At 33.2% G+C, this 139,380-nt stretch overlaps 12 protein-coding genes, 1 non-coding gene and 1 pseudogene across 22 annotated transcripts; 7 read left to right on the top strand and 7 right to left on the bottom strand.

Annotated features, from left to right (window-relative positions):
- Positions 1 to 7,006: 7,006 nt before the first annotated feature.
- On the bottom strand, positions 7,007 to 10,122 carry LOC133287423 (putative clathrin assembly protein At2g25430). Of its 2 annotated transcripts, none has more exons than XM_061485036.1 (2): positions 9,899 to 10,122; positions 7,007 to 9,789 (listed from the first exon to the last, which is right to left on the bottom strand). In XM_061485036.1, the coding sequence occupies exon 2, from the start codon at positions 9,716 to 9,718 to the stop codon at positions 7,742 to 7,744; it is 1,977 nt and encodes a 658-aa protein (XP_061341020.1). In that variant the 5' UTR covers positions 9,719 to 9,789; positions 9,899 to 10,122; the 3' UTR covers positions 7,007 to 7,741. The 2 variants fall into 2 exon arrangements, with proteins under 2 accessions (XP_061341020.1, XP_061341021.1); XM_061485037.1 differs by having other exon boundaries at positions 7,007 to 9,773.
- Positions 10,123 to 12,497: 2,375 nt separating this feature from the next.
- Positions 12,498 to 13,686, bottom strand: LOC133287409 (3-ketoacyl-CoA synthase 10-like; annotated as a pseudogene).
- A 5,409-nt stretch (positions 13,687 to 19,095) lies between these two features.
- On the top strand, positions 19,096 to 19,168 carry TRNAR-CCG (transfer RNA arginine (anticodon CCG)). Its single transcript has one exon. It is a non-coding gene; the product is annotated as a tRNA-Arg (tRNA).
- A 4,788-nt stretch (positions 19,169 to 23,956) lies between these two features.
- Positions 23,957 to 25,061, bottom strand: LOC133287450 (auxin-responsive protein IAA29). The gene is made up of 5 exons (XM_061485071.1): positions 24,982 to 25,061; positions 24,781 to 24,948; positions 24,374 to 24,627; positions 24,182 to 24,272; positions 23,957 to 24,023 (listed from the first exon to the last, which is right to left on the bottom strand). The coding sequence occupies exons 1-5, from the start codon at positions 25,059 to 25,061 to the stop codon at positions 23,978 to 23,980; spliced, it is 639 nt and encodes a 212-aa protein (XP_061341055.1). The 3' UTR covers positions 23,957 to 23,977.
- A 3,802-nt stretch (positions 25,062 to 28,863) lies between these two features.
- On the top strand, positions 28,864 to 35,922 carry LOC133287416 (UDP-N-acetylglucosamine transporter UGNT1-like). Of its 3 annotated transcripts, XR_009748237.1 has the most exons (11): positions 28,864 to 29,131; positions 29,340 to 29,416; positions 30,967 to 31,128; positions 31,225 to 31,358; positions 32,831 to 32,961; positions 33,078 to 33,122; positions 33,244 to 33,341; positions 34,152 to 34,259; positions 34,580 to 34,667; positions 35,355 to 35,411; positions 35,492 to 35,570. XR_009748237.1 is itself a non-coding variant. In XM_061485020.1 (10 exons), the coding sequence occupies exons 1-10, from the start codon at positions 28,963 to 28,965 to the stop codon at positions 35,564 to 35,566; spliced, it is 1,056 nt and encodes a 351-aa protein (XP_061341004.1). In that variant the 5' UTR covers positions 28,864 to 28,962; the 3' UTR covers positions 35,567 to 35,922. The 3 variants fall into 3 exon arrangements, 2 of the variants coding, with proteins under 2 accessions (XP_061341004.1, XP_061341003.1); XM_061485020.1 differs by lacking the exon at positions 34,580 to 34,667 and having other exon boundaries at positions 35,492 to 35,922; XM_061485019.1 differs by lacking the exon at positions 34,580 to 34,667 and having other exon boundaries at positions 28,864 to 29,191; positions 35,492 to 35,922.
- Positions 35,923 to 36,775: 853 nt separating this feature from the next.
- Positions 36,776 to 39,397, top strand: LOC133287442 (uncharacterized). Of its 2 annotated transcripts, XM_061485060.1 has the most exons (5): positions 36,776 to 37,092; positions 37,181 to 37,280; positions 37,630 to 37,729; positions 38,050 to 38,138; positions 38,954 to 39,397. In XM_061485060.1, the coding sequence occupies exons 1-5, from the start codon at positions 36,909 to 36,911 to the stop codon at positions 39,279 to 39,281; spliced, it is 801 nt and encodes a 266-aa protein (XP_061341044.1). In that variant the 5' UTR covers positions 36,776 to 36,908; the 3' UTR covers positions 39,282 to 39,397. The 2 variants fall into 2 exon arrangements, with proteins under 2 accessions (XP_061341044.1, XP_061341045.1); XM_061485061.1 differs by lacking the exon at positions 37,181 to 37,280 and having other exon boundaries at positions 36,776 to 37,123.
- A 1,868-nt stretch (positions 39,398 to 41,265) lies between these two features.
- On the top strand, positions 41,266 to 57,771 carry LOC133287453 (adenine phosphoribosyltransferase 5-like). 4 transcript variants are annotated; one of them, XM_061485074.1, is made up of 12 exons: positions 41,266 to 41,353; positions 41,706 to 42,073; positions 42,171 to 42,262; positions 42,374 to 42,847; positions 43,844 to 44,688; positions 52,107 to 52,166; positions 52,393 to 52,503; positions 53,346 to 53,438; positions 54,662 to 54,811; positions 54,941 to 54,999; positions 57,002 to 57,076; positions 57,545 to 57,682. In XM_061485074.1, the coding sequence occupies exons 2-12, from the start codon at positions 41,714 to 41,716 to the stop codon at positions 57,548 to 57,550; spliced, it is 2,325 nt and encodes a 774-aa protein (XP_061341058.1). In that variant the 5' UTR covers positions 41,266 to 41,353; positions 41,706 to 41,713; the 3' UTR covers positions 57,551 to 57,682. The 4 variants fall into 4 exon arrangements, with proteins under 4 accessions (XP_061341058.1, XP_061341059.1, XP_061341062.1 ...); XM_061485075.1 differs by lacking the exons at positions 41,266 to 41,353; positions 41,706 to 42,073; positions 42,171 to 42,262; positions 42,374 to 42,847; positions 43,844 to 44,688 and having other exon boundaries at positions 51,936 to 52,166; positions 54,662 to 54,778; XM_061485078.1 differs by lacking the exons at positions 41,266 to 41,353; positions 41,706 to 42,073; positions 42,171 to 42,262; ... (1 more) ...; positions 43,844 to 44,688; positions 54,941 to 54,999 and having other exon boundaries at positions 51,936 to 52,166.
- Positions 57,772 to 61,649: 3,878 nt separating this feature from the next.
- LOC133287397 (PX domain-containing protein EREL1-like) lies at positions 61,650 to 69,766 on the bottom strand. 2 transcript variants are annotated; one of them, XM_061484999.1, is made up of 10 exons: positions 69,324 to 69,766; positions 68,057 to 68,167; positions 66,932 to 67,030; positions 65,898 to 65,984; positions 64,752 to 64,860; positions 63,817 to 64,625; positions 63,444 to 63,608; positions 63,109 to 63,351; positions 62,391 to 62,629; positions 61,650 to 62,231 (listed from the first exon to the last, which is right to left on the bottom strand). In XM_061484999.1, the coding sequence occupies exons 1-10, from the start codon at positions 69,411 to 69,413 to the stop codon at positions 62,030 to 62,032; spliced, it is 2,154 nt and encodes a 717-aa protein (XP_061340983.1). In that variant the 5' UTR covers positions 69,414 to 69,766; the 3' UTR covers positions 61,650 to 62,029. The 2 variants fall into 2 exon arrangements, with proteins under 2 accessions (XP_061340983.1, XP_061340982.1); XM_061484998.1 differs by having other exon boundaries at positions 61,657 to 62,260; positions 62,411 to 62,629; positions 69,324 to 69,763.
- Positions 69,767 to 74,613: 4,847 nt separating this feature from the next.
- On the bottom strand, positions 74,614 to 75,732 carry LOC133287408 (uncharacterized). The gene has a single exon (XM_061485009.1). It carries the CDS (start codon positions 75,730 to 75,732, stop codon positions 74,614 to 74,616), a length of 1,119 nt encoding a protein of 372 aa, XP_061340993.1.
- A 9,065-nt stretch (positions 75,733 to 84,797) lies between these two features.
- Positions 84,798 to 87,550, bottom strand: LOC133287407 (uncharacterized). The gene is made up of 11 exons (XM_061485008.1): positions 87,401 to 87,550; positions 87,241 to 87,305; positions 87,045 to 87,139; positions 86,852 to 86,948; positions 86,643 to 86,767; positions 86,454 to 86,538; positions 86,232 to 86,364; positions 85,934 to 86,051; positions 85,677 to 85,801; positions 85,368 to 85,576; positions 84,798 to 84,831 (listed from the first exon to the last, which is right to left on the bottom strand). Exons 1-11 carry the CDS (start codon positions 87,548 to 87,550, stop codon positions 84,798 to 84,800), a joined length of 1,236 nt encoding a protein of 411 aa, XP_061340992.1.
- Positions 87,551 to 89,544: 1,994 nt separating this feature from the next.
- Positions 89,545 to 90,247, bottom strand: LOC133287391 (14 kDa proline-rich protein DC2.15-like). The gene has a single exon (XM_061484988.1). It carries the CDS (start codon positions 90,178 to 90,180, stop codon positions 89,749 to 89,751), a length of 432 nt encoding a protein of 143 aa, XP_061340972.1. The 5' UTR covers positions 90,181 to 90,247; the 3' UTR covers positions 89,545 to 89,748.
- A 2,868-nt stretch (positions 90,248 to 93,115) lies between these two features.
- LOC133287406 (uncharacterized) lies at positions 93,116 to 96,333 on the top strand. The gene is made up of 5 exons (XM_061485006.1): positions 93,116 to 93,248; positions 93,347 to 93,531; positions 93,616 to 94,356; positions 94,556 to 94,799; positions 94,907 to 96,333. Exons 1-5 carry the CDS (start codon positions 93,116 to 93,118, stop codon positions 96,331 to 96,333), a joined length of 2,730 nt encoding a protein of 909 aa, XP_061340990.1.
- Positions 96,334 to 105,283: 8,950 nt separating this feature from the next.
- On the top strand, positions 105,284 to 115,907 carry LOC133287392 (uncharacterized). Its single transcript, XM_061484989.1, has 10 exons — positions 105,284 to 106,764; positions 107,187 to 107,660; positions 107,773 to 108,074; positions 108,900 to 109,622; positions 109,701 to 109,979; positions 110,164 to 110,325; positions 110,583 to 111,521; positions 111,613 to 111,828; positions 114,003 to 114,263; positions 115,174 to 115,907. Exons 1-10 carry the CDS (start codon positions 105,417 to 105,419, stop codon positions 115,516 to 115,518), a joined length of 5,049 nt encoding a protein of 1,682 aa, XP_061340973.1. The 5' UTR covers positions 105,284 to 105,416; the 3' UTR covers positions 115,519 to 115,907.
- Positions 115,908 to 119,569: 3,662 nt separating this feature from the next.
- Positions 119,570 to 128,811, top strand: LOC133287444 (synaptotagmin-4-like). Of its 2 annotated transcripts, none has more exons than XM_061485064.1 (13): positions 119,570 to 119,674; positions 119,803 to 119,905; positions 120,005 to 120,057; positions 120,156 to 120,276; positions 120,508 to 120,635; positions 123,202 to 123,303; positions 123,620 to 123,694; positions 124,234 to 124,313; positions 125,272 to 125,422; positions 125,521 to 125,751; positions 126,092 to 126,385; positions 126,660 to 126,773; positions 128,638 to 128,811. In XM_061485064.1, exons 1-13 carry the CDS (start codon positions 119,570 to 119,572, stop codon positions 128,782 to 128,784), a joined length of 1,704 nt encoding a protein of 567 aa, XP_061341048.1. In that variant the 3' UTR covers positions 128,785 to 128,811. The 2 variants fall into 2 exon arrangements, with proteins under 2 accessions (XP_061341048.1, XP_061341047.1); XM_061485063.1 differs by having other exon boundaries at positions 119,803 to 119,915; positions 120,006 to 120,057.
- Positions 128,812 to 139,380: the final 10,569 nt, after the last annotated feature.

The following is a 139,380-nucleotide window of genomic DNA, read 5'->3' as shown; positions in this document are numbered from 1 at the left end:
TCCACTTGTATCCAATGGCTCACTTTATTAAAAAATTAAAACCCTTAGATATAAATAGAATCAACAGACAAGATTATGAGTATAACTTACACTAGTGTAAAATGATTCTGACCCATATATATATATAGGGATAGGATCAACTTACATCGGTATAAAAATAATAAGTCTTACATTCAATCTTAACCGCTGATTTCCGTGCATTTAATAGTTGAGATTTATTAGGAATTAATAATTAATTAATGAGTGAGATCTAATAAATCTTAACCGTTAGATGTACGAAATTAACAGTTAATATCTTGTATGAGACTTATTATTCTTACATCAATATAAAATAATTCTATCCCATATATATGGGAAAAAATATTCTTACACCAATGTAAGAATAAAAAAGCTTATATCAAATTTTAATCATTAATTTACTTGTATCTAATGGCTCAAATGTCTAATTAATCAGAACCATTAAATATAAATGAGATCAATAATCAAGATTAAAAATATAACTACATTAATATAAAATAATCTATATATATGTGTGTGTGTGTGTGCAAGATATTCTTACACTGGTGTAAAGAGTTAGAAATCTTACACTTAAATTTATTATTTATTTAATTATTATTGGACTATTTATTTAAAAAAATTTATCATATTTTTTTTTTGATAACAAAAAATTTATCATATTATTACACCGGTCTTATAACATGTTAATTTAAATTTTAAAAGTGAAATAATAAAAATAATATAACATTAAAATATTAAAAGAAAGTAAAGAATGAAACGATAATTTGGGGCTATGCCTCGTCAATAGGGGTGTTGACGGGCCGAGCCGAGCCGAGCTTTGATCTTAAGAGGCTAAGCTTATGTTTAAATGTGTTAGCCTGACCAAGCTTGTTACCTGTTATGAATATAATTTCAGTCTGTGGTCTGTCTTATTTATAAAAAATAAAAGTCTGGTTTAGCTTGTTTAAAAAAAAAAATAAGATAACAAAAATTTATCCAAACAATATATACAATCACCACCACTAGTAATTCCATAAATATTCATAAATTTAATATATATCTAAACAGCATAATATAAAACAAAATCATTCAAAAAATATGTTTAATTAATAAAATGAGATGAAATGGATTGAGGAGAGAGAGGACTCTCACAAGTAGTATAAAAAATATAAAATTAAAATTAAAATATTAGACCAGCCTATAAGGCTTTAAGGCCGGACTTTTGAATTGGAGCCCGAGGCCTTTTTATTAAACGAGCTTTTATACAAGTCCAAGCCTGGTTTCAACAATCAATTTTAAACATGTAAGTTCAGGTCTTCACGAGCCGAACCAAAGGCTCCTGGCTCGTTTAGCACCCCTACCCATCAACTACAAAAAAAAAAAATGAAATGATAATTTAAATTTATACTTTTAAAAAATAAAAAATATTTAATGACTTATACTAAATGAAACTGATTACGACTAAAATTTTAATTAATTTTTTTTATTAAAAATTATTATTGATAATTATATTTAAATATAGTAGTTGATGAACTTATATTTATTTGAAAATAAGGAAAATAAATACATAATTAGTATCATTAAATTCTGAATTAGTTTATTAAATATTTAAATATAAAATATAAAAAAATATTAATAAAATAAAATAAAATTAATTATAATAAATTTGAATTAAATTTAAATATATTAAAAGGAGAAATAAAATAATTATATGAAGTAATAATAAAATTAAATTTTCTTACATATAACTAACATGTGACATCAATCTCACTTTCCTCACCCATGTAAATTCTTTTATTGTTTACATAGATACGTAGGTAATGACTACATAAATTAGTCTCCCAGGTGAAGAAAAATGATAAAAGAAAAATTATGCACACGAACGAAGTGACGAAGAAATAAAATAATTGAATTGAAAAAGTGAAGTCGTTTCATTTTGCTCATCAAAGTTGTCAAATCGTCGTTCAACTACTATTTTGATCGTATTCACGACTGGAGAGGTCGGTCTCATGTGAGTGGACAATAGAAAATTAATATCCTTCAAAAAAACTTGTTTTTCAATATAAAAGCTTTGCATAAATTTAATTGATTTGCAAATTGTAATTATTTCATCTTTTTTTCAAAAAAAACTAGTAATTATAATTGTTTAATAGATTACTTTCTTTTCATTTCCACAGCAAGAAAAAGAGTAATTTTTTAGAATTAAAAGAAAAATGATTTCTCTTTTCTCACACGGTAAAGTAATTCTTTTTCTTATTATAGATACGAGATGTGGTTTAGTTCCACCATCCATTAAAAATAAATAAAAAATAATGTGACGAGGGCAAGTGCCATCTCAACTGGTACCCCCATCCGTTGGACACGAGCTGCCAACCACCAAGCATTATGATCTATGCATTAAAAAGACGCTTCACTTACTATATATTAATTAATTTCAAATTCTTATAAAAGTACATGATGGGCCTATATTTATATTCTAGACATTTATTTACGTATATACTATTGTTCTAATTATTCCTCTATTAAACTCGTAAAGATAATTTAAGTACCAAACTTATATTAGACTTTATGGTTAAGTCTCAAAGGAAACATTTGGTTGAAGAAATTTTTTTATGAATAATAGGGAAATGTGATTACTAAGAAAATGGTTGGAATGTGAGTTTGATAGGAAAATGTAAAAAAAGTTGTTTGGTTGGATAAAATTTTGATGGAGAAATTAGGTAACTTTTATAAAGTCTATGTTTAGTATAGGTAAAATATAGATGGGAAAAAAGTTATTTTTACCAAAATAACCCCGTTTTATTTTTATTTTTATTTTTAATCTATGTGTTTTTTACATTTAAATCAACCCCATTGTTTTAAAGACTCGTGCCGTCGTTGACAGCCGTGTATGGCACATTCCTCCACTCACATAAACCACCATCCACAACCTCGCACACCACCCGCTCCTCCAGTTCCGACGTGTTATGCACGTAAACAAAATCCCCAACCCAAGTCATCTCAACCGAACCACCCTTTACCTTCTCCAACATCTCCTTCGGCATCTCACCAAGTTCATCCATTCCCGAACCCAATTCACCCTTCACCACCCACAACTTCACCCCTTTCATTTTCTCCGCGTCCCCCACCAGCCCCGCCACCACCAAACGCTTCCCCAGAGTTCCGGCAGCAGTAAAATAACTCCACTAATAACCACCACAAACCCACATCATCCTCCCTTCACCGATCCACCATGCAATGATGCTTTCTTCCGGTCGCCGTTTGTCACTTGTGCTCTTCAACCCACACAAGGAAGACAACATACTCAGTTTTTATCTTCTAATCGAAACTGCTGCTGACCACACAAGGAAAATATCCTATCATCTCTCTTGCCTTTTCAAAGGGTATAATGGTCTGGAAGAAATTGTGTAAACAGTGATTTAGCCGGCTTTTCAAATAAAACCACCTACGAAAACTCGTTCTAAATAGTGCCGAAAACTATCATTCGAAGACAAAATTGAAAAAGCAATGCAAATTGGATGGATGGAGATTTTGAGTGAATCTCTTGAACCAAACAAGTGCAAACTGGAATGCTTGCTTCATTTGTATAGGAAAGTTTCCAAAAACCGTAAACCAAACACCACCTTAAGACAAGAGTTATCTTTCTCTTATGAGCCACATATATCAAATTATTGGTCCATTGATCGGTTTAGTGTATTGGCCAAAGAATTTTACTGTTGTGGTGTTGTTGTAAATAATTTTAACTTGTCTAGTCACGCGTGATAAATCAAGGGGGAATGTACAAGTATAATTTGCATAATTTAAGAAGAAAAAAAAGGGTGCCGCAGCCAAGTTTCCTACCAACGTACTTACATAATCATTTAAGAGAAAAATTATTTTCATGTTATATGAGATTAATTTTCTCTCCTACATGTCGTTCGATAACTGTGCAGTCTTTTTTTTCAGGTGGTAAGACCCACAAATTTATTTCTATGACATGGGATAATTTATCTCTTTTAACATGAGATTAATAACACCCATCATTTAATCTGAAAAGAGTAATCAGTTAAATATGTGAATATAATAGTATTTTAATTATCTTAATTGATTATGATATATGATTGATTTAATTTGATTAATTTTGATATTTAAAGTGATTATTTTAATTAATTAGACTCTGATATTTAGGGGAACAAATTTGAATTTCAATTTAGCAAAGTGTTGATGTATTTTTGATATTTTATTTATCTTACTTGATTATGATAATAAGGTAATTAAATCTAATTAGCATGTGATGATATTTTGAAATATTATTATTGATTTAAATTAATTAATTTTAATATTTGAAGTAAATATTTTAATTAATTAAATTATTTACTTCTAAAGTTGTTTCCGTACAAATCATTAATAAAAACTAAAGGAGTGCTCATCTACGAACACAAGTAATTATCAAATATTTCAGAGCAATCATTAAGAATAAATATCTAATATGTTAATTAGAATTAATTATCTTTTTATCATATTTAATAAAGATAAATAAAACATCATAAATAGCTTAAGATTTTGATGATTTGGAATTCAAATTTGTCCCATAAATACTAAGAGTGTAATTAATCAAAATAATTATTTTAAATTACAAATTAATCAATTCAAATACTCATTATATGTTAATTATACTTAATTATATTTTTATCATAATCAATTAAGATAGATTAAACAATATAATATTTGTATATTTAGTTAATTAATCTTTTTCAAATTAAATAAATTATATTTGAGCAGGTTAAATACGTAAGTTTAACTTGTTGATTTCCTTCATTGCTATCACATGGCAACATGTTTTTTTTTTTTTAAATATAAATAAAGCAAATTATGTTTGAGCAAAATGTTTGCAATAACACCACTCAAATTCTTTTATCATACGTAAAAGGGTCAATCAACCCAGCTTTCTTAATTGTATTAAAGAACGCACTAGAAAAAAGTTGCGGATGCCTTCCTTTTTGTCGCTTATTTGAGCTAAGAAATGTTAGGACAACAAAGTAACTATGAAGATGCGTTCTTAAAGTTGTAGCAAGTAGCCTTACTATTCTATAAAGTAGCGCCAACTAAATTAGTGCAGCTAGTAAGGACTAAAGCTTTATACTTACTTTGCGGAACATTGATCATTTTGTCACATCTAGCAAAAAAATTTACCAGATTGTCATGCTAACAATAAATTTTGCTAAAATGTTACGCGACATATTTCGCTACACTGTGTAGCGAAATATGTTTGCAAGTAATTCGCTACACAGTGTAGCGAAATATGCCATGTCAGGATGCACAGTCAGCAAAAAATGACACGTGTCAAGCAGGCAGAATCCAAGCATAATTCGCTACACAGTGTAGCGAATTTTTGCCTGCTTGACACGTGTCATTTTGCTGACTGTACAGCCTGACATGGCATATTTCGCTATACTGTGTAGCGAATTATTTGCAAACATATTTCGTTACACAGTGTAGCGAAATATGTCGCGTGACATTTTGGCAAAATTTACTGTTGGCGTAGCGTGGCAGTTTGATAAAATTTTTTGTCAAGCGTGACAAAATAGTCACTGTTCCCTTACTTGCGAAGTTTATATTTAACATTTTTTTTTTACCAATAGTTCTCAATGAGGTCGATAATATGTCCACGCCTAACAAAGAACTAGCATATCTTCACTGTTTTTTATTAAAAAAAAAAAAGGCATTTGTATAAAATTCGTTATTAAAAAAACAAAATAAAAGGTGAATACTATTTAATGATTTAAGGATATATGAACATATGTATAAAAAAAGAGAGTATATATGAACTTAAATTTTATATAAAAATAATTTATTCCTTCTCCAAAAAAGAAACCATGAAAAGGTAAAGCATGGGCATGAAAGCATCGAATGGGGTCAAGCTCTAATTTTATTTTTGGGGGGGCATCAATTGTAAGGAAAGGAGGATGGTGGGGTCATGGATGCCAAAAGCTTTGAGTTTTCGTGAAACATGTAGAACCCGTGCTTCGTACGGTTTGTGCCCCAAACATCACATAATATAAGTACGTTCTTTCCATTGAAATGCTAAGTTATATCAAATCCGCGCAAAAATTCGTTTGGTTCCTTCATTAGTGGGGCATGAATATCTTAATCTAATAGTGTTTGGCAACTGGCATCACCATCACAGCATTGTGTTTAAAATCATAATAAGCAGTGTATATCTGTAACTCAATGGAAAATATATATACATTGAAATCCTCAGTGGTTCGTAAGAAGTGTATTTTCTTGGTTTCATCCACAGGTCGTCTTGTCCAGATGACAAAAGAGTTTTAATTGGGAATTGGGAGCAGGTAAAAACAAAATAGACGGTCAAATCCATAAATTGTTTACTAGAACCAGAACCATGAAGCTTTCAATCGTTTTTCTAAACCTTTCTCAACCTTCAAGTCCACATACTATAATTAGACTTTAGACCATTATATCTCAATTTGGAGATTTAACGATTTTTTTTTCTTTTGCCCATTACCTAGAGTTCTTGTGACGCATTGAAGAAGAAATACATTTAAACTCATCATCACCATGTCGACTCGTATGAGATAGCTAATAGGATTACTACAACTATTTTATAGTATTACTTTGATCAGGCACAATGAACGAAAGTCCTTCTTAATGACATTTTTTAAGTACATAAATCTTAAAATTGAACTAAAAGTTATTGTTAATTCCGGAACACCTACTTTTACTATTATTGAATTATGAATAATCACATTCAACATTACCATCTTTAATCAAAGCTAATTGAGATGTGCAGCATGGGTAATTACATTATTTAAACAATTTTATTAGTCAGTATCAACCGATGATTGAATGGTAATATTTTAATAATCAAAATATACAAGTACATAAGTAGATAACTATATAACAAAAAAAATTCACATGTCCAAACTGAAAAGCTTGAACAATTACTATATTACTGTATCCCAAAAACATGTAATACCTACAACTTACAATGACAGATGGATTACCCGTCTTTATTTCCCTTTTTGACAATTTTCACCAAAAAGATCCAAAATAATATCAAAATACAAATTGAATAGGTGAGAACGATAGGAACTGAAGAGCATGGGACAGGACAACCATATGTGTTGCTGTTGAAAAGACCCACATAAATAACTAGAATGCTACTTGACATCTAATAGTCCCCAAGAAATATGAATCGTGATGCAGTTAAATTCGGTAACCAAAGGTAAGAAGAAAACGAAAAAATGACCAAATTGAAACTTACTCCTTAATGTCAAAACCAGCAACTTACTAGTATATCTAACTCCTCCCAAAAGGAACCACTTCGCGAGTACTAAACTCTAGTGAAGTTTAAGAATAAGCAGCCACGGCTGTTCCCGCAAGAAGGAAAAAACATTTGGCATAACCAATCACGATCGTCAGCACCAGAATTTAATACAATTTACAGCAGTTAAGCCTTTGTTTTTAAGGAGCAAGGATCACTTAAAGTACAAAAATCGAGAAGAAAATGCTACTATTACAAAAGACACAGAGACATCACAACTGAGTTACACATCTCCCACCATCAAAACCCAACAAGAAATTGTCTCTTCGTCTCAGTCTCCTTATCATCCCCGTCGTACTAATGTGCAGATCTCAATAATAAGATATCATTTAAAACAAAGGAAAACACTATGTCATAGTAAAAAAATAAACGAAGCAACCTATAGAAATGTGGCGAAAAAAAAGGGGGAAAGGGGTGAAATCAGTACGGAGTATGGTAATACCCGGTTGGAGGTCCCATTCCGTTGACTGGGGGAATTCCATAAGGCATAACAGGCATAGGACCTCCAGGATAGTATCCAGTGCCATTCAGTTTGGTCAAGCTAGATTGACCTTGCATCCCATCCCTTGCATACTGATGCCACAGCTGCTGCTCCTGCACAAGCAAATGCTGCTTCTTCTCCATATCAGCCATTTGCACATAGGAAGGGGGTGGAACGGTCAAAGATGCAGCAAATGGATCCTGATTAACTGGTTGCACAGATCCATCTGGGGCTGGGAGAGCTAAAACAGGTGTTGTAGCCTTTCCCGGTCCTGGCAATGCCACACTGCTTGCACTCCCTCCACTCAGTTGAGCAGTGCTGACATGCTGCCTCACCATTCCCTGATCGTACATGCCAGTCAACAATAATGGATCAAACCCACCACCTAAAGTTGCCTTCTGCTTGGATAAATTGCTAGCAGTCTCTACCAATGCCAATTCCCAATCGGCCTTCCCAGGTTCAGCAGCCGGAGTTTGCCAAGCTGAAGTCACTTGTGGCTGTCCATTGGATGGGAAGGCTTCCCACGATCCATTTGCATTATTAGCTGGTGCACCAGCAAAGAGTGCCAAAGCAAATTTATTACCCTGGTCATCTGCAGTGACTGCATCATCTCTCAGATTCACCAAGTCCTCTGTAAATTGTGGCTGAGGCTTAGGCTCTGGCTCACGCGGAGGAGGCGGGGTATAATTCTCAGGTGGAGGAAGTGCCTTGATTTCATTCATATCCGGGACCGGCTCCTCCTCTTCTTTTTCCACCACCGGTGGAGGAGCTTCCTCTTTCCTCTCTGGACTTTTTGGCCTCTTGGCCCTATCCCTCACAAACTCCTCAAGTGTCTCCAGCAACTTACCAGTAATCCTCTGAACTTCTGGGTACTCTGAGGACCTCGCCACTCCAGTATCCTTACACCAATTGTAGAAGGCAACCAGCTCATCAATCTGCTTAGCCGCACTTGCATAAGCATCAAAGGCCTTCACACAATCCGAATACTCCATATCAAAGAATTTGTCAAGCAACACAGCCAAAACCTCACATATATCAGCATACAACTGAAAGCTCTCCTTGACCACAGGATACAGAGCAATCAAAACCATCCTGCTATTCTTTGCCAATCCAGTAGGCCTACAAGCCAAAAAACGATCCAACAACCTCTGCAAATGACCCATCTTGCCAAAAATCCTCTCCGGCTTCATATCCCTCAACGGAGTCACAACCACAATCCTTCTCTCTTCCCGCCCCACCGTTTCGCTCATGTCACCAAACGACCTCGTCCTCCTCATCCCACTATTCCCATACCCACTTTCTCCTCTGAATTCTCCCCCTCCATACTCATACTCATACGGCGGCGACCTGAAATTATCTCTCCCCCCATACCTATCATCACCACCGCCAGCACTGCCACTCCCACCACCACCGCCACTGCCACCGCCACCAACACTGCCACTTTTCCTATCGAACAGAATCAACTCCAGGCGCTGATCAAGATACATAGCATAAGTCCTGACATAAGCGGAGTGATCCCAAGAACTGGAGTGAGCCTCGTCTCTGAAATCGGACATGTTAAGAAGCCTGGTTCCCCTTCGTGTAGCGTACAAGATCTCCTCAAGGAACAAAGGGGGTCCCTCGTTCATCAACCTGTGCACCAGCATCAGCGCCTTCAGCGCCACAATCCAGTCCCGCGTCTTCCCCAAACGCTTCGACACCGCAGACACACACGCGTGGACGTAGCCACGCGAGTACGACATCAGGTTCAAGATCTCCCTTATGTACTTCTCGCTCGCCCGATCCTCGTCGTGGCTCGTCGCCTTCACAATCGCCACCTCCAGCTCCGGAGCCATATTGCTCGCAACCTTCGCTATCCCTATACTCGTCTGGTCCTTCACCGCCCCAATCGCCTTCCGGATCGTGCTCGAAGCCATCGGAACCTGCTTCCGATCTAACTCACGCTCAACTCAGTGAGTCACGGACTCGAAGCTATCTCTGAAAGGGACTGTTTATATATAACAGAGAGGGAATTTGAATTAACAGATTTTCCAAAATTAGAAAATCAAAACAGCCGTTCAAATTCGATGATTAGTACATATATCCTCGTAGCTTACCTCCTCTGCTAGATCCGCGCACGGACCCGAGAAAACGGGTATGGATGCTCCGATTAGCTAGCTCTGATTCTAGATTAACGGTGCGAGGTGTGTGGAAAAATGGCCAATGGAGACGGAAAAGGAAGAGTCAAAAGGCGCGAACCCTGTGATCTATGGCTCAGATCTGTTGCAATGGCGATGAGAGAGAAATAAAGAGAGAGATAAACGATATATAATAGCTACCGGAACTGTGTCTGAACAATGAAGGAGGGTGTGATTGCATGTGTTATAGACTTACTATATTACCATACGACGCGTGCATTATACGGTGATGTGGACTTGTTTTCTTCTCGCTGATGGTGATTTCTTTCTGATCATTTCTGTTTAGATGTTGACACGTGGAACAGGATGTGCGCTGATTGGGCTGGTCCTGCTAAAGAACGAATTATGATTCAAATTCGGTATAGAAATAGAAGGCGTCGGTGGGAGGTTAAAATGTGATGTTGTTTTGTTTTTGTAGTAAGCAACGAATGTGGGATTTTTGTCTGATGTGATTGCTTTTTCTACTTATTTTTTTCTTTCCTTCCTTTTTTAGTTATTTATTCTATTTTTCTGCTTATTATTGGTTTTTCAACGAGATAAGTTGTACTCGCGTTTCTATTTCCATTTTTTAAGTTCCCTCTTCCTGGATTATCTTCTTTTAGTAAAACAATATTAAATTTGGTTTTATTTTAGGGAAAAACATTTGTTATTTTAAATGATATAATTTTGTGTTATTTATATATTAACAGTTGATTTTCACCATTCAATAGTTAGGATTTATTGCACCACTAGGGTTAGCCTAGTGGTGTGGTGTGTGTGTGTTAGGAGTGTGTGTAGTGTAGGTGTTGTGTTCAATTCCTTGTAACCTCCAAAAAAAAAAATAGTTAGGATTTATTGGATTTTATTGTGAATTATTCATTAATTAATAAATTTGATTAAATAAATTCTAACTGTTGATTGACGAAAATTAACATTTAAAATATAAAATGGTATAAAATTATATCATTTAAAAGAACCAACATTTTTCCTTTTATTTTAAGATAAAAGATATTGTAACAACCAATTAGGGTTACTACCAATCAATTTCACTGTTGGATCAATTATGTTGATCCAACGGTTATATTCATTTCCATCTTTGTACGTAGGGGTGTAAATGGGCCAGGCTGGCCCAGCCCAGCCTACAGTTCGGTCTACATTAAGCCTGACTTGGCCCAACCTTTCAGAAAAGTAGAATAGGCTTAGGCTTTTAAGAAAGCTTTTTTAACAAATAGGCCGTAGGCCAATTTTGTCAAGTCTGGCCCAAAGCCTTGTGGGCTGGCCTATTTAATTTATTAAAAATAAAATAATATTTATTTTATGTGGCATGACAAAGTACCAATGTCAACCCTAATTTTTAGATGAAAGACATTCTCTTGTAGACTTTATTTCAGCACCCAATAATTGTATTTTTCTTATTTTTCTCATTTCTTTGACTCTATTCCTCTATGATATACATTCTAAAGCTGGGGTATTATATTGACTCTTTCTTGTTTGTTATTTTTTTCTTATGAGAAGTACTAGTGCATTCATGAATGAAACTTTATTTGCTCTATACAATTATTTTCTTTGCTTAGTATCTACAGTGGTAGGCCTACAAGGCCTGTAGGCCATGTCGGGTTTTCTTATTTTTAAAAATAGGCCAGGCTTGACCTACAAATAAAGCCTTTGATAGGTCAGTAGGCCAGATAGGCTAATTTTTTTTTACGTAGGCTTGAGCCAGGAAAGTCAAAGCCCAGCCCAGCCCAGCCCATTTACACCCCTATTTGTATGGTTATGATTTCCAATATTTAATATTTTATATTTATTTATACTTTTGTATGGTTATGATTTCCAATATTTAATACTTTCACATTAAATATGGGAAATCATAATCGTACAAAGATGAAAATAAATATAATCGTTAAATTCACATAATCGATTTAACGGTGAAATTGATTAATAATAATATTGATAATAACTCTAAGTGATTGTTACAATATCTTATCTCTTATTTTAATATAGACGACTCTTCAAATAATATACATAGTTACATATATGAAAATATGTTAGAGAATTTTTCATCGGCTAAATGTCCATTTCGATGTTTTTTTTTTAGAGTAAATACCCTTTTTCGTCCCTGGCAATTTTTACGAGGCACATTTTAGTCCCGAATAATAAGAAGGGCTCATTTTAGTCCCTAATATTTGAAAAAAAAGGGCCACGTCCGTCCTTCCGTTAGTTGGCATCTGACGGCCCAACTAACGGAGCACACGTGGACCGTTATTTTGCTGAGTCACCGTTAAGTATGCCAGTGTGGAAGTAATACGACGTCGTTTTATGTCTTCTTGGAGTTTTCGACAGCTAACCCTAGCATCGAAGGCCCTATTTGGTCCCTGACAAATTTATCGAGGCCCTAATTGGTCCCTGACAAATTTATCACGGCCCTATTTAGTCCTTAACACCACAAAGCTTTCTCTATCTGTTTTATTTATTTAATTGATGTCATTTTTCCATTGCTCATAATATGGAAATGTAGGATCCTTAAAAGGTTCTTTGCTAGCTAGGTGGTGCAGCACTCATCCTCAATCCAAAGACTCTGCTTGGGTCTCCCATCATTCCTGAGGGCCTTCCAAACAACACTGTTACACATGAACCCAGCACCAAAAGCTATCTGACAAACCCTATCACCCCTCTTGATCCTTGAGTTAAACTCAAGGTATGCCAGTTCATACCAGATGCTGCTGCTAGATGTGTTGCCAAATCGTTCCAATGTCTTCCTTGATGCTTCCATGTACTCCTCTGTGAGCTCCAAATTCTTCTGAATCTCATCCAACACTTTCTTACTTGTTGCCAAAATGCATACATGCTCAAAAGCCAACTTGTAATCTGGAATGTATGGCTTTGTTTTCTTTTTCTTGAAGAGCAAATTGGTGAAAAAGTGAAGTTGTTCTGAAACTGGTAAGACTAGTGGACCTAATGTGGTAATATTGGCCTTTAATGCATGGCCTCCAACCTGACATCTTTGCTTACAGAAAGTCCCTTCCTCCCTTCACTATCTTCCGTTTGGTTTATTATCATTGATGAGAGTGATGGGGTGGTGTTTAATATTCCTTTGATTTTACTTTTGTGACAGCAAGAAGGTCCTTAATTGCCCCAAACATCACCGTGGATACCTCTTGTCCTTAATTGTCCCATTCAATGCATGCAAAAAATTGAACATATATACATAAATAGGCTTACATTCCCTTAAACATATTGGCAAAGAATTATACAATCTCAAATAATGAAGACCTAAATCTCATCCACACTTAAATATGTGAAGAGTGATAAATAGTTAACAAAAAAGTGTTGTTTACCTTGTATTCATCTGAAGGGCAAAAACATGAAAAATCAAGTAAATAGGTAGACCGGGCTGTAGATTCAATATAAAAATATAACATTAAGCACAAAAGTGCTGATATAAATAAAGCTTCAGTGAGGTCATGTTTGTCATAGAGATCTTTCCAATTGAACTTTCCAATATGAGCAATCAAGGTTGCAAGAAGAGGTGGTGCCAGCAACAAATACAAACGATGGCTAATGAGGTAGCCGTAACCGAATTTCACATATTTTAGATTAACTGAACTAAGGAAATCTAGCAGTTTAGGCCATACTTTAACTGAAAAATTAAGAGTGCCTGAATTTGGGTCAGAGTTCTCAACACCCCTTTGCAGAATCTCTGTGAAAAATTGCTCATTTTCTTTTGACATGGGGGAAAATTCACTTGCAGAAAACTATGTTGATTGAAGAAAGAGTTCGGGAAAAAAACATTTAATGCAGCTTGAGGTGCATGCAGATAGAGAAAGTTTTGTGGTGTTAAGGACTAAATAGGGTCTCGATAAATTTTTCAGGGACCAAATAGGGCCTTGATAAATTTGTCAGGGACCAAATAGGGCCTTTTATGCTAGGGTCAGCTGTCCAAAACTCCAAGAAGACATAAAACGACGTCGTATTACTTCCACGCTGGCATACTTAACGGTGACTCAGCAAAGTAACGGTCCACATATGCTCCGTTAGTTGGGTTGTCAGATGCCAACTAACGGAAGGACGAACGTGACCCTTTTTTTTCAAATATTAGGGACTAAAATGAGCCTTTTTTATTGTTTGGGACTAAAATGTGTCTCGAGAAAATTATCAAGGAAGAAAAAGGGTATTTACTCTTTTTTTATTTTAAATATTATAAATATTGTAATCTTCAAACATATTACTCGTAACTCCCACCACGTATTATCAACGCGGAACTAGTGTGTGTTACATATTTAAATAAAAAATAAAACAAATTAACCACGATTCACGTCAGGTGAATGTGGAATTAATTTTACGACATTAGTCACAATTAAAATGTGATTAATTTGTGATTAAATATTTTTTATAATATTACTCACATAGAGTTTAATCATGTATAGATAAAGAGCGAGACTTATTATATTAATTTGCTATTATATTTGAAAATTATCTTATTTAAGGAAATTATTTTAAAAAGTTATCAAAATGATTGTTTACCATTTTTCATTATTGGAGATGTTACTCTCCCGGAGGAAATGGAAATTGAGATGCAAGAAAAAAAAAGAATTGGAGAAATTAAAACTATTTACTAAAAAATAAAAAAAATTAACTCCCAAAGATAACTCAGTTGGCAACTGAGCTCTAAGGATTTGCTTGAGTTAGAGGTTCAAACCCTGCCTCAAGCAAATTCTTGAAAAATCTTTGGGAATAAGAGGATGTGCCTTCCTCTTCGAATGGGGAATTAGTCTCATCCTTCCTCCGGTAACAAAGCTCAACACCCGCTGTTAGGCGACCGGAGGAGGTTGAATGAGGATACCTCAAGGTTATACTAAATATATATATATATATATATATATATATATATACACATATATATATATAAAAGAATAAAACTAATGTAAATTATTTATTGAATTTGGCATGTGATGCGGTCTTTTAAAGGAAAAGATCGGCTAATTGAATCAATTTAATTATATATTAATATATTTTTAGTTAAATATTATATTATTCAATCACAATTTCTTTTTTATATTTTGTATATTTTGTTATCTCTCAATCATTTTGAAATTATAATTATTTTGTTCTTATTTTAGAATAATTTTATAACGTCAAAGACAGACTAAGATGTTAGAATCAAATAATGGTAAATTAATTGGAAAAAATGTAAGAGACACAAGATGAGGATGAGGAAAATATTTTTAGTACTACTATCGATTACTTGGTATAACTTTTATCAAATATGAAAAAAGTAACATATTTACATTATCTTTACTTTTATAATTATTTTATTTTATTTTTTGGTAAAAATGTACACATTTTGGTTTAGGGTAGGTATGAAAAAAAATGATAAATAGAATATTTTATCCCTTTAAAATATTAGTTTTTAAATATAATAAAATTTAGTTATTATTTTAAAAAATTTAAGTATAGTAATTACGTTTTAACTATATTCTAAAAACTTAGTGTCTTAATTAAGTTAAATGAAATAACATTAGTAGAATAAGATAGTAATTTAGTTAAATAAAATTATATTTCGCTATTAAGAATATTTAATAACACTCTTAGGATCTGTAAATTTGTATTTTCAAAAAATTTAAAATATTATAATTACATATGATTTTAAATAAAGGAAAATCTAAAAAAATAGAAAGAAAAACTTTTTTGCAAAGTTTTTAATTACATCATTAAAAATAATTTTTAATATTTGACTAAATACGTTCTTAGTTTTATGTAAAAAAATTTAATAACTAATATTTTAAAAAATATAGATACTTACTTGCCAACTCAATAAAGCAATAAGAAAATGAAATTTATTATTCTTATGTTACATAAGATAGAATTTATCTCTTACATATACAAATTTAAACTGAGTCTCACTTTATTTTTTTTCTCTCCCTTAAAAATGGACATCACTTTACTTATCTAATGTTACATGAGAAAATTATTAAAAAAATACTATTCTATTTCCTGTTTTAATATACTATTCTATTTCCTGTTATAGTAACACCCTATAAACAGCTCATGATGAGAACATTGAGAAGAAGAGCATCTAGAATAGTTGACTCTGGATTTAATTAGTTATAGGAATCATTAATCCAGCGCATGCTTTGAATGCTTTATTGACCCTTCGACCGATTTCTTTGGTAGTCTGAGTTAAAATTGTTTCAGCAAAGATTTTTTGAAACTCAGCCTTCATAGTTAGACTTTAAAATTTGAGTTCATTTTCAACGATGACTTCGTCCTCGTCCTGAATATGTGCGTATTTTCTGTTGACAGGGGAGAAGTTGTCGTAAACGAGTTACTCATTCTTATAAACAATATTTAAAGGTAGTTTTTTTTCTTATATTACAAGAATTTCTGCAACCGTTTTTTAGTTATGTATTTTTAGAAATACATAGTTGCTTTTTAACTATGCACCCAAAAATACATAATTAAAAAATTATTGTTAATTTTCTTTTAATTATGTACTTCTGAAAGTACATAGTTAAAAAACGATTACAAAAATTTATGCAACATGTCCTATCGATTAGTATTATACAAAAGAAATATATTATACACACTAATCTAATTAGATCCGCTGATAAACACATTTCCCATATTTTAATTATCTTAATAATTTGGTAGAGGTCCTTTTTAAAAAAATTATATTTGAACATTACCGTGAGTAAAATAACATGAAAAGAGATGAGATAAAATATAATAGAATTTCATACAATAATTTAGGTATTTTATGATGGGATAAGATAGTGACACCCAAGTTATGTTACACTCATGTGACACCCAGTCAATCTCACCGTTAGATCGCTTATGTTGATCCAACGGTTATATTTATTTCCATCTTTGTATGGTCATGATTTCTCAAATTTAATATTTTATATTTATTTCTACCTTTGTATGGTTATGATTTCTCATATTTAATGCTTTCACTTTAAATTTGAGAAATCATGACCATACAAAGATGGAAATAAATATAACTGTTGGATCAACATAAGCGATCTAACGGTGAGATTGACTGATTGTCACATGAGTGTAACATAACTTGAGTGTCACAATATCCTATCCCTTTTATGATAGAACTATATTTTCAGTTTTTTCTTTTTTCAAACTATAAGAGCTAAGCTTCACAATCAGATTTATTTAAGGGTTTGTTTTTTCTGATGTTACTTTAGATAACTTTATCTAATGTTCATCAAAACGATGTCGTTTTGGGACGGAAATCATGGTATTTTTGTAATTTTAATTTATTTCAGGGTTATAATAGTCTTTATCACTCTAATTTTTTAATTTTTCAACTCCAAAACGACGTCGTTTCGATGAACATTAGATAAAATTATCTAAAGTAACATCGGAAACTTTTTTCCCTTTATTTAAATAGAATAAATCAAGGTTTGTTTACAAAACTATTTGGAACCCGTTGGATGAGGCCACAACCACTTAGCACATAGCATATGACTCTTTTATATACGTGGCTTTTCATATTTTCAACACACGCATGATCTTTATATATCAGAAGTTAAGTAGCCTCACACCATAGCAGGGCTCACATGGGCAAAAACGGTTATGGCATCATATTTTTCATGCGTAAAAGGGAATCTCCTTCATCCAATAACTAGAGGTCATATCCTCACTAAACGAATTGTCTTATCTATTATGCACATTTACTGTTATTCTACTTAAATCTCTCCTTAAAAAACACTTTTTTCACTCTTAGCTAATTTGAGGTCAATATAATTTGGTCTAACTCACTATTTTTTTTTATGGAAAAAATATTTCTGCAATTGTTGTAAAAAAAAAAATTATTTGCTACATAGTATGTACTATAGGGAATATATAATCTAACTTTTAAAATAAACTCTATTTTCGTTTTGATTTCAAAAGTTACACTATGTATTTTTTGAAGTACATAATATGTGGCAAATAATTTTTCTACTGTAAAAAAGTTAACCCTTCTTTTATTCATGTCAAATCAACGTACTACATTTATATTGACATACAAACCTCCATCCTTACACTCTTAAAAGTTTAAAATAGAATACTCTGAAATGGTCATTTGCAAGCTAATCTAGTGGAAGGTTTGACATTCAGCGTATACAAGAAGGGGTAATTGATTATACTGTTACTAGAGAATTTTTGTCTCGCGGGGGTGAAACAAAAATGATATGGGTCCCATTTTTATTTTATTTATTTATTGAGTAAGATTCACACCAAATTTATTTCAGCGCCAAAGAAAATCTCCTATAATAGGACATTTATAAAACGTATACAAGAATTCATTTCTGTATATTAATGTATGAGCTAGAATTATATCTCATTTTCTTTTTAGCCATGCTTGCATACAAGACTTTCAATGTAAGTCACGGGCTCTGTCACCAATTTTGTTGTGCATAATTATTGTATGGGTTTTATGTTTATTATTTTACATAACATAATTTCACTTTCTTACACACACATTAAAGAGGTGGGGTCCACATGTTTTTCTTTCTCTTTCGTCATTCCACTTCCTCTCTCTTCATTATTGTGTGTGTTGGAAAACCCACTTATATCATGTCACATAATATTAATAAAACCCTTATTGTATTACTTAATCATTTTTTAGAATGAGTTTTCTTTGACAAAAAAAATATGTAGTGGCTTCTTTCTCTCACCTCACTCCTCTCTCTAATCGGCTCACGTGATCCCGGAGCACAAAAGAAATGCTCATCTTCGGCCTCCATTTAAGTTTGACAGAACTCAGTGATAATTTTTTTAATGAATAATAATTTAATTTCATGGTTTATGTGTAAAATTAAGGAAAGTAAACTAAAGGTTTTAGAATGAGTGAAATAAAATAAATTTTATCAAGTTCCATTTCATCATTTTTTTTTAATATTTCAATTGGTTCATCGCTTCGTGACTAGTCCGATTTTGGATAGGTTCCGAGATTAAGGCTTTAAACCATTTTCAAAGACGATATTAAAGAGAATCGAACACATACTCTTACTCCACTTGCTAAGTTTCATTTCATCTTATTTTAAACAATTTAAACATGTTAATTAATTTATTATCCTTTGTTCCATGCTTATCACCTGTAGTTAATAACGATTTTAATTTGTATTGTATTTGTTCACAACAGTGGTCGCGTGGCCTAATGGATAAGGCGCTCGCCTCCGGAGCGGGAGATTGTGGGTTCGAGTCCCACCGTGATCGTTTTTAATGATAATTACAGAGTACTTTTAAATTTTAATAATGTTACTTTTCATTTTCAATTTTCCATTCAATACGAATAACGCACAATGAATTGAATTCAACACAGTTTTCGAATGTCAACAGAGACTGAAAGTCTGAAACAATGAATATTCAACCAATTATCAACGAGAATTGGAGCAAGGAGTCTGGGAGAAAATAAAATGTTGCTAATGACGGGTTACTTTTGGACTTGCAAACAATAAATTTCAAAGTCAATACTCCTAGTTTTTCGGGAAGCTTAGAATATTTTTTATTTTAATTTCTGTGCTACGCAAGAATTTCTAGGTGAAAAAACGAAAAAATAATATTTGATAACACAATTTATTTGGCAAAAAAATTAATTATTTACAATTTAAATAAAAAATTATGAATTTATTGCTGTTTTGAAACTATTTACGCGTGTATTATAGTGTGTCACGTGTAATTTAGGCGTGACTCGTCTGGTGTTGACAAGTGGCACGAAAAATTAACACTTTAATCGTAAAACTTTTGAAGGTCATAACTTTTGACTCGGCTATCCAAATCAGGTAATTCTTTTATTGATTTCATATAACTTTTTGAAATCTACGCAATGATACCTCATTTGACATTTTTTATCTCTCAAAAACATAGTTTGAATTTGCAACAATGATACTTTATCTTTTGAGTCGTGGTCTGAAATTAATGATGGCACCAAAGTAGATTAGTCCATGTATAAATAAGAATACTTAATGTCATAGTAAAATATATATTTTCTACCAAGTGTTTGAAAAAAAATAGTGTATAATATTGTGAGAAAAGAAAGTGCCACAATATAAAAGTGTGAGAGATTGGTGAGAATATAATGTTCTTCAGGTTGCATTAAAAAATACAAATTTTTTAATATATTGCATTAAAAATATGTTCTTATGCTGTGAAACATGCTTTGATAAGAGGGTTTGAGGTGAATTATACAATTACAGACGTCGAAGAATGCATTATTAGAAACATATATAGCATCTCAAACCCTCTTATCAAAGCATGTTTCACAGCATAAAGTCCACCAGAAGAATCTATGAGTCCCATGAAAAGCCTGCAATTGGATTCACCTTTGGCATATTTCATCTTTGTGAATGATGTTATTTAAATTTTTACTTCCCAGCATTAAGAAATAATTATCTGGAAATCTTACAGTGCATAGATATCGAAAAGTTATGTCGAATAAAAAAATCACTTATTTCGAACTTTTGAGCCAAAAAATTACATGAGTCTTCTTTGAATTTCTGAGGGATTATAATATCAACTAATTGGGTTTATTTTGAATTTATAAGGGATCACAAGTCGACTTATTTTAAGAGATTAAAATGGACCCTGTGTTTTTTCTTGAGGACAAAAAAATGTATTTACTCATTTTAAAAAGAAGATTGCGTTTGGTGTTGGTTCAAAAACAACTCGGAGGCTTCTGGGTTTAAATGCTCTTATAGTATCATTGTTGCAAATTCGAACTGTGTTTGTGAGAGATAAGATATGCCAAATGAACTGTCATTGCGTAGATTTCGAAAAAGTTATGTCGAATAATTTTTTTTTTACCTGATTCGGATACCCTAGTCAAAAGTTATGGTCTTCCGAAATTTTATGTTAAATTGTTAACTTTTTGTTATACATGTCAACAACAGACGAGTCACGCCTAAATTAGGCGTGAGTGTCTTGTGGGTGACACCTAACTTAGGTGTGACTGATGACGCCCAATCCGAACATGACATAATACTATACACACGTAAATAGTTTCAAAACAACAATAAATTCATAATTTTTTATTTAAATTGCAATTAATTAATTTTTTTGCCCATCATAGCTGTCTAAGAATTAGACAAACACCTCTTATGGAACAAGCACATAATATAAAGTGTGCGTGAAGACGATTCTACCTTATTAGATTATGGATTTTATTTCTCTTATGTCACATAATAGAAATTTTATCTCCTACTCTCATTTCAATTTTCGTGCTCTATTTTTTTCTCTTTTCTTTTAAAAAAAATAAAGTGGATCCCACCATTTGCTGTGAGAGTAGGAGAGAAGATTTATCTTATGTGACATAAGAAAAATAAAACCCTTAGATTATAAGAGTTTAATGTTTTTCCGGTGATCAAGTGAATTGAAAACAATGTTGTTTTGAGATTTAAAGTAAGATATTTTTGTAATTCTAATTTATTCTAGGGTTGGATTAATCTTTATCATTATAATTTTTTAATCTTTCAATTGCAAAGGCTCACTGAATATAAGTTATATCCATTGACAGAAAATATATTAAACCCTATATGGGTCTAATATTCACCAAAATATACATATAAAAGTATGTGTGACTCATATTTTCTTTTTCTCTCCACATGGGTCCACATGGACCCCACACACTTTTTTGTGTGTATTTTAGTGAATATTAGATAAAGTTATCTCAAGTAATTTTAGAAACTTTAAACCCTTAAAATATATATATATATATATATATATATGAAAAAAATATTTCTGCATTTAATGCAGATAAGTTATCTGCATTTATTCCCAAAACGACGTCGTTTTGATATTGAAATCTTAAAAAATTATAAATATAAAGACTATTATAACCCTGAAATAAACTAAAATTACAAAAACATCATGATTTCCATCCCAAAACGACGTCGTATTGGACTTACTGAAGATAACTTATCTGCAGTAACTGCAGAAAAAGCGAATCCATATATATATAGCTTTGATTTTCTCATGTTATGACTCAATTAGTAGTGGGTCTCACACTTATATTAAAAAAAAATTGCACATATATATAGGAGTTTATATTTATGCAGCTGTTGTACGTGCAACATCATATATATATATATATATATATATGTGAAAGTATTAAATGTGAGAAATCATAACCATCATCTGTCATTGCTGTAGAAATGATTTTGCCATATATATATATAGAGGCAGGATCCTTTGACACCTCATCTGATAACCATTAGATCAAAAAAGATCAATGACTCTGATTTGTAAGCATGTGACACCATTGATCTTTTATGATCTAATGACTCTCATATGAGGTTTCAAACTTCAAGTTTGACACTGGTGTCAAAGGATCCTACCTCATATATATATATATATATATATATATATATATATATATATATATGTTGATGGAGTATGTTATATTTATAAACTTTTTGTTTACAAACTACACTATGTACTACGGGTAATACATGCTCGGGTAATACTGCTTAAGTAATATGTACTACCCCATAGTATATAGTGTAGTTTGCAAACAAAAAAATATAACTCTTCTTCTCATGTTTAATAACATAACTTATTTCTATATTCAAAGAGAAAATGTATTTAGTAAATAATGTATATTCAAAGAGAAAATGCTTATAATATACGATGTCTTCATTTAATAAATAATGTATTAGAAAAAAAAATTGCTTATTTATGCTAATTTACCAATTTGTATTCATATTGTTCGTTTTCTGGAATAAAAAAATAAATCAACTTTATTTTATTTTTAATTTTTTGATTACTAAATCGACTTTATCCAATGCTATTTCTAACCTTTACTATTCCTAGAGTAAACATAATAATTTAAGACTCCAGAACAATAATTCATTTAAAGATACCATTAATGTTGTGGGCCATTATAACATTTGGCTGAAACTAACGAAGTTAACGAGTTCTTCATCTATTTAATTTATGAGATTGGTTATTCTATTTATATTTTTCATATCTAATTTATTTATTTTTAATATTGTTATATTAGAATCTCAACTAATATTTATCATTTCTATTTTTTATTGAGATTCTGATCCATCAGTATTAAGATTAAGACAAACATCATATTCCTTAATTCAAAGTCAAAACTACCTTAAACTAAAAGATAGCTACATTGACTACCAAAAAAAAAAAGATACCTACATTAACAAAAGCAAATCTACATAATTCAATGAGTTTAATGTTTCTCATGTTTTAGGAGATACAATGATTTACTGCATAAAGCTATTAGGATTGGTTTAGTGAAGAGGGATTTAGGTAGTTTGTATTAGGTTATGTATTTAATTCTCCTCATTATATTCAAAAAAATAATTATATATATCTTCTACACATATATAGAAATATACGGGTCATGTGAAAAGAAGAGAGAAAAAAAAAAAAACATGAGCCCTACACTATATGTAGATAATTTTATTTTTTATAATATGATAGACATGAAACTCTAATTTGATACCTGGCCAGGAAATCAAGTGATCAAAGGAAGAGATGAGTGTGTTTAAGTAAATATCAGACAATCAAGTGATGTTCTGACACTCTGATAACGTGAATATCAAAAGGTTGATATTAAACCCAGGATTCTAATATCTCAAGGAGGACAAAGGTCAAAGGAAGACTGTGAGTGGTTCACACTTTCTTCATGTCCAACCTCATCCTTATAAGCCCCCACCAACTACTTAATTATAGGTAGAGATTGCCTTGCAGATTACTCAACAAGTGTTATCTTAAATAATCTCTCAATTTCATGATCATGGGCAAATTTCGGTTAAGTTTCATAGATTTGTGCCATTTTGTATAAATAGAAAAGATCAAATGTCGATGTTTGAAAGTTTGATTATGTTACTTGTAATTGAATCAAACACAATTATTAGTTAAAGAATCGAACAAGTTATTTGTAATTTGACTTTTTTTATTTTACCCTTGCTCTCTACAACCTAATAAAGCAAATACTTTGTACCGAAACTAGCAACATAAACAACATCAAAGTACAAAATATAAACCGTGTCAAATAGTTTCATTTCAATTCCTCAATATCGCCAAACGCCGCACCGTACCTATGAAGGATCTGCAAAATAATCATTAAAAAAACGTTATTCTTTGGATGCCTTACCTTCTTCTAATATAGTATTCTGTAACTTTTAAAAAAAAAAAAACTTAATTGTCCTTAAGTTTCTGTGGCACAAAGTAGTCAATGAGAGTATGTACTACAAAATATTCACATACTTCCATGGAACATGTCCAGCAAGCAGCCAATCCCCTTGTTCGTTTTGAAAGGTGAGTGTATAGCTTGCTCCTGCTTCCTCAAATTTTTGGTCTGCGCATATATAGCATGTGTTGAGACCAAAGCAAAAATCAAATCCACTATAATATACCACACAAGAAAACGGGAAATTTATTTTAGTACTACTCACTTACATTTAGCAAACATGCTAATCAACGTGTTTGTAAGAGTTTGATAAGAGTTGTAAAGCCTCAAATCGATTTTCCTTCCTATTGCTATCCCTTCCATGTTAACCTTTACATATAAAGAGTTTAATCCTCTACTTTGATTAGCTTGCATCCTATTGTTCCTGATCTGGCCTCCTGCAGGATGCTGCTGATGGAGTTCTTTCTTTCTCCATGATTTAATTGGTGGCCACCCCACCAAATGGTTTTCTTCTTTGTTGTTCCTGTATGTTGGGAATTCAAGTATCATTAATCGATTAAATCTATTAAGTGAGGACCATATAACTAAAAGGACTCAAAATATCAAAATTAATGTCTTAAGATTTTGAGTTGCGAAATGGTGTTCACCAACACATACAAGTTGAAACACAACTTACTTGTTTGATGTGTGAATGTTTGTGTGCATCTTTTCACTGCGGTCATCTTCCTCGTTTGGCTGTCCGCTCCAAACTAGTAAAGGCAAAGGTTTCGAAAAATGTCCAAAGGACTCTTCGTAGCTACGTTTGTTTTTGCCATGCTTCTTGCTTTCAGAACAACAACTTTGTCTCCATAATTCTAAACTCACAATCTGTTTTGACTTCACTAAGGCAGGGTTGTTATGGTCGAATCCCTCGATGGGATTGTGAGTGGGGAGGGGCAGACCTAACTGAAGCTCCATGTAGCATAAGAAGCTAATTAGCATATACAATAGACAAAGGAGAACATATATATTGGGCAACTTCCAAAGTTTTTTTTTTTTTTTTTTTTGAGATATTCCAATCGGTTCATCGACTAGTCTGAAGAGGTTAAAGCTTTAAATCTCTCCCAAAGACAGTATTAGAGAGGATCGAACTGATACTCTCATCCCATCATTTGGTGACAACTTTCAAAGTTAGATATAGACTTAGCTGGCTCAAAGTAAATGGGATTTTTTGACTTTTGGGAATCGAAAATGTATATATATATGTGTGTGTGCATGTGTGAATCAGGGAGAGGAATGAAAAGGACTATTGTCTTGTGGAACAGGGATAGTTAGAGACAGCATGGAAGTTGGGTCGGCTAAAATAGCAACAGCATTATAAGCTAGTTGAGGAATGAGAGTACCAACGTGCCACTGCCACTTTACCTGCTTTCTTTATTGGTCTCAATTTTCCTGCCAATGTGTCCCCACGTATACCTATATACTCTCTCTCAATTTGCCTGGGTTTATTGTACTTAGTATATAATGTTTTAGGGAACTGTCATATTCATTCAGACCATAATTTGGTGAAGATGATCATTCTGAAACGACTTTAGGATTGGGTTCATTAAACTGTAGGAAGAATGTAATCCTTAAAACAAAACTTTCATCCATGAAAAGATAAATAAGACAGAGACAGATAAGCAGATGAAATAACTTGTATTTGTGTGTGACACGATTGAAATAACTTATATATTTTTTTAATGGAATCCCTTTCTATCCAAACACGAGTGTCAAAATTGTGTGCCACCACGAGTTACTTCTGATTCTGATAAATCATAGTGAACTTGTATCATAATCACAAATACTCTGCTGAACCAATAACCATAAACCTGTAACAAACAAGATACCGTTAACTAAGCAAGCTAATTATGAAAGACCAAGCTTTAAAAGAAAAATATAAAAAAAAGGGAATAAAGAAACTAATAGTTCATGCACCTATTGATATTGTTAGCATATTGTCCAATATGTCATGATTTTAGAGCACACACAACCTCCCTGTATCCACTGATGCGCTTAGCTAGAAAATATTCGCTTCGTCTTTATTGATTATTTGATTATAATAACAATGATATAATTAAAACCCCCCCTAGCTATCTCTGTAATCTGTTGATCTGTTCCCACTAAAAATTAAACGATTAATTAATAATGTTAATTTTTTTTTTTTTCTGTTGGCTTTGGCTTTTTATTCCACTATTGAACCTACTACCTGTATGAAATGTGCTCGACAACGCAACTAACATAAATCGTATAGTTAGGTATGTGATCCAAAATATTGGCGTAGGGTTACCAATAGAGAAGCCCACGTGATGGTGTAGAGCAAATGGCAAATTATGTTGTTCACTGAACCCCGCACGACCATTGGAACCAGTTCTATCTAGTTCTCGTGCGTTGAAGGTTGCAAACTCAACTAGTAGGACCCAAAATGTATGATAGGTCTGATTCATTGCTGGCCCTTTACCTAGCATTGCTTACTGCACCCACACCTTACAACTCACCATATCGAACACTTGGTTAAGTCTGGGTGTTGAGTTGGTAAAATGAAAACGATACTCCTCTTGGAAAATGATTTTTATTTTTTATTTTTAAATCTGAATTGAAATGTAAACTAATAAGTCAGATAAGATGTCACTCTCGAATCTAAATGAGTGAAAGAAATGCAAATTAAAGCGGGAATAAATCTTATTGGATGTATCTGCCATTCATTTTTTTTATGGATGGTCTAAAAAAGTATCACATTATCCAAATAAAATAGATGATGTGATATTTTTTGTAGACCTATCAAAAAAATGATATTGGGTGGTGTTCCTCCGTTAATGTTGGCATGTACTCTATTTTGGTGCAAGGTTTAAGGACACATCCCTTGAGTGGTTTAATGTCAGGCTCAAGGAACACATTATTTGAGTGATTCAATGTTTCTCCATAATTAAACATCTAGAATTATCTCCCTCTTTTATATAAGCTTATAGTATGTGAGATTTAAATATATCAAAAAAGTATTTTGAATACCTTTAGAGAGAAGTTTGAAGTAAGATACCTCTTTAGGAAAGTTTGAGATTATCAAGTGAAGTTTGATTGTACCTGTGAAGGACTAGAGAAATTTGACTGGTATACCAGTGTCTTGTGAATTTTTACTTCTTCACATTGAATAAGGTTTTTCCACATTAAACAAATTACCTATATGCTTCCTCATTTCTCTTCTTTTGCATTTTACTGTTTTGCTTCCGCAATCGATTAAGGATCTGACTTTTGACCCGGTAAATAATTGGACAAATGCATTGAATCTTGGATGCAAGTAAAAATTTATTCGTAAAACGGGGGAAGGTCCTGTTCTCACTTCTCATGTTTGATGGATGGCGATATACATCAAAGCATTATGGATTGAGTTCCCAGAGAAAGCTTGGCTATGCCTTTGATGTGACAGGTTAAGAAAACTTGGCATGTTTAAGTTCAAATTTTAAATCATTATATCAAAGCGATGTTTTAGTTAATAAATACAATTAGGTACTAAACAAATGTTAATGCATTATAATCCTTTAACACAATGATGCAATTCTTGGTACTTTTGAATTGGTTGAACTCATCAAATAATCCCTTTAAAGTATCCGTATCCGATATGTCCTCAACTTCAAAAATCTGACCATGTGAAAACACAATAAGCTGAAGCAGGAATTGAAATCCCCACTGATTGTCAAGTTGTCCAGAACACCGACTAAGGTAATGTGAAATCACATTCTCTATATTTAGACCGTAATTATTACGTGCAAACCATGATTACTTGGTTTAATATCTCATAACAATTCGGAACAACTTTATTTTTAGAGGGAACAAAGGCAAGACATTTTAATCTTTGATTTACGTGTTGTCCAACTAAACAGGTACAAAATTTGGCATCGTTTTAGCTTTCTTACCCTTATTATTATTGCAGGTGAATTTTTTTCCAATGCTTTTGATCCTAATCTAGAACATTAAGAGTCTCATGGTGGAAAAATGGTACTGGAACAAAACCAACGACCCGATAACGTTCAACAGAAACAGGACACCAAGCCCGCGATATACTTTTCTGATTGAAAATAAAAAATTTAAAATTGATGACAGGCCGAATCGATTGAGTTGGCATAAAGCCTTAGATGAGAAACTTATTGTGTTAATTTATTATTTCTTAACTATATGATAATATTATGACATTTTCATTTTTATTTTTGTTAATTATTAAAAACTGACAGTATAACCTAAATTATTAACAAATTTTTAAAATCAAGAAATAGATGCATGTAAGGGATTGTGTTCTTATAATTAATTTGGATTCGAAGTTTTTAATTTTTAATTAGGAATTTGTTAGTATGCACCATTTATACACAAATTTAAGAATTAAAGATAAAAGTATTAAATAGAAAGTGCAAATCTTTAATTTTTTTTAAAAATAATTAAGATAATTTAACAAAGTACAATAAACATTATTTTTATTTCTTAACTTTTGTCTAACGGTACACGTAAACAAAAATTTAAATATATTAATATTCATTTTAATATTGGAAGTAAAGCTTTTCCTATTGTTAATATTTTTGTAATGAAGATTGAAAACAAAGGAAAACAGGCGCAATTCATAAAATAAAAAATAAAATTATTTAAGAAAAAGTCACACAACGATAATTTATTACACAAAAGATATTTTTATTTTATAAAACTAATGATATATCTTTCAGTCAGTTAATTATACATTTTGATCGGAATCGGAAGGGAGAGACTCCGGCGTGTTTTGTGAGCGCGAGAAAAAGTGTAGGAAGTGAGTCAACTTCCGAGTGGTGAGACTCAGACATTAGGGTTTGATAATTGCGAAATGTCTCTGAAAGCGTCGTATTCATCAGATAGTCTAATACTTCCGGTATCGGATCCTCCGAACGAGGAGGACCGAGAGAGGCTTTTAAAGGATAATGATAAGATCTTCAGAGCTTCCGCCATCACCAAACGTGGGGCATACGCTGCTATTGCTTACATGTCCTGTGCAGGTTCAACTCACTCTTGTTATCCAATTTTAGAAATCTTAGGTTCATCTTTATCGTCAAATTGTCCAATTAAACTAACCGCATAAGTCATGGCCTAAACTGGGGGTTTAATACTTTAATTATACCTGAATTGCGTAAGAGCTCTGTTTCATTGATTGGGCATGTTTAGGCTTTGATCAATTACTTAGTGATCTCTATTTTTGCTTTGTAGTGCTCTTGGTGATGTTCAATAAGGCGGCTCTTTCATCTTATGACTTCCCATCTGCAAATGTCATCACACTTCTTCAGGTTGATCCTTACAGAGGTTTTCTTTCTTTCTTTCTTTTTTCCCCGATTTGATGATTACATTTTCATTATTATTATTATTTTGGGTGCAAATTGTAATTCTCCTGTATGTTCTTGTTACTTAAAGAATTATGTTGGTAAGCTATGTGTCTTGAAATTAGGTGATAATAATCATGTCAACTTTCCCCTTTACCATTATGCATTCTTTAAATACTGACAAACTCTTTTTATCTCTATGTTTTCAGAACTAGAAAAACTGTGCTAAACACTAGCAATCTTTTCCTCCCCCTTTTCAAAATTTTCTTTTATAATTGTTCTTACTAAAAAAATTCAAATTTGAACAGTATGAATTCCAATGGAACGAGGGTCTGGGACTCGTTTATTTATCAAAGGTCAAAATCAAATGGTTGGAATTCAGTTATGATCAGGCTCATAATATATTGATAGAATGGATGGTCTCTTCAAATTTTTTTGGTATTTGAGTAGGTTGTTTCATCATCAAAGTGATTTTATTGTTCACATGGTTCTAATGAGCCATGGTTAGGCATGCCAAAAATTTGCTGTTTTAGGAATTTCAGGCATCTCTTGCAGAAAATTGTAGAACAAAAACACTTCATACTTCACCTCTCAGGCATTGAGGATTGAATGCCATATAGAGTAAACTTCCATTATGATGTTATTTTCCATGATTAAAGGGACTAAATTGATATCAAAATTCTTTGGAGGACCAAAATGATGATGCTTGTATTGTATCTTTAGAGGATTAACATGGAGGTTTACTCTATATATTGACAGTGCTTCTGTACACTTGCATTCTTGATTGCTGTTTTTGTTGACTCTCTCTCTCTCTCTCTCTTTCTCTCTTCTCATGTTGCTACTATACCTTCTCTTCCTCCGTTTTTGCTCTTCCGGGCTCTTGTCCATCTTTCTCAACTAACACTTAGATTCTCTAACAATTTAACATAGTCCCTGTATTCTAAGAGTTGATTTTCTACCTACTAAGTTATTAGGGATTATCCAACTTAGTTACATCAATTATGCAAAAGTTAAATTTCATGCATTTGTGGTAGAAAGAAATGATATTGAATATAAAATGTTTTGGAAACTATGTGATGCCTATGTCTTGGTTGACACGTTGGCCTTTCAATTTGAATACTATTAGAGAAATTGTATGTAAAACCATCAAAACGGCCTTCACCTAATAACTTGAGCTTTTGGATGAGATGATTGTTTATCATGATATCAGAGCCTCCATGGCTACGGGATCACGAGTTTGACCCTCACCGCCCCCACTTTCTAGTGGAATTAAGTCAGCATAAGATAGAACAAAAAAAATATGGGTATGTGCAATGTCCACGTTTCAAGCCTTAAGGCTTTTGCGTAAAGGGGTGTGTTAAAAAAATTATATATAAAACAATTAAAGTAGTCTTCACCTAATTGCTTGAGCTTTTAGATGAGATGGTTGTTTATGAAATACCAATCTAATTGTTCTGAATTTCCATTTTTTCTGTTCCACATTTTTAAACATGCTTTTGAGCTTCTTACTGCTGCAGATGGCATGTTCGTGTTGTTTTCTCTGTATATTAAGGCGCTGGAGGATAATTTCTTTCACAGCTGGTGAGTCAGTAATTATAGGAGATAACTCGACAAAATTTGTCCCATTGAAGACTTTGAAGCACACTCTTCCTTTGGCCGGAGCATATTTACTTTATATGGTATGTCCTTCCTTAGTCTTTTTTGAAAGGGAAGTTCTCATTTATTATTTATTTTCTTTTTTTTTATTTCATTCACCCTGTTTCCCCCCTTGAAAGCTAGTCACCATGGAGTCTGTGCGTGGAGTAAATGTTCCAATGTATACCACCCTTAGGAGGACCACAGTGGTATTTACAATGCTTGTAGAGTATATGCTGATGGGGCAGAGGTATACACCTCATGTCATTTTCAGGTAAATTTCTTTCCTTCCATTGCATGATGTGACATACAGATCCATATTGTGTTCAAGTAAATATTTGATGACCCAACGCATCTGAGATTTTGGCAATATATGTAAAATCTATAATTTTATGTGGAAGTGATCAATTATCCTATTATATTTATACGCATTTTAGGTAGGATGGAAAGCATTCCTTAGAGTTGACAATATATTTTGACATTATTCAATATTCTTTGAGTTAACGAACCCCCCCCCCCCCCCCACTTTAAATGAAAACTCAAATACTTTCTTAGTAAGAAATTAAGTTCTGAGTTTGCCGTCAACTGTAGCAGCACCGTCTGCTAAGATTTGTCCCCTTTTTATGCATTTACCTCTCTGAACCCGGGGTTATTGGACGCAAATTATTTGTATATGTATAGGCACAACGACGCAATTATCAGGGGCGGGCTCTACCACTGAGCTAATAGCCCGTGGTGCAGGCCTCCTGTCGGGGCCCGCTATGCCAAAAGCGAGAAGAAGAATAAGAGAACTTGGACACGTAACGGATCTTGAAGTACTATTTCCGCGTCCCCCTGACCAAACCCACACACATTAGGATTACTCGTTAACGGTTGATCAAATTTAATAGATTCGCCCTCTGAAACAAGAAGTTCTGGTCCTGGAGGTATAATATCAATTACTTCACGTCCATCTGATGCCAAAAATATTCACCGTTTTCAGTATTTTATCAATGGCTTCTCTTGCATTGCCGGGTATGGGCGGTTTTATTGCAGAATTAATAGTTTTTTTTTTTTTTATAATTACCAGTTAAAAATATCTTTTAATGACAAAAATACTAATTACTTTTATAACAGCAATTGGAATGATATTAACCCCTATTTATTTATTACCTATCTTACAATATCAGAGTCTTTGTAACCAAGTGGTTAGGAGTTTGATCCTTCCCACTTTTAAATAAAAGTTGATTTTACATGGTAGAGTAGGATGATACATTGTCCACACTTCAAATTCAAAGTGCTATTACGTGAGAGGCATATTGGATATATAATAAAACCATTCATATATCCTTCACTTATTAGCATAAGCTTTTGGGATTGTTGGTCTTGACACTTAGAACTTGATTACGGTAAAAGAGCAATTTAAGCTAAATAGTTGCATTAAGCATGAAAGTTCTTATTGTAAGTGAGAACCTGGTTTATCACTTAATCAGCTATAACTATTGTACTTATAAACTTAAACTATGCATTCTAAATATGGTACATTGGACATTTAATGCAAGTCTTTCAGGATGCTTCTCCTACGTGCACTTTCAAAAAGAGAAGTTGATACGCATTCCATTAAAAATAACATAACTGGTTCACTTTCGTTTTTCTTATTTCTCCCTTGCTTCCATTATAAAAAATGAAGTTAAAGTTCAAATTGTTCTTTGAATGAGAATCACCCTGATTGCTTCATTTAACTGAAATTTGTAAGGTTGTTGTCAGTGTTGGCTTGATTGTCTTTGGCGCATTTATAGCCGGAGTGCGGGACTTCTCTTTTGATGCCTATGGCTATGCCATTGTTTTCCTGTCAAATATCACCACAGCTATATATCTTGCAACCATAGCCCGTGTTGGTTGTATTCCTATCTTTTCTCTTTCTCTCACACACACACAGTGGAAATTCTATAACTTTTTCCCCTGTAGTTAGCCTACCGTTTCTTATTTATTTGATATCATGTCTTTTTCTCAGGCAAAACTAGTGGTCTTAATACCTTTGGCCTTATGTGGTGCAATGGTAAGCTGATAAATTGTATAAAATGGCCTATTAAACTTTCTTACGTTTTTTTTGGTAAAAGAAAGCATGCTTGTTTTTTATATATTTCTCATTTGAAATTATTTTTTCTATATTATTATAGGTATCATATGTGGACCACTTTTGCTTATTTGGACATTAGTTTGGGGTGACTTGAAGATGACAATCAATTTTCCTTATCTTCTTTCACCTGGTTTTATTGTATGTTCAGCTTGAGCTTTTGTCCTTTTACTAAGTAGCAGTATTCATCCTTGGTTACTTGCTAAGAGAAATTTTGTTTTTATCCTTGGGAAGTTAGCTAGGATCTAGAAATCAGCCTGGACTAAATCACGTAAGTTTAAAAATCAAATATCCCCTCTCCCTTTTTGTACTTTGCCAGTTTGCCAGCCTAAGCTATTTTCTGCCACATTTTGATGATAGAGAATTATATGCTTACATAATAAACCACATGGGGAAAAGTGCAAACAGGCCAAGCCCGATGGCTATCATGTTTTCCACATGTTTAATCTGTTGACATGTTGATGGAAATTTGCAGAGGTGTGTATGTAACAAACTGCCGGGGCAATTTGGCACATTTTAAACCACGTGACCAAAGTGTAAAATGAGCCAAACTGCAGGGGTATTGGATAACCTGATATAATACAACGTAGAATAAATGTTTTCTCCACACTTAGTTGATCAGTATTTATACTTTTAGTTTTCGTAGTATATCTGTTGTACTTACAGGGTCTATCCTGTCTCACTCTAGTTAAGAAGTATATCAATTTTCTATTATGGAAATTATCATTGCAATTCTAATGTTCCTTTTAATTTAATGAGGGGAGAGTCGTATATGCATTAGTCCTGCACAAGTAATTTGTTTCCAGCAATTGAAAGGTCCAAATCTTTGTTCACAAAGAAACAATTGCCTTTTGTCTATAGCAATCTGCATCAAGTTTTAAACCCAGTTTCCTCTTAATTTTGATATTTTGTCAATTTGTAATTTTTGTGTTTCTTTTTTTTGGGGGACAGGTTATTTTGCTGTTTTCCTGCATCCTCGCTTTCTTCCTGAATTACAGTATTTTTCTGAATACAACTCTGAATTCAGCTCTGACTCAAACAATTTGTGGTAATCTGAAGGTTTGTTCACTTGCTAGTTGTTTTTCCTTCAAATGTAAGATGCACAGTTATTCAGGTTGGCGCTGATGCTATATAATATAAGTCTTCTCTTTTAGAGTGATATCATAGTAGTTAACTACTGCATGGACTTTTCTGTGCAAGGATTGTTTGGGGTGTTTTTTTTCTTATAATTCTAAATTTTATTGGGGGAGAACCAGGGGTGCATTAGTACACTTCTTGGCTATTAAAACTTGGAATTTGGGGAGATCTCCTAGTACATTTTAGTGTTACGAGAGAGTAATTATAATGAACTGTTAATTTGCTTGTGGAAATTGATGCAGATGAGAGGGTGGGGTACACTACCTAACTGATCAGGCATGGAAGTTGGGACCGAGGCAATTTCTAACTACATACTGTATATAGAGAGCGGTATTTAAATATAGTGGCAGTTTCACTTGTTAACATTTTTGAAAGTGAAGAAATGAGATCAAGGCCTGTTTGATTTTGTTTTGATTTTTTTTTTTCTTAAAACTGTTTTGTAGAATAATTAATGAAATATGTGCTTTCCGTGTTTATTTTATTTTGAAAGATAAAAATAAAAACAACTTAGACATGTTCTCTAAATTTGATTCTAAAAACTAAAAAAAAGTTATAATTTTTAGAACTATTTTTACAAAACAAGTCTTGTCACACAGGTTTTTTTATTCTGAAAATTAAAAAACTGTTTTCAAAAACAGTAATCAAACAGGCCCTAAATTGCCAATTCTCTTGGGAATTCATCTTCCTTGTCTCAATGTTATAGTCAAATTTGATTGATGTAGGTATAAAAATTGGGGAAAAAGAAAAAAAAAATGGTATTTTAGTGAATAGTTGTTGTTTCTGATTGATGAGGCTTAAATTATGATAATTGGTTGACATTGACGCTAAGACTTATCACCATATGTTGGTTTTTAATTGCTTGAAGAATGTACTCCTTCCAACATGATGCCATGCAGTCGAATATGCACTCATTTCTACAAAAGTGTCCTTTTTACATTCATTTTAGATCATTGCCACAGTTGATGGCTGTCTGCGGTTTTTATCCGTGAACTCTGAATATTATGAATTGATGCCCAGGATGTATTTACTATTGGCTTTGGCTGGATAATATTTGGTGGGCTACCGTTTGATTTTGTGAGTGCTCTTGTCCCGACTGACCTTCATTTATCATTTGATTATATTGGTTGATAGAATGTGTTTTGTTTTGGTTGCAGTGGAATGTAGCAGGGCAATTTCTCGGTTTTGTGGGCTCTGGTTTATATGCCTACTATAAGCTCATTGGCAAATAACTTGCCCTAGTTTTTCCGTTGATGTCTTGATGAATTGGGGACTGCCATATGCTTCGGCCGTCTGATCTTCACTAAATCCCTCTAAAAGGAAAAGAATCTGAATCGACCTTGGGTCTGTCGAACATGCGATCTAGCTAATCTAATTTATTAGGAGATTTTGCTGAGTTAGAACTTGAGATTTTCTACATTTTCTGGGGATCGAAACAATTCATGCTTTGATGGGCTTTATTGTATTCAAACAGCCTTTGATCTATGAATGAGTTCACCCTTTGTATCTGATGAGTCCTTTGCATCCCATTCTTTGTATTGAACTTTTTACAAGATCTCTATTTTAGTAGGTAGGAAGAGAAATTTATGTAGTCTACATGTATCTATTATTCATTTTATTTTTCAAAGGACGTGTGAAGAGGTGATAAGGGAAGGAAGAGAGTATGCTACTTGAGGTTCAAATGTTGTTAGAATAAATTAGTATAGTTATTGACTCTTTAGGCATATATGAGTTATTTCTACCGCTTGACTTATCCACTGCCATCCTTGAATCTTATTAAAATTTGACTGAATTTCGATAAGTTTTCTGTAGCATTAGCGCCCTTACAAATATCACTTATGTTACTTTGGTCTCGAAAATTCTCGAAAGTTGTGAACATATTAATTAGTTCGCAATTTTAAAGTTTCCAATTCGTTAAGCAGTTCATCTCTCTGAATCTCAATTTAGTTTTTTGAAACCAAAGTATTAGAAGTAACATCTTTTTAAACTAAAATGTATATTTACTCCATTAATAAATAAATATTACCAAAATTTTAAAAAATAATAATCTTGTCATCGTTTATACAAATAATAAGCATAGTTAATAGATACTTTTAAGTGTTTTTTTTTTTTCGGTAAACGATACTTTTAAGTTTAAAGTTCTTGGCGAATTTGTCTTGCATAATCATTTTATTTTCAATATTTTTTCAGCCAGTTTTTTCTTCTTCTTTTAAATAATCAATATTTCTACGCCGTATTTTTGTATTATGAAATGGGAAGTACATTGCAAATCAATAACTTCGAATTAAAAAAAAAAATTGCAAATCAAAGGAAAGGAAAGCGAAGAGGCGGTTAAGTCAGTTGACTAACGGTTATCAAGAATCTCCGAGCCTAACCGTCATCACCGTCTGCAAAACCCTCCCTTCAACCATACAACACCAATAATCTCTCTCTCTGTTACTTAACAGTTACATTTACACTTACAAGCGCAACCCTAACTTCATTTGCACAATGCGCTAGGTTCCGCTCCAAGAATCTCCTTCTTGTATTTGTATAAACAGCACGATTTGATGAGTCGCTTTTTCAGTTGACGCTATGGGTGAGGGTGAGAGTGAGAGTGAGAGTCGATTGGATGTTTCAGAGGAGAGCGAGAGCCCTCGACGATCTCTGAGCATGCAGTTCTCTTCGCTGATGATCGTCGATCGCAATTTCTCCTACGGCAGGCTTCCTTCCGAACCCCTCAGGCTCTCCGTCCACAAATTGGATGCCTCTTCCTTCTGTAATTCGCTCCTCTTTTTTCGCCAATCTTGGTACTTTTTTTTTTTAATCTTTTTTCATTTTGAATCGATGCAAGAGTTTGTTTGCAGATGTTGAAGTTGCAAAGACAGCAACTGTTGCAGAACTCAAGCAGGCAGTAGAGGCAGCTTTTAGTCACATGCCTCAGAAGGGGCCAGGGAAAATATCATGGTGTGTGTGTGTTTGTGTGTGTGTTAATTACTCATCTTACATGTGTTTATGAATATGTAATCTGACTAATTTGGTTTTAGAGGTTTAACAATGTCATTAATTTGACTATGTGGAGAATAGGGGCAATTTAGAGTATCTTGTTATGAATTATTTTATTATGATATTGGAATATGAGACACGTATAGGTTGGTTTTCATTATTCAATTTGGATTTGCGTAGTGAAATTTGTTGCTTTCTTAACCTCATGGAACAGAAGCGTGCTGTTACTAATGTTTTTCTGCAGTTTCTACTTACGAAATTACCATGATCTGTTGCGTGTGTTTTTTATTTTTTCCATTTGTTTGTGTAGGCCACACGTTTGGGGGCAATTTTGCTTATGCTATAATGGACACAAGCTAGTTACTGAAACGGATTATCTCAGAGATCATGGCATCAAGGATGGTGACCAGGTTTGTGACTTTTAAGTCTTACAGTTTTATTGAAGAGCCTGCTTGATCTACACATGCACATGTTGATGAAATATTTTGTCAAATCATCACATTTGAACTTCTCTGATTTATAAGATTATAATTGTATGAATCGTATGATTTTAATGTGGCTTTAATACAATCTACCTAACATTAGAAAAGGACATTCAAGTCTCAACTAGTTGGTTACTTTAATTAGTTATCGTTTAATTCTTGTAATGTGGTGTTGTTAGAAGTTCATTGGTTGTAACTTGATAGTTTTCTTCTTCTTCTTCTTCTTCTTCTTTTTCCTGGTTTTGCAGCTTCATTTCGTGCGCCATGTATCCAACACTTGCAGTTCTCAAAAAAAGCGATTGAAGAAAAGACTTAACAATTTGAAACAACACCGGAGGTACGAAGTTTTCAATGTAACTATGCAAAATATTCAGCTTTGCCTGCATGATTCAGGACCAACATTACTCTGCCATGTTGCACAAGATGAGTCCTGGCCTTTGTACTTGCACGTAGTAAATCACCTCTATCTGGTAATAATACTGAATCGCTGCAATGTCGTGTCTTCCAAATGAATAGAAGGAAGCTTGGTTCTTCACGCAATACACATATGTTTTTAAATTCTCTTTATGTAATAAATGATCAGTTTTACCTTTTCAGTTAGAAGCCAAATATTGGCGTAAGTAGATAATATAGTATATCATTCACCAAAAGAAAAAACCATTTCCCAATTAAATTCAACTAGCGAGTCTGGGCTGGGACAATTCTTATACGTAACCTTATCCTTGCAAATAATTACAAAAAAATTATTTTCTGGATTCGAACTCGTGACATTATAATCACAAAGAAACAGCTTTACCATTGTTCCGGTTCGCCCTCTTTATAGTATATCATTCACACATACACACAAAAAAAGATAATATATTATATGTTATTTTTAAAGGTGTTCAATTAAAAATAAGAAAAGACACCATAGCTGTGGAGATCTTTAAATATCTGACCTGCCCAAAGAATTATAGGAGGCTTGCTGTTCCAATCATTCATGAATGTTTTATTAGGACTTGGTGATTTTCTTTGAAAGGGTATGGAAATCAATACTAACTTGTATGATGTAGAAATATTAATGGGAAATGGGAACCTCCTTTAGTTGGATTTCAGGCATGTTGCTATAATATTGTCCTCAAACAAGTCCTTACACAAGCTGGATAAGTGCAGGTCATCGTCACAAGCGAATAGATATCAACAGAAAGATTATAGTCATGATGATGATATTGGTTTGGATGGTATAATCATAGAGAATGGGAAGATCCAGAATTGCAATGCAGAAGAAAATCGCGTTGGAAAGAGCAGATTAACTGGCTTTTTGGGAGGTTTGTTCTCAGACACTCGGCTGGCAGTTGTGAGAAGAGCTAGAATGGAAGGCGGGATTTGCCCCTCAATGATTGCCAGAGGTATAGTGAGCGGTTTTAGGGAAATTAGAAAAAATTTATGCTGCGGTAGGCAGCACTTCCCTCCGAGACACACAAGGAGAGAGTATTTTTAAGAGTTCACATTTTAATGATTTTATTCTCTAGTCTGTACACACTCTGTTAACAGATTTTTCAACCTTGCTTTGGTTCCTTTAGTAGGATAGACTGTAGTAGTATCGTTCTTCGACAAAATACTGTGGCTCATTCTCTCATACGCAACATCTTGGCATAAAGAATTATATTGCAGTGGATTTTCTTCATGTTCAGTGCAAAGAGAGATGCCTTGGGAATTGTAATTGAGTCAATCATGCAATCTATCAGGCATGGCATGGCATGCGCCCATGCCTTTAAGTTGCTGCACCTGGGGTCGCAACATACCTATCAATATGACGCTTTTTCAGTTGGTTTTTGTGTTACAGAAATCACGGTGTAAAAAAGTGAGAGATTTTTTTTAAAAAAATTTAAAATTAAATAAAAAATATTAGGAAAAAATATTTGTCATTTTTTTTATAGCCTGTTTGTTATTTTAAATGATATAAAATTATGTCATTTTAAAAAAGAGATAAATACAAGAAAATATTTTTTATTTAAAATTTAAATTAAAAAAAAAACCACTCACTTTCTCTTACATGATTTTCATTCATTGTATCTATCTCTCTTTTAATGATATAACTTATATTATTTAAAATGAAAAACACCAAACTCAAAATATTAATTTTAAATAAAATAATTACTTTTAAAAGGATAAATATTTTTTCTTTAATTCTGATATAATTTAAAATATATATATTAAAAGAAATAAAATCAAAATTACAAAGAGGATATATGTAATTAATTCAAAAGAATATAAATTTAAAATTTAAAATAAAAAAAGTTGAAAAAGGACATTTACACTACTTTAATATATGTGTTTGGTGTTTGTCATTTTAAATGATATAACTTTTTGTCATTTAAAATGACAAACACTTTTCTCTATATATAATAAAGCAATTGAGATTTGAGAAGAAAAAAACTAATTTTTATAATAAAAAAAGAATTAATTTGAGAATAAAACCAGATTTGAGGAGAAAAGTAAAATTTTATCATAAAAAATAAATTTAAAATAATATTATTTTATATGAAGCCAATATTTTGTATGGAGTCTTGGAGGAAAAGAATTTAAATAATTATTTAATAAGTTTATTTAAATTTACTAAAGTTGTGTGCAGATTACCTAAAAAAAAATTGTCCATGTGAGTCTCTATTTTGATTAGAACGGAGAATCAGCGCCTGCTGGCTGAAAGGATAGAAATTATAATCGGTGGAAACTGGAAACAATGGTAAGCAATGAACATCAACTCTTTATGTATACTGTGCATCAAGTAGCATAGGATAAGAAAGGTTCATTGGGTAGTACAAAATTTTCGACAAATCTTGTCTTCGTTGTACTTTTATGTTTATCGTTAAATTTTGTATTAAAATTTATTTGCAGCTTTTTTAATAATCTTTTTGTAGCTATTTTCTAATTAGTTTATATTAATTTTATGTATACTAAGAATTTTTCTGTATGTTAGTTTGCATTAATTTTACCTACAAGACATACCTACTTGCCTGGAGTAAAACAACAGGGCATCGTAAAATACTAAAATGGTGATACTATTTATACCAATCATTGTTGAATTTCTAATAGTTTTTATTCTTTTCTTTTTTTTGAATTTTTAATGTCTCTCGTTTATAAAAAAAAAAAAATACATTTTATTTTCTGTATATAAATAAAAATATATAAAATTTATTATTATTATTTTTTAAATAACGTCACATAAATCTCATATCCTTTTATATATATTTAAAAAATAACCTATTTCCCCCTCTTTTTTTATCAATAACTGCGACTTGGAAGCTACGTTAAATCGTACATGACGTATACTGGGAGAAGACTAAATAATCCATATTTATACATATCAACAAATATAACATTACTTCATCACCGTTTAAAATGTCATTCATGCCCTTAGCCATTTTATTATTATTATTTTCATTTAAATAATGACTCGCCACCCCAGTTTCTATTCAGTTCTCCCATCTTCTCCTCCTTTTTTCTCAACTTTGTTTTGAATTTATATAAACAAACCTGGCAATTTTATCTGCACCCCCAAGCCGTTGATTTGTAAGTGCTCTCACAATAACACTAAACTTTTTCTTCTTCTTCTTAGTATACTGAGTTTCACAGTAAATTCGGTACTGTTTATTGTTTCTGATTTTCATATTTTTGAACTCTGGTTGATTCTTCATCAAACAAAGTGTATAAGTTTACATGCCCTTTGTATTATTGTTCTTTAGTTCTCAGAAGGTGAAGAGTTTGCATATGCTGATGGTGAATACCAGTTTGCATATTATTGTTTTATGCATGTAGGTAGACATATGTTTTCAGCAGTTCAAATGTTAATTATCAATTATTACACATGTATATTGTATTGGGATTTCTGCAATTTGCTGAATTATGAATGTTACAACTTCAGATTGAGGAATGGCACAAGTTATTGCTACTCCACCAGCTACTTTTGAGTATGAACTCTTGGTTGGTGATCCTGAGCACCTTAGAACTGTCACAGCCTCATCCAGCAACAAGGACCTATGGATTGAACCTGAAAGGTTGAAACTCAGACACAGAATTGGTCGTGGGACCTTTGGTGATGTTTGGTTAGCAACTCATCATCAGTCAACTGAAGATTATGATGAGTGTCATGAAGTTGCTGTCAAGATATTACCTCCAATCAGAGAGGAACATATGAAGACTGTATTAGAGAAATTTCACGAATTATATTTTCAGTGCAAAGGGGTGCCTAGGGTTTGCTGTCTACTTGGAATTTCAATTTTAAATGGAAGGGTTAGACTTGGACTGTGCATTTTATTCAGTATATGGGCGATCTTTAGCTTCCAATGTAGACTTGGCTATCTATTAATATATTTGTTTGTGCTCACAGATATGCATCATTATGAATTTTTATGAGGGTTCAATCGGTGACAAGATGGCTAGACTCAGAGAGGGGAGGATTTTATTGCCTGATGTTCTGAGGTAATTTGATTTTGGTGTGTCTAGTGAAATATATGTTTATATGTATCTTTATATAGCACAGGGAGGAGGGGGGAAAGCTGGTCAATACTAATGGCATGTTACATGCTGCAGGTATGGTATCAATCTTGCTCAAGGTATTCTGGAACTTCACTCAAAAGGGATCCTAGTTCTCAACCTTAAACCATTTAATGTGCTTCTCGATGATAGTGATCAAGCAATATTGGGAGATGTTGGCATTCCCAGTCTTTTGCTTGGTTCTACATTCATGAGTTCAGATATGGCTCACAGGCTTGGTACGCCAAATTACATGGCTCCAGAACAATGGCAACCAAAAGTTAGAGGCCCTATATCCTTTGAAACCGATTCATGGGGATTCGGATGCACCATTGTGGAAATGTTGACAGGTAATCAACTTTGGTATGGACTTCCTGTTGGTGAAATTTACCAATCGGTTGTTGAAAAGCATGAAAAACCACATATTCCTTGTGGCCTTCCTTCTTCAATTGAGAATATCCTCAGTGGATGCTTTGAGTATGATTTAAGGAATCGTCCTTCAATGGTAGATATTCTGACAGTCTTTAAAAGGTTTGTGAGTTTTAATATTTTTCTAGAAAGTTTCTGCAACTAGGTTGCCTTTTTTTTTTAACAGCTTTACAAAGTTGTGTGGTACATATTCTGGCTTTTTACTTAGTTTCATTCATTTTTAGTGAGTGATATGTGAGACTAATTTACTGTGGATGTTTGCTATATATGTATACCCCCATGCATGTGCACACATACCACACATTATTCGTATGATGACCTATTTTGCGTTGATGTTATAACTGCTTTTTCCAGAATGCTTTTGGAATGATCTTTTTTAACTAGTCAAGTTGTATGAATTATTTTATCCATACGAGGATGACAATTGGTCCAAAAACACAAGATATTGGGGGTTACTAGAACAGAATGGTGCTGGTCATAGGGAGATTCAAATAGTGGTTTGCCATATGCTAGTAAATAGTTATATGGGACATGAAGTTTCAGTGGTTGTTTTTCAAATTCTTCATTGCTTAAGAAGAGTTCGATAGAGTTATGTATACTGTATTAACCTTTCTTTACATTCATATTTTGGAAAAATCATCATTATTTTATTTCTTGATGTTTTAGTGTCTTGCATCATGCATTGTCTGAATAAACATAGTATTGTTTAGATCAATCAATTACAATTGAACATGACTGCATAACATGGTGAGATATTCACTCGGTGTGCATATTGTCTGGATGGTGATTTTGTCTCCACACTTCAGTTATCAAGCTCGTTCATTGTAGATTGTATCTTCTGAAGGCTTGATATGAACTCTGAACATTTAATGGGTAGCCAATTAGTTGAAAATTAGTGAAAGTGTTTTACACTTGTGCTTCCAAATAATCTGAGATACTGTCTGTACCAGAAAGTATTAAAACAATTATCTTTGAGCTGTAACTGTTTTTATCTAAGCATGGTTATCTTTTCAGTTAATTTTCATTTAACTTCATGGGCAAAAGAAAGATCTTCTAATAAATATTACTTTATTCTTAATTGTCCTGCCTACTTTTCAGCTCACTGAATGCAGTAGCCAATGATGGAGGGTGGAGATTTCTCGGAACTCAAAAAATTACAGTAAAATCAAGTAGCATTGGCTATACACAGTGGTTCCTCTCAAAGGATCATCTTCAGGTGGGTGACATGGTGCGATCTAGAAAGCTTTCCAATTCATGCAAGCCTCAAAACATGGATGTTCCAGAAGGAAATGTTGTTGGTTTAGAACGTCATGCAGATAATGGTTTTGTTTTAGTGAGGGTCCATGGTGTTCATGACCCTATAAGGATTCATGCATCAACTCTTGAACGTGTCACTAATGGTTTGGCAGCTGGTGATTGGGTACGCTTGAAGGAAGAAGATGAGAAGCACTCGCCAGTGGGTATTCTTCATTCCGTCGATCGTGATGGCAGAGTGGATGTTGGGTTTACTGGGCTGCAAACTCTTTGGAAAGGAAATTCTTCAGAACTTGAAATGGCAGAATCTTACTGTGTGGGGCAGTTTACTAGGCTGAAAGCCAATGTTTTGAGTCCTCGATTCGAATGGCCACGTAAAAGGGGAGGAGCCTGGGCTACTGGTAAGATTTCATGGATCCTACCAAATGGGTGTCTAGTTGTCAAGTTCCCAGGAATGTTGACTTTTGGGGATGAACCAAGCACCTTCTTGGCTGATCCCTCTGAGGTTGATGTGATTAATTTCAGGTCTTGTCCATGTATGTTAAAGAAGTATCAACATGTAGAGGATCATCACTGGGCAGTTAGACCTGTTCTAATTGCATTTGGCATTCTTACAGCTGTGAAACTAGGGATGTTAGTTGGAAAGAAAATGGGGAGGAACATGAATGTTAATGCTATAGAGAATGAAAGTCATTGCATAGATAGCCAGAATGGTAGCAGCACTACGTGGACATCTTCAGTGGCTAACATCCTTTTCAGAGAAGGTGTTAACTTGCCAATGTAGCTGGATAACTAACGTAGGTGAAAGTTATTATCGTTCTTGACAAGTGAAGGAATTCATCTGCTGTTCTGCCATACTGCAGTTTGAACAAACATCACTTGAGAATTGTAATTATACATAAATGCCAACAGGGCTAACTCCGAATGTAAAAATTGTACATATATGCCTTACATGATTAACTAGCTTTGTTCATACTCTGTTTACACTCTCTGCTTAATATATACTTGTTGAGATTGAAAAAAGCATGTATGGAAATGAGCTAAATAAGCAATGAATCAAGATATACGTGATGCATTAATTCTTGAGGCATTGTTTGTTTTCACTTCTCTCGATTAATCCTTGTGATCGGTGAAGTATTTTTGTAGTCTCGCACTCCTTTTTCATTTTAGAATGCTGTTACAAACTTATTATAGTCATTGATAAATTTAACCTAAGATCATTAATTGATAAATGCAGTCAATCTTTGGGGGTGTTTGGCATGGAGAATTTGATAGGAATGTTGAAAAAGTGGGGTAGGTAAAATATGTTAATCATGTTTGATATGTCTTGAAGTTATAAAATATCGGTATATTATTTTTTCCATGCATTTCGTTTTGAATTAGGCAATGAAAAAAAAAATTGCCATTTGAATTGTGGTATTTTTTTAATCCAACGAATGGAGAAACGCATGTACGATTTGCGGACAAAAATGCCCTGAAAAAGTCAGGGTTCAATATTTTAACATACGTTTGCTGACAATTATTTTGTAATGGGTGACTGTGATTCAATATTTTAACATAATGGATAATTTTGTAATTTTATTACACATTCTCATCAATATTTCTCCATCAATCAAACATAGCATTAGTAAAAATAACCCAACTTCCCAACACATTTTTTTTGTCTACCAAACACCTTTTTTGTAACTTATCTGAGCAAAAAAATTACTCATCATATTCCAAGAATTTTTTTTTTCCAATAATAAAATTTTCTCCCAAACTAAACACCGTGGCTGAGAAAATATGGATTTTGTCCTAAGATAGAAATGGCTAGGAGGTCCAATATCTCTTTGGACCGGCCCAAGTTCTCACGGCCCATCGTCCCTAACCACATTTCAACTGTTTAGTTGGATTGTATTCAAATCATTTTCATGCGGCTAATTAAATTTACCAAAGCCTTGTATGGTTTTTGTAGAATACAACATTATATACCAATTTATTCGTTGAATGAGGAAATAAATTGTTAAATTTGATTATACATTTTATTTTGCTTAATAAAGCACTAAAGTGGTGCCTAACTAACTAATGTCTATCCACTATTGTTCCCATTCCTAATACCGACTTCTGCACATAAATTTACAATGCTTTTAAAATCTTTTGGATTAACACTTTAGTTTGTAGGACGGATCTTACTAAATATAAAAGCCACAATGTCTCTTTCATCATCAATGAGTTGATTTGAATCATACTAATCTCTTTCTTGCGACCCCAATCATTAAATACGCAGATTCGTTAGATAACCTTGGGATGATTCGCTCGCCGTGTGGCTCGAAATGAGTTAGTCTTTATTGGCTGGTGGTTCGTCTACTTTATGGTCATGGTTTTTTGGTCCCCCAAATTAAAATAATTAAAAAAAAGGGATGAGATGGTCGTAGAGGTAGGTAGGAAGGAAGATAAGTAATATGAAACAAATTGGACCAATTATTTATATAAGAATTTAAGTTCGAGTTTTAAGAATAGGGAGAATAACTTTAAAAGAACCTCGTTTTTTTATATGATTTCAACGTGGCTTGAACTATACTATTTGAATAATAAATGAATCAATGGAAAAAAAAAAAAAATAGATCAAGAATGGAACAGGACAATAGAATATGTGTTAGAATATACAACACCGGCATGTTTAGTACCTAGTTTCCCACCTCATTAGCATCTAAAATTTCATTATTTTGGAAGCTGCCGAAACTGAACCCTGAATCCTGAACCTTAAATTCTAAGATAAATAAATAAATGAATTAATATTTCTTATATTATAGGAGATTATTTTATTTTTTATATATATAAAAGTATGTGAGACATATTTTTTCTCTTTTTTTTTACATGGCACCCCATGGATTTCACATATTTTTATATATGTGTAGGAGATAATAAAATTATCTCTTATAACATAAAAAACATTAATCTCAAAAATAAATAAATAAGAAATAACCATTATCTGATGCATAAGATGACCAACTGATTATTATATTCATACACATAAAACACAAATTCCTTACAAATCTATCACGAAAGTTAGCTATCGCCAAATAAAACAAGCCAACATAATGAGAATAATTATTTTTCTATCCACCTTTATATATATATATATATATATATAAATATAATCTTGATACACATGTTGAATTACATTTATTCATACACATGTTGAATTACATTTATTCATCTTGATACAATTCTTTGATGCCAATTGGGATGATTGAATGATTGATAATTGGAGTTGCGATGTCATGGGTATGTGAGGAATTGTTTGAAGTTCATTATATATTGTTTGCTGCTGGTATATTTGGCGCTGGAAAAATGAAATGACCTACGATAGCTCTCCCAATGGGGGTCGCCACCTTGCTCAGCTAATCCTTGACTACTTAAAGGAGATACAACTTGCCTTTTTAGACACAAAGTCAATGTTGCGACTCCATTCCTCTAAGGATGTTAGCTGGCAGCCTCCGTTGACTCCGTATGTTAAATTAATTACAGATAGGCTTTGAAGGGTCAAACGACTAAAGCAGCTTGTGGAGGGCTTATTCGTGACCACAAGAGAGTTTGGCTATGGAGTTCGCTGCAAGAATTGGACATTGTGCTACTTTTCAAGTGAAACTGTGGAGTATGTTAAAAAGGCTAGAGTTAGCTTAAGAGGCAGGTTGGAGAAATGTTTTGGTTGAAAATGACTGTCAAACAGTTATTGCATTGTTTTGTAAGGAAGGCAATGAAGCTCGCGAGTCCCATCTAGTGACTCGAATACGAGCATTTGTTATTCACCAATGGAATGTTCGATTTATGCATGTTCTTCGGGAAGGCAACCGGTGCACAGATTGGTTGGCAAACTATCTGTTGGTGCACCTGGAGTTACCTAATGAGCTCACTTCTCTGGCCCCACCCCCGACTATGGTGTCATCTCCAGGCTGACAGTAGGGGTATAATTTTGCTTGACATGTGTAGACTCGCTAAGAGCTTTCCTGTTTAATCTTTTCTATTTTTCTTTTTCTTTGTTTTGTGTCTTTACTTTAATGTATCAAAAAAATTACATTTATTCACATCCGTTGAGGTAACAAGATCAAAGTACTTGTGTACAAAAAAAAATGTGAGATGTGTAGGGGTGTTCGCGGTCTGGATTGGATCGATTTTGAAAGTAAAAATTATCTGATCCTATCTCTTCGGTTTGATCATGTAATCATCTATTCCATTTGGATTTTTTTTTCAAATCTAATCCAATTTTATTTGGTTTGAATTGAATTGATTTTTGATTTTTTAAAAATCTTAAGATTTGTATGATGATTATTGTGCAAATAACATATATTTTGTATGTATCGGCTTTATAAAGTTTATACGATGATTATTGTGCAATTTAGAAGCATCAGTAAACGATAATCTAATTTTCAATACAGTACAACAAAAATTTGAATTACCATCTTTTATCTCCAATAAAAAATATACAACATGGTTACCTGATATACAGAGTGACTCAAATTTTAATCCTATAGAGTAGTTGTTGCTCAACAATAACCCATACAATAAAAATATATGATGTATCTTACACAAAAGAAAAGCATAACATAGATCAAACACAACCCACTTTCTCCAACACGATGGATTAATGGGTCTTGGATTTAGAATTTTTCTATATGATTCTTAGGCTACGAGTGAGGAAAGGCACAAGTAAGTAGAGGGTAAGGTTGAGGAATCATTGAATCGGTTTATATTGGATCGGTTTTCACCAACCAAACTAAAGATTGATCCAATCCAATTAAATTTTATGATTTTTTTTTCCAGTTTTCAATTTTCAATTAATTCGGTTATTGGTTTTTCAGTTCAGTCATCGCGTTTTAAATCATTTTTAATCGGTTGATGAACACCCCAGAGATTTGTATAAAAAAACACAATGTGAGATAAATTGTAATAAGTCAACAAAATCAGTGGCGGAGTCGGGCTCCAATTTGAACCCGGGCCAAAAAATTATGTGTATTTATTTTTTTAATTTTAGTTAGGTCATATCATAATATATTTAAATTATATTAAATACAGAGAACCTGAGCAGGCAGCATTAAGAAGAATTATAATTTTATTAAATATTTTTTTAATTTTACTCAAAATATATATATATCTTTTATAGGGTTCGTTTTTTCTGCAGTTACTGCAGATAAGTTATCTGCAGTAAGCTCAATACGACGTCGTTTTGGGGCAGAAATCATGGTGTTTTGTAATTTTAATTTATTTCAGGGTTATAATAGTCTTTATATTTATAATTTTTTAAGATTTCAATATCAAAACGATGTCGTTTTGAGAATAAATGTAGATAACTTATCTGCAGTAACTGCAGAAATATTTTTCCCTTTTTTATATAAGTGAAAATTGAACACATAACCTAATACAATCTATCCAAATCTTTTACCAAAATTATTTTAAATTTTAGACAGAACCAAATTACAAATTGTAGTCCTGACCAAATTACAATTTTAACCCGGCCAAATTATAATTAATTATATAATTAATCATAATAAATATAATTTATTAAAATTTAATTCGGATCGAGGTCACACTCAAACAACACGTGGGTCTCCCACTTTAACAAAATTATATACATGTTCATATATACACTAATAATGTGTGTATAAATAAATGTATGTTACCATATAACGACACGTTATCTCATAAATTAATGCTACTTGTATATACTTTTACAACTTTTCCGTGATGATATTTGATATGTATTAAAATTGGTACCACATTCTCCAAAGTTTGATTATGGCACTGTGAAATAACAAACTTATCTTCATAATATGCAAGCATACGAGTGGAAGATCCCCACTTGGATTGTTATCTGTACTTTTTTACTTTTAAAATCCAACTGGGATGACCAAAATTCAAAATGGAGATAATGAGAATGAAAGGAATGTTCAGATTACGATAGGATCCGTCAGGCTGTTTAAGTTATTGATGGATAGTTATTATTTTAACAAACGAAATCATCATCAGAGTATTTGTCAGGTTATGATTAGCCATAAAGTGTAAAATTAAAAGATTTGGTTTTGGTTAGGTGAAATAGGATTGTGCCTCTTTTCACACACAAGGGAGAAAAACTCATGGTACCATTGTACGAGGTCCACGCCTGCGTATAATATAACAATTGTTTAGCAAAGCAAAATCATACACTCACAGTCACCATGTGGGGTCGCCGATCATAAGAAGATCTTATTCCATCACAACTACGATTCCTTATAGAACATGTGTAACAGTATGATTGCATAATTAGTAGCACTTCCCATTGCCATTCCAAGCACTGATTGATTTTTCAACTCATGCGTGTGTATTTGAGTTTCTCAATGTCCATATATGTGTGTGGAGCTGGAAAGCAAAGGCGGAGGAAAAAAACAATTGTGGGAAGAGATGAATGAATCAAAATTTATATTAATAATAATAGAACAAAAGTGTTATATTTATTTATTAAGTTAAAGTTTATTTATATTTACGAAGACTTGAAATTTTAAGATTTTTATAAAGCAAGATTATTAATGAAAAAATGTCTAATATTTATTTAGTTATATTGATTAGTTGAGGGAATTGAATATTGATGTTATGTAAGAGAGAAGGAGGCGTTGGAATATGGGAAATGAAATCTAAGGGATGTGATAGATGGTCTAAAGATATTAATGATCACGTTATCATGTTTTTCATAGTACACAAGCGTGCGCGTGAATAGTTATACTCTGCTCCCACCCTCTTCCTTTACGTCTTCCCTCCACCACCTTATCTTTCTGCGCGTCACTCCAATTCCTTCTCTAAAATAAAATCACTTTGTTTTTAACTACTTTTGTTAATAAGGATTCTACCAATATTATTATAACCGAATCCGTCATTAATTCGGCCGGAAAATTGAGTTGTTGGATAAATGGTTAAACCTGTACCGTTTGACCTAATTAAATATATATAAATTTATATTTTATACGTAAAAATCCACAAACATATTTAAATGCATGCCAAAAATAATATTACTTTCAAATATTCTAATATAAAAAACTTAAGAAATGGGTTTAAGAAAAAAAATTTATAACTGATACTAAAAAAATGTATAATTAGACACAAAATTTTCAAAATAAAAAATCAGTTAATAAACTAATTTACTCAGACGAAATATTAACTATTTTTTAGTTTATTTTCCAGCATCTTATTACTATATTTTTTATAATTGTATTAAAGGAGTTATTATCAATATTATTAAACTCGATCCGGTCTTTCAACAAGTGGGTTATTGATTGAACCGCATGACCCGATAAGTATATGCAAATCTATAATTTATATTTTAAAAAATTATTAACATATCTAAATACCTGTAAAAAATTATACAAGTTTCAAATATTCTAATATGAAAATAATAAATTACACATCATTCTTAAATTAAATGTATAGACTAAAAAATGGCCCATAATTTGAATTTCCCTATGATGTGGAAATCAATTAGATACTTAATTCTTTTAAAATAAATGTATAGACTCAAAAATGACTATAAGGTAACACCATTGTGACACATTTTTTTGGGTACAATTTGAGTATTTTAATTTTAAATAAAGGAAAAAAAATGTTTCACAATATAATCTCATGTCATTTTAAGTAAAATAATAATATTTTATATCTTTTTTTATAAAAGTATAAGGAAATTATAAAATTTTTTAAAAAATATACACCAAAACAGAATCATTTTACTATAAATTTTTAAATAAATAAAAATAACCTTAGCAAAATATTTTTTTTTATGAAAATGAAGAGCGCGTGACATAGATGATAGAAAATCGCGTGGTGATGTTACAACGTGCTTAGCTAGGGTGACCTGGAAAATAAGCTCGAAGTGCGATACTTTTAAAAGTTAAATGAAACGGAACCAAACAATTTGATCTTCTCCCATAGAAACAAGAGTTTTCTGTTTCGGAGGGAAACACAAGAAAAAGCAAAGCAACTTTGTCTTTTCCTCAAACAAACAACACAAACATTTTGGTTCATCTCATTCTCATTCAAACCAAACAAACACAGTAAAGTACACCACACAACAAAATGTTCGCCGAAGAGAATGGCCTCAAGGGAGACCCAAGGTTGCAAGCAATATACCAAGCCATCAGAGTGGTGCCTCACTTCCCAAAACAAGGTTTCTCTCTCTCTCTCTCTCTCTCTCTTTTTTTAAGAATGCTTCGTTCGGTGTCTCTGCTTTGGACTTGTTTTGTTATTGCAGTTTCTTTTTGAACTTTTATCGAACAGATCTGCAACTATTTATTTTTTTAAGTTTTGAAAATGGGTTGGGTGTTTTTTTTTTTTTTTTTTTTGTCTTTCTTATGGATTCAATTAAATTAATGAGGGGTGATGAAATTTTGCAGGAATAATGTTTCAAGACATAACGACATTGTTGTTGGATCACAAGGCGTTTAAAGACACGGTCGACATTTTTGTCGATCGTTACAGAGACATGCACATTTCTGTTGTTGCCGGTACTGTACTGTACTCTACTCTAAGCTTCTCATCCCTCGTGTCCGCTACTACTTTTTTTTTTTTTTTTTGGTACACGTCTGCTACTACTTTTTTTAAAAAAAAGCATAATTTGGGTACCTTTCTTTTTCTTCCTCTGCTTCTTGTATTGAGGACAAAAAAGAAAGAAAGATAAATTTCAGAAGTTGAAGCAAAAAATTAATGGGGTTTTGATAAAAGCACCAAGCTTTCTCTTTTTCCCCGCAGAAAGAGATCCGAGTTTGTACTTGCTTCTTGTCTCTTTTATTTCAAAACTTAAATCGTTTATTGGGTTTCATTTTGGTCTTCTTTAAACGCAATTGATCTAGAAACTTGGAAATAGGTATGGCTTCCCTTTCTCTAAATGCAATTTCTTCTCACTTTTCTCCCTTTTTTCCTTAAAAAATGTTTCGCATTCGTTTTCTTCTTTCTCTATCTCCAACTTTTTTTTCTTGGGGGGTTTACTTGTATTTTGATTTTCGTGGCTCGTTTATTTTTTTGGTAAGAACTGAGAGTATTTGCTTTTCTTTTTTTTGTTTTTGAGAGGTAGGTTGTGGGTTCCGTTTCGTACCATTCAAAATATTTTCTTGGTCTCTGTTTTCGATTTTTTATAGATAAGATGATATTTAGGCCACATATGTGTCTTGTAATAACCTCTTCTAGAAAACAAACTCAGACACTGTTGTCATTCTAACCAATGTCGCATCTCCATCCGCTGGATGAGATCTGAAATGGGGGTTTTTATGAGGGTTTATATTAATGAGCTATTACTAGAGGATATTGCCTTTGGTTGGTTTGCGTTCTAATGTGATTGGATTACATGTAGGAATTGAAGCAAGGGGATTCCTGTTTGGTCCCTCAATTGCTTTGGGCATTGGTGCAAAGTTTGTTCCTTTACGCAAACCTCGGAAGCTGCCAGGTATAATTTTGTCACGTTCATTTAGAAATTGCTTCTTAACCAATATAAGTTGAAACTTTAAAGTACCAAACCCTGGCGAAAACAGCAGAATTGATCACTTTCTGTGGAATGGGACGGCCCTCACTGAGTGGAAAGACCTTGTCCTATTAATGTGTTATTCTGTTAGTAGTGGGTGTTACATCGCCTAAAGTCAATTGGCTCCAATTTCATGTTTCCTGTTTGACTGATTAGAACAGATAAACTCAAACATCTAAGAGGAACGTGTGAAATGCCATATAAATATTCAATTTAAGATACCAAACAAGCTTCGAAGTGCTCTACGAATATAGAATCATTATTGTAAGTGAAATAGATGTATGTGGTGGTACTGTTGCTTAGCTTGTCTTTTTATTGGTGTTCCTGATCTGGATTGAGCAATCTTCTCAACATTTCTACAGTTTGGTGCACCAAGAATTGCACGGGGTGGTGATAAATTTATCTTTTTGGGCCCTGCTCTTGCGTTCTTTTTTTTTTTTTTTTTTTTTTAAATCTTACTAATAGAGGCCTAATTTGAATAGATTGTATACTATATAGTAGGGATTTTATAATAATTTATTGTAAAGTGCATATCCAAAAAGAAGTAATTTAAGTTTCAGCTTACTTTCATATGTTAAACATTGAAGCACAAGCACCTTAGAATAAACGGAAAGAACTTTTAAGCTCAATGGCTATTTTCATGATGTATAATGCCTTGTAAGTGCTTATAGCATGAAATAACTCAGGTACGTTTATAAGTTGAAAAATCACCCATCAAAACCAGGTCATAATTACTAATCCAAGCTACTATCTATATATCACAATGAATGAGTAAAGAAATCCCAGCTTTCTTTAAGCTTATTATGTTCTCATTCTTGTTCCATTTTTAAAAGTTCAAATTGATTCCACCAAATTTAATTAAAAATTTATAAGTGATACTTATCTCTGTTATGGATAGAATCAAAGTTATTTACAGATCAGGTTCCAACTTGTTTTTCAAATCCCCTTCCCCGTGCACATGCTGGCACACTTGTATATGCATATTCAAATCATGCCCTAAATCTTTCCAACCAATGGCTGGAACAAAATCTTGATTTAATTTCAAATTAAAGTTTGTAGAGTTCTGGAGCTTTCTATTTAAATTACTAGTCCCAATGCTGAATTTGGCCTTGACGTTGTGCCTAAACTTTGACATACCTCATGTTTAGGTGAAGTAATTTCAGAAAAATATGCTCTAGAATATGGAACTGATTGTTTGGAGCTGCATGTTGGAGCTGTCCAGCCCGGTGAACGGGCCATAGTTATTGATGACTTGGTGGCCACAGGTGGTACTCTATCTGCAGCAATAAGACTTCTAGGTGATTTGCAGTCTTTGTACTTGGTTTTACTGTTTCTCTTTTTCTCTTGTTTCTTTAATTCACTCATGATTGTTCTATGTATGTGGTCCCAAGTGTATTATATGTTTTATTTTCCAACTTATTTTGTAGAACGTCTTGGTGCTGAAGTAGTGGAATGTGCTTGTGTGATTGGTGTGCCTGAGGTTAAGGTAATGACTAAGCTTTTGTAAGTTATGCTTGTTTTTCTAGTTAATCTATCTTGTTATCGGTAATCCAAAAGCTAAAAATTCTTAACCAAAAATCACAATTCGTGTGGTGTTTCTCATATTGATAGTCTATTGGACTTCAAACTTATTGTACATTATCAGTCCCTTGTCAATTTGGTTAAAATGAACTGATAATGTTGGTTGTTCTGTCTGCTGGGTTGATTTATGATCACGAGGGCCAATTTATACTCTTATAAAAGATGTGCTTATGGTTAATACAATATTTGGTATTACGTTTATCTTTCTTTCAAGCAAGAAAGCAAAAATTTCATTGTTATTGAAAATGCATGATTTATTCCCTGTCTACCGCTAGCTAACTTTTCGTATAGCTTGTAATTTTCTTGGAGAAAAGCACTCATCAGAACAGTTCATCTATTAAGCACGTGATGCTCATGCAATGTGAACTTGAATGTAACAACCGTGTAACAGACTAACTGCACATAGTTAGTCTTTAGCTTTTAGGTTATAACTTAGTTAGATCAGATAGTTAGTTGAGTCATTCTTTGTGTGTATTTGAGACTGTATAAATAGGTGAAAGGTGCTGTGTATCAGATCAGTTTTCGAATAATAAATACTTCAGAAAAATCAAGATAGTATCAGAGCTCTGAATTGGAGCTCTGGTATCGCAGGAGAGAAAAAGAGTGATTTCATAAAGTTCTTCATCTTCTTCAATGGCCGATCAAGATCCCACAGGGGAGCAACCTACCATGGTGGCACAACCAGCCATGGCATCACAAGTGCTGCCTGACTTTCATACCAATCCTACTAAACCGTTCTTCATGCATCCAAACGAATTACTGATCTGATACATTGTTGAGATATATAAAACCATTAATGTAGCCTCACCCAACAGCTTAAGCTTTTGGGTTGAATTGGTTCTTTACATGGTATCAGAGCCTCGTGTCCCAAGTTCGATCCTCGCCGCCCCCTGTTTTCTTTCAAGTGGAATTTCTTTCTTCGCACAGGTAGGTGGGCCTGTGCATTGTCCACTCTTCAAGCCCAGTGGGCTCTCGTGTGAGGGGGCATGTTGAGATATATAAAACCATTAATGTAGCCTCACCCAACAGCTTAAGTTTTTGGGTTGAATTGGTTCTTTACATACATAGTACCTTTCACCTATTTATACAGTCTCAAATACACATAAAGAATGGCTCAACTAACTATCTGATCTAACTAAGTGATAACAGAAAAGCTAAAGACTAACTATGTGCAGTTAGTCTGTCACACGGTTGTTACATTCAAGAGGATCACGTGCTTAATAGATGAACTGTTCTGATGAGTGCTTTTCTCCAAGAAACTTTGTGCGTAAATATCCATTGGTATACGGAGGCAGTATCTTGCTTGTTATACGAGAATTTCAGTATATCCACCATCTATAGTTTCCTTTAAGATAACATGATTTTTTTTTTAAATATTGAAAAATTGTGAAATATGAGATTTTAGAGCATGTTTGGTGCATTTTTTAAGCTAAAAGCTAATTTTAAACTCAAGTTAGAAAAAAGAGTTTAAAAAATAAAGGTAAACATTATTTGGTGATTATAGAAAAGCTGTTTTAGGGAGATGAAATGATTTGTTATTAGGGTAAAGGGTAAAAATTGTAAATATAAATTTAGAATAAGGGTAAAATTAAAAAATAAATATGAAAACTCTTAAAAAATGACATATATCTTAAAGAAAGCTCCTAGCTCTTAGCTTCTTTTTTATTCATTATAAAAAACCTCTTTTTATAATAGAGCTTTTGTTAAAAAAATTTTTGACTAAGCTCCTCCTTGAAAGCTGCAAATGTATTTGTTGTTACTGGGTTTTGAGCTACCATATTGTAATTTCTTTTTATATGATCACTGGATACAATGTTCTGTAATATATGATTTCTTTTTCCCTTCCTTTAAATTCTTATTTTCTTGAAGTCATGGAAATAAAAGGTAAATTAAGCCTTCTATTTCAGGGACAGTGCAGGCTTATCGGAAAGCCACTTTATGTTCTTGTGGAGCCGCGTCAAGTAGAAAAAAATGCTTTTGAGGTACGCCACTATGTCCTGAAATGGAAATTCTTCTGATAGTACATTTGAAAGAATGGTTGCATAAAATGGTCTCACAATGTCATCAACAGATCTCAAATATCTTTATATTTTATTTGATGGCTTTTGAGTCCTACTGACACCTTTTTATCAAAAGGTGGTAACTGGCTCCTCAGTTAACTAGTGCACCCAAATAACTCGCCAAAAAAAGAAAAAGAAAAAACAATGACACCTTCCTAGACTTCCTGTGTTTGGTTCTGTCTTTTGGTTTGTACTAGGGACTAATATGGGTGCCGCAACATAGTTGCTTTTACCCATTGAAAAGACCTATGAAAATTTAGCTTCTTTGTTTCTCACTAATTCTACCCTTTTATGGTATTATCCTCCTTTATTTTCGTTAGACTTTTACAAGATTGTCCTCTATTAATCATGCATGGAGTTCTCTAAATGTATTTATATACATTGATGCAGTTGTGATGTTAATTCTTCTTCGGCTGACATACAAAAGGACGCTTCATCTGAGAAACACAAGCCATAACGTGATCCTTAAGTTTTCGGCTGATTGAGTTGTTTTCAGACGCAAAGATCATCATGGAAATTGTTCCCCTTCATATCTTTTATCTTGTTGTACATCTTAGGCTATCAGTTTCGAACAATTAAGGGATGGATGGATTTTTCTGGCATTAAAATGTTAATTGAAAGCCTCATTTTTTTCTTTCAAGTTTTAAATCAAAAGATTGAAATAACATCTGAAGATTGGCTTAAAATGAATGAAAAATTATTGGAGTGTAGTCTTTAACAAGTAGCTAAATGGAACAGAAAAATTACACAATTTAACAATAAATTATCAAAGATTAAATGGTAGTAATTAAATAAATGAAAATAATGTAGATGACAAATTCTACTTACCTAGTATTTTTCTTTTATTATTTTTGGAATATTCAGAATAAAGAAATGATTTGATTTATTTCGTGTTCATAGAAAATTAATTTATTTTTTTGGAATTTGTTATAAAGAATAAGATTTGAATTGGTTTCAAATAAATCTTATGTTTGAAATTCATTGAATGTGGAATTAATATGATTTCATTTTATTAAATAGGATTTTTAAGTGTATATACATATACATATATATATATATATTAAATTAAAAATCAAATTAATTTTTTCCAATTTTTTTAAAACTTGTTAAATAAAAGTAATGAAATTCGTGAGATTTTAAAAATCAAATCCGATTTGACATTTCCAAAATAGATATGTTAATTTTTTTTTTTTTTTTTTTTGGTAAATGTTAAATTTGATTTTAGATGATATTGATTCTATAAAATTGGAATGAGTTTAAATTGAGGCAAGTTGTATTTTGGATACTTTTTTTTTTTCTTTTTGGTGAAAGTATTTTGGATACCTTTACTTAAAAATAAACTTTGACATAAAAAATGGATGTTAAATGTAAAAGCAAGTTTAAAAAGAGACATTCAAACAAGTTGATTTCACTGAAAATTATATTTGCTAGTGTTTGAACGGAAGTTTGGTTGCATAAACAGTAATCCAACACACTGTACGTAGTACGTCACATCACATTCATAATTTTGTGAATCCGTCATCAACTAAGAAATAATTCTATCTTCTTCTTCTTTTTCGGAAATAATTCTATCTTCAATATTGTGGTTCATGCCACCAGGCACACTGTGCATAGGGATGATTAATACAGTTCTCCCGTTTTTTATAAATATTTTTTTTAAAGTAAACTCCTCTTATGCTCCAAAAATATTGAAATAATCATTTTAGTCTTTGAAGAAAATAGTCATCAATTTATTTGTTCAATCAAAGTGTCATGGAATTGGCTTTTTTTTTTTTTTTTTAAAGGAGAGTAACAAATCTTTAATTTTGAGACTAATTTAATAATATTTAGCATGGTTGAAAAATTAAGTTGATGACATTTTATATTATTAATGAACTAGATTTATGTGAAAAATTTTAAAGGGCCAAAGCGGTGGTGACACTTATATTTAGTAAACAAATAATAATAATAATAATAATAATAATAATAATTTACTTTCTTTTTTTGAGTTAACTATATCGCTAAAATTTAAGGGTAAATGCATATTTGTGTATTTTAGAGATAATCTCAATATAAAGGAGTTTTATTTTCATATTCATAACATGAATTTATTTTTGTACTTATAAGATTATACAATTATAATCTAAAATTAATGAAGACATCACAAGAGATGTTTTCTTCGTAATGCTGGAGAGAAACATCCCGGCAGCCCACAATGTTTTGTTTCAATCAAATGAGTATTAGATTTTGATGATATATATACTATTATAAACGAATTCCTTTGGTGTGTAAATTTATTTTTTCTTAGAATTATTACTAATTATACGTTTAGTGTGTTTAAAAAAATTAAAAAGGAAAATATTATAATATATTTAACTGATCATTTAAAATTTTAAAAATAAACATCAAAAAATTATTAATATTTGTTATTCTCCAATTGCAATTATCCTCAAATATTTTTTAGTTTTATTTTATTTATTAATATTTCATTTTAAATATTTATTGTTATTTTTTTGAAAAAATGAAAATTAAGAGACATGGAATATCAATTGATAATTCAATAGGCTATAAATAAAAAATATAATTTCAAATTAAAAAAATGCTTAATTTTTTAGTCTATTTTATTGAATTTACTTTTTTAGAAACTTTTCAATTAACTATGGAGAACAATCTATTTACAAACTTTTTTTACAAATTACAGTATGTACTTTCGAAAGTACATAGTGTACTTTCGAGAGAACATAATGTAGTTTATAAAAATTTGTAAACAAAAAATTTATAAACATAATTCTCCCCATGATATTTAAAATTAAGATTCTACCTAAAATCGGAAAGAGGATAAAAAATCGTAAATCGTAAAATTCTAATATAAAAAAAATAGTAAAAGCATTTGGAATTTTAATGAAATCGTTATCATTAAAAAAAATCATAAAATTACAGATTTAAATCGGAATTTTAATTACCATCATCCTCCCTATTAACTATAGCTTTAATGTAGTTTACATGAGATCAAGAAAGATCAAACTTCATGAGCAATATTTTATGAGTAGCTAGATTGAATCAGACCTTTTTGTTTCTTGGGCCGAATTAATATATCTTATATCGATGTTGTGATTATTTCACCAAATATTTCAACAGATTAATGATTCTCATAATTTTTTATACACACATAAAAATACTTAAAGCCCATACATATAAACGTGTTTATAACCTAGGTGAAAAGAAAAAAGAAAAAAAATAAATAAATTGCGCGCGCACACACACACATATATATATATATATATATAGGACTTATCGTTTCTCACGCTGTTTAAGATAATTTTATCTCCGGCTACTAAATCGTAACCGTACAAAGATGGATCAATAGTAATGAAAAAAGAGAAAAAAAAAAGAATCATAACCTTTCAAAGGTGAATCAATTGATATAAAAAAATAAATAAACAAAATTACGTCATTTTGAGACAAAATAAGGTATTTTTGTAATTATAATTTATTTCAGGATTATAATAGTCTTTTTCATTATAATTTTTTTAATTTTTCAACTCCAAATGACATCGTTTTGAGAACGAATATAAATAACTTATCTATATTCACTTTTTAGAAACATTAAAGCCTATATATATATATATATATATATATATATATATATATATATATATAGGTAGGATCCTTTGACACCGGTGTCAAATTTCAAATTTAACACCTCATCTGAGAGCCATTAGATAAAAAAAGATCAACGGTGTCACAGGCTTACAAATCAGAGTCGTTGATCTTTTTTGATCTAACGACTCACAAATGAGGTGTCAAATTTGAAATTTGACACCGGTGTCAAAGGTTCCTACCTTATATATATATATATATATATATATATATATATATATATATATATATATAAAATTATCTCCTACGACATTGTAAAATATTAATTCCATATTTCAGCAGGAACAAGTTTAATTTCAAAACAGATTTAGGCTTGCAGTGGCTGGTAGGGGTGAATTTTATCGCATATGTTTTATAAAGATCTTTTAGGAAAGCCTAGAGCTGTTGCCCTCCTTGCTTAGAACAAAACTTTCACCCTGCCCGTGATACTGCACTTATAATTATTTTAAATAAATCTATATAATAATTAATCATAATTTTAAAATTAATATAACATCTCAGAAACATAATCATAATAACTGTAAAAGCCATGAAGACAAGCTATGGTTCATAAAAATCCATTACCTAATATGATCATGCAAGTTGTATTATGAACGATAAAAATAAAATAAAATAAATCCATTTCCGTCATAACAATAGCATTGTATTCCTTTTGTTTTTTCTTTAAATTTTGTCATGACAACATAACATATGGATATATATAATTAACCATTTTACAAACTAAAACAAATATGGATTTCATTAAGAAATAAGGGTGTAAGACAACATTGCGGCAAGCTTTTAACTCTCCTTATACATGGTGGGGCAGGGTGGTATCTACATGTCAGGTGAGATTGCCATTGCCTAAACCAAAGGATAATAGGCTAATAGCGAAGAACACTGCTGCGAATGCGATTGCCTCTACACAACCAAAGCGACAAAATGCCCTTTTTACTTTACAAAAATAGAGAAGAAAAAGAAAAGGGCAAGGGCAAACATAAATTTACCTTTGGTGAGTTCCACCTTTTTATTATTTTAAGTAAAAGTTCACCCAAAAAAATGGTGCGAGGTAAAGGCTTCGTATATGTGTGCAAAGTAAAAACTCGTACAAGTGGAAATTACACCGGGGATCTACTGCATTCAGTATAAGATTAACTTACCAAATACGAACAGCAAATGATCATCGACCAGGATGAGAAACATTGGGACCTTGATCAAAAGTGGAAGAACAATATATATTACCATTTCACAATATTTCTAAATACTAGCTACAGTTTCCATTGAAGGAGAATCATCACTTGCTGTCATGTCCAATTTGAGAGCATGCCTTGTAACGCGGTTTGTCTGTTTTCTCAATCTAACATTGTCGATGAACAAATCTGCTACGATCTTTCTCAGTTCATCATCACAGATTACACCATCTTTTATATCATTGGTTTTATCTACATTGGAAGCATCACTTCCGCAGTCCTTCCCTAAGTTTTCTACCTGATCAAATTTAAATAAGATCCGTAATTATTATGGTGGGGTTTGCAAGATAGAAGAGATTGTTTCTAAACGTGTTGCATTGAAAATAGTTACAGCTAAACTCTTAACTGGTAAAAACAGAGAAAGCAACAGGAAATATATAACTTGTACCTCTGCTAGTAGGATGTCAATTTGGTCATCAGACGTTGTTAATTGATTAAAAGCATCAGTTAATGATGATGAATTCATGATTGTATTATCTTCATCTTCATTAGGAAGATTGACATTGCACTCTTGAAGCTGGTTGAAAAGAAGCCTGCATTTCTCCAGCAGTTTTCTCCAATCAGTTTCTGCCTGCTCCCTCTTCTCTCTTTCGTGAAGTAGTAGTTTCTAGATACACGAGAAACACAAGTATAACATCATCATATATGCCATGCATTCAGGGTCCATAGCCACATATCATACAAGAAGAACATTATGGTGGAACGGTGAGGAAGCAATTGCTACTAGAAAATTTAAGCTTTCAAGATTATGTCCTGCTCATTACATAACTTCACACAAAGAGATAAAGACATTATATAGAAAAGCTCGGGAAAGGAAAGGAAAACATATAAACGCATACCATAATAAATAAATTCAAAATAAGAGGAAAGTAAAGTCTATAGCAATATTTGAAAGCAAGGACAGTCAAATGAAGAATATGTGTTACATACCACCAAATACATAATGTTAGAATTATATTAATTTAGAATAAAAAAGACAAGTAAATTGAGAAAGCATATTTTTTGGGATAAAAGTTTGACAAAAATATGAACTGTCAAGATGAAGAACATCCTGCAAAATATGATATGTGCAAACTGGTAGCCTACCTCAGCTTCACACTTTTCCTTAATAGACTCGCTAAGTTCCTTCTTCAACTCTGTTTGGGAATTACGGAGAGATTTGACCTCTTTAACCAGAACTTTAACATCTGCTTTGGATTTTGCTTCTAGCTCTCCATACTGTTTTGACAAAATTTCCAGCTGCTTTTTAGTAGCATCTAAATTCTGCAACAGTTCATCTTTCTGTTGAACAATTGATTCCTTTGTCAATTTATGACTTGAGTTTCCACCCTGGGATCATGTCATGAGCCATTATTGAAATCAAAGAGTCATCCAAAGAGAAAAGTTTAACTTCTGTAGAAACAAATGCAAGAATGTCATACCGATTCAGACTTTAGTTTCATCTCCATTTCCATTGACTTACGTCGAAGTTCCTCCATATCCCATTGCATTTGGGTAGACCTTTCCCTCTCAATCAGAATAGCCTGCTGCAAGTTCTCCTTATTTTTCTGCTTGGTAGTTTCAAGTTCAACTTCCAAATCCTTGACCTGAACAGATCCAATAATTTATGGACACAATTAATCTCTATAAAAATTATGAACTTGTTTACACGTCGTGGAACCATAAAGAATCCATAGATTTCCACATATTATAGATATATTTATCTTCTACTCAAGTGGGCTCTAACCAATTTCAGATACAGGTCAACTATACATAAGAATTAATTTACAAGGAAATGCATGCCAGATCATATACCTTTGTTGCAAGAAAATCCTTTGCAGCTATTTCTTGATTTAATCTAACTATAAGGTCCTCCATATCAGTTTTTGCAGTGACCAGCCTTCGTTGCATGGTTGAAAGAATCCTGTTCAATTTATTGCGTTGATCTAGTGGAAGCACTAATTGAGCATCACCTGTAAACTTCAACTTCGTCTGGCCCATAATATCCGTTTCTCTTGAAACTAAAGCACCTCCAGGAAGGTCAAGAACGCCATCACCAGATGAATTTGGAATCCCGGAATTAGACATGTCACTACCTCGTATGGAGCTTCCATCACTTCCAACACTCTCATTTGAAAAGTTACGAATGTGATCAATAACCTTAGCATGCTCAGGCTCTGAGAAAAGCTCCATGGTATTATTGGCCATAAGTGAAGAATTATATGAATTACCATTAATTTTGTCCTTCTCTGAAACGTAGTTCACATGTCTGGCATTTACTTTATGCTTAGGAAGGCCTTCCAATTGCTCTAGAATAGTCTGACCCATAAACAAACCCTCGTCAATATTTGATATGCCATATTTCACAAGCTTTTCTATTGGATTTGTCATTTCTTCATCTAATGTTAGATCATCGGTGGCAATTTCAGAATTATCGTCCCGTCCAATTCTTGGAGTTCCTAGTTCAGATGGATCATATGCAGTATCACTACCATAATCTGAGGCAACAGATGAACTGCCAGCAACTAATGATAAGCTCGAATGGAGAGGTGATTGCACTGAATAAACTCTGTTATTAGAATCAGGATCTGATTCTGAACTCTGCTGGCTTGCATCTTGGAATGCTGAGAAGTAATTAAACAAAGTATAAAATATCAAATTTTGGGAAGCTAACAATCAATTAGCATAAAACAGACTAAACAGACTCATATGAGGCAACTAAATGCAAGATGCAAAAGACAGTCACATACAAGATCTAGCAGCAGCTTCTAGCTCAAAAAATGATGCCACTGCAGCACATCTTGATATATCAATGTCGGACAATAGTTTGGTGATCCACTCCTCCAAAGAGCACCTTCTCTGTAGCAAAGAAAATGTCTTAAAATCTATAGCCGCCTATTCAACTCTTGCTTTCACAATTGCACACAACTCTACAGATGGCTCAATCTAAAAAAAATTTAAGCACGTCCGCCTAAAATAAAATGGAGCCACCTGTCCAGTTGTCCAAATTACTGTAGATAGCACAGGTCTTGAAACATATAAACAATCTTGTTTAAGGTTCAGGTAGTCAACATTACCTATGATAATTAAGAAACCCATTACACTAATATTTAGAGGAAACTCTTAATAAATAACTTGTAATCTCAATACCTCTGTAAAAATAAAGAAACATGGAGGTAGTTTTCTATCAACATTTTTTATGTCCCAATAATTCTACAAGTATCCTAATCCAATACAAATATTTGTTAAATAACCAAATAAAAATATAAGGCTTTACAGATATAAATTAACTCTGCAAATTTATTATTTATTCAAACTAAAATTCATGCTGAAAAGTTAATCTAGTTGCAATCATACAAAACATTGGTTGTTCTCGTTATTAGATCAAAGAGAAGAGCAGATAGTTAAGACGTTAGAGGGGGAATTGAATGAAAGGATTTGGTTAAAAAATTTAACTAGCTCTAGGGTGAAATATCCTGTATAGAAATTCAGGAGCATGAGAAGACATACTCTTATGTTTTTTTATAATAATTGTTTCATTGTTTTTGGTAAATACATTAATGTAGCCCATTTTGACAAGACAACGGCAGATATTAAGAAGCAGTGATTGGATTGTAAGCATGTTATTTAACACGAATCTAAAAGGGGCATATGAGGGTAAGAAATAGATTGTGCAGATTTGATCATTAGTAACCAAAATGTACATGCTTTACCTAAATTTCTACATGCTAGTAATCTACAGTTGCTATGCATCTAGGCCATGTATGGTTTTATAACACATTAACACCTGTAATTAAATAGATTATAATAAGGAAATTCAAGCAAGATGACATATGCAGATCCATAATGCCAAAGATGCAACAATTGATACTGTAATTAGTTTAGACATTTCCAACCTCTTCTAACAAAGCTCGGCTTTTCAATCGCAAGAGTCCCTTGGGTGGAGCTGGAGGGATATTTTTCTTTGGAAACTCCTTTTTAAGCTACAAAGACAGCATGTGGCAAAATAGTCTACAAATCAGTGTAACCTAAATAAGCACAGACACAGAAGCAAAACATTTATCTACCTCTATCTATCACTCACACACACACACACACACACACAAGAGGACAGGCTTCCCTAATTTTGGGACATGTATTGTGAAGCCATCAATGCTGTCCATTAATTGCAAGGGATACTATTTTCAAAACTTCCCATCCATGTCCGTTTCCCACATCAAAAGTTAATATTGATTTTCTTTTATACCTGGTTCAGTTCCAAATTTGGAACTTCAATAACAGTTTTCTAGAGGCAAGATTTCCTGTTTAGAAACTTCCACGCTACACTTGATTGTTGATACATTTTTTATTAGTTTTGTCAATTGAATATACTACTCTTGAATCTATATGCTTATTCATCTTTCAATTTGCCTTCCTATCATGTCTAAAAAGTAACTTAATAAGTGAGCCATTTGCATATTTGTTAAAGGATGTTTCATCATTTACTAAACAAAGTAAAAGTGCTTCATTATTTACCAAAACAGAACAAGGGTGATTCATCCTATATTAATTTTAAAGGCAGCAGAGATGGATACAGCCAGTGGACTCTTCCACCATTGTTGACATCTTTTCCTGCTTGTCTTCACTTCATGAAGAGAGACCCCCATAAGAGAGTAGTGGATGAGTTAAAGTGTTTCTTCATTAAATATTTTTTCTATCCCATATTACTGTCACACTCTACAATAAATTGAAATGGTTTTATGCACTAAAATAAATCAATGGCTAAAATTAGAGTAAGAGTTAAAAACTAAAATGGGTGTCAATCAATATATATATGCGCTCATGCTTGAATGAATTCACAATTTTTAGAACCAGGGTTGAAGTACAAGTACACTGAAAAAACAAAAATACAAATAAATAAATAAGATGCAGCTGAAAAGAATAAACTTACATCGGCAAACAATTTTAAAAAATCATTGAATCTTCTTAGTACTCCATGGAGACTGGTAATCCCTTCTGGTGACTGTACACCAACTTGAAGCCTGTAGAACTGTCCCTTGATGATGTTAAAAATGAACACTAACAAGCATATGTCCTGGTTTGACTTTACAATCATGTTATTTGAATTTAAACTTTTGGATCCCCTTTAGTAGTTTCATAATTAGTGCTATCCCCCCTGCTAGTGATTCCTTTCAGGAACTGACATTATAGCACTGGATCCCATTAATTTTGATACACAAACTAAATACTGTTAATTATACCAATAACAGAAAGAAACAACTACGTGGAAGCAGGTTGACTGGCAATGGAGTATTAAGGTTGACAAAGAGACAATGACAAACACAAGATGGTACAGCAAAAATGAACCCAGCAGGTTGCGACGTTTGGTAAAATTGTCCCCTTTTGTATTTAGAAGCAAATGCATCCCATCAAACTTAATGAAGAACTCAAGAAAGCAAATTAGGGATGCAGAACATGACCATAACAAGAAATGCTGCACTTAGAACCCATGTAATATTCTCAAAATAATGGTGGCAACATTAGACAATTCTAACCATTGGCACACAGAGAAAAAGATGCAAGGATGGTCTTGATATTAGAAAGTTTTGTGGTTGATATGAACAGAGTCATTGACCACATAATACTTGAAGTGGTTAGACCAGGCACAACAATTAGAAAGAGAACAAAATCACTCTACAGTTGCATCTCTCAAATTCAGAGTTATAGAATCACATGTATACCATTATACAGGAAACTCCCAAGCCGGTCAAACATTATAATTTGGTTTTAAATTTTAAAATTTATGTAAATTAACTTTTGTGCATTTCTCTCACCACATATCTTAAAATATAGGATGAATTTCTTCACTACTTTCCTCACCCTTTCCATATTATAGTGTCACTTTACAAATCACACTATTTAAACAAAACTTTTAAGCTGTGAGTGTAAGATAATTTCCACTTGCATCAAATGTGTTCACATAATCCTAGTCCTAACAAATCCAAAACTGATAGACGATACAAAATAACACCTAAATCTGGCCATGAATGAAAATTTGGACATTGATCAACTTTACCACTATAGGATCTGAATTCCTTGATTTTGGAAGGAATACCCAAGAAGGTAATGTGACACAATAACTCCAACCAGAATGATGATTGTGTGGCCATACTGTATCCCGCCCGTTCTGTAGAATAGGAACTTCTGAATTAGAAAGCAAATCAAAGGCAAGAAAAAATAACTGCACAAAGGAATCCAATTTCTTCTTGTACGAAAGTCAAAGGAATGCAAGCTATCAAACATTACCTGAAAATGGAAAAGGGAAGATGAGTTAGCTTACGATACCAGAAAATACAACATCTCCAGAAAAGATGGGTCTGTATCGGCAAATGAAGATTGGAGGGAATTTTTTACAAAATTGAAAGAAAAAAAAAAATTATGACAAAGAGCCACCACTTATCCTAATATATGACTATTTTAGATTTTCAAAACAATTGAATATTTATCTTCCTTATGAGACGAAGAAAATACAAATCTATTGCTTGGTTTTCTCTGCACACCTGTAATTCACTAAAGGATTAATGTCAAAAGTTTTCAAGACATTTTCATCTTTGACAATACTCTATAACTTCCACTTAACGCCAGTAAACTCTGAAAACCATTATCAAATGGCAGAGTTTTCTACAAGATAAGATGAGTTTCAGTCCTCTAATTAAAACCTTCCAAACAATAATTTGAGTCATTTTTCCCTTCCCTCTCCCTCCTTGCCAGTCATCGAAATATAGCTTAAGAAACGTGATATCAATTTAATGATATATTTAAGAAAATCAAAAGTCAATAGGATTAATATTCCTTTTTCACAAACTCTTCCAATGTAACTGACGACCTAATACTAAATGACTAGAAAAAACCGATATCAAGATACACAACAAGTGATGAATATAGCACAAAGCAAAGCAGGTCTCAGAAACTGGAAGCAGAGCAGGAAAATCCAATCATCAACTTCGGTGAGGAACAAGATGGCCTCCAACTCCAAGTGATCAAAAAGTTAAACTGACAGACTCTACACACTGAATCAAATCCACACTAACGATGCTCACAAAACACAGTTCATCATGATCACGCGCATCAATCAAATCACGATAATAGAGACCTAGGGAGCAATCACATGACTTTATTCAAGTCATTAACTCTCGATCGCCACTGACGAAGTGAGAAAATTATAGGCGAGAAAAAAAAAAGTGGAGAATGAGGTTGATCGAAGGAGATGGAACTCGTTCATTCAAAAACTGCACAATCGTGTGAATAAAACAATGATTGCATAAGAAAAACAAGAAACTAACCCATTTTCGAGGTGCAGGACTCCAATCCATGCCAAGGGGCAGCGGCGAAGTCCCATCGTGCCTGTGCTTGGGAGGACTCCGTCTCTGCATCTTCTTCTTCTTCTTCGTCACAATCTAGAATTCTTTCTCTCTTTCTATAATTTGACGATCATATTACTATTATCAGAGCTCAGTGAAATTGGAATTGGAATTGGGATGTGAAGTGAGAGCGACGGCACCACCGAGAACTAGGGATTCGCCGATCGGATCGAACAAGGTAGCATCAGTGCCGTCGCGGCTACGGCGAAAGGCGCACGTTAAGAGTAGAAGGGGCAACGTGGCTAAGAGAAGCCGCGAGCGTAGTGCGTGTATGTGTGTTGTATACACGTGTCTACTCCAATGAAAACCAAACAATTGCCTTGCGCAGTGTTCTGTATACTATAGTGGCTTTGCTTTGCAGCTCAAATGAACGACAAAAAAAAAAAAGGAACCGAGCCACACCTAATTGTCTTCTTCTGTAATTGCACACAGCATCAGAAAAAGCGAAACCCTCAAAAAAATTTGTTTTCTCTGATCGTTTCATTTGGGAAATGGCCTGGGCTGAACCTGACCATAGTATCCAACGACCCCCTTTTTTTTTATTTGGGCCTCAAAAGCTATATTCAAAGCCATTTTCTTTTTGCAATTCTTTTCTATTGTTATACTTATATATATATTTTTTATATAATAGGAGTGCTAAGATTTGAATCTATGATCTATACAAATTATCCAAACTCTCAAACCAATTCTAGTGACTTTGATTTCATTTTATTTTGACAAAAAAAAAAATTAATACAATAATTGATCAGACTAAATACAGTATGGACTAGCCAATGTATATCGGGCCTAATCACACACGGTTGATGTGGTGAAGATACTTCTTCTTCTTGGGCTTGAGTTTGCTGATAATAGAATTTGGACTATGATCCTTTGTTAGCGCGATCCTTGAAACTGGACGGGGTACATGCGATGACACTCTAATGCTTAAGTGTCAGTTGCAAGTGTAAGTCTATTCTTAATGAATTAGATGATCATATATGAGCTTGTACCCTTTGCTTATATAATAGTTGAGATGTCGCATTGAGAAGGCGGTGTGGCCTCTGATTGACCGTTTTCGGACTACAGGTTTGGCTAGAGCTTTGATAGCCTTATCTCTTACTGCCAAGCTACCCTGCTAGAGTAGTAGCGAGCTGGTGCTGTCTTCTACTTATTAGTACAAAGGCGCGGTAGGTTCGTATTAGTTCTTGAGGTAACTTCCTTACTTATGAAGTTATGCTACTTGGGCGGTTTCATTCGCGATGGGTGCACCGCGTCATGTTATGCGCGACGGCGGTCATCGCGCTTAGTTCTGGGTCCTCATAAGATTGGGCTTCGTTGTAAGTCCTTGGGCCTTCAATGAACCTATTATATTTTATCCAGATCAATAATAATATTGAGATTTAAATATATGATATCATGCAAATTATTCAAAGTCACATATGTCAGTATGATAGCAGTGCAATTTACTGAACTGAAAACTTTGGATTTAAATTAAAGAATGACGCATAGTGGTCCAACTCGAACAAAATGAAAAGTTATTGGTTTTGCTAGGGTTGCTTTGGGATCTATAGCATTTTGATTTCAGGTCATAGATTCACATCGGCTTTCACATGCGTCGTCCACCGACGGTTTGACACTCCTAAAGCTCATATTTTTTTTTTTAAAAGAAGAAAAATTTTCTACATTTTTTTTTTTTTTGGAAATACTTCTACATTTTAATCCAAGTATTTTTTTATCAAATTTTGAAATTTTTTTCAGTACTGATATGGTTACATCGAATGTGCTAAAAAAGCGCTCCCTTTGTGGAGTCGTGCTCCACTTCTTCTTTTTTGTTTTTTTGGATAATCGGAGCTCCACTTTTTGTATTAACCTTCGTGGTTCTTTTGGGAAGAAGAAAAAAAGTGCTGGAAATAAATTAAGGAGTGTATTGGATTGAGATTTAAAAAAAAAAAATTGAGTTAAATTATTTTATAGATTTAAAAAGTATATTTAGAATTGGAGAGACTTTAAAGACTTTTTTAAATGATTTTTTTTACAATCAAGATTTCATAAGATTGAAGTTTAAAAGATTTTAATAGAATTTATAGAAATTTAAAGGATTTTAATAGAATTTATAAAATTTAAAAGGACAATATAGATTTAGAAGATTTTAAAAAACCATATGAATTTTTAACAAACATTCAAAATTACAATAGTCAATAAAAAAGAAAAAGATTATACTTAATACCTATTTTTGTTTACAACACTTTACAATCATATCTTAACCGTTGATTTTCGTCAATCAAAGGTTATCATTCATTGCTAATTGAATATTAATTAATGAGTTTGATTTACGAAAATAATAACAATTGATTGACGGAAATCAACGGTTAAGATATGGTTGTAAATGTTGTAAACAAAAATAGGTTGTAAGTATAATTTTCCCCATAAAAAATAACAAAGAAATACAATGAAATTAATAAAAAAAAGTAAAACCTAATATAATTTTCTCAATCAGTAAAACATAATATATTTTTTAACAATAATTCAAAATTACTAAACAACAGCTTTTCACATATCTAATGGGTTAAAAATTATCTTCTTCATTTGGTATCAAAGCTATGCATATATGATTATAAGACCCAATTTTTTTAATTATAAAAATAATTCTAAATTTGCATATAAAGTTCATGATAAAATTTCGTTTGGAATTTTTTTGCAATTGATCTTGAAAATCTTGGGATTTTTGTTTTACGTGATGAGAATTTTCTAACCATATATCATATGCATATTTTCATTGAATATTCTAAGAAAATTTTGAATATGAAATTTTGGGTTTAATTACATGAAAGTTTAAAAAAATTCTCAATTTTTTTTTAATCGATACATTGAAACCTTAAATTGCTTTGGAGTTTTTGAGAAACAAGCTTTTAGTTATCTATTGACACAAAAATTATTTGAAATTATTTCCTATAGTGAAGAAATTTCGTTCATGAATGTATTGTTACGAAATATAGGGTTCGTATTATGAAAGTTTCAATCTTTCTTAAAATTGATATATTTTCATTGATGTAAAAGAAAAATTGATTCAAGAGTTTTTTTCCCTGTTATTTTTTTCACTCTTTTATGTTATTTTTAATACAAAAATCACATGTTTTTGTGCCAAGAAAAACTGCGACTCATAGCTTGAAAAATCACTTTTCAAATTCTAAAATTTCTCAAAAATATGTTATTTTTGAGATAGATTATATTAAAATCTGGTTGGTTTGTTGTTTCTGGGTTGTTTTGTGATGAAAATTGCTCAAAAATATTTTTTTTTTTTAGTTTGATGAAGCTCCGGTGACGGAATCCAATTTCGAGCAGTCAACCTGTTAAAGGAAAAAGAAAACACTGCAATGGAAGAAGCTCAATAAATCCTAGGGGTTAGGGTGAGATTGTGAGAGAGGTATCCTATTTATATTTTTCACTAAAAAGTCTCACGAAATCCACACCAATAGAAAATCCATTAAAATCGTTGAATTCTTGAATACCACGAGATTGTGATTTCATTGTTTAAAATCCTGATTGAATACCAACGGATTTGGACGGATTCTAAAATAATCCTTTAAAATCCTAATCGAATACCACGTGACTTTTTTCAATCAATTAAAATCCTAATTGAATACCAACAGATTTTTTTATCCAAAAACAATCCATTAAAATTCTTTAAAATCTCAATCTAATACACCCCTAAGTATTTTCCAAAAGATCTCATCAGCTTTTAGAGCAGGACAAATAAGAATAATGTCATCAGCTTACTGTTTAGATGAATGTTTGTAAATTTCATTTTGAATGATTTTAATTTTATAAAAATAGTTTTGAGTAAAAATAAATTTAAAGTTAAATGATTTATATATTTTTTAAAATTATATCAAAGAGAGATTTATAGTAAATTTAATATAAAATTTTCAACTTATATATATATATATTATTTATTATGTCATGAGATGGTCAAATTACTATTAAACTACGTCATTTTATTTATTTATTTTCTTATATTAGTTGATTCATCTTTGAATGGTTATGATTTTCATTTTTTTTAACATTGATCTATCTTTATATGGTTATGATTTAGTGACTGGACAAATATTTATATCTAATGACTTGGCACTCATATAGCCTTATATATATATATGTGTGGAAATGTAAGTCTGCTGTTATAGGAAAATAATTTTTTCTTCTGTACAGCAATCAAAATACGCGCTAGTCACTTTATCTGTTTTTTTTCTTAAAAGTAAATATCATTTTTGGTTCTTAGCAAATTTCTCGATGCCCGTTTTAGTCCCTAGCAAATAAAAAGGCTCATCGTGGTCCCTAAGAAATTCAAAATAGTCTCATTTAGTTGAAATCGTGATTCCTCACAAATTCAAAAAAGACCCATATTAATCCCTAAAAAGACTAAAATGGGTCCATTTTGAATTTCTTAAGGACCACGATGAGCCTTTTTATTTGCTAGGGACTAAAACGGGCATCGTAAAATTTGCTGAGAACCAAAAAAAGTATTTACTCTTCTCTTAAACAATGAACCCCTCTTGGTTGTATCATTCGGAGAAAAATATCCATTCCTTTAGCGGGAGAAAATTCAACCCCATTTATATTAAAACTAGTTGATTACCCGTGCGATGCACGGAGAAAAAATAAGTCGTTTTGTTTGTCCCGTAAACGAATTAATAAAAAAACCAGTTTATTCGTATGACATAAACGTGTAACTTTTAAGGTAGGAACAAAAAAGGAATATAATAATTTAAACACAGTAAATTCAAGAATTGATAGCAGAATCTCCATAAAAAAATGCAAATGTCATGTTGACAGCAATATAATAAGAAATCTGCCCAACCAATACTCGCAACAGTTGTAAAATCTCTTCCGCCATGCACTATTGGTATTTGCTCCTATTAGAAATGAATCATAAACAATATATAAACAATAATTGGAAAAGAAAAAATTATTGAAGGGAATTATATAGTTCATTATAGATGAATAATTCAGAATTACAATGAAAAAATCTTTGACTCTGAAAAATGACAAGGGAATAAAATACTGATTGTGCCTCGAATACTGAATGTGCATAACAATAAAAAAATTAGCGGAAAAATAGGCATAACAACTAAAGCAATGCAACAAAGAAGATTAAAAAATATTTTCTTATAAGAAATTGAGTTCTTACCTGATAACAAACAACAATGTTATCTCTTTGTAGAAGTAACCAAGTATACTACAGTAATCTTTGAAATACTTCCTTATAGACGAGGTTAAAAGTAGTATTTGTAACACATCCATCTTCGTCGAGTATCAGTATCTTCAATCCATGTCTGCTCTTTACTCTAGATAGTGCCACATATAATTGCCCATGAGTGAAGACAGGCCTAGGAAGATAAATTCCAACATGAGACAGCGACTGTCCTTGACTTTTGTTGATAGTCATCGCAAACGAAACTACGAAGGGGAATTGTCTTCTTTGGAAGTTTACTGGAAATGTATGACTTGATGGGTTCATCGTCATTCTAGGGATTAACACAGTATCTCCTATATTGTTTCCCGTAAGAACGATTGCCTCAACAACATGATTCCCCAACTTTGTAATAAGTAATCTCATACCGTTGCACAAACCTCTTGATTGATCAATATTTCTCAATAGCATAACCGGTACTTTAACCTTCAAAGTTAATTTATGATCAGGAATCCCCGAACATGAGAATGTATTTAAGATCTCAGGGGAGATTTCGTCATCCTCAAGAGATGAATTCCCATCTTGTTTCAAAACCTTATCTGAACTCAAAAACGTCATTTCTTCACCCGGAATCATAGCCATTAGGTGCTCGTTTAACATGGCAACATCAGACAATTTAGGAGTTAGAAGAGCACGTTCTTTGAAGAAAGTCGGATGTAATATATTATCCATCAGATTTGGGTAGACAAAATCAACAATATCTGAAAGTGGGTCTTCTGAACCTTTGATTAACAATTCATCTGGAACTGTTATAATAGATTCTCCATCAACATCATCTCCAAGATCACCATCTCCTATTTTAAGCAGCCACTCAAAAAATTCTTTTATTTCCAACAAATTATTAGTGCTACTTCTGGAACTGAGACGCATATTCTTGGTCGAAGTTAACAAATGACAATGGGACCATAGATAGGAAGAATTGATTGTTGCATTAACTATCTCTTGTCTACTCCCATGTGGAATGACGGGTAATATTTGTCGAAAGTCACCTCCTAGAACGACAACTTTTCCACCAAAGGGCATGTCAACACAGCTGGTGTCGTAAGATCTAAGAATATCTTTAAGTGTTCTATCAAGAGCCTCAAAGCAAAATTTGTGCACCATCGGGGCCTCATCCCAAATGATTAACTTTGTTTTTGACAACAACTCTGCCAAAGTAGAATTTTGTTTTATATTACACGTTGAATCTTCAGTGATTTGAATAGGAATACAAAATCTAGAATGTGTTGTACGTCCTCATGGAAGTAGAAGTGAAGCAATTCCGCTAGAAGCAACATTAAGCACTATTCCAGCTCTTGATCGAACAAATGCTGATAGGGTATTCCAAATAAATGTTTTTCCAGTGCCACCAAAGCCGTACAGGAAAACAAACCTCCTTTACCTGTTGAAACAGCTGAAATGATTTTGTCATAAACAACCCTCTGCTCATCAGTGAGTGAATTTAGTAGTCTGTCATGCTCTTTTTTAAGAGACAAACTGTCATACAACAATTCATCCAACACCAATCTATTCTGCATATCCAATAAAGATTCACCGACGATACTCAGCATTGATGGGTAATCAGAGAGGCATTTACCGTTGCTCTGCAACACCTTATCAATTTCTGTGAGGGTTATGTTTTTTATAGAATCCTCCGTAAGAAAAGCATCTGATAAAATTGAAAAATACAAAAAAAAAGGATTAACAAAGACAAAGTTGATGAGTAAAGAAAAATAAAGCGAAATTGTGAACAAAGCATAGTGTGGGAAACTTATGAAAAAAATTTAACAAAATATTAAGAATATTGTCGTGCATGATATATAGATGTAATTTTTTTAAGAAGCAACAGAAAAGAAAATCATATTTTTTCCAAGTTCAAATGAGTTAATGATGTTGAGCAATCATATATACAGGGTGGAGCAATTAATAAACTCTTAATCTATATATAAACATAGGCAAACGGTTTGCATGAATGAATGCACGATACAGAACAGAAAAAAGCATGAATGAATGCACGATAAAGAATATCGTCAGATAGTAATTCCCAACATTTTTGGAAAACATTTTCAGGCATGTTCATTGAGTTACTAAATAACAATAAAGCAAACAGATTTCTAAGATAAACTGCTGACCCCCAAGAACCTGCCTCCTTAATTGCATCAATGTACTCATTGTCATTTTCCAAAAGTCCCAGAGAATAGCAGGCATCCTTAAATGTAGGAAAAAACACTCCATTCACAGTTCTCAAATCTTCATAACTTGTACAACCCTTTTGAAAATTAAGTAAAGTTCGAAGATAGGAATCTTCTCCATTATTGGCAGAAAAACGATTTATTCTCCCAATTGAAAATCCTTGTTTTCTGGGATGCCATTCATGAATATTTTCTTTATAAACAAATTGAGTTGGATACTTTGCATAAGTGAGATGCCTACCTTCTGGATATTTTTTATTTGCATCCATCCAAGACTCGAAAATTGATTGTCTAGTTTCTGCCATAAACTTGACATTACATATTGAAGCATGATCACTAAAAACAACGGTCTTTTCATTGGGGAGGTGAAACGGCAATCTCTGAACAGGGGGGAATCTGTAATGAATTTCAAATCCAAATGTCCTCCAAGCAGCTTCACATGCGGATACATACCTATCATATATAAGCAATAAAGTCAAAATAAGCTAGAAAAAGGTTATTCCAAGTAACGAAAGGAAAATATAACCGAGATGAATTCAACAACCTGCAATCATAAAATATTTTGATTTCATCATCTGAATGATTTATAGCAGCTGTCACCCTGTCTTGCCCTTTATGTATGTATTTAAAAAGATATTTAATGGCATTACTCTGACAAGTATATTCAACGTTGATATGCGCTTGATATTTTAAAAGAAGTTTTGCATTATACGGCACAACATAATGGTTATCAAGTTCGACGCCACTTTTTTTGACAACACTCCCATCATTTCGTCTTTTATAATGAAGGAATCCATCATCATCAATAAAAGTACGGGAGCAGAACTTCTTGGAAAATTTCTTTGAACAATGTCCGTTTTTCATGCAAGGAGACTTGTAATTGTCAGGACCACATGGTCCATGCATCATGTAACTCGTGACAGCTGCAAAAAGTGAAGGATTGGAATCTTTGTTAGGAATTTCAGCTGAAATCAAATTATCAATGTCGAGTCCAGTATTAGGCTTTGCGGAGGGATGCAAAAAAGTAGAATATGAGCATGAGGCAGTCCACGTTTCTGAAATTCAACTGTACAAACACCTGTTACATTGGAACAAACAAATACAGTTAGTTAAAATCAACAAATTCGTCATAGACGATTTTTTTTTTAAATTTTTTTGGTAGGATACATAAAATTGTGATAAGGTTTGTACAATTATTTTCTATATATCAACGTGTTAGCCTTGTCATCAAACTAAAAAAAAAAATAAAGTAAACAATAAACTTACGTGCATTAACTGTGCCAAGAAAATGACCATTTTTTAAATCATGTAGCAATTGGTCTAATTTGAACTTGAATACTCTGCACAGAATATCAGGACGATCTTCAGCGTTAAGGTTTCTTGCCTTAAGAAATCTAGTAATCTCCGGCCACTTAGGATTGCAGGTGATAGTTATAAACAGATGAGGATATCCAGCCTAACGGCAAATTGCAAAGGCATCTTTACAATTCTCATCCATATATCTAGGTCCGCCCGTGAACGAAGAAGGAATAATGATACGCTTTCCAGTATTTATAGCTTCATCTTCACCCCTGTCAAATGCATGTTTTATATTTTTGTACAACTCTGCCCTGAGATGACTTTGGTTATATCGAATAAAATTCAGTCGATCAGACTCAACCATAGTGTAAGCATCCACCAAAAATTATTGAAAAAGCTTCCTTGAGTGATGGAGAACTTGGGACACTCCTGGTCTCATTTGAATTCTAAATGAAAAGAATTCTCGCATGTTAATAGTGGAACTTGGATTCGTCCTACCACGGGATATATAAGACCGCTCGACATCATCACAATAACCATCTTCACCATAAGGAAATAACAAAGGATACTGCAGTCCAAGATACAAAGGATGCTTAACATCTATACGTTGCAAAACTCTATCTTGTGTCTCAACAACAATATCCCTTTCACTCAATGCGTTGTCTATATCCCCAACAGTTATAATAACGATGAATACGTTTCATTTAAATAAAACAATGAAAAAGACAACTTACCTCCGAACGGGAGATGGAGAAAACGCAGCAAAATTGTCTACATAATATTCACAACACAAAAATAACGAAGAAAAAAGAATCAGACATTGTTCATTTTTATTTTTTTATCAACCGTCGAAGTTGAAGATTGTTGCAAGTTATATGATATCATATTTCGTATGGTTTAAAATAAAACTACTTTTATACAATTTGCGAATCAAACTTTGGCAAGAGTGAAAAAAAAATGTCAAAGACACGTGTGTGATCGAAGTTAATTGACACAACGTTTTTATGTTTTTTTTTTGTCTTATAATTCAACTTCAAAAGCACTATGTATAAGAAAAATATATGTATATATATGAACTGACTGTTACCGTTAGTAATATTACGGAGTGGTTGTCTGTTGCAGGTCAACTGATTATGCACATTGCTTACTTCAGAAAGTCTACACGTAATCAAATTCAACAATCAGGAACAGCAACAAATGGCACTCAAAACTATTTTGAAAAAAACCAATTGTAACGCAACACAAAAACAATTCAGGACGGAAAAAAAATACCCGCTGCCTTGGGTGTCAGTGAACGGAAACAACAGACAGAAAACAATGAATCAAATTTGGATATGAAGAAATATATGTATTTATTATATTTTATTCAAAACTACAGCTGTATATTCATGTCCCCATGTTCGCAATGAAAAGAGAAAAAAATAAAAATAAAAACTACATGTAAATTTTCTTGAACATAAGTTCATGTAATAGAAAAAAAATCAAACACACGCGTATAAGAGAAGGTATTTAACACAGGTTTTTTTTTCCGTTATACTTCCTCTTGAAAAGCAATATATATCATAAGAATAATACACGTGCACATAGATTATTATGTACAATCAGTGTAGCATACGTCAGGAATTATATGGCGAAAAAATATATGAATACATTTCTTGTTATACTTCTTCTTCAAAAGCAATAATTTACCGTTAGTAGCATTACGGAGCTGTCGTCTGTTGCAGCTCAACTGATGTTGTACATTGATGACGTCAGAAAGTCTACATGGTATAAAAAGCAACAATCAGAAACAACAACATATCGCACTAAAAAGGATTTGAATTTAACTTGGATAACGTAACATAGAAGAAATCGGAGCCAAATAAAAATTACCCGCTGCCTTGGGTGTCAGTGAACGGAGATAGATTTTCTACACAACAACAGACAAAAAACAATGAATCAAATTTGGATATGAAGAAATATATGTATTTATTATATTTTTTTCAAAACTACAGCTGTATATTCATGTCCCTATGTTCGCAATGAAAAGAGAAAAAAATAAAAATAAAAACTACATGTAAATTTTCTTGAACATAAGTTCATGTAATAGAAAAAAAAATCAAACACACACGTATAAGAGAAGGTATTTAACACAGGTTTTTTTTTTCCGTTATACTTCCTCTTGAAAATCAATATATATCATAAGAATAATACACGTGCACATCGATTATTATGTACAACCAGTGTAGCATACGTCAGAAATTATATGGCGAAATGAATACATTTCTTGTTATACTTCTTCTTCAAAAGCAATAATTTACCATTAGTAACATTACAGAGCTGTCGTCTGTTGCAGCTCAACTGATGCTGTACATTGATGATGTCAGAAAGTATACATGGTATAAAAAGCAACAATCAGAAACAACAATATAATGCACTAAAAAGGATTTGAATTTAACTTGGATAACATAACATAGAAGAAATCGGAGCCAAATAAAAATTACCCGCTGCCTTGGGTGTCAGTGAACGGAGATAGATTTTCTACACAACAACAGACAGAAAACAATGAATCAAATTTGGATATGAAGAAATATATGTATTTATTATATTTTTTTCAAAACTACAGCTGTATATTCATGTCCCCATGTTCGCAATGAAAAGAGAAAAAAATAAAAATAAAAACTACATGTAAATTTTCTTGAACATAAGTTCATGTAATAGAAAAAAAAATCAAACACACGCGTATAAGAGAAGGTATTTAACACAGGTTTTTTTTTCCGTTATACTTCCTCTTGAAAAGCAATATATATCATAAGAATAATACACGTGCACATCGATTATTATGTACAATCAGTGTAGCATACGTCAGGAATTATATGGCGAAAAAATATATGAATACATTTCTTGTTATACTTCTTCTTCAAAAGCAATAATTTACCGTTAGTAGCATTACGGAGCTGTCGTCTGTTGCAGCTCAACTGATGTTGTACATTGATGACATCAGAAAGTCTACATGGTATAAAAAGCAACAATCAGAAACAACAACATATCTCACTAAAAAGGATTTGAATTTAACTTGGATAACGTAACATAGAAGAAATCGGAGCCAAATAAAAATTATCCGCTGCCTTGGGTGTCAGTGAAGGGAGATAGATTTTCTACACAACAACAGACCAAAAACAATGAATCAAATTTGGATATGAAGAAATATATGTATTTATTATGTTTTTTAGCAAAACTACAGCTGTATATTCATGTCCCCATGTTCACAATAAAAAGAGAAAAAAATAAAAATAAAAACAACATGTAAACTTTCTTGAACATAAGTTCATGTAATAGAAAAAAAATCAAACACACGCGTATAAGAGAAGTTATCAGTAATCTGCTTTTTTTTTCCCGTTATACTTCCTCTTGAAAAGCAATATATATCATAAGAATAATACACGTGCACATCGATTATTATGTACAATCAGTGTAGCATACGTCAGAAATTATATGGCAAAAAAATATATGAATACATTTCTTGTTATACTTCTTCTTCAAAAGCAATAATTTACCGTTAGTAACATTACGGAGCTGTCGTCTGTTGCAGCTCAACTGATGTTGTACATTGATGACGTCAGAAAGTCTACATGGTATAAAAAGCAACAATCAGAAACAACAACATATTGCACTAAAAAGGATTTGAATTTAACTTGGATAACGTAACATAGAAGAAATCGGAGCCAAATAAAAATTACCCGCTGCCTTGGGTGTCAGTGAAGGGAGATAGATTTTCTACACAACAACAGACAAAAAACAATGAATCAAATTTGGATATGAAGAAATATATGTATTTATTATGTTTTTTAGCAAAACTACAGCTGTATATTCATGTCCCCATGTTCGCAATAAAAAGAGAAAAAAATAAAAATAAAAACAACATGTAAACTTTCTTGAACATAAGTTCATGTAATAGAAAAAAAATCAAACACACGCGTATAAGAGAAGTTATCAGTAATCTGCTTTTTTTTTCCGTTATACTTCCTCTTGAAAAGCAATATATATCATAAGAATAATACACGTGCACATCGATTATTATGTACAATCAGTGTAGCATACGTCAGAAATTATATGGCAAAAAAATATATGAATACATTTCTTGTTATACTTCTTCTTCAAAAGCAATAATTTACCGTTAGTAACATTACGGAGCTGTCGTCTGTTGCAGCTCAACTGATGTTGTACATTGATGACGTCAGAAAGTCTACAAGGTATAAAAAGCAACAATCAGAAACAACAACATATCGCACTAAAAAGGATTTGAATTTAACTTGGATAACGTAACATAGAAGAAATCGGAGCCAAATAAAAATTACCCGTTGCCTTGGGTGTCAGTGAAGGGAGATAGATTTTCTACACAACAACAGACAAAAAACAATGAATCAAATTTGGATATGAAGAAATATATGTATTTATTATGTATTTATTACACAACGCGTCATGATTAATACTGACAACACATCTGCATGCGCACACACCATTGGAATACTGAACGTCATGTATGGTGGGACACCATTATGAGACACAGTGTAAAGTACTTTGAGAAAACTTAAACCATTATTAGACTGGAAAAAAATCTAGTGAGTAATTTTTATTTCATATAAAAATAACGACCAAAAATGATAATTATAATAAAATGTTTTACAATAATTTAGGGAAAAAATTGTATAAATGAAGAAATTAAATATTAAACGACGTAAGTTCATTTTATTAAATCCTAAACATAAAAACAAACAAATAATAAATGTATTAAAAAGTTTTTAATAATTCAAAAAAAATTAATTCGCAGTGGCGATTTGGACATAATTATACTGAAACAATTGTAATCGAAGAAATTAAATATTAAACAACGAAAGTAAATTTTAAAAATGTAATAAAATGTTTTTTAATAATTTTTTTAAAAATAATTCGTAGTGGAACACTACACATAATCAGATTTATTGCTTTGTTATTTAGTCACTCACCAATGAAACATTGAAATATGTATTAATTCGCAGTGGAATATTACTAATTTCATATGTTGAATCTAAATCCTTTGAAACAATGTTATATACTGTGGAAAACCAAAACGTCCATACGAATTCATACACTCAACCTTTTTTTATAAAAGAATAAACCAAAAGGTCCATGCAAATACAAATATTAAGGAGAATGCAAACATTACAAATCTCAGACACTTAACAACAGGGGATAAAAATCTTCAAATGGTTTCAACAGTAGTTATTCCATTACAACACCCCAACAGTGAAAACATAAAGCAGCACACTCAGAGCCAAAGATACATATTTTCGCAAAACATTTCCAAACATCGCTTCTTCATCAAAGGATCCCTTGCAATTTCGCGAAATTCTTTACAGGTTAACTCGAGATTGTAGATATCAAACATCGTTTGGGAGTCAACCATAGCAAATATTTCAATCAAAACATCTTTTGGAAGACCCTTTAGGGACATAGGACTATCAGCAGCACTCCTTAGACGTTTTGCAGAAGTGGAAGCATCCATTTGATTACAGCTTGATGGAGATAAGATGAAGAGAGAGAGTTGTGTTCGTTCAAAAATACCACAACTCAGTTATTTATATAGACTTATGCAGAACAAAGAGATGAAAGAGATAAGATGTTATGAAACCAACAGTCATATTTAAAATTATTTGAGCTGTTAACATCTCGGTAGCATGCACAATTAAAATGAGAATTAAAAAGTATCTTGAATTCATTAATGTATGTTATATTTTCGAGTGCAACTCATAACAACATAAACAACAGACATTGCATTGCAGAAATTGGGATTCTGCTATATAATGTGAAAAATGACAATGTCAAAGACAATTCATACATTATTTTTTCTTCCTTCTACGGGTAATCAACGAACACAGCACATTTCACTTCACCACACTTTACTTCATAACAGGTTACAATGGGTGATAACATTTCTCTCAAACAAATTAAAGACTACTTATTCCAACACATAATTCAAACAGCAAAAACACAACTCAAAGATTACGATAAAAGTTCGTGTAAAACATTTCCAAAGAACGTTTCTTCATCAAAGGATCCCTTACAATTCCAAGAAATTATTTACAGGTTAACTCAAGGCTATAGATATCAAATATCCTCTGGGAGTCCACCATAGCAAAGATTTCGATCAGGATATCTCTTGGAAGATCTTTCAGAGACACATGACCATCAGTAACCATCTTTGCACGTTTTGCAGAAGGCAAAGAATCCATGGACTAAGATGAAACATACCTACTATGTGGCCTCTTTATATAAACCCCCAGATGTAAATTATAGTGGCAAACCAACAGTCAATAAAACTTAAATTGCAAGTGCTCATATCTCGGTAATATGCAGAAATTGATTTCCAAAGAAAGCACACGTATAAAATGAATGACTATTTTACAATTCCAAGTGGACAATATCATAAATCCATTATATGCCACCTCAAAAATTCATAACATTGTCTTTGAATAATCTCTGATTACCCAAACCCCAAGTTTAAAATAAGGACTGCAGAATCAGTGTTCTATAAAATCCATCAACAATAGATAGGGAATGGTCACCACATATTAAACACATTACACAGTACAACAGGGAATTATAAAACAAAAGAAATGTTTGGATAAGTTTTTTTTCTGAAACACTAAATAATCAGACATTCGGTCATGGTTGCTTCGCTCACTGAGAGTTTGTATACGCTTCAGCATCGAACCTATTTCAAAAACCAAAAAACAAATTACAGAAATCAGTAATCTGTATCGGATCATGAAATGAAAATCACTTTCAATTTACAATTATTGGTTGCATGAAAAAAAAGGTAACGTAATTTTTTTTTTCTTATGATGAATTAAAATATATTCAAAATTTAGAATTTACATAACTCTTTTTCAAGCTTAATTTTTTTCGTTGTTCGCACAACCGAAGACTTAAATTCCTCAACATGAGGATCATGAGAATTCATCACAGGTGTCAATAAAGTTAGAGAAATGTCACCAACATCAGCATTGTCACATGTCTGGCTTTCAACATCCTAGTCGATCAAATAAAAAAGAAAAAATATTCGGTTAAGCACATATTACGAAAATTCACAACTGTAAACTCATTATGTAACACGTATATAAATTGAAATAATCCTTTTCTGGGTCTAATGATAACATTTCATTTTTGGTTGCATTATCGAAATTTGCTTCATCCTGTAATCAACAGCAACCAAAAACAGTCATATAAATGAATTCAAATTGTGGAGACCTCATATGAACAGTTGGACATCGTACATTGGGGTCAACCAAATCATTCAGGAATGCTGTGATTATCTCCTCGCTGATACAAATCTTAGATACTTGATATTTTGGCTCACTGTACGCGTTCAAATTTTTTTCCTTCACATTAATCTTAAACAACATGGATTTTTCATTCAGAACATTTAGTTGCTCGGGATACTCTTCTGCATCAGCACCCTGGGAAAAGGAATTTAAAAAGAAAACCAATTTTCAAGTTACATACAGACAATGGTCATACATTACTTAATAACTAATCGATCCAAATAAGAAAACAAACCCTTTTGAAATGCAACTCGCGCAACTCAGCAACACTCATTCCCAACAAAGTAACACAGTCTTGATCAAACAGCAAAAAAAGAAGCAGAATCCGTGTTATCCACAACTCTGACTTGAACACTAAATCTATAAAAAATTTAAAAAAAAAACATCTATCATAAACAGACAATTACTAATCAGATCTAACACAGTTTAAAAATTTAGCATAGCTATTTTACCTAGGTATGTAATCTTCCCAATGTTTATGGCAGTTTTTACAGTACCATTTTTCAAAATCTTCGCAAACGGAAAATGGACACCTATTGCATGACCAGTACCACCAGTTGTATCTGCTCTCAATTGATTTTATAGTCCCATAAGTGATGCATGTGGTTACCTGCAATACGGGAATGCAACAAATTAATGAACAACATACCAAAAAAAAAACGAAACAAACAAAGGGCCTCAAACATGCCCACAAAAGGTGCATAACAGAAACTGGTAGATATCAACAACAACAAACGACAGCAGAAATGAAAATTTATATACGTGTTACACATGAAAATTTAACATTCACCTCACTACACAACTTGATATCACTGATTGACTTTCTATCGGTCTCTTTAAGAAAATCACTTTCGTACGAATATGACGACTGAGTAGACAATTGAGTCAACCTCAAACTACTTTCCACACCATCAGACGATAGACTACAATGCAAACATTAACAGCAACATAAGATTACATGCGGCTGAATAAAAAAAAATGACAGCAGCAATAAAAAGGATAATATGCAAACCATTTTTTGAACTCCACAATCTCAGGCAAATTTGAATCCATGATAATCTTGGTCGTATATTTTGTATTCGTCACTCCGATTTTACCTATACAAAACAGAAACAACGAACACCCATCAATCTATAATACGATACAAAAGCTAAAATTAAATCAGAAACACGTAGAAAATAAAATTTAACACAACACATACCCCTAAAACCCTTTATCCTCCCTAGTTGAACAATCATCACCTTATGAGGAGTGTCATTGCTTGCCAAAAAAATTTGTACCTCATCCACATAATGCTCCCACAAAGTGCATTCCAGCTTGTGACCCCTATACATTAGAAGCGCACAGACGAAGGTTACAGATATAACAATTAGGTTAAGACACTGTAAAAAAAGTTAACATTCTGTATACCTGAGATTGTCGAGTTCTAACACGATCATCTTTGTCTTCCTGCCGGAAACCAGATGCTCACACACTTCCCCAACTCCCGACAGTAAACCAATGACGTCTACACAGCAAAGAAGACAACACTAATATAATAATTTAAATCGCAAAATAGACTGTTAATCAACAACGGTGGTCCCTAAACATTACACAACACTACCTACTAAATACGGAGAATCAGACGATTCTTTCTCAATGAGATCGTAATCAACAAAATCAAAAACATTCGCAGGAAAATTAGGTTGAACAATTGATCTAACATCAGTCCTCAAGTTGAAAGACAGACGAAACTCATGACGGGTTGGCCTAAAATTATCGCTACTGAATCCAACTCCGAAAATTTTAATAAAATACACTTCTCCATCCGTGATTTTTTCCGGACCTGAAGAGTTCCTTTCACAGTGGCATGGATCCTTCCACCCTACAAAAAAAGGTAAAGACAAAGAATCAACAACACAAAACGAAAATCACAACAACGGCCACGAAAAGAAAAGAAAAAAGATCTGTATTATATACTCGTTCATCCAACAGAACCATCTCAACATTGTCGTCTAAACCTTTACGTTGAAAGTTAGGAACCTGCCAAGATCGAACCACCTTCACCTTAATCCTCCAGTCCTCCTTTGTAGGATTAAGATCCTTTATAAAATCATATCTTGAAACCATTTCTTTTAGGGATAACGAAAAGACGAAAAGAAGCAGCAGAAGGAAAAGACGAAAAAATGACGAACATAAACAACTGAAAATCGGAGGCAAAAACGTAAACAAAATGCAAAACACTCCCTTTTATAGACGCATGCAGTCAGAGTTAAATAAAATGGACTCTCCAAATGTTTTCCCTCCATCGAAACTTTCCAATTCAAATTTTCAAACCATTTCACAATTTGAATTCGAATTTTTAATCATTAATCAGATGAACAATTCCAATTCCAATGTAATAACAACTGAGTCATTAAAACAGAGGACCAATTCCAATGTGAACAGCAGTGGGCATTAAATGCCTTGCCTGCCACCACATCTGTTTAATATTTTTGAATTTAAAAATCTAATTTTTGATTTTTAAAAGAAAAATCCCTTTTCAATTTCCAATTTCAATTTCCAATTTACTAAAGATGGAAAGTTTGCAGTTGTCATGTAGTGTGAACAGAAATTTGAGAATTAAGGAGAGAGTGCCACATAGGAAAACTTTCCAAAGTTTGGGTTTCCTTTATATATATATAGATTATACTTAAATTTTAATTGTTGATCTTAATTATATTCAATAATTCTATTTTTTTATAATTATCTGGGCCATTGAACACAAAGAGATTGATGTAAAAAAATTTATTTTTGTACCGATATAAAAATTATTAACGCACCAAATTGTATTTATGGTGTTTGAGAGTGCTTTTCTTCATGTGACTTATATTAGGAAATTTACCTGATCTTAACCCAAAATTATATTTGTCTTCCCAAGAAGAGATAGAGTCGTGCATTAAATTTTAAACCATAAATTAAGAAAAAGTTATAAATTATATAATAAAGGTGTATGACTTATATGAGTTTATAATTTTGTAATTTATATTTCCCAATCTATAATTTTTAAAAAAATTAATATAATACTTTCTTTGGAAAGTGAGCTACTTCAAATTTCCATATTAAACTATAACAATCAATCAAACTCTTCAAATTTCCATATAAACTATAACAATCAATCAAATCCTAAGCTTCTTCTAACCATCAGCCTCATATTCCACACTTCCTTTATCGTTTCGGCTTACGTCCAGCGGTCGCAAACAATTGACTCACTGTCTTGCTCTTGCTCTGTTTACACTTTACAATGGGTCAATCTCCAATCCAACAACCTCCATAAAAAACAAACACACATACGTAGGTTTTCATTTCTTCTGAAAAGCCAAACAAAGGTTTCATTTTGAATATACCAATAATCTTCACAACAGTGTCACAAGACATGTTTGCTCCACTTGTTCTACCAACATCGCTTCCCAAATTAGGAAGCAATCGGGATTCAAAAGGGAAATTTTATACACCAAAATGCCAAGGATTCAAATGATATGAAGATTTTGTGATTTAAAGAAAAGGAGGTACCGAATTCGGTATTTTTTTAATATTAAATTTTTTTTCCCAATCAAGCCAACGTACGTCAATGCTAAAGAAACATAATACCGTCAATTCACACCTTACTCTCAAATATTTTTTTTCTCTTCAATGGAAATCATCTTCTCTGCACCAGAAATAGATGCTCCTTCTATTGGGAGTGAGATATTTGGACAAAAAAAATTGTTTTCTCTTTTCTCCGTATTTACATGTCAGAAAATATTTTATTTTGATTGACTAGAACCACTGAATCAATTGGTGTGCCAGGATCATAGTAAATATTTCTTCTTCAATGGTAGTTGAGTATAAAATATTAATAAAAATAATATTATTGTATTTTTTTTATAATCATAAGTCATAACTAATTATTAAGCATTCATAATATATTTTATATTAAGTAATAACGCAGCTTTCAAAAACATTCAGATGATAAATGGTAATGTGCACTAATTTAAGTTACTGTGTACTAATAAGGAGACCTAATAAGATAAATAAGCTTGCTTAATTAGTTATTTGATGAAGCGCAAGTTAGAAAATCGATAGAACAAAATGTTTACACAGACTCGCCATCAAAACGACAATAATTTCCATAAAACGAAGAAAAAGAACAACATTAATATATGAAAAACACAATAACAGAAAAGCAACTATTGCCAAAGAAATTCTTAGACAGGCACTGAATCATCAATCCAATGATTCTAGTGCATATTTAAACATTTCTCTTACGACAAATTAAATGAGACATAACCTAATTCGAATGAACCTAGCTAGGCACATTGGAAACCTGGAGGAACTGTTTTTTCACAAGCACTAAGGATCAAACTGAGCGTGACAGGTATATTCAAATTGATTCCAAGAACATTAGCCTTAATAGCAGTGCAAAGGCAAAGTGCGGCTTCCAAATCTGCCAAACCCATGATCAATGCACAACACTTGCTTGAAGGAGGAGTTCCAACAATAACGTTAACAAGCCCTAATAGATCAGCACAAACCCCTAGCTTTAATGTGTCTTTGGGACAGTGTTGTTGTGCTGGTGCTGGAGGAGGACAAGGCTTTGGTGTAGGTGGTGTTGGCTTAGGTGTGGGTGATGGTGAACTTGGGGTAGGTGTGGGTTTGCATGAGCCACAAGCCTCAGTGAATGTTGAGTAAGCAAGCAGAGAAAGAACTAAAATGATGGCAGAGAGTTTGTTGGAAGCCATGGCTATATGCTTTGATTGATGTTGAATGGGAAGGCTATAAGTGATGTTTTTAAAGGCAAATTGTAAGGTGTATATTGGAAATCTAATTGAGTGGAAGCGAGGGAAAGGGTAGTATGATAACGTTCCAGTTGGAACTTTTGTATGCTTCTGAAAAGAATGGATCAGAATATCTTGGTTGATGATAATGGCTAGCTAGCCTGAGTTTCTATCGCGTGAAAAAATGGTCATGTTATTTGATTACAACACTCATTTAAAAATTATATACTTTTCTCTCTCTTATCTCATCATCATCAACGAGTGGTTGTGATTAAATAATATGACTACTTTTGCACGTGAGAGGATCCACTCCCAACTAGCCTTGGCGTCTATTTGTTAGATATTATTTCTCTTATTACCCATTGACCATTGTGATAACTTTAAATTAAGAAGGTGCGTTTCTTCCAGTGTATTCTGGTAAATAATATTGTGGACTAGGTTTACTCATTCCGCGGGAAGTGATAACGTTTTCAGGGGTGCTCATGAGAATGCCAGAGAATCACAATTTCACATTGTTAGTTCGACCCCTGAAAAGGGCAGCTAATTGGACTTTTTCGCACTGTGTCAAAGGAATTTTAAAAATAAGGACAGAAAATGACTCCTTTGATTTTTACTTGCTCAGTGTAAAAAATTGTACACTAGAGAACATCTTCGATATTAACATGAGGAGGGTTATATTGATAATTTTTTATTTTTTTTTACAAACTTACAAATTACACTATATCTGATCGGGTACCGATCAGACATAATGTAATTTGTAAACAGTTTTTTTAAATATAATCTTCTCCTTATTGTATATTTCGCGATTGTAGTGAATATGGGGGTACGGACTCTGTTTAAAAGGAAATTATATATTATATATTTCATGGAATAAATAAATATAATATTGAAAAAAAATCTTTAAAAAATATGTCAACTAATGTGTTATGTTTCTATTGATGTAGTGTAGTACTGTAGAGTATATCTCGTGCCGTAGAGTAGAGGAGAATATTCTCTCTAGACTCGTCCTTTTTGCATGCCTCGACCTCGACGTTCACAAACAGCACTATTTTATTTAAAAATAAAAATAAAAATTGATGTTTAATCTACCATTCTCTCCATGTTAATTTGTTGATTTAATTCTCACAAACATTCCGTAAAATGAGTTGTTGTGGGAGTGGGATATTTCCAATTTTATTAGCGATTTCCAGCCTATAAATGGTTTCAAAATCAAAATATGAAGTTGTTGTTTGAGACACTTTTGTCTTGTCTCATGAGCATTAGTGGGCTGGCTATCAATTAAATGAATTCATATTTGTATTGAGGTGCATGAGCACATGCCTCATTGCCTCTACTTTACACGTCGCGGGCAACAACAACACTAGCTAGGATGGCAGTGGATAACGAGGTCAGCATCCTCGACGGAGAATCTACAGTCCACATCCTGGAGTGGGAAAATGGTTTTTCACAACCAAACATATATCTCAAAATCAAACATTTCTTTCTTTTTTTTGTACCCATCAATTTTCAATTTATATGCTTTTCGATAATGTATCGTTAATATTCTATATGTCTATAGCTAGTCTTATATATTGAAGGAAAACATATAAAGAATTGTTCTATTACGCATTCTTCATGTCGAGGCATGTTAATTGCTTTTACTTACGCTGCTATAAAAGCCCGTGGCGTCTCAAGCTCATATATTCCTCAATGTCTCCTTTGTCAATTTGCTATTCAAATTACTCAGAGATGCTTGTGTCACACACACATATATATATATGGCTGCCTCTTGATTAGTTGTTGTTTCTTTTTTATTTGAGTTCATGTAAAAAAAAAAAGTCGATATGATTCTTCAATGGTTAGTAATATATACATAAGATAAGTTAAGATTATTTTTTTAAAAAGGAAATTAAGACTCACCACTGATATAGGCTTTAAAAGAAGCTTCCAGGGACTCCATAAATAGAGAAATGAATATATAAATGGAGTTTCAATTGATTTACGAGTGAATTTTTTCCCTTTATCATACAATGTATTTATTACTTGATGCTTCTTAGTACGCGCATCCATATATGTAAATTCATTCTTCGGATCTTATGAAATTAAACAAAACATAAATGAAAACGATAAATATTTGTCCTTTTAAAGGATAACTATTTTAGTTAAAACTAGTATTTTTTTATAATTTTTTATTTAAAATTTAAATTAAAAAATATTGCATTTTATTCCATATGATTTTTATTATGTATCTCTTTTTTGTGAGCATATATCACAGCCTCACATCGCACTTTCTCCTCTATGATTTAGCTTGGACAGATTTGAAGCCTTTCCTCCAAGCTAAATCAATATACTTTCCTCCAAGCTAAATCAAGATATATTTCTTCGCCTTAGAATTAATCATATAGATACGCTCACACGTGCAAATATTAGTACATACTCTTGAGGAAAGCCGAAAACTGTTTTGCTAGGGTTTGGTCTAGGGTTTCATCGGGGTGTGTGCCTAGCCATGCAGAAGCCTGCTGTTCGTGGTTTGGACATAGAAGAAAAAGATATTCTACATCGTAGCCAGAAGAAAGTTAAAAGAGGTGATGAGGCCTTCTCGCATGATCAATCCATGGTCCCAAGAGAGGAGGACTGGATGGACGGTAATAGGAGTTTCAAAGAATTTCCTATGAGACATAATGGAGAGTGGGTATCAGAGGAGGAGAAAGATCAAGTCGTGGAAGATGAGATGCAAGAAGATAGAAATCGAGAGGAAGAACAAGGAAACCAGGATATCGAACCAGAGGTTACGTTGGAAACTAGGGCTGATGGGATAATCAATTTTAAACTATCAAATCAGTTTAAAAAGAAGGCGTGGGGTCCTTGAAGACAAACTTTAATTGTTAAGCTATTGGGGAAAAGAGTTTCGGTGTTGTACATGAAGAAAAGACTTGATAATATGTGGGCAAGAGAAAGGATGATTTATGTTACGGACATAGAGAATGACTATTTCTTAGTCAGGTTTGAGAAGAAAAAAGATATGGAGTTTGCTTTGTTGGCTGGACCATGGAGTATCTTCGACCATTATTTGGCTATTAGATTATGGGACCGGATTTTCAGGCTACACATGTTTCAATCAATAAGATTAATGTGTGGGTGAGATTACCAGGGTTTCCTTTGGAGTACGTGAATGCCTCTCTGATGAAAACGATGGGAGATTGGCTCGGAAAATTCGTGAGATTAGATTCAGCAACTACAAACCTTGCTAGGGGAAAATTCGCAAGGATTAGTGTAGAGTTGGATCTTAACAAGCCACTGAAAAGTGAAAACTATATCGAAGGGAGATATAAGCAGGTTGAATATGATGGTCTTCATCTAATATGTTTTAGGTGAGGAAAATATGGTCATAATTCAGAAACTTGTCCTATTGTCCAACAGTCTCAAAACGTTAATCTAGTGAAGGATGGTTCAGGGACCATTGATGAAGGAATACCAGCTGACTCATACAAAGGTGAAGGAGATGATAGTTCAAATAATTTTGGTCCTTGGATGGTGGTTACAAAAGCCCGTAGGTCAAGACCTCAGATTGAGAGAGGGGGAAATGCACAAAATAATAATCAGAAAGAGGGGCAGTTGGTAGGAAAAAATAATGCTAAGGATATCATACAAAGCAATGAGGAAGATAAGGTTGAGCAAATTGTTGAGATTTCGGACAAAGTTAGCAAAGTGCCATCAAAGCAGGTGGGGGTTAGCAGGAAATGTGCAGCTAAGGACAGAGTGCAGATAGTGGAGACTGATTCTAATTTCAAGCTGGTAATGGAAGGTAAGGATGGGGTGTTATACGAGTTGAAAGATCAAGATAGAGTGAATAAAAAGGTCCAGGATGTATCAGGTTACAAAGTAGGGAAAGAGGTTGGAAAAGGAAATCAAGCAATGGAGGAGAATGCTATGGAGGTTGACAAATTTGCGTTAAATTCGAATAATCAAATAAAAAAGCATCTGAATGTCTCGAGATCCATTGATCAAGAGGTCTATCAAGAAACAAGTTCTAAAATAATTATAGAGAAAGCTCCTAAACCTCCAGACCCAGGTGCTACTAATATGATGGAAGTAAATAAAGACAGAGGAGGTATTTCTAGGAATGAAACAACAGCATTGTTGATGAATCTCATGTTGCAGGTGCAATCTCATCCTGCAATATCAAATTCTTTTTAATGTCTTTATTTTTTGGAATTGTAGAGGGGCGGCTAAGAGAAATTTAGGCCGATCCCTTAAACAATTGGTGGATAAACTTAAAGTTTATTTGGTTGTGCTTACGGAAACAAGAACGAGAGGAAGTATTTGTAGTACGTTATTGAGGAAGATTAATTTTGATAAGGTAATTATTGAGGAAGCAATTGGTTTCTCTGGAGGTATTTGGGTATTATGGGATTCCAAAAAAGTCACTGTTCATGCTATTAGTCAATCTAGCCAATTTGTTCATATGAAGGTGAGCCTTGATCAAAGCACGAGCTTCCTTTGTACAACTTTGTATGCTAGCCCTCAAGAGACTAGAAGACATACGTTATGGGAAGAAATTATTCAAATGAGTCATTCCATCAATGATCCATGGATTTTGGCTGGTGACTTAATGATATAAAGAATAGCAGAGAGAAGAAATGAGTGTCCAGTGCGGATCTTGCAAAGTGTGAAAGATTCCAAAAATTTCTTGATAATTGCCATGTTGAAGATATTGATGGTTTGGAGGGTAGATTAACATGGCAGGGTCGCAAATGGAATCTTTTGTTCAAAAAACTTAATAGAGTTTGTGCTAATATGAGATGGAGGATTAGTTTTGAAGATGCAGAGGTTAGAGCACTACCTAGGTTCCTCTCAGACCACAATCCGTTGCTTCTTGATTTGGCAAAGGGTGTGAATCAGTGGAGTGATAGGCCGTTCAGATTCATTGCACCATGGATGGATCATCCAGGTTTTGGGGGTTTAATGGAGGAGAAATGGAGTTCTGATGTGGAAGTGAAACTGATGTTAGCTAACTTTATACCTCATCTAAAGAAATGGAACAAGGAAGTCTTTGGAAATATTTCTTATAGGATTAGAAATCTGACTCAAAGTATTGCAGATATCCAATTGAAAAGGGAACGTGTGGATAGTCTTAGATTACAGAAGTTAGAGGAAGAGCTTCATGATAATCTCAACTTGACCCTTGATCAAGAGGAACTCCTTTGGTTCCAGAAATCCCGTCATAATTGGATTATTGATGGGGATAAGAATACAAAATTTTACCATCTGAAAACAGTTATGCGCAGGTCTAGTAACAGGATCAGTAGACTTTGTAACAATGATAATATATGGATTGAAGATCCTAATGAGTTGAAGGTGCATGTTTGTAATTACTATAAAGATTTGTTTTCTGAGGAGGTAAGGGATCGTAGATGGATTTCATTTCAGAATCTGTGGCCTATTCTAGAGCAGAATGAAATCCATGCGTTGATGATTCCTCCGAGTGATCATGATATCTGGCAAAATCTCTCTTCCATGGGACCGTATAAAGCTCCAGGTGATTATGGTTATCCTCATATTTTTTTCCAGACACAGTGGAAAAAGGTAAAAGTGCAAGTTTGTAATGTCATTAAAAACATGTGGCAGCATCCAGAAATGATTGAAGATTGCAATTATACTCTTTTGGTTTTAATACCAAAGAAGAAGATACCAGACTATATTAGTCAGTGTAGACTGGTTTCATTGTGTACTGTTATTTATAAGTTGTTTTCGAAGATCATTGTTTATAGGATTAAAATGGTTCTGGAGAAAATCATTTCCCCTTTTCAAGCTAGTTTTGTGTCGCATAGGCAAATTCAAGATAACATTACTATTGTTCAAGAGCTCATACACTCTACGAATAAGATGAAAGGGAGGAAGGCCTTTATGGCTTTCAAAATTGATCTGGTAATGGCCTATGATAGGGTGAGTTGGCAATTTATGAGGAGAATTATAGAGGAAATTCAGTTCCCCAAGGCTTTCATCAATATAATCATGAAGTGTTTATCCACATCTCGTATTAATGTTCTCTGGAATGGAGATAAAACTGTGGATTTTGCACCATCAACGGGTTTGCGTCAAAGGGACCCTCTATCTCCTTATTTAGGGTGTGCATGACAACCTTCCCGGAATCAATTTTTTTTTTTAATTTCTGTTCTCGGGAACAAAAATGGATAGAAAACTCGTTTCGTAAAACTGGTTTATTTTTTTGTTCCCGGGATGAACCGGTTTAATTTTTGTGCTGGGGAACAGAAAAAAGAATTAAAAAATTTCTGTTTTTTTATTCCCGGGCACAAAATGAGAAACACTTATTTCTCACAATCGCTCTTCACCACTATCATCATCACCACCACCATCATCCTGACATGACCACCGCCACCATCGTCGCCACCACCGTTGTACCACCAATATCGTCATCACAACCACCACCACCACCATGATGATGTCGCCGCCACCAACACCACCACCACCACGACGATGTCATCGCCACCGCCACCACCACCGCCACTACCACTACCACGACCAACCACCACTACCATCGCCGTAACTACTTCCATCACCACCACCACCACCATGCTCATCACCACATCATCGCCATTGCCACCACGCCACTATCACCAACCACCACCACCACCGCCACCACCAACCACCACCACCATCGTCGCAACCACTGTCATCACCTCCACCACCACCATTATCACCATCATTGCCGCAACCACCGCCACCACTACCACCCCCACCACCATCACCACTGTCACTACCACCGCCACCACTACCACCATTACCATCATCATTGCCGCAGCCACTGCCGTCAATACCACCACCATCGCCGCAGCCACTGCCGTCACCACCACCACCATGTCATCACCAACACCACCGCCACCACCATTGCTACCATTACCACCACTACCGCCGCAGCCACTGCCATCAGTACCACCACTACCACCACCGCCACCATATGGGAAAGAGAGTGATGATCCAAAAAATAATTATGCTTAATTGGAATTATTTTTTATTATATTATTTGTTGTGTTATCAAACGCAATTTTCATTCTCAGAATAAAAATAGAACATGTTATCAAACACATTTTTTTCTCCCATAAACTGTTCTGAGGCACAAAAATAGAAAAGAATTGTTTCTTTTCAGAAATAGTGTCAGGGAACAAAATGGTTGTCATGCACACCCTTATTTGTCATGGCACTGGAAAAGCTAACCCACATTATCTTAACTGCTACTGAAGGTGGTTTGTGGAAACCAATTCGTGCTGGTAGAGGGGGACCATAAATATCTCATCTTGCTTTTGCTGATGATCTAATGGTTTTTATGGAAGCCAAGGAAGATCAGATCCATACACTTATGAAATGCTTGAATCTGTTTGAAGAAGTTTATGGTCAAAAGCTCAGAATTGACAAGACCAATGTGTTTTTCTCAAGGAATACTCCAAATGATATCATCGAGAAGGTTGTGCAGGTGAGTGGTTTTAAACATGTAAAGAATATGGGGAGGTATCTTGGCGCCATGATACAACATGGGAGAGTTACCAAATCTTTGTATGATGATATTGTTAGTAAAGTGAAGGACAGGTTGAGCAACTGGCAGCGACAGTGTCTTTCTCAGGCTGGCAGAATCACGTTGGCTCAGTCAGTGTTGGCTTCGATCCCAACTTTCCAGATGCAAAGTTGCAAGTTACCTCTGTCGATTTGTAAGAAAATTGAGAAGTTGCAAATATATTTTATTTGGGGTGATAAAATGAATCAGCGGAAACATTGTGCTATTAGTTGGGAAATTATTACCACACCTGAGTTATATGGGGGGTCTGGGCATGAAGAGTTTGGAGGCAATGAATGATGCTTATATAGCAAAAAAAAATGTGGAAGATGTATTATGAACCAAACAATCTTTGGGTTCAAGTGCTAAAGTCCAAGTACAATTCATGAAATAGAAGCGATTCCTTGTTTGAAGTCAGAAGTGGAGATTCTAGCCTTTGGAGGAATATGTGTAGGATGTGGCATAAACTGGAGGGTAAGTTGAGCTGGGAACTAGGCAATGGTTTAGATATCAAGTTCTGGAAAGATAAGTGGCTTATAAAGGATAACTCATTAGAAGAATTAATCAATGATGTGGCTTCTGTTAATAGAGATCAAGTTAAAGTTGCTGATGTGGTTACTCATTCGGGCGATTGGAACTTTGAATTATTAAATGTTTGGCTGCCTGCTCATTTAGTGGAATGATTTCGAAGTATCCCTCCTCCCAATGAAGCTGATGGACCTGATAGGAAGATTTGGTGTTTAGATTATGCAAACTTAATTTCAGTTGGTGCAATCTATAAGTGTTTAACTGAGAGACAGATGGTGGAGGAAGAAGATATGAAGGTATGGAAGTATTTATAAGAGTGGAAAGGGCCACAAAAGGTGAAGATTTTTGGCTGGAAGTTGATTCAGCAACGATTATTAACAAAAAATAAAATTTCTGATTGGAGTAATGGTGATAATTTATGTCCTTGTTGTAAAGATGTCCCTGAATCGATTATCCATGCTTTGAGGGATTGTACAAATGCAAAAACTGTTTGGGAGGTTATCATGCCAACTCGTTTTTCTGGTGGTTTCTTTGTCCAGAAAGTGAATCAATGGATTAAGAGTAACGTGTGTGACATTTCTATGTGGGACAATCATGTGAGATGGGTTACTATTTTCCTAGCAACTTGTTGGAAGATTTGGTATTGGAGAAATATGGTGAATCAGGGTGAAGAGACTCCATCTTGTGAAAAGAAAGGCGAGATTATTAAAAGGTTAGTAAGGGATATTGAGGGTGCTTATCGAGAATTTCAGCAAATGCATTATAGAAACGGGTTAAGCCATATAATCATTAGTTGGCAATTTCCAGAGGAGGGTTATGTGAAGATTAATACAGACGGAGCAGCGATAGGAAATACTGGCCTAGCTGCTTGTGGTGGTGTGTTAAGAAATTCTCAGGGTCAATGGTTAAGTGGTTATGCTATTAGGCTGGGAAAGTGCTCAGCCTTCAGAGCCGAACTTTGGGGCATCTGGCATGGTTTGAAGGAGGCATGGAATGTAGGTTATAGAAGAGTTATTATTGAAAGTGATTCCTTAGTGGCAATTACTGGGCTCACCAAAGGAGGTGTAGCAGTTCGTGAGATACGTTTGCTATCTCGTATACGAACATGGATTGATAGAGATTGGGAGGTTCTTTTCCATCATACTTACAGAGAAGGAAACACATTTGCAGATTGGATGGCTAATTATCTTCAGGATCATACAGATCAAGAGGATCAAATTTTTTTGAGGAACTGCCGTGAGGAATTCATCTTTTATACCTGGCTGATCTTGCATCAGTGGGGAGAGATCTTCTTGTTCATAGTTCTAGTTAGTTTTTTCTGTTTGTTTTGTTCCGGCTTTAAGCAAAGTCTACCAAAAAAATAATTAAAAAAATCATATAGATAGATACCATGTGTCATGTCATGACCAAATGGGCTCTACAAGCTATTATGGGACGTTTGGTAGAGGATAAATTTTTTTTATCCGAAAATATCAATTTTCAGAAATATGATGAAAACATTCAATTTACGATAATATCCAAAGATTAAAAATTTAGAAAAATTTAATTTATCGAGAATCCTACAAAATACTTTGTATCAAACGCCTTATAGTCTAATTGAGGTTTATTTCATGTTATGTATCTATTTGTTGCTGAAATTCAGTTTAATGTATGGTTTTATAGTCTACTTTTCTGGATAATATATTTTTGACTTTTTTCAGGGGAGTTTCGGATAGTATGCTTGTGTTTTAGATGTAAAGATTTGCTAACGTCTTACAAGTTATTTAAGTATTAAATATAAATCGGGTTTGGTATTTCTCCTCTCATGCAAGATAAAAAGATAAAGTTATATGTATTCAAAAAATTAAAAATAAATAAAGTTATCTCCTTTGAATTGAAGTAGATAATTCTATCTCTTTATCTTCGGTGGTTTAAAAACAAGATATTTAAAAAAAAAAAACATTACAAAGAAAAAAATATAATTTTTAAAACATCATATACTTTTTTTCTTAAATCTTGAAACAACACCGAAGTTATAAGAAATAAATTTATTTCATATTATAAGAGAAATATTTTATTCATATAAATTGTAAAATATAAAGTATGCGTATTTACCATGTGAAAAACCTAAAAAAATATTTAGATAACTTAAAAAAGATAATAATCTCTTTTTAATTTATACCTCTTACAAATTTTCACTCACTTAAAAATAATCAAATTCATTTAATTTTTCTTTAATCAGATTTAATTTTACCTAATTCTTACGGATTTGATTAATTAACTGTTATTGACCCCTTGCAGAGGGTACGGGGTTGCGAGACGCTGACTGCCTGACTAGATAGGTCCCCTGGAGAAAACTTTGGGTACTCTTATTCTTATATATATCCATGTTAAAAAGAGAATTAGGTAAAATTATTTCTTTGTGACAACTGACAACCCATTCACATACGTGTCACATTTCTTTGTTTAAATTATTTAAATTAACTTTTTGTCGAAAAATTTCAAACAAATCACAAATTAATCGTAATTTGAGAAGAAAACTGAACTGTTAGTTTACGTAGAAGTCAACGATGTATCCCTTAGCGGGTAAAGTATTTTAATTTAGGGATATTTTTTGTAACAATGATAAAGACTAAAACTTTATTAGAGATTCCCAATGCGTTATAACTCAGGGAGAGTTATGATAGCTATTTATATTCAATGAAGTCATGCCCTTCGATAGAAAAAATGGATATTTATACGTATGAATGATTATACTCTTTAGGTGTGGGGAGAAAATATAAAATGAAGGAGATAGAGCTGTGCCACTATAGTCTGGCATTGTCCTAGATAAGGTGTTTGTTCTTTCACAATCAAACATATATCTCAAAATTAAACTTTTCTTTCTTATTTTTGTCTCATATCAATTTTCAATTATATGCTGTTTGATAAGGAAAAATAGGCTTTTCAGCAATAGGAGAAGACCTATCTCCTGCCACACTCACATCACATCCATATGGTAGATCGTATTATTATTAAATAAATAAATGGGAAATCATTATCTCCTTCCACATGAGATAAGAACTTTTTCCTACACAATTCATTTTCCGTGCCAATTAATTTTTCTTTTCTTTTTTAATTTAAAATGTGGGACCCACATTTAACTTATCTCTACTTTTTTTCTCTCCTACTATCCTACAACATAAGAAAATATGCACCCTAAATAAATAACTAAAAAATTTTAAAAAAAATTATTGTGAGGGTAGTTGGAAATGATTTTCTCCAACAACATCTCCCTTTTGATAATGTATCGTGAATACTCTATATCTCTGTAACCATAGTCTTATATTAAAGGAAAACATATAAAGAATTGTTCTATTAATTCTTCTATGTCGAGACATGTTAATTGCTTTTACTTACCCTGTTAAAAGACCGTGGCGTCCTAATCTCATATATTCCTCAATGTTTCCTTTGTAAAAAAAATAAAATGGTCGGTGTGATTCTTCCATGGTTAGTTATACATACTTAAGTTAATATATACAATTTTTATTACAAGGGTAGGGGAAAATGGAACGAGAAATAAATGGAGTGAGTTCATCGTTCGGATCTTGTGAAAGTAAACGAAATTCGCTCATAAATAAAATACGAAATATTTGTGTTATTAGATTTTTGTTTTTTGGGTCAAAGGCTTTTTTTATTAGACTGATGGGGTTTGGTTTCAGGTCTAGCCTGGGTCGACCTTGACTCGACCCTAAAATTTGGTCCAGCTAATGAACTCGGGCTTCTCACTAATGACATGGTAGGCCCATGAAGAGACTATTCGGAAGGGACCCGAAGGCAAGATAGATCATAACCAATGGGTCTTGTCTGAGTGAAACACGTGTAGGGTGAAACATATTGTGTGCGTGTAATAAAGTAATAAACTTCATGTAGAACACTAAATCACTAATAATCCTGACAATAAATAAATAAATGGGGTGGGAGCTCTTGATGGGTCCAACTCTTTTTGCTTATTGATTTTGAGTCTGTCTTGACAAACTCTTCCCCAGGGAAATGTGACAAAACAAACTGCCATAAAAGAAAAAATGTCCTTGTTGTTGGCTTCGCATTGCAACTCGGTAAGTTTGTAAAAACCATATAAAAATTTATATCTCCCATATTCCATGTTGCAATTATGATATGATGTAAAGTTGTTGAATTGTAATGTGTATGTGCATTGTTTGTCCGGTTTTTTTTATAGGGAAATACAAGTGTTATGTTACATGAAAAATCTTCATTTTCCTACACATTCAATATAGCATGGGACCCACTTCAACTTTTTTTACTTTTTTACTATACAATGAGGCCCACAGTGTTTTTGTGTGTGTAACATGACACAAATGATTAGGGGTGTCAATATGGGTTTTGACACGCGGGTTGACCCGCGACACGACACGAAAATTCGTGTTCGGGTTGACCCGTAAAAAAATTCGTGTCGTGTTCGTGTTGAAAAAAATGACACGCAAAAAATTCGTATCGTGTTCGTGTTTATGAATTCGTGTTCGTGTCGACCCGTATTATTTTTAATTATTATTATTATTTTATTATTATTTTTTAATTTTTTATTTATTTTCGATCTATTTTTTTAATTTTTTTGTCAATTACCGTTTTGTCCCCTATTTTGCGTGTTATTCGTGTCGTGTCGTGTCAACCCGCAAAAAATTTGTGTCGTGTCAGTGTTGAAGATTTTGACACGAATGAAAATTCGTGTCGTGTTCGTGTTGATGTATTCGTGTCGTGTCGAATTCGTATCGTGTCAAATTTGTGTCGTGTCAACCCATATTGACACCCCTACAAATGATGTCATGTTACATGACAAACTATTATCCCTTTTTTATATCACATATATAGTAAATAGTATTGAATTGTAAAATATAAAAAATATAATAAAAAATAATTTAAAAATATATAATAACTAATATCATATAAATCCAAATTCCGAAAAAGTACCGAATGATTTTGGCTGGCTAGAAGCTTATAACTTTTGAATGGTTTTAAATAAATAAATAAATCTCCCTTGCTGAAAACTTTTTTACTCCATAAGAATAAAGCAAAGTCGGTAAAGATGTTTTTAAAAGGCATTTTTTTACCTTTTGTTTAAGCAACCTTCTGTTGCTTTAATTTGAATTAATTTTTTATTTTGAAAATTAAATAGATTTAGAATATTTATTTAATTATTATTTTTAATACATATTTTTAGATTAATTTTTAAGTTTAAATCATAAATTAAATATTTATTTACTTTTCTTATTATTAATAATTTATTATGTGGAATCAGAGCATATCTTGAGATATCTTGTACAAAACAGTGAAAAATTGTTGTAGCAAATGCCTATATATTTATTGTTAGAAGTGGCAATATGAGTTGAGTCCGGCTGTTCAACCCGCTAACTCGTTAAAACGGTATTGGTTAGTTTGAGATATTTAACCCGTCAACTAACTTTAACCTGTCCCGCTTAAAAGTGGGTAAAAACAAGTTTAACCTGTTGGGGCATAATTTTTTTTTTTACAATTAAACAGTATTTTATTTGTCATTGAACTTTATGTGATATCCAATTTTTTCATCTCATTACTCCCCAAAAAATAAAGAATAAAAATTTTATTTATGACAAATGTTATCTATATATGGAGAAAAATAAGTTCCTAAAAAATATTTAACTGAATATTAGTATATATGTAAGATTGAGATTGGAAAAAATTTAGAGTAGTGTAAAATAAAATTAAATAATATTATAAAATTCATAAAATATAATTTGAATTAATTTTTTTTTAATTGACGGGTTGGGTTTATTTTTTCAACACATACTCAAATAGCGGGTCAACTCAGGCTATTTGACCATTTTGTCCTTCATTAATTAATTAATAATCATTTTGCCCCTGATTCGAAACTATCTACCAATATGCCTCTCTTTAATTGACTAACTTGAATTTTTAATCGACTAAATGGTTGTTGGGAGATTTAATCGACTAAATCTCCCTACTTAATCGATTAAAAAATCATACTGACTTGTTTTCCTTTGTTGTCTGTTGGGAGATTTAGTCGATTAAATAGAGAAATTTAATCGATTAAATCTCCCAACAGCCATTTTTGTCTGTTTTGACCATTTAATCGACTAAGAATGCAAGATAGTCGATTAAAGAGGGACAAAATGATTATTAATTAATTAATAAAGGGTAAAAGAATAAAAAAGCCAATCAACCCACCTCGATCTATTTTTGGCTGGTTTGGACGAGCCGATCCATATTACCACCTCTATTCATTATAGTGATCACATAGCCAATTTTTAACAAGTTGATGACATGTCGGGAGAAACCTACCTATATTGTCACCTCTATTCGATAGCGAATCAATCTACCCTATCCCATTTTTAAGTTTAATGGCAGATTAAGACCACCACCTCTATTGATTGTAGTGATTAGCTATCCAATTTATATCTAGGAACGTAACACATGACGCTTTAAGTTATAATATTCCAAAAATTATTTTAGGTCATGAAATGATTCGCAACACGTCACACCCATGCGCAGTTAAAGAAATGGTTCAGCTAAAGAGAATGGCAGAAAAAAATGCCAAAGCTAATTTCAACGTATGATGGATCAAAAAAGATCACACGATGCAAAATGATTATCCTGACAGTAAATATCGAGAGAATCAATGCGATGATATCCATTTTATTCCTATTCTCCAATATCAACAATGAAAATTGACGTCAAAGGATTACCATTACCATATGCATTCTTGATGGGCCCCAACCCTAGCTGGGCTAATCATATCAGTCTCACTAATCCAACGGGCACGAAATAGCCAACATTAAGTAAGGAGCGTACTCCCTCGTGTATCTGAACCCAACCAACCAATAACATGAAACTGAATCAAGAAATCAAGGAAGAAAGAATAGAAGGCGCAGGATTATTATCATGCGCGACGTAGTTAGCAAGCGATAAATCAAAAAAAGGCGCAAGTTACTATCATGCGCCCCCATTGTCCAAACCTGAAACCTGTGTGTGCTCTCTAACCACATCTCTCTCTCTCTCTCTCTGCCTCCTTCATCATCTCGTCTGTGTTTTTCTCTTCTCATTTGAACATTGAACACGAACACGAAGAAGAATAACAGACTCCAAAACAATGAAGCACGCTTCGTCTGAGGCAGTCCTTTCTCTTTCTTCCGCACCGTCCTTCGCGGACCAAACCCAGGCCGCCACATCATCGTCGTCGTCTTCGTCGGCGGCGGCGGCGGAGGACCTGGCCATGGGGTCGAGGGACGGAGGCGGTGCTCAGGAGACCGTCGTCGTCGATCGCCGCGGCGAGTACTCCGCGGTGTGCCGATGGACGGTGAACAATTTTCCGAGAATAAAGGCTAGGGCACTGTGGAGCAAGTACTTCGAGGTTGGAGGTTACGATTGTCGGCTCCTAATATACCCCAAGGGTGACTCACAGGCTCTTCCTGGTTATATCTCGATCTACCTACAAATCATGGACCCTCGCGGCACCTCTTCCTCCAAATGGGACTGCTTCGCAAGTTATCGCTTGGCAATCGTCAACGTCGCCGACGATTCCAAAACCATTCATCGCGATTCCTGGCACCGCTTTTCCAGTAAGAAGAAATCGCACGGTTGGTGTGATTTCACGCCCTCTTCCACTGTTTTTGATCCCAAATTAGGTTATTTGTTTAACAATGATTCCGTATTGATAACTGCTGATATTCTTATACTTAACGAGTCTGTTAATTTCACACGCGATAACAATGAGGTGCAGTCTTCGTCGTCGTCTTCTTCGTTGCCTTTGACATCTTCCTCTGTGGTGGCGGGTCCTGTGTCTGATGTTTTGAGTGGAAAGTTCACTTGGAAGGTGCACAATTTCAGTCTGTTTAAGGAGATGATTAAGACGCAGAAGATAATGAGCCCCGTTTTCCCTGCTGGGGAGTGTAATTTGAGGATTAGTGTGTACCAGAGCTCGGTGAATGGGGTTGAGTATCTGTCAATGTGCTTGGAAAGCAAGGATACGGATAAGACTGTTGTGTTGTCTGATAGGAGTTGCTGGTGTTTGTTTAGAATGTCTGTCTTAAACCAGAAGCCCGGTTCAAATCACATGCATAGAGATTCCTATGGTCGGTTTGCTGCTGATAATAAGAGTGGTGACAATACCAGCTTGGGATGGAATGATTATATGAAGATGTCTGATTTTATCGGGTCTGAGTCGGGGTTCTTGGTGGATGATACTGCAGTGTTTAGTACCTCATTTCATGTGATCAAGGAGTTTAGCAGCTTCTCCAAGAATGGGGCTGTGATTGGGGGGAGAAGTGGGAGTGGTGCGAGGAAGTCAGATGGCCATATTGGAAAGTTCACTTGGAGGATTGAGAATTTTACAAGGTTGAAGGATTTACTGAAGAAGAGGAAAATTACTGGTCTTTGCATCAAGAGCAGGAGGTTTCAGATTGGTAATAGGGATTGTCGTCTTATTGTTTATCCCCGAGGTGTGCTGTTTTCTTGCTCTGCAAATCCTTTCTCATTTTTTTTGTGTACCACTTGCTTATGCTTATAGTTAGCTATAAGATATTTGCTGTCTTGTTAGTAAGTTATAACTCCATTAGATATGATCTTTTTCTAAGCATTTTGGTACAATTCTTGCCTATATTGATGGAATTGAAGGAGCATACTTGCTGCTTTTTTGTAAGCCCTTTTTTTATTTTCACATTTCATGCTTGTAGTTGTAGATCCACTGATATCAAGTAGCAACAGCCACAATAAGTATGGATGATAATCTAGTTCTTGGTTCTTGCTGCATGAATATAGTCCTGCCCTCACACTTGGATTACTTTAATACATTGAAAATATGTATAGGTTGTAATGTAAAACGTAATCTGATGAATTTTTGTATGGTTTTTTATGCTATCAGGGCAGTCTCAGCCACCATGCCACCTTTCAGTGTTTCTTGAAGTTACAGATTCAAGAAATACTTCCAGTGATTGGAGTTGTTTTGTTAGTCATCGTTTGTCAGTTGTGAACCAGAGGATGGAGGATAAATCTGTCACCAAGGAATCTCAGAACCGCTACTCCAAAGCTGCAAAGGATTGGGGCTGGCGTGAATTTGTGACACTTACAAGTCTATTTGATCAAGATTCAGGTTTTCTTGTCCAGGATACTGTCATATTCTCAGCTGAAGTTCTTATATTGAAAGAGACATCAATAATGCAGGATTTTACTGATCATGATTCTGAGTTGAGCAGCAGTGGTTCCCTTATTGATAGTTATGGGAAAAGAAGTTCGTTTACATGGAAAGTGGAGAATTTCCTGTCCTTCAAAGAAATAATGGAGACTCGAAAAATCTTCAGTAAATTCTTTCAGGCTGGTGGATGTGAACTTCGGATTGGTAGGTGTTTTATTGCACAGATATTATCCCTACATTTTCTTCACTGGCAGTAGTAATTGCAAACTTTTGCATTCTTGTTATTTGATTCAAAGCTTATGTTTCCATGAACCAGGTGTGTACGAGTCCTTTGACACCATATGCATTTATTTAGAGAGTGACCAGGCTGTTGGTAGTGATCCTGATAAAAATTTCTGGGTCAGATACAGGATGGCTGTTGTAAATCAAAAGAACCCAGCTAAGACTGTGTGGAAAGAATCTTCTATCTGCACAAAGACATGGAATAATTCCGTTTTGCAATTCATGAAGGTGTCTGATATGTTAGAAGCAGATGCAGGGTTTCTTGTCCGTGACACTGTTGTTTTTGTATGTGAAATATTGGACTGCTGCCCTTGGTTTGAGTTTTCAGACTTAGAGGTAAGTCCTTATGGGATTGCTCTTGATGTTACCTTATACGTACAATTATTAGTTGATTACCAAATGTTCTCTCTCTTGCTCCATTTTTTCTTTGTCCTACTGTCTATAGAATGACTTGTTCTTGGCTTTAAACTGAAGATAAGACTTCTCTAAAGTGAGTGTGTTGGTAAAGTGCACAACTTGTGTGTATCCACTCTTGATTTAATTTAAAGTACATCGTAATCTTAACCCACTAAAATTCAAGAGTGAATACACTCGTACTTGTGCACTTTACGTGCAAGCTCACTTTAGAGGAGCTTTTTCCTTAGATATAAGACTACCTGTATATGCATGGCTATTTATCTGACCCGGGCTCTTCTGCTTCTTATGAGTCATTAATTTAACATATACCTGTTTTTTCATCTAACTTATATTCTGTATGGTATGATTGGAAGAAGCAAGTTAGGAAATATGGCCTCTTCCTTGGAATTTTTGCTCGTTATTAGCTGATAAGATGCATGGAACAAGCTCATAAGTGATTCACGAGTTACGGAAGTTGATTAATGCTTCAATTCATATTTTTGCATCCCTTGAACTTCTTAATGTGCAATAAAACTTGTAAGCATATTTCTATCCCATACCTGAGCCATATGATATTATTATTTTTGTGTGTGCCTTATATTAAAAGGAAAAAATGATTATATGTTTTACCTCTTACTTCATCGAATGTTTGTGAGGTCTTATGTTTTTGTTATGAATTTTATTATCCCTACTGGTTGTATTAAATTCTTATTGCTCTTATCTCGAGGTTGCACTGCCTCTTCTAATTTGGTCTTCAATGTGCAGGTTTTAGCTTCGGAGGATGATCAGGATGCATTGACAACTGATCCTGATGAGCTCATCGACTCTGAAGACAGTGAAGGGATAAGTGGAGATGAGGAAGATATTTTCAGAAATCTTCTTTCCAGAGCTGGATTTCATTTAACATATGGAGACAATCCTTCACAGCCACAGGTTACTTTAAGAGAGAAACTTTTAATGGATGCTGGTGCGATCGCTGGGTTTCTGACTGGACTTCGGGTTTATCTTGACGATCCTGCAAAAGTAAAGCGTTTGCTTCTTCCTACCAAGTTCTCTGGTAGCTGTGATGGGAAGAAGACCACCAAGGCTGATGAGTCTTCCCCAAGTTTGATGAATTTGCTAATGGGAGTTAAGGTCTTGCAGCAAGCAATCATTGACTTACTACTGGATATAATGGTTGAGTGCTGCCAACCTTCTGAAGGGAGTCCTGTTGCAGAGTCTGTTGATGCATATTCAAAACCTTCTCCAGACAGCAGTGGAACTGCTACTTCTCTTGAATGTGATAGAGAAAATGGAGCAATGGAATCTGCACAAGTTCCTGTTTATGGGAGATTGGATTCTGTTGTTGAAGAGAGCAGTAGCACATCTGCTGTGCAGAGCTCTGATTTAAATGGGAGTGGTATTCAGGAAAAAGCTCATCCTGGACAGCCTATTTGTCCACCAGAAACATCTGCCACTGGTTCAGAAAATACGTCCTTACGGTCTAAGGTACAGGTTTTGTATTCATAAGAGATAGTTGTTGCTAAACATATCTATGGTTTTGACTCTGTGAATTTGGAATTTCAGACCAAGTGGCCAGAACAGTCTGAGGAGCTCTTAGGTTTGATTGTAAACTCACTAAGAGCTTTGGATGGGGCTGTGCCGCAAGGCTGTCCAGAGCCAAGAAGGCGACCTCAGTCTGCACAGAAAATTGCTCTTGTATTGGACAAGGCTCCTAAACACTTGCAAACTGACCTAGTTGCTTTGGTACCCAAATTGGTTGAGCAGTCAGAACACCCACTGGCTGCCTGTGCACTTCTTGAACGACTTCAAAAGCCAGATGCAGAACCTGCTTTACGAATACCTGTGAGATAGACTATTATTCTTTTCCAAAATGCCTTATTTGAATTGTTTTATCATTTACATTTAATTTCCAGGAAACACAGTCTTTGAATTTAGATATACTTTGGCTTCATATACACCACTGCCAACATGATGCTGAATATGGTTGCATTGTTTTTCTCCTATTGATGGCATTCTTAATTCTTAGGTTTTTGGGGCTCTTAATCAATTGGACTGTGGTAGTGAAGTGTGGGAACGCATTCTGTTTCAGTCATCTGATCTTTTGACAGACTCAAATGGTGAACCCCTCGCCGCAACAATAGATTTTATTTTAAAAGCGGCATCTCAGTGTCAACACCTCCCTGAAGCAGTAAGCTTGAAAATAGTTGGAAATTGCACCATGTTTCTTTAATAAACTTGCAGTTTTATTTTGATGCACTGTTAGTGTATAAGAATTTTGATACACATCATTTAATGAGTTTGACATCTCATACTGTTGTTAACATAGTCGGATCATTAAATGAGGCATCAACACGAGATCAGATGATAGTGTGAAAAAGTTCTACACTGACGTGCATCAAAATTTTTATGAATCATTTGTAACATTATTTTCCCTCCTTTATGTAGGTTAGGTCTGTTCGTGTCAGGCTGAAAAATCTAGGTCTTGAGGTGTCGCCTTGTGTCCTTGACTTTTTGAGTAAAACTATAAATAGTTGGGGGGATGTTGCTGATACAATACTTAGGGACATTGATTGTGATGATGATTACGGTGACAATTGCTCAGCTCTTCCATGTGGGATTTTCTTATTTGGTGAACATGGCACTGCGCCTACTGGACTGCATGTGATCGATGAGCAGGCTTTTCATGCTAGTCGTCATTTTTCTGATATTTATATACTGTGTGAGATGTTATCTATTCCTTGTCTTGCCATTGAAGCTTCTCAAACATTTGAGAGAGCTGTAGCTCGAGGTGCAATAGGTGCTCAGTCTGTAGCCCTGGTATTGGAAAGTCGTCTTTCCCAAAGATTGAACAATAATGCCAGATATGTTTCTGAAAATTTTCAACATTCAGATGGTGCAATAGAGGGAGATGCCTGTGAGCAATTGGGAGTTCAAAGGGATGATTTTACTTCTGTTCTTGGTCTTGCTGAAACTTTAGCCCTCTCCAGAGATCCATGTGTGAAAGAATTTGTGAAATTGCTCTACATGATATTGTTTAGATGGTATGCCAATGAATCTTATCGGGGAAGGATGCTAAAGAGGCTTGTTGACCGTGCCACCAGCACCACTGACAATGATCGTGAAGTAGATTTCGATTTGGATATCTTGGTTACTTTGGTGTGTGAGGAGCAGGAGATTATTAGGCCTGTTTTGAGTATGATGCGTGAAGTTGCTGAACTAGCAAATGTTGATCGGGCTGCTCTATGGCACCAGTTATGTGCTAGTGAAGATGAAATTATTCGCATTCGTGAAGAAAGCAAAACTGAGATTTCCAATATGGTTAAGGAAAAAGCTATTATATCACAGAAGTTGAGTGAATCCGAGGCCACAAGCAATCATCTCAAGGTATTTCATGTCTTGCTAATATACTGTGGTTATCTTGTGTTGTTAATTTCTAGTGGAGAATTTAGTTCTGATGCGCTTCATGATTCAACAGTCTGAAATGAGGGCTGAGATGGATCGGTTTTCTCGGGAAAAGAAGGAGCTATCAGAACAAATACAAGAAGCTGAGAGTCAGCTTGAGTGGCTTCGCTCAGAGAGGGATGATGAAATAGCAAAGCTCTCTTCAGAGAAGAAAGTTCTTCAGGACCGTTTACATGATGCAGAGACACAACTATCTCAATTGAAGTCTCGAAAACGTGATGAATTAAAGGTATTATATGTATGTGTGTGTGGATATATATATTTAAATATATTTTAATTTCTACATTTTTGAAAAGAAAAAGGCATTCAGTTATGGTAATGTTAAATGCTGTGCAGTGTATGTTACTATGCTACAATGATTATTATCACGTCTTTGATGAGCCTGCATCTTGATGAGGGAGTAGTAATGTTTGCTAAAGTTTACTGTGACCTGGCATATATGCATGTGTGCTAAAGGTTTTCAAAATTCGAAACATCTTTGTACTCAATTCTGGAGGAACCGCAGCTTTTATACATCTGCATCTTGATGAGGGAGTAGTAATGTTTGCTAAAGTTTACTGTGACCTGGCATATATGCATGTGTGCTAAAGGTTTTCAAAATTCGAAACATCTTTGTACTCAATTCTGGAGGAACCGCAGCTTTTATACAGTGCATCAGCATCAAATTTACTACTTCTGTTCTATCCTTGCTTTATCTGACTACATCCATGATTTGTGCTCTCTGTCTCTTCCCCCTCCTCTTATCTTTCTCTTAAACTCTGATATGGGCAAATGTAATACTCAATTATAGTTTTTACGAATTCCTGGGACATAGTTTTGATTGCTGGATAGAAGAGTTGGACAAGAGTGTTCGGAGTGGTTTCGATTATTGGGATGGTCTTGGTCTCCATTTCTCGAATTCCCCAAAGTTGGAATTCATCCTTAGTTGTTGTCCTAATTAGGCCACTGCAGCTTTATGTACTTGAAACAAATATTTCCTTTACTATTCAATAAAAGCCCAAATTTTTTTCCAATGTGAAGTGTGTCAAATGTCCAAACATACTCGAAATTTTTACCTTGCTCAACCATATAGGCCTTCGAAATGTCTTTCCTTAATCAACGACAATGTGACCTTATGAAAGAAAAGTTACATGCGTATTCCTTATGAAAGAAAAGTTAGCCGTGGGACAAATTTTTGGTCAGGAATATTATCACTCTATGATTTGGTCTTACCTCCAAAAACTTGGGATTCCCATCAAAGTTCATGTGTGGATACCCCAATAGAATGGGATTGCAAAACAGAATAATTGACACTTGTTGATAACTCGGTCAATCATGAATGTTACTAATGTACCATCTCAATTCAGAGGTGGTGATGTCCTCTCTGCAGGCCTACTTAATCAACAGGATGCCCCCCAGATTCGTCAAGTTCAACACCCCACACTGTACCCTCTTGTCCTTTTATCCATACACTTTTCTCCTAACATCCATTCCACTTAAAATCTTTGGATGCACATTAAAGGTTGTACACTAATCTAGGCCTAAAAGACTAGGAGCTAATAACTATACCTAGCTGTACATAAAAGAAACAAAATTATAAGATTCTGTCTATATTCCTGAAAATCAGGAACTGATTACCAACACATTTATTGAATTACTCTAAAGAAAATAACATGATTAATTATTTTATTTTCTCATCTACTTTCTTGTCCGTTGTCATCAACAATCTCATCGATGGATCTGAAGCATTGACGAGTTACTTGAAATAATAGTATAGAAAAGATAATTATCTATTTTCCTAGGTTGTCAGTAGCGGCCCGTAGCGCCGCTACAAACTGCTACCGTAGCGGGTAGCGGCGGTCGGCCGCTACAAACCGCAACGCTATGCAACGTTGGCCGTAGCGTAGCGGCAATACTGCTACCCGCTACACCACTCCCATGTTGGAATTTGATGGAGAATCCGGAGATGATGATGATTTTGTTCATTAGTTCACTTCTTGTACTTGACAATTTGACAATTTTATTGTTCATTTGTGTTTAATTTTGGATCCTTCCTTTATGTTCCTTGTATTTGACATTGATTGTGGAATTATGTGTTTGATTTTGTGTGACTTCTTATGTTTAAGCATTAATACTAAAAGCAGTATTGCCTCGTTTCTTGACTGTTAGTATAATATATGTGGAATTAATACTTCACCGTAGCGGCAATACCGCTACACCGCTATACCATTTTCGGGGTCGGCCGCTACCGGCCGCTAACTGCTACTGACAACTATGCTATTTTCTGACATGACCGTCCTAAAAATGGTGGGCCTGGGAAAGTTGGCTGTGCTCCATTTTTTGTTTTGAATTGATTATTAGTTTGCCATTATGTGTCTAATGGGGTCAAGTTCAAAATTAATGTCAATTTTGTATTATGTACAGAAAGTAGTCAAGGAGAAAAATGCACTTGCTGAAAGATTGAAGAATGCTGAAGCTGCACGTAGGAGATTTGATGAAGAACTGAAAAGATTTGCAACAGAAAATGTGACACGGGAAGAAATCCGGCAATCACTTGAGGATGAAGTTCGCAGATTGACTCAAACAGTTGGGCAAACTGAGGGAGAAAAACGTGAAAAGGAAGAGCAGGTTGCTAGGTGTGAAGCATATATTGATGGCATGGAATCGAAGTTGCGTGCCTGCCAGGTTTGTCTTGAGAGAGATATTTGTTTTAATTTGTTATTATTTATCATAAAATATGTTTACATGTTCAACTCGTATGACGAGGTTAAGCATAATTTAGTGGTTTTGCCGTAGTGCTTCCTCTTTTAAACTACTTTGATATGTAATGTATTGCCTGTGATGTTGAATTTTGTTCAGCGAGCTTTGCAAAATTACTGCTGTCTGCTATTCTCAAATGCCTAGTTGGATTGATGGGCAGGTTTTGTTGGGTAACCTTGAAATAATAAAGTGGATATAATTGGTATGTGTATCATGAGTTCGATTTGGTATTGTTAATATTAGGCTGGTGGTGTGTTCCACTATCCCCAGTAGACCGCTTCATTCTTCTTCTGCCTAAAGTTCTCTGGCTCAAAAATCACGGTAGTTCAAAAACAGCTTTAAAGTAGTATTTTGTTGGATGGGCCAAAATAATATAAAATGCCTATTTTACCATGATTAGTAACAATCCAATTATTTCTCTTAATGTGTGTGTATGTTGATCAACTTTCCTAAATCTAAAAAATTTTACACTCAGTGTTAGCTGTTGATCCTAGTTACCTCTAACAACTGTAATTTATTCAGGGTTAGTAACTCACGTGACTCCCTTTACAGTCGTTAGATGCATGCAAGTTTGACGGCTAGTGATGGATGTAACACTTTGTACTTGCACTGATTTAAGTTGATTATTTCCATACATGTTATGTTTTTCATCTATTATTTCTTTTCCGAATCTGTTTTTGCTTTTATTTGGATTGGATCCCAATTAGTTTGAGATAAGGTAAAGTTGATGTTGATCTTCAAAAAATGTTTGAACCTTAATGCCCTCTCATGTTGTTTTCTTGTATTTGCAAAATATCGGTCTCAATGATTAATGCCTTTGTTTTTCCTTTTGCAGCAATATATTCACACACTTGAGGCCTCACTCCAGGAGGAAATGTCACGGCATGCCCCTCTGTATGGTGCTGGTCTGGAGGCTCTATCAATGAAAGAGTTGGAAACACTATCACGTATTCACGAAGAAGGGCTGAGGCAGATCCATGCCCTTCAACAGCGTAAAGGGAGTCCTGCTGGGAGTCCTCTTATGAGTCCCCATGCTCTTCCACACAACCATGGATTATATCCTGCCGCGTCACCCCCTGTGGCTGTGGGACTGCCTCCCTCAATCATCCCAAATGGCGTAGGGATCCATAGCAACGGGCATGTCAACGGTGCAGTTGGACCCTGGTTTAACCACTCTTGAATTCTCGGCTCAGATGATGTTATTCTTTTGGGGTTATTTCTTTAGCATTTTGACTGGTAGAACTGTTGGAGCAGGATGTTGGGTAAAAGAGTACCGAAGATTATTGAAGGGGTTGGGTGAAATTTTACCTTACAAATGTTAGATGCGAGTCCAGTGGAACTATCAGTTGCAAATGCCTTACTCATTTGCGCCTACTTCTTTTTGAGGATAAAAAAAAAAAATTAATTAGGTTTTTTAAGTTTCCATAGCTATATCTTACTGTTACTAGATAGTCTGGCCGAAGTCGTTGAATCTATTTATCCTGGGCCAGAATTCAAGCGCTGTAAGAAATCTTGATTCATAGAGTTTTAATACGTAATCTACAAAGAAAATCCTTTTCGCTCTGACTACACACGTGCAGTAGGTTTTGCGTTTCAGGTATATATTCTTCTCTCATATTACCAGTTTCAAAGATTTAAATTCATTTAATCATATTGTGAAAGGAAATTTACTCCTGGATTTTTTGTTTTTAAATTTCTTGTATCGATTTTTTTATTATTTTCTTTTCCTAAAACTTATTCTTTAGGAATAACATAAATAGTGAAGATCTTTGCAGGAGTTGAACCAATCTCTATACGCAATGAAATATTATAAATTTTGCTCCATAAAATAAAACAGATGTACAAATGTCAGGATCATCGTTGCCATGATATGACAATATGCTTAAAAATTATTTATTGTTTCTGTTTATGCATAATTGAACAATAATTTTTTATTATTATTTGAAAAAAAAATAGACAGAATACATTAAAATTTATATTTAGCTTATTTTATTATAAAATGATATTAAAATGGAAGGAATGATCTGTTTACAAAATTCTTTTACAAATTACACTAATTATACGACTGGTTATATACTTTTGATTGAATTATGACCGATCATACTTAGTGTAGTTTATAAACAAAAAATTTGTAAATATAACTTTCTCTTTAAAATGATATAGTGAAAACAGTATACAAAAATATTATAAATTAAGTAATGATTAGTTGTTAGACGAACACATCAAATAAGTTGTCCCACGCCATGGCACTTGTCTGTCCAAATGTTTGTAATATACTCTAAATATGTATTGTAAGTGCAAGCAATAAAAAGGAACTAGGTAAATAATAAAAGTCGTAGTTTTCCTTGAATATGTAAAGGCTAACTTTCGGATTCCCTTAGATCTTATTTTAAGGAAAATAAAATAAAATATATATTATAAAGAACCAATTTAATTTAATCCGAAAACTTAAAAAGATGTTTGGCGAAACAATAATGATCTTATATTATATTTTTCCTAATAATCCAGTCACATAATAGGAACACTGACCAAAATGTCACTGTTCACCAACTTTTTTACCTAAATGCCACGCGAATAGTGTTATTTTCCAATATGTCACGGGGGCAAGTTCGCTACCCTGTGTAGCGAACTCGGTTTGCTGACGTGTCACATTTTTAATGGATAACAAGTATCAAATTTTAAAAAAATAATAATAATAAAAAATGAAGGTCGCCTACCATGCAGGCGAACTTGGTTAAAATCAAGTTGGTGTCTACTATAAACGTGACACGTCAGCAAACCGAGTTCGCTACACCCCGTGGCAGATTGAAAAATAACACTTTTTGCGTGACATTTAGATAAAAAAGTTGGTAAACAGTGTCATTTTAGTCACTGTTCCCACGTAATAGCTCATTAAACTAACTTAAAGAGTCGAAAAAGTAAAAACTATATAAATTCTATATTTAATCTCCTCAGCCATATGGAGTATGTGGAAGACATCAAATCTCTTAGCTGGTTGATTCAGAGTAAAATGTCTCGTCACATCTCTTATTCCCTGCTTGAGCCTCCAATACTCTTATTGTCCACCTTTTTCAACCTGGGAATATCTGAAACATCCACCTGCACTGAAAAAGCCTCCCATCTTAGCACATCACTGAGGGCAACACATAATGTATACTTTAATATGATCACTTGCACGCATTCAGCATAAATTGACTCCACCATTCTGGGGCTAGCCATTTCATGCCCACTTGACAAAGGCAGAACTTGGAGTTGAACATGAAGAAATAACCATAAGATATTAATTAACCGTTGCATGTATTCCCTTTTTTTATTTCAAGAAATTAAACTGAAAATTTCACCCTTTTTTTTTTCTTCAAGAAATTAAACTGAAAATTTCCTTTTTTTTGTCATCACACAATTTTTCCAAATTTAAGAGTCACGTTACATGGCTCCTGATGCAGCAGTAAATAATTTCGTAATAATAATGATGAGATGATGACAGAAACCATGCATGAAACAAACAAACAAACTAAGCGACCCGTGTTAATTATTTTAGAGGTGATGCAGAAACATCCATAAAAGGCGTTAAGTATTAATTAATGAATTTAATCAATAGTAAATTCGTGGGTGACCACAAGTTCAAACTTAATTATAATTCCGATTAGGTTTCGAACTTGGGGGTGACCACAACAAGGCACTTATACAATGTTCAATAGTCACAAGACTCACAATAAAAGCAGTACACAACAAGCAAAGAGTTTTTTTTTTTTTCGCAGTTAAATTATTATTAAAATAGCACATTCAATCTTCTTTTTCAAACTTTTTTTTTTTGTGTTAGCTATTTTTTGTTATGTTTTCGTGGTGAAATTTAATCACAACATTGTCTCTTTATACCCAATGAATTTAATGAATCAATTTGCACGCAGTGGTATTGCACTTTACAGGCTATATATAGGACTTAAATAAAGGCTTAGACTGTGAAGATTGCTCGAAAACTGCAAAGCCCAAGTAAACACAGGTTTACATACATTTCATCATCTTGGTTCAAAAATTTTGTCCTGGATCACTCTTTTACTCTTCAAATAAGAAGGACATTTTTTTTTGTCATCGTGTTAGAAATAGCAAAGCTTTTTCTTTTTAAATAAATACATACTCACAATCAATTTAATATTTTAAAGTTCATTTGTTTATTTCTACTTTCATGATTTATGTATTTACTAAGTTAATTGCATCTTAAACACTGACCGAAAATTTGTTTATTATTAATTTCAAAGTTAACTTAGTTGAGTCAAGTCTAAAATGATTTAACTTATAATTATGTGCTTTATTAATGAGTAAGTTAAGAAAATAGAAAAAAAATAATAATAATTCGATCAGTTTTTATTCACGAGTCTCGTTTTTATACTTTTTGCTTTCGTACATCTTTTAGTGTTTTATTTTGTGATTGTTTATATTTACACTTTAGTTGTTTGATCTTGAGTTAATATGACATAGTTTATACTATTATTTTATCACATAAAGCACAATCATTTTGTATTATGCTTATATTTATTGATAGGTTAATCCGTCACTAGAATTAGAAAAAATCAATGCACAATTCAGTGAGAAAGAAGCAAGTGAAACAAACTTTTTTAGTTTTGTTAATAACTAATAACTACATTATTGGAAACTACATCCAGCTTATAACTTTGTTAACAGTGGATCCTTATCATCGATTTTACGTGTCGTCATAATTCGACAATACTCATCTCATCATTTCAACAAGCACGTATATTACTTTGTCAATAATCAATGAATGTTTGCATTAACCAAAGGATGATAGTTCATTTAGTGTATGAAAACTAAGCAGGTGGAGGTGATCGCATGTGTTTGATATTCTCCAGTATTATCTTTGAAAGGAGTTTAAAACTTTAATCCTAGCTCCAAATAATATTGAGGATACATGTGATTTAAAAAAAATAAAAATTGAATGTTTGCATTATGTATGATAAATTGATAATAACACAAATTTGATTAATTAATTAATTAATTAATGCCCACAAACACCTGGTTAAACGTAACTAACTCATCAACAGACACACACTCCTCTCTCTCTCTCTCTCTCTCTCTCTCATTCTCTGTTCCAACAAACATGGCCTGAAAAGTGAAAACCATGCTTGAGCTCAACAACTACAAAGGCGAAGCAGATTCACAATTTCCTATTCTCTCCTCGCATTGGCTATAGTGTTTTTTCTATTTCACTTGCGAAAATGGGATTCATCAGTGGTATGATCGTTGGTATCGCCATTGGTATGGGATTGATCGTCGCATTTGCTCGTCACGAAAGCGCCCGATCCAAGCGTCGTTCAGATTTGGTATATAATCTCCAATCCACATTCCTTTCATTTTAACTCTTTCTTCCATTCCATAATATATAATAATACGAATCGATATTTATTAATTTGTTACCGTTCGCGTTTTGGTTTCTGTGAATTGATTTTAGGCGAAGATGATAGCAGAGTTTGCGAGAATGACGGTGGAAGATTCCAGAAAACTTCTACCTCCCAAGTTCTATCCGTCATGGGTTGTCTTCACTCGGAGACAGAAGTTTAGTTCAACTTGCTTGCTTCATTCCTCTCTACACTTTTACTTACAGTACCTTCAATTTTGGTCTGGGTTCTGATGTTGATTTGTTCATTATCTGCAGTTAAATTGGCTCAATAGCCAACTCGAAAAGATTTGGCCGTATGTTAATGAGGTACTTTACTTTTTGTTTTTCTTTTATAAAGTTTGTTGATACATATTCACTGAATGAGATCTAGACTTTTGATGCAATGTGGAAATATATGTACTTAGGCAGCGTCAGAGTTGATAAAAAGCAATGTAGAACCCATTCTTGAACAATATAAGCCTATTATTTTGTCTTCCCTCACCTTCTCCAAGTTGACCCTTGGCACTGTGGCTCCACACTTTACAGGTTAGCTACATTATTATCGTTCCTTTGAATTTTCAATCATGTCTTTTTTATGTTATGACTAATGGGTAGCCTTATATTTTGTACTTACGTGCTGTGCTTGTTATTAGTTCATAATTAAAAATTCGAAAACATTGAGTGTGAACTCGATGGTCTTCTATTTATTAAAATGTTGGCTTTGTTCATTCCTGTAATATCATACTGATACAGAAATGTGCTGCTTGAAATATTTAGGAATTTCAATTATTGAAGAGGATAGTGGGCCTAATGGAGTGACTATGGAGTTTGAGATGCAGTGGGATGGTAATCCGAATATCGTTCTTGACATTAAAACCCGTGTTGGTGTTGTACTTCCTGTGCAGGTGATGCATAAATCATTGCTCAATTATGTCTTTTTGCATCCTGATGATATTTTCTAAATTCGTTGTGCACAGTGCACTTCAACTGGCCACAAAGTTCAATTTGTATTAGGCTCGCTTTGCGTATTAATTTTAAAGTAAATATCATCTTTCGTCCTCGTTAAATTAAATGAGGTCCGCTTTAGTCTCTAACAAATAAAAAGGTCTATAGTAGTTCCTAAGAAATTTAAAATGGACTAATTTTAGTTTTTTTAAGGACTAATATGGGTCTGTTTTGAATTTATGAGGGACCACGATTTCAACTAAATGGGTTCATATCACAATAAGCTTTTTTATTTGCTAAGAACTAAAGCGGACGCCGTGAAATTTGCACCAAAAATAATATTTAGTCTTAATTTTATCTTTCTAAGAGGAAGTGAAAGCAAGCGACCTTTCTGACCAAGAGATTAATTTATGTACATTACAATATTTGATAGTCCATCTCTGTTTCTTTTTGTTACCTTTTATTGTTAAGAATAAGTTGTGTCTTTCAAAGTTTAAATTCTATTCACCTCATTATGCCACGTAGTTTGTTTATTGAATTTTATGTTCTTGTCGTCCAATAAATAAAGGTAATTATTTTTCTTATGTAATATAAGATAAATTAATTTTCCTAGTCACATATAAAAAGATGAGACTTATTTATATTTTTTTCTCTCTTATATTCCCACTCCTCTCTTCTCTATATATGTTTGTAGGAAAGAGATTTTATCTTATGTCACTTTAAACAAATAATTTCCCATAAATAAATGCTGGGTAATGTACTTCCGGTCAACCTCAAAAAGATATGCCGAATAAGATTAATCTAAATGTTCTCTCTCATAAAACAAAATTCTGAGAGTTTTTTTTTTTTTTTTTTTTTTTTTTGTACAGAATGCTCTCTTTTAGGGTGTTCGCGGTCTGGATTGGATCGATTTTGGAAGCAAAAAATCATCCGATCCAATCCATTCGGTTTGATCATGTAATCATCCATTCGGTTTGGATTTTTTTTCGAATCCGATCCAATCCAATCCAATTTTTTTCGGTTTGGATTGGATCGGTTTTCGGTTTTTTGAAAATCCTAAAATTTGTTTCATAATTTTTGTGCAAATAACATCTTTTGTATATATTGGCTTTGTACATTTTTTTTGAAATACAAAAGCATGAGTAAATAATAATATAGTTTTTTTTTGGACAATGAGATATGAAGCTCTACACAAATGAAATTTTATTGATGAGATGTGACTAGATTTTTTCTTGGGTTTAGTTGATGGGTTGATGAGTCTTGAGTTTAGAAATTTTTGGGCTATGATTGGGGCAAACTCAAGTAGATAGAGAGAAATTAATATATTGGATCGATTTGGATTGGATCGGTTTTCATTAATCAATCCGAAAACCGATCCAATCCAATTAAAATTTGCGGTTTTTTTCGGTTTTGATTTTTCGATTTATTCTATTCGGTTACCGCGGTTTGAATCGGTTGATGAACACTTTACTCTCTTTTGAGAGGGGCGTGTTAGTGTTAGAGTTATATAAAATTATTATTATTTTGTAAAGAATGCTCTCTTTTGAGGGGGTGTGTGTTAGAATTATATAAAATTATTAAAGTGACATTCATTTAATAACTTAAATTTTTGAGTTGAATTGGTTCTTTAAGTTCTTATGAATTCCACACTAGTTCTCTATACAACCAATGTGGGACTCTAAGTCCTATATACCTTGCAAATGGGTCCTAACATTCCACCATGTTCTGCATCTCCGGCGCCCACAAGGGCTAGCTTTGTGCTAGTTTTTTACTAGCCTCAAGCGAACACTGCAATGCCGGCATCACCACCCGCACTGTTCAATTGCAACCGGGAGATATAGTGAAAGACTATGATAACGAGTTAGCTTTTGGGTGATACATCTCAAGATTTTTATCATTATCATATTAGAGTCTTACGTCTTGCGTTCGATCCTAACCGATCCTTATTTTTTTTGTAAAATTTCTTAGCACATGGTGATACATCTCAAGATTTTTATCATTATCATATCAGAGTCTTACGTCTTGTGTTCGATCCTAACCGATCCTTATTTTTTTTGTAAAATTTCTTAGCACATGTAGACTGAGCCTGATGTATCATCCAACTTTCTAGCCGAATATGCTCTCCCATCAATGATTTATATACTTGTGTGACATTTTTTTTTAAGAATACAAAAGAAAATCATATTTGAAAATCAAAGGAAGGTTGTCATGCTAGTTCTCGTGAATATTATCAACCTTCGTCTACATTATTTATCTAGACAAGTTTGTTTCCCTATGCTTCAGAGAAATTATATTTCAGCGCATATGTCTCTGTTTTTTAAAACAAACATCCAAACATCTTCATTTAGGCTTCGGTTATCTTTATTAGAAAAAGATTTGCATACTTTTCAAGGATCAATTTATAAGCTGGATTGTGCAACTCAATCTGTTAGTAGCATCATTTATGACTTTGCATTTGTCAGCATTTATTTTAAGTTATTCCTTATCATTCTGTTCTTTCTCTTTCCTGGCAACTTGTTTATATAGGTAAAAAATATTGGATTCACTGGGGTTTTCAGGTTGATCTTCAAACCACTAGTAAATGAGTTCCCTGCATTTGGAGCTGTTTGTTTTTCCTTGAAAGAAAAGGTCAGTTATATTGCTTGTAAGTTATGCTTTTATTGGGGAAATTAAAAATAAAAATAAAAAATTTCAATATTTCTTTGTGCGAGAAATATTTCAACATGTTGAAGGTTGGGTAATTTGCATGATATTATTTAACGATACCTCTGTTCTTTGATGTCATGTAACTGGAAACGAACATAGCTTCAGGGAATTTTAGCAACAGAATGCAGATTCGTACTTTGGTTACATAGCAGTCAATGAGTGTTTGTTCAAATATGTGTAAACTACTTAATCCAAGTACTAATTCAAATTTTCTGCTTTTTCTTTGTTTTGCCAACAGAAAGATCTGGATTTTACACTTAAGGTTGTTGGCGGTGATATATCATCTATACCGGGGATATCTGATGCAATAGAGGTATAAGCGAATCTTATCTTTATATGGTACTTTTGTTATTCCTTTGATTTATGTTGTATTAGTTTGTAGATGCTATACCTCTATTGTGTAACTGAATTAGTTTTAGCATGTATCTAATCTTTACGTGTAACTGAATTTCCTAGTTGTGTAATTAATAATCAGTCATTATAATATTTTTTTCCGCGTAATAAACTAAAAACAGTTTAATGGTTTCACTAATTTTAATGTTGACTGTTACTTTTAATTATTGAAAATCTTTCTTATTTATGCAATGTTTTAAAATGTATAACTCCTACTTGTATTTACTTTTTTTTGCTATTCTTCTGGAGATCTCCTATGTTGGTTCTGAAATTTTGTCATCATTCTCTTTTATGTATGTCTGAGATCCGAGGTTTGAATAGATGGTGCAATATAGTCCTAATGCATTGTAATTTAAATCATTGACAAGTATAACCAATTACAAAAGTTAGGGATATTAATAACTTTTTAACTCATACAGTTCTCTACTTCAGTAATAAACCCCTTTGCTATTTATTCAGGAAACAATTCGAGATGCCATTGAAGACTCTATAACTTGGCCAGTACGCAAAATTATACCAATTATACCTGGGGATTACAGGTAGGCAAATGTTCATTCTCACTTAAGCATGTGCACGCATCTTACTCTGTCCATGCAGAGCTAGAGAGTAGAGACTACTAGAAGGAATCGCAGGTATTAGTATATTTTCACTAGGTTGGCAAAATGAAAATTACAGACGCACGCACCATTCATTTCTTTGGATCTTCTTATTTTTAAGTTAGAAGCTACTTATAAGCTAGCTAAAGTTAAAAAAAAGAGTTTAAAGAAAGAAGCTAAAAGCTGTTTGGAAATTACATAAAAGTTTTAGCTTAAAAATGACTTAAAAACACATATTTCAAGAAAATTATCTCTCTCTATCTTTATCACTCTTCATTTTAAAAAAAAACACACAATTTAAGAAAAACAGATAAAAGCTTAAAAAAAAGCTCCTCCTAAGAACTTTTTTCTTCGTTATAAGAAAAAGAACTTTTCGTTATAATAGCTTAACAATAACTGCTTACCTTAACGGAGTTAGTAAAAGTTTTAGAAACTAAACAGCGAAACAGCGGTAAGCACAATTTCTATCTTGGGCAGCAGCAACAAATATTTTTAGCCTTTGGCGAGCTTGAGCTGAAGCTGACCTTGAGCTGGCCTTTTTCCCCCAGTTTGAATCCGCCTCAGGTTTCATCAACAGAAAAGAGGTTATCCTAGCAAGGCTTGATGATTTAGAACTTCAGCTGATTCACCATTTTCTTGTTGGACTTTGGGATGACTTCGAGTAAATGAAACCCATATTAACTTAAGAGAGTGGCTGCCTTGGTTGCTCATCTGTGTTTATTTCATTCAATTTTAGCATAATAAATTAATGTCATCTTTGCTCCTAAATGTGCTTAACCTTTTTATCCTTTTCTTTGTCTTAATCATCGCAGTACCATGCATATCCTTATGCGTATATTATAGCACTGTTCTATTTTTGTTTATTCTATTCCGTATGATTAATTGTTTCTTCCTCTTGCAGTAACCTAGAGTTGAAACCGGTTGGAACACTGGAAGTTAAACTAGTGCAAGCAAAGAACTTAACAAATAAAGATTTGATTGGGAAATCCGATCCTTTTGCTGTCATGTTTGTACGCCCACTTCGGGACAGAACCAAAACCAGTAAAACAATCGTAAGACAACATTCTTTTCCGAGAAAACCGAAGTGCTTCCTTTTTTTGGTTTTTTTTATTTATTGTGTGGTTATAATCAAACTGATGGGCATGTTCAGAACAACCAGTTGAATCCAATATGGAATGAGCACTTTGAGTTCATTATTGAAGATGCGTCAACGCAGCACTTGACCATAAGAATTTTTGATGATGAAGGCATTCAGGCTGCTGAACTTATTGGCTGTGCCCAAATTTCGCTGAAGGACCTTGAACCTGGTAAAGTCAAGGATGTATGGTTGAAACTGGTTAAGGATTTGGTGGTCCATAGGGATAACAAGGACAGGGGGGAGGTAAGATATATAATCGTAGTGTCTTCGTAATATTCATCTAGTATTCTAGCTGATCGATGCTGATTGCCAAGTGGTATGCCTAAAATATGAAACCAAGTGCTCTCAAGTTTATCAAGTATATTGATTTATGGACACTATATTTATGTTATATGAATATCTGTCAAATGAGAAAACACATATTATAACTGTGTAATGAGCATCGAATCAGGTCTTTTCTTCGTTACTTGTCATTTGCCTTCTTTGTTATCTTGTAGTGTTCTACTCGTACAAATTCATATTACAGCAATTCATAAATCTTCTTGAGCTTCCAGTCATCTTCATATTTATACATTCCCCATAGGTGCACTTGGAGCTCTTGTACTGCCCATATGGAGTTGATAAGAGCTTTAAGAACCCTTTTGACCCTGACTACTCGTTAACCACGTTCGAAAAGACCCTCAAGAGTGAAGCTGACGAAGAGTCTGAGAATCTTACAAGATCATCACCCCGGAGGAGAAGCAACGTGATTGTAAGAGGGGTTCTATCTGTGACAGTGATTTCAGCTGAAGACTTGCCAGTAGTGGATTTGATGGGCAAGGCTGACCCATTTGTTGTCCTTATGTTGAAAAAATCGGAAAAAAAACTCAAGACCAGGGTAAGATTTAGGACATTTTTGACGTGACACTTTTGCTATATTAGAGTGTTTTACTTAATTTTAATTTGGTCATGAGCAAGATAAATTGAAATGATTGAATCGATTATCAACTTGAAGTAATTTTGAATGAAAATTAGTTAAAAACGTATTAGAAAATCTTTTTGTTTTGGATTTACAATTTTACATGCCAAACACTAATTTTTAATTGATTCATATGCAAACACTGATTTCAATATAGTTATAGTAGATTAAATCATTATTCTTGTGTTCTCAGGTTGTAAACGAATCCCTAAACCCAATTTGGAATCAAACATTCGACTTCGTTGTGGAGGATGGCTTACGCGAAATGTTAATTCTTGAAGTCTGGGATCATGATACGTTTGGCAAGGTGATACCTCTTGAATTTTCTGTCGAAGTTGTTTGTTTCTAATTAGTAACTACTGCTTGGGTTTAAAACCTCATTCAATAACTTCTAATTAATAAATTCTTGTCGTCCTAATATTTTGATAGCCATTTTCTTTGGCTTGAACAGAGCAGTTTGATAGCTAGCATTCTTGGTTTTTATTAATTGAGCAACCACTCCTTCAATTAAAAAGCAAGAAAGAAATTGGCATTTTCTTGCATCGAATTTTTCTTTTATTTGTTAGTATACGTGATGTACTACGGTCATGAATAAGTTACATGTGATCTAAACATTTAATTATTTTTCATGTTTAGTGTATTGAGAATGTGTGGCTTCATGAGTAAGTGGGATTTGTCTAGGAAAGATACTTGGATATACCATATGAATTGTTCTATATGAGTGAGTACATTGAGCCTAATTTAAAAATCCAATCCACTATATCATTAAAGGATTTAATGTTCAGTCTCGTTCTTTCTCCGATGGTGATGGTCTAATGTACTTTTTTTTCTGATGAAAAAATAGCCTTTAGACTATACTTTGAGGATAAAGCAGTCAAAGGAGATTGAATATAACCGTTGGATCAACATAATCGATCTAACGGTGAGATTGATTGGTAGTCACGTGGTAGTAACACAACTTGGTTGTCACAATATCTTTCCTCTTGAATTTCTCTCTTCCTTAATTTCTTAAGTTCCATTTAGAGTAATTTGGAGTTCGGGCGAGTACAGGATTGAGGTTTTGATTCCATAGGTTCTCGATAGACTAAATTGGTATTGGGAAGGATCGAACACTTGTTCATACTCCTAACTTTCAGCTCTCATACACCAACTGAACTACCATCAGTACATGATTTATATAGAGAATCTAACTTTCACAAAAAAAAAAATTAAATTAAAGAAAGTTTAGAGTGTTATTTAATAACTAGCATAGATGCACGGGTACAAATATGTGTAACTAATATTATTCATTTACATATCAAATGGGATGGTTATATTTATTATGATTTTAATTTTATTATTCTTATTATTTGATTAGTTACTATTGGATCAATTTAAAATCAACGGTAATTAATTTTTCTCATTTTTAACCTTTAATTTCAAATTGATCTAACAATAATTAATTAGTTAATAAGCATAATAAGACAAAAAAGTAGTAAGTATAACCTTCTTCAACTTTTAAATACAATTTTTACTAAGAATAAGATCTAACCAAATAGTGGTAGCTCATTTGGTAGAAAAAGAGCAGAATAGGTGGAAAGGAAAGAGTTTCGGTTCGATCCCTACATGCCCTTTTGATAAAAGTTTAAATATCTCTATCCTTGACCCGTCTCCCACTTCAGATTAGTCTCATAACCAATTTAAAGAGGGAGGCGCCTTAAAAATATGGTTGGGTTAACAAGAATAAGATATCAATTTAACTGATACATCTCACTCACACTGTTTGATGTTAATGAAGCTTCCCATGTGGTTCAGACTTCAGACTGCCGCTGTGGAGATAAATCCTTATTCTCCATAAAATGTATTAGATTTGTGACTGATAAGCTGATCTACGGCCATGAGCTCACAGAAATTGTAAATTTGACTCAGCAAACTGTTGATTTGAAAGATAATTAATTCAACAATGCTGTACAATTTGTTGGCTGAAATCCATAAATTAGATCTTTTGCCCTAATTTTTTTATGATCAGTCTTGTGCATATAATTGTCTTATATGTTTACTGAATTTATATGTTGTCTTGTCTCCTCGGCTCCTCGAGTCATCAGTTTACCGTCTTCATCTCAATCTTATACTCCATTTTTCTCAAATCAGTATCAAATTGAGTGTTTTCGGTAAATGCATGAATTTTTCAGGAAAAAATTGGAAGAGTGCTCATGACACTTACTAAGGTCATATTAGAAGGGGAATACCAGGAAACTGTTCCTCTAGATGCAGCTAAATCCGGAAACATTACATTCTATCTGAAGTGGACTCCGCAGCACAAGTACCGGGATCCTTAGCAGACTTCACAGTTGGCTCAGCACAATCGACCGCGTGAATCAAAATCAAAATCATTACTGTCCATTTTCTATACTCGACTTATTTTGACAATTTGGAATTGGCACACCTTTCAGTATCTGGTTGATTATCGAAGCCACATAAGATTCGAGGAGAAAATGTGTACGGTTTGAACAAACAAAAGCATTACATTTCCTTTGTAAATATAGGTTATTACAGTCCGTTGTTTTTTGTTCCCTTAAAAGAAAGGGAAAAGCAAAACAATTTAGAGGGTATTTAATTTGAATTAAGATTTTAAAAGATTAATTTGAGATACATTTTTTTTATATTTTAAAAAGTTATATAGAATTGTAGTGACTTTAAAGACTTTTTTAAAAGATTTTTTTTACAATCAAAATTTTATAAAATTGTATTTTAAAGGATTTTAATAGAATTTAGAGTAAATATCATACTCAACAAAAAATACGGAATCATTTTAATCTCTTAGAAAAAAAAAAGTATCTATATTAGTCCTTTTTGAGCTTCTTTGAAATTCTGAGGCACCACAATTTCAAAGAACTAAAATTTCAAAGGGACCATAAGTCAATTTTTTTTTACTAAGGGATTAAAATAGATTTTGTGTTTTTTGTTGAGGACCCATCTAGAATTTATAAGATTTGAAAGAATAATAAAACTTTATAAGATTTTTAAAAATCATATAAATTTTTAACGAACATTCAAACTAACAAGAGTCAATAAAAAAATAACAAAGAAATGCAATGATATTAATAAAAAAAATAAAACTCAATATAATTTTCTCAATTAGTAATTTGATGTAACTTGATGTCCTACTAAGCAGCAGCTTTCCACATATCTATATTAGCCCTCCACACATTAGCATCTTCTCGTTTTTGCTTTTGGGTTTGATCAATGAGTTAAAGATTATCTTCTTCATTTGGTATCAGAGCTATGCATATATGATTATACGACTCACAATTCTTTTACTTATTAAAATAATTCAAAATTTGCATATAGAACTTAAAGTTCATAATAAAATTTTGTTTGTAATTTTTTTATAGATCTTGGAAACCTTGGGGTTTTTATTCTACGTGATGAGAGCTTTTTAACCATATATCATACGCATGTTTTTATTGAGTATTCTAAGAAGATTTCGCATACGAATTTCTGGGTTTTATTACATTAAAATTTTGAAAATTTCTCAAATTATTTTCAATCGATACGTTGAAACCTTAAATTATTTTGAGACTTTTGAAAAACAAGTTTTTAGAGATCTATTGACACAAAAATTATTTGAAATCATTTGCTATAGCGAAGGAATTTCGTTCATTAATGTGTTGTTACAAAACATACGATTCATATTGTGAAAGTTTCAATCTTTCTTTAAATCGATCTCATTTCATTGAAGTAAAACGAAAATTGGTTTGAGAGTTTTTGTTCCCCAGTTATTTTCCTACTATTTTATGTTTTTTTAATACAAAAATCACACCTTTAGTGCCAAGAAAAATCGTGATCCATAGCTTGAAAAATCATTTTTTAAACTTTCAAGAGCTCTAAAAAATCGCTCAAAAATCTGCTATTTTTAAATGGATTAGATTATAATATTGTTGGGTTATTGTTTCTAGATTGTTTTGTGATAAAAATTGCTTAAAAATCTGCTATTTTTGAGCTTTGACGAATTCACGTGGCGAAACCCGATTTTGAGTGAGTCGACCCGCCAAAAGAAGAAATACTGCAGAAGAAAAATATCAAGAAATCTTAGGAGTTAGAATGAGATTGTGAGAGAGTAATCCTATTTATACTTCTCACTAAAAAGTCTCACGAAATTACACTAATAAAAAATTCACTAAAATCGTTAGATTTTTGAATACCATAAGATTATTTTTTCTTTATTTAAAATCCTGATTGAATACCACTAAATTTGGATGGACTTTAAAATAATCTTTTAAAATCCTAATCGAATATCACGATACTTTTTTCAATCATTTAAAATTCTTATTGAATATTAATAATTTTTTGTCCAAAAATAATCCATTAAAATCTCAATCGAATACACTCCTTAATTAATTTAAATTTAAGGTGTTTTTCATATAATATTATTGAATCTCCTGTGTTAAAATTATTGTTCGCGCTAGCATAAAGTGTAAAATATTTATGACACACAGCACCAAAAGTATTTTGACATAATCATGACTAATACCAATACCACATAACCAAAAAGAAAAAAGAAAAAAAAAACACAAAATTAAAAGAAGAACGAAACCATGCCTCTATGAACAAGAAGAACGAGTAGAAGAAAAAATAAATTAGAAGAGCTATCGACTGCCAAAAAGAAAAACGGGAGAAGAAGAAGAAATTGGAAGAGCATGAAGAAGAAAACCATCCCAAGAAAGAGAAATTGGGGATTTAAGATTTAGGTAAAAAAAAAATGAGTTGACTCACGATTAACTCCACCTAACCTAAAAGAAATAAGGGTCATTGAAGCTACGGTAAAAAATAACTATCACATATGGACTGAAAAAAATAGGAGTAAAATTTGAAGTTGTAAGATTAGTATGGGAGTTAGAGTCCGTTTTGATAGCTCTACTCCAACTACGCATACCAGATTTAATTTTAACATGTTCAAATTCATTATTTAGAAATTACTGTACAAAACTCAATGATTTCCCCAACTATTAATCAACCTAAACTATTGAGTACGACTGTATTGCGTGCCAGGTTGCCAGCTCACTTACGTACTCGATTGAAATGCCATCTTATAAATATTAACTTTGAAAAGCTAACACGATGGCATAGAGTAAAGGAACACTGATCAAAATATTACTGTTTATCAATTTTTTTATCTAAATGTTACGATAACAGTCTTATTTTCCAATCTTCCACGGGGTGAGTTCACTACCCGGTGTAGCAAACTCGGTTTGCTAACGTGTCACGTTTCTAGTGGACACCAAATTCACTACACGGGGTAGCGAACTTGATTTTAACCAAGTTCGTTAACCTATGTAGCGACCTTCAAACATTTTTTTTTTAATTTGGTACTTGTTATTCACTAGAAATGTGACACGTCAGCAAACCGAGTAGCGAACTTGCCCCCGTGACAGATTGGGAAATAAGATTGTTCGCGTGGCATCTAGGTAAAAAAGTTGGTGAACACTGTTCCATAGAGTAAGAAGGACCACTCAAAAAAATGCCGATAAAATGATGTACTTTCTTGTTCACGCATAAATTCATTTACATCACACTTAGAATTGATTTTACTCACCAAATTTTTTTATTTTTTATTTTATAAACGAAGAAGGAGTAAAGCCCCAAAAGAAACAATTACAAAATAGTAGATAAAGACCGACAATGAGAAGCATTCTTAGTCAGGAGCTCCAAAAGTAGAGAACATGGATTTCAATAAAACTAAAATTTCTCTTACCATCAAGAGGTGTCGTTGTTAGCCAGTGAGCACATGTATTGTTCTCTCTCCTAATATGACTGCATATCACAATCCAATCCATTGAAAGTCATTTTTGAATATGGAAAACAACCTGGGAATGTTTGGGATTGTTTCTTGCATCCTTTATTGCAGAAATAGCATGTACCACGTCATAATCCAACTCTACTCTCCTTGCACCCATTCCCCAAGCCAGCTCCAAACCTTTAAGAATCTTCCAGAGCTCTGCATCTAAAGGATTACAATACACAAGGCCAAACGTAAATCATCCTAGAAAGTCTCCATTGTGATCTTTGATGAGCCCACCACAACTAGCTTGCTTCCTTAAGGAAGATGAAGCTCCATCTGTGTTGATCTTCAACCACCAAATTTTTCAACTAAATACAAAAATTACTCAAACCATTAAGACTGATCTACGGTGTGCATGACAATTTTTCGAAAATCAGTTTTATTTTATTTTATTTTCGGGAACAAAAATAGATAGAAACAATGTTTGAAGAAACCAATTTATTTTTTTGTTCCTGAGAATGAACTAGTGCAATTTCTGTGATGAGTAACAACAAAAAGAATAATTTTTTTGTTTTTTTGTTTCTTGGGACAAAATGAGAAACATTGTCTCTCTCAATCACTCTCCACTACTACCATCATCACCACCACCATCCTGACACGACCACCGCCACCATCATCGCCGCAGTCATCACCATCACCGTGATGTCACCGCCATCATCACCACCATCACCGTCACTACCACCATCGTCACTACCACTATTACTATCGTCGCAATCACTGTCGTCACCACCACCACCACAACTACCATACCGCCGCCATCACTATCATCACTACCACCATTGACGCTATCACCACCACCACCACCACCATGATGCCAACACCACCATTACCACTACCATCACCGTCATCATCGCCACCATTATCACTACCACCGCACCATAAGAAAAGAAAAGTGATGATCCGAAATTCTTTTATGTTTAGTAGGAATATTTTTGATTCTATTATTTTTATGTTATCAAACGTAATTTTCATTCTCGAAATAAAAATAGAACATGTTGTCAAACATATTTTTTTCTAAAAAATTGTTCCAACGCACAGAAATAGACAAAAATTGTTTCTTTTCATAAACATTGTCAGAGAACAAAATGATTGTCATGCACACCCCTAGTGACGAAAGATTTGAATAATTTATATAAGGTAATGGATTCAATATCAGTATCACCATTGTATGAAATAAAAAATAAAAAATCACTGTAGCAAATAATTCTGTTAAACAAACCCCTGATTTTAGTGGTTGCAAATTGTGAAACAGTACATACAAAAGAATAAATTATTCTCGTGTGACATAAGAAATCAATAACCCAAATAATAAATAGATTTTAGTAGTAAAAAAAAAAATCCCTAGTTGAATTTTATGATATGTTATTGAATTATATAATGAATTTAATAATAAAAGTAATGTAAAAATATACTTTTTATTATATTTAGTAAAAGGAGTATCGACTGAAAATATTTTCCAAGTAATTGTGAGATTTAAAACAGAACATTAATTATATTTCAAACTCTAGATGGTGTGAAGACTATTATGAATATGAATATGAATATTATTCAGCACTTAAATATTATAATATAATAAAATTATTATTAAAATAATAAAATTAAATTCACACCACGATAATAATATCTTAAAATATTAAAATAAAAGTCATATAAGAAAATAACATTTGCAAGACTTACGTGTCCCCTGAATGGTTGTTTTATAGTAAAGACTGATAGATGAGTTTGGTTTCCCCCATCTTCCCTATTCTTGTCTTTTCTGGGTCCATTCCATTCCTGTCCTTTTCTGCTATACACTTCTTCTAGTTCTAGTTCTACACTACTCCTTTCACCTAAACAATTTTTTTCTGAATTTCCAATGTTTTTCAATTCATACTTTTAATTTCATAATTCAATTTTTTTTTTTTTTTTTAACTTATTCTCTTTGTGTTCTTTTTTACTTATCTAAATTTCCAGTGTTCAATCATGGATGACCCTTCCAAGCAACATACCCACCGCATCCTAACTCTACTCAAGGCTCTCAAAGAAGCTTGCAAAGATCTTCACACCAATACCAACAACCCCTTTTCCTTTCTCTTCAAAACCGATTCATCCAAAGTCGCCATTGATGCTATTTTGGAGCTCGAAACCAAGGCCATATCTATCTTCTCAACCGACCCTAACCTTCGCAGCCTCTCTGATCTTCTTTCCACACTCAGACCCTTAATCGAAAAGGTTGACAAGTGCCATGGCTATGGCCTCTTATCTCTACTTAACCGCCATATAACCAACTTCAAGATTTCCCAGGTTGCTTCCTCTATTGAGTCCGAGATTCAAGCTTACCTCGACCGCGTAACCGTTCGAGATCTTGTTAAGACGCTGCAAGAACCGGACAGCGAGGAGGTTAAGGTTAGTGCCCTTGTTGAGTTCGAGCAGAGGTTGTCTCAGGGTTTCGATTTAGGTTTTCAAGATTTTATTTTGAGAGAAAGGGTATTCACCATTCTGGAACGTGCACTGATTGAGCCGTTGAGTTCGAAAAGGGTTCAAGAAGAAGCGGCTATGGCTATAGCCGCTCTGGTTAAGTTCAACAAGAACGTGTTTGTGGGGTTGGTAATGATGGGTCCCACCATCAAGTTCTTGATTCAAATGGGTTCCAGCTGTTCCATAAGTGTCTTGTCTTCGCTCATAAGATTCATTCGAAGCCCTTTGGTGGATGAGATTTTAACCAACGGAGAGATCCCAAGAATAATTGGCTTTTTATGCTCACAAGATTTGTCTCTTCGGGTTGCGGCATTGGATTGCGTTCTCGAAATTGCTTATATTGGAAGAAAGGAAGTGGTTGAAGCAATGTTACAACATGATTTGGTGAAGATACTGATGGACTTGCAAAGAAGGGATCGTGCAAGTGTGTGTGAGATCATAGAAAATGAAGATTGTGAGGAGGATTTTGATTCTCCTTTTGGTAGTTGTGTTTCGAGGTTCGCTATTCAATTGGAAGTGGGGGAAGGTTTGAGCACGGAAGAGAAAATAGAGGTTAAATTGGACATATTGAGGTTGGTCAAGGAAGCTTCCCATTCAGATGCAGAGGTTGCAACCATTAGCGCGGAGATACTGTGGGGTTCTTCACCTTAAAATCTAGGTTCTGTTTCTTTGTAATAATAAAGTGCTTGGTTTGGTGTTTATTACCCAAAGTTATGATTTTGGGCACCCCAACTTAATGTTGTGATTGTGGTGGGGAATGGTTTAGTTGGTTTGTTGGCAGATGTGGGACACTTGATGTTGGTCTCTTAATTGTTATTGTGGACGTTCTTTCTAGCAGTAAATGGGGTAGTTTGGCAGTAGTTGTGGCATGTTAAATTTTTTTGTACAATGCATTAAACAAGGGGGTTCAATAATTATTATTGAAGAAAAAAATATATACACAAATTTTATCTTTGTAAAATTTTAACACGAAGAAAATATGTATTTCGATTTTAGGATATACAAAAAAATATTTCAGCAGTTCTTGCGGATAAATTATCTGAATTTACTCTCAAAACAACGTCGTTTTGATATTGAAAAATTAAAAAATTATAATTATAAAGATTATAATAATCCTGAAATAAATTAAAATTATAAAAATACCATGATTTTCGTTCCAAAACGACATCGTATTGAACTTACTGCAGATAACTTATCTGCAGTGATTGCAGAAAAAACGAACTCCAGGATATATATATATATATGAGGTATGATCATTTGACACCAGTGTCAAATTTGAAATTTGACATCTTATTTGAGAGCCATTAGATCAAAAAAGATCAATGGTATCACATGCTTGCAAATCAGAGCCGTTGATCTTTTTTGATCTAATGACTCTCAAATGAGGTGTCAAATTTCAAATTTGACACTGGTGTCAAAGGATCCTATCTCTATATATATAGAGAGAGAAAGAGGTAGGATCCTTTGACACCGGTGTCAAATTTCAATTTTGACACCTCATCCGAGAGCCGTTAGATCAAAAAAGATCAACGACTCTGATTTGCAAGCATGTGACACCTTTGATCTTTTTTGATCTAACGGCTCTCAGATGAGGTGTCAAAATTGAAATTTGACATCGGTGTCAAGAGATCCTACCTTATATATATATATATATATATATATATATATATATATATATATATATATATAGGAAAGGTTTTTTGACTTCTTAATAAGATTTAAAAGTTTTACTCTCAATCTCGGTCGTTGATGGACGGAAATTTATAGTGTAATTAATTAGGGAAAAATACTTATTTTTTAAAAGATATAATTTTGTATCTTTTTATATCCTAATCGTTGATTTTCGTCAATAAACGATTAAGATTTATTGGATCAAATTTATTAATTAATTAGTAATTCACAATAAAATTCAATAAATCCCAATGTTAATTGACGAAAATTAATAATTAGGATCTAAAATGACACAAAGTTATATCTTTTAAATTACAAATATTTTTCTCAATTAATAATTAATTAATTAATTAGTATGACTTTCTAAATTATAATTGTTAGATGAGCGGAAAGCAATAGTTAAGCTGGAGAGTAAGATTTATAAGTCGTGAAAATATCCTCTCTCTCTGTATATATATATATAAATATATTTGAGAAAAATATTTTTCAAGCTGTTTGAGATATATTTATTTCCGATTATTTCAAAATTACGTCATTTTGTTTATTTATTTCCTTATATTTCTCAAGCAGTGCTTAAGATAACTTTATCTTCAGCCAACGACATAGTTTTGGGATAATCAAAAATAAATATATCTCAAGCAGTTTGAAAAATATTTTTCTCATATATATATATATATATATATATATAATATGGGGTTTATATTCATCATGCAACATTATATAATCATTTTTCTTACATACACAACATTTTAAGGGGGCCACATTTTTTGAAGCAAAAAAATTAAGACAAGAAAAACGAATCTTTATAATATAACCGAATCATTTTTTTCTACAACGTCACTTTTACAAAACATATATATAGGAAACCAGATAAAAGTGGGTTTCGGAGCTCGGATATATATTTGATTGATTGATTGAAACCTAATAGTATCTTTTTAGCTAAAGAGGATTAAAGATGAGAAGATTCTTCTCACTTTTTATTTTTAAGCTGAAAATTTGAAATCTTATATATAGAAAAGTTTGGCAAGTGAGTTCTATGCTATGCTATTTATTTACTTTTAAATAAATTTATATAATAAGTCACTTCTTTCATATTTATTTCGTATTTAGTTTTCGAAAAATATTTTATTAAATAGATTTAAATGACTCTGATGTTTATATATTTAAATTTATAATTTACTAACAAATTTGTCTATATCTTAACTCTGTAGACAATTCTTTTTTATTCATAAAACACGATCAAGTAAATCATGGAACTAATTATATTATCTGAATAATTAGCTTTGAGATATTAACTTTTATTACTACTATATATTAATTGGTGCAAGATCTTTTGACACTGATATCAAACTTTAAAATTTGACATCAAATCTTAACTGTTAATTTTTATTCGATCAACGATTATAAATTTTGTCAATCAAATTTATTAATTAATTATTAATTTTCAATAAATTATAGCCGTTGATTAACAAAAGTTAACGATTAAGATTTGATGTCAAATTTCAAAATTTGATATCGATATCAAAGGATCTTATCCTATATTAATTATATTTTATATTATACCGTTCTTTTATCTGTATTTACTAGTTAGAAGTACTTATGTCAGAAACATACTGGGTGAATTTGGATAATTTTTTTTAGAGTTTTTTTAAGCAATACTTTTGTAATTTATAGAAAAGTAATAAAATAATTTTTTAAGATTTATTTCTTTAAGAAAATTTCTACTTATTATAAAAAAAATTAAATATATTTTTTACTTGATATTATTATTTTTCAATTAAAAAAAAGAAATAGATGGGGATTTGTCACAAACAAATCCATACAAAACACTTCTTTTATTTGTCAGATTTATACATTAAGGCGTATGTAACTCTGATATGGAAGAAACATAAACCACACTTCATTTATAAGTGCAAATTAACTGCTTCCATATATTATGATTTGCATTAAAAAAGAAATACTTATTAATGATTGGAATTAAGACAAACTGAGTTGCCCATTATGAGAATCAAATCGAATGGGATCTAATTTTAACCTTTCATTAGCCAATGCTCCTCATTTATCAATGCGAATTAACTGACATATATATGATCTGAAAAATTCCTCTCTTATGTTTTTCAATTGCTCTACTTTATTTTTATTTTTTATTTTTGGATTTGGCAAGGAGGCTGTATTAATATTTAATACCGTGTTAATAAAGTATTAACAAAAATAAAGAAAGAAACAAAGCACATGCAAAAGTTGACCAACTAAACAAACAGCAAAAAAAAAAAAAACATTTATCTTTGATGCCTTATAAAAAAGTCAACCCACCATTATAAATATCACTCAGTATATAATCACACAACAAGTAAGAATCTAAAGGAGTGTTTGGTAGAGGAATATTTTTTTTTATTAAGAAAATATAATTACTAGAGATATGGTGAGAAAGAAAGTTTGATAGGAAAATTAAAAAAAAAAGTTGTTTGGTTGGACAAAATTTTACCAAAAAAATTAGATAGAAGTTTATAAGTTTATGTTTAGTTGAAGGTAAAATATTGATGGAGAAATAAGTTAAAAGTACCAAATTAACCCCTTTTAATTTTTGAGATATAATTGCTTTCCTTTGTTTCCAGTGGTTGAATAACTGTGTTGGGAAAAGGAACTGCTCAACATTCTTTCTTCTAATGATTTCGGTCATGTTAATGGTCAGTCATCTTCTCATTATTATAGTCTCTTTCAATTTCTGACCCCAGTAAAAGAAAGTGTTTCAATTGGGTTAGTTGAATCTTTTCCTACATTTTTCTCATGTTACAGCTTATCATTGAAGGAGGGGCTGCAATTGCTATGTTTATCAGGTACTTTGCGGATAGAAGAGGAATAGAAAAGGAGCTTCAGAGGAAGCTTTATGTAGAGTTTTCAAGAGGAGTTCATGCCACCATGTGTGTAAATAGTTATTTGAATTGTTTTTGGGCATTGCTGTATT

Source organism: Gastrolobium bilobum, unplaced genomic scaffold (assembly GCF_033153095.1).
Source record: "Gastrolobium bilobum isolate Gb01-03AN ecotype WA unplaced genomic scaffold, APGP_CSIRO_Gbil_v1 utg647, whole genome shotgun sequence".
In the NCBI taxonomy this organism is placed as follows: domain Eukaryota; kingdom Viridiplantae; phylum Streptophyta; class Magnoliopsida; order Fabales; family Fabaceae; genus Gastrolobium; species Gastrolobium bilobum.
The sequence above is the reverse complement of the archived record's forward strand: the minus strand, read 5'-3'. Positions and strand labels throughout refer to the sequence as shown.

Coding starts and splice junctions, on each gene's coding strand:
- LOC133287423 (XM_061485036.1), bottom strand. CDS start 9,718: ATGGCTTCGAGCACGATCCGGAAGGCGATTGGGGCGGTGAAGGACCAG.
- LOC133287450 (XM_061485071.1), bottom strand. CDS start 25,061: ATGGAGCTTCAGTTAGGTCTGCCCCTCCCCACTCACAATCCCATCGAG. Junction 24,949..24,981: donor AACAACCCTGCCTTAGTGAA/GTCAAAACAGAT, acceptor AGAATTATGGAG/ACAAAGTTGTTGTTCTGAAA. Junction 24,628..24,780: donor AACATTCACACATCAAACAA/GTAAGTTGTGTT, acceptor CCCAACATACAG/GAACAACAAAGAAGAAAACC.
- LOC133287416 (XM_061485019.1), top strand. CDS start 28,963: ATGTCTCTGAAAGCGTCGTATTCATCAGATAGTCTAATACTTCCGGTA. Junction 31,129..31,224: donor GAGCATATTTACTTTATATG/GTATGTCCTTCC, acceptor CCCCCTTGAAAG/CTAGTCACCATGGAGTCTGT. Junction 33,342..34,151: donor TTCTTTCACCTGGTTTTATT/GTATGTTCAGCT, acceptor TTTGGGGGACAG/GTTATTTTGCTGTTTTCCTG.
- LOC133287442 (XM_061485060.1), top strand. CDS start 36,909: ATGGGTGAGGGTGAGAGTGAGAGTGAGAGTCGATTGGATGTTTCAGAG. Junction 37,281..37,629: donor GGGCCAGGGAAAATATCATG/GTGTGTGTGTGT, acceptor TTGTTTGTGTAG/GCCACACGTTTGGGGGCAAT. Junction 37,730..38,049: donor GCATCAAGGATGGTGACCAG/GTTTGTGACTTT, acceptor CTGGTTTTGCAG/CTTCATTTCGTGCGCCATGT.
- LOC133287453 (XM_061485074.1), top strand. CDS start 41,714: ATGGCACAAGTTATTGCTACTCCACCAGCTACTTTTGAGTATGAACTC. Junction 42,263..42,373: donor TTATTGCCTGATGTTCTGAG/GTAATTTGATTT, acceptor TACATGCTGCAG/GTATGGTATCAATCTTGCTC. Junction 52,504..53,345: donor GCACATTTCTGTTGTTGCCG/GTACTGTACTGT, acceptor GATTACATGTAG/GAATTGAAGCAAGGGGATTC.
- LOC133287397 (XM_061484998.1), bottom strand. CDS start 69,413: ATGCAGAGACGGAGTCCTCCCAAGCACAGGCACGATGGGACTTCGCCG. Junction 64,626..64,751: donor AGAAGCTGCTGCTAGATCTT/GTATGTGACTGT, acceptor ATTACTTCTCAG/CATTCCAAGATGCAAGCCAG. Junction 62,630..63,108: donor AGGAAAAGTGTGAAGCTGAG/GTAGGCTACCAG, acceptor TCGTGTATCTAG/AAACTACTACTTCACGAAAG.
- LOC133287408 (XM_061485009.1), bottom strand. CDS start 75,732: ATGGTGCACAAATTTTGCTTTGAGGCTCTTGATAGAACACTTAAAGAT.
- LOC133287407 (XM_061485008.1), bottom strand. CDS start 87,550: ATGGTTTCAAGATATGATTTTATAAAGGATCTTAATCCTACAAAGGAG. Junction 87,306..87,400: donor TGGTTCTGTTGGATGAACGA/GTATATAATACA, acceptor CTTTTTTTGTAG/GGTGGAAGGATCCATGCCAC. Junction 87,140..87,240: donor AAAAAATCACGGATGGAGAA/GTGTATTTTATT, acceptor GACTGATGTTAG/ATCAATTGTTCAACCTAATT.
- LOC133287391 (XM_061484988.1), bottom strand. CDS start 90,180: ATGGCTTCCAACAAACTCTCTGCCATCATTTTAGTTCTTTCTCTGCTT.
- LOC133287406 (XM_061485006.1), top strand. CDS start 93,116: ATGAAGAAAAGACTTGATAATATGTGGGCAAGAGAAAGGATGATTTAT. Junction 93,249..93,346: donor TTTGTTGGCTGGACCATGGA/GTATCTTCGACC, acceptor TGAGATTACCAG/GGTTTCCTTTGGAGTACGTG. Junction 93,532..93,615: donor TCGAAGGGAGATATAAGCAG/GTTGAATATGAT, acceptor ATTGTCCAACAG/TCTCAAAACGTTAATCTAGT.
- LOC133287392 (XM_061484989.1), top strand. CDS start 105,417: ATGAAGCACGCTTCGTCTGAGGCAGTCCTTTCTCTTTCTTCCGCACCG. Junction 109,623..109,700: donor ATACGTCCTTACGGTCTAAG/GTACAGGTTTTG, acceptor TTGGAATTTCAG/ACCAAGTGGCCAGAACAGTC. Junction 114,264..115,173: donor CGAAGTTGCGTGCCTGCCAG/GTTTGTCTTGAG, acceptor TTCCTTTTGCAG/CAATATATTCACACACTTGA.
- LOC133287444 (XM_061485063.1), top strand. CDS start 119,570: ATGGGATTCATCAGTGGTATGATCGTTGGTATCGCCATTGGTATGGGA. Junction 120,058..120,155: donor TTTGGCCGTATGTTAATGAG/GTACTTTACTTT, acceptor ATATGTACTTAG/GCAGCGTCAGAGTTGATAAA. Junction 123,695..124,233: donor GGATATCTGATGCAATAGAG/GTATAAGCGAAT, acceptor CTATTTATTCAG/GAAACAATTCGAGATGCCAT.